This window comes from Corvus hawaiiensis, chromosome 1 (assembly GCF_020740725.1).
Source record: "Corvus hawaiiensis isolate bCorHaw1 chromosome 1, bCorHaw1.pri.cur, whole genome shotgun sequence".
Classification (NCBI taxonomy): Eukaryota; Metazoa; Chordata; class Aves; order Passeriformes; family Corvidae; genus Corvus; species Corvus hawaiiensis.
Window position 1 is genome coordinate 75,334,193 of NC_063213.1, and position 144,179 is coordinate 75,478,371.

At 36.7% G+C, this 144,179-nt stretch overlaps 1 long non-coding RNA gene across 1 annotated transcript; it reads left to right on the plus strand.

Annotated features, from left to right (window-relative positions):
• Positions 1-43,551: 43,551 nt before the first annotated feature.
• On the plus strand, positions 43,552-109,655 carry LOC125335294. Its single transcript, XR_007207405.1, has 3 exons — positions 43,552-43,702; positions 103,798-104,230; positions 109,278-109,655. It is a non-coding gene; the product is annotated as an uncharacterized LOC125335294 (long non-coding RNA).
• Positions 109,656-144,179: the final 34,524 nt, after the last annotated feature.

Sequence of the window (144,179 nt, forward strand, 5' to 3'; positions counted from 1 at the left end):
CCCTTCAATTGCAATAGATCACAGGGGCCCAGCTGTGAGAGGCCACTATACAAAGCATGAATAGACTTGCGAGATGAAATGGCTTGTGTACTGAGGTATTTAAAACTTGAGACATGGCAGTAGAAGTTCCTTTTTGGGAAACAATTATATATTTTGCAATACACTCTAACCAGGCAAAAAACTGTTAAAATTTATAGAAGAAGCTAGTATTTTTAAAATAATCAGAAATTTATAAAATTATAAGGTAAGAATAATATTTTTAGAAGGACAGTTTACTTGTATATACGTGCCTATTAAAATGCACACATACTTACTTACCTGCCCTTCTACAAATATTTATTGGAGTAATTTTTCTCCTTGTCTTCTCTTGCCAATAGTGCTCTAAGAGTTTCTTTCAAAATCTTAATGCACCTATTATTTCCTCTGTAATGCATGAATAATGCAAATTTTCCAAACTCTAAATGAAATTACAGTCTACTACAATGTGTTGGATAGTGCCAAATGTGTAAAGCAAATTAGATAATCCATCCCTTTGAGCCTGAAATACTTTGGTCCCTTTGAAAATGTGACTTAAAAACACAGGAAAGGCTGCATAGTTTGGTGTAAACTGAGAAATGTAAAACGTAAAACATTTGTAAACTGTAAAATGAAGAAGTATGTGTTATGTGTAATGAATAATATGGACGTTTCCAGTGTCTTAAAACCAAGCCTCTTTTTAAAAGTATTTTTCACCAATTTTTGGCTCACTTTGCCCCCACTTTCAGTAGTTCTATGCTTCAGGGATCTATAAAAGAGATACTCCTGCTTATATATGAAGAGAAAGAGATTTTTATGAATATCAAACAAGCATAATTTATGCAGAAAGTCTATTTAAAACTCTGTTTGGCACTTTTACTTGCATTTGTAATATGAGAACACCATTAAAATGAATTTTCCAAAAATGTGTTGGACCCCAATTCTCTCAACTCATTCCCATAGTTACTTAGTTTTTGTTGCCCAAGGACTGCTAATATATTAGTATTAACAATATCCTCTTTATTACCTTGCATAGAGATACTTAATATGTTCTCTTGTGTGAATATATTTGCATTTAATTATACACACATGTATTTGCAAACTCATTTAATTAAACCTTGGTCCCCGAAAAATAAATTTTAAAAATCCTAATGACTTCAGCAAAAATCAGAATCTTACTCCTTGATTCCTGTATTTTATCATCAGCACTTTTAACCTCAGAACAGTAGATCAGACTCTTACAGGTGTATAGATAGCCTTTATGGGCTTTGCATCTTCTTGCATACCACCACACTCAAGTTTGGCCATACTGGTTCAACTGATTTTTGTGATGTTGCACATGTGTCATGGAGGAACATGCGAACAACTTCAAGCAGATAACAAACTCAGGCAAAATTTAATTCTCAACCAAAATCGATGGCTGAAAATAACAAATGACAGGGGTAACCACAGTGACACTCCAATAACATTTAACAGGTTCCAGGTGCACTGTTACTTGGCAGGGATATTGTTATTACATGGTCGAGAATGATGATCCAATGTGCTCATGCACACACAACTGGGGGGCCTCTCACTCAGAATTATCCAGAAAATAAATTTGCTTCACCCAAAGGGTTCTGGCATTGCTCAAGGATATCCAGTAGAAAAATAGTCACTCACCTGGGAGTGGGGGCAGGGCACTTAGTCCTGGGAAGTCTCTTTGGATGCCATCCCAGCCCCAGGGGAGGTTCCCATCACTCACACACTACTTCAAGAAACACCACACATGGTTTTTGTCAGGGGCCCCATTTATAATCTGGTGGGTTGGAGCTCATGGTCATACATGATCATGGTCCAGAAACTTCTCTGCCTCTCACTGGCTGGGGGCCCTTTCTGTTGTCCAAGGGTTCCTGCCCTTTTCACTCCCACAACTGAGGGTGACATGTGGTGAGGCCATAGTTGTATCTGTCACAGCCATGCTGTAGTGCTGTACAGAACAAAAGAAAGGGCGCAGAAAACTGGTGGTGGCCAGGTATTGTCCAGGGGAGTGAGGTGCTCCTGCAATAATACATTATGTGTGATGTATTGTTCATTGGGTTTATTCACAGAAATAATATTTTAGCTTTTGTCACTTCTTTACATTTTTCCTGTTCTGTAGATGCATGTAAAAGAAGCTTTTATACCTTTTATGCTACACAAACCACTGCTAAAAAGATTCTAGAATTATTTAGGAAGCTACACTAACAGATTATGTTATAGAACTGCTCCATATTCAAAAGAATTAAAGCCTATCAGTATATTTTACTACCATATAAAGTAAGATATCCTATCATATGCCTTATCAGCAGCTTGGTCTTGCCAATTGTCCTATTACCTATAATTTTGGATGCATTACTGAGCTATTTGACTTCATATCATTTAAATCTCTTACCTAAAATGATTAAAACATAAAGGAATCAAAGTACATGAAGCAGTAATGGTCACTTCAGACTAGTATGTGGAAACCTTGGCATACTTTAAGGATGGACTCAGGAAATACCCCATACAAATTTGGTGATACAGAGCAATTCCCATAGTGCATGATTCATAACTCACAGGAAGCACACGAAGCAGATGCTGCACTGAGTTATGTCCTCTATTACCTCTCGCCTGTTTACTGGTGCAAGTTGGAACACAGCTTATCTTTGTGACAATTCTAGTCCTGATGCTAATCTGTATCTTTAGCTTCCCAAGCTTAGAAGATTTCTGTACTTACTTTTATAAGGAAATCGGAACATCATTATTAATAAATTATCACATAGCAATTGTGATTATAATTATGCATCAAATAATCTGCTCACTTTTATTGGTCACTACATTTATTTGTAATCAAAGCAGTTTCTTTGAGATGCATACTTTATGTTTTGTGTAAAATAAGGAAAAGATAAACTTTCTTTTTTTAGTTCCCTAATCATTGTGCCAAGTATTTTTTTTTTCCTTGGGTAAGCAAATTCTTTTTCAAAATAGTACTGTATTACTCACTGACTTATTTATTTTCAAATGTGAAAACAATGGAATAAACAGAGAGCAAAGAGGGAATTTTTCTGTTAAGTAATGAATTATTCAAGCAGTTAATGATGGAAACAATGACTTCATTGAAGCTACAGCTCTCTAAGGCAACACTGAAAAAAACTGTACTGAGACAGAGCCATCCTTTAAGTTAAGAATCAGAGCAGGTGCAGATTCTGTTGTCTGAGGGTTGTCACTGCCAGCTGAATGAACTGTGTCTCAGCTTTGATTGGCATGAGTAGGCAAAACTATTCATTGGAACCCTAGAAAAGGGCAGTGGTGAAATTATTTAATCCGCATATCACAAAGTCTGAGTTGGATTTGGTTCTGCTGTTACAACCATGGGCAAAGGAATGACAAATCTTGCATGTGGAATCATTTTTAAAACACTTATGTGAAACAGTGTCCACAGTGAAAGACATGCAAAAAGAGCATCCACACAGTCTTTAAGATACTATTAATGGCATTTATGGGAGGCTAGACCCAGTATGGTGCTGATGTTAGAGGCATACTTTTTCTTTCCTACTAGTTATTTTAAATGGGAGAAACATGTGTCTAGAAATCCTTTTAATACTTCTTTCAAAACACTTTGCTTCACCAAGAAAAGTACCCCAGAACAGCCAACAGACAGTTGATTAGGGCATTTCTCTGACAGAGAAGACATGTAATTTTCTCTCATTTGACAATTGCTCTAAACTTAACTCTCTTGTGTTGTGAGTGTTTTAATAGCCAGGCTGTTGCCTCAAGTCACTGTTGTCCAGCTTTCAAAAAGAAACATTAAGCTCTTACCTTCAGCTGAGGGTGTCAACACAGAGCCCTCCTTCAACAGTGATGCACTCAAAATTCATATTGTATTTCAAGATCAACAGTATTTAAGCTGCAACCTTTTATACACATCCCATTAGTTAGTGTAGTCTAGTCTAGTTGTGAATCCTGGTCGGGACTGATTAAGTAAGAGTGTTTACAGCACCTAACTGGGGAATTAAAGTTAGTGTAAATCAGATGCACAATGCAGAGAGCTAACTTTTTAACAGATTGACTAGAAGCTCCAAAGTTATATCATCTTCTTTACCATATTTCAAAGAAGCCTGTCCCTTGCAGTTGACAATGTATAAGAAGTCTGATTAAGGGACTTAATTATGTGATTACTGCTTTAGCATTTTCCATTCAAGACAGGAAAATCATGTATTTGGTTTAGACTCTGTGTTTTGTTTCAGGAGCCCAGTGGTGATGAATATGACAACTGACATAACTCTGTATGGAGTTCAATATCAAACACTGAGTCTCATCTTGACATACTACTTCTGACTCCCAATGCTTTAACAATAACCGAATTAAGCCACAGTATTCTTCCCAAGATATCCCAACCTCAGCTAGATGCACAGCTCTTTATTTATCTATTTTTAGAACCTAGCTATATGTTCTTAAGACTTATACCCTGCAGTTCTCCCAGATGTTTGCTTCAGTACATAAACTTCAGTTTGTACAGAATTCAATGGCTAGGGTACCCTGTAAATGCAACTTGTATAAACACTGAATTGGTACTAAACTAGAATACTGCTTCCTGTCAACTGCTGAACTGATTTAAAGATACTTGTCGCGCACAGGCTTATAAAATTGAAATGGTTGTGCCCTACACATTGAACTATTGATTGTAGTACCCATTATATTTTCTTATGGTGTCATGGCTAAGGCTTTTTAGTGTTCTCATAGTATGACTAGAGTCATCTGCAAGTCCTGGTAAAATATATTTTGGAATCTAAAGGTTTTTTTTCCAAAATGCAGAAAAGTTGAAATTCTTTGGAGATTTCATTCATTATGAGTAGCTGCATTAAATCTACTTTGTGTTACTCTCATGGTTTAAAGCAGTCCTAAAGCTGTTAGAGAACTCTCCAGTGAGACAGGGCTGAATAGTTTTTTGTCACACAGCTGTATAAAGATTACACTCTCCCCTGCACTGTGGTGGTCCCAGCATTTCCTGGGAGTCCCACAGAGCAATAAACACCTAGAATAAATATATATCCACCAAATTCCATGTTTTTCCAACAATTGCTGAAGTGTCTACCCAGTGCACGTGAAATCTTACTGAATAAGACTGCACTTGGTGATTATCCTGTCATCCCCATGCTACAGAATTTCTAACATTATTCTCTAGCTCAAGGTAGGATGAAGGGCTATGCGTTTGGATGACCTCTTGTATTGGGTCTGCAAGGGATGGAGTCAGTTTATTTCCCAGCAGCCACTATGGTGCTGCACTTCACATCTGTGACTAAACCAGTGTTGATAATACGTTTTAGCTATTGCTGAACAGCATTTGCATAGCATGGAGTCCTTTCTCTTTTTCCAACCCTCTCCCTAGTGAGTAAGTTGGGGATGTGTGGGAAACTGGGAGGAGACACAACCAGGAAAGCTGATTAAAGATCACCAAGGGATATCCTATGCTATATAACATCATGCTCAGCAATAGAAAGCTGAAAGGCTTTTGGGTTTTTTTCTTTGATGGGGGCTGGGGGAAAATAGCCCTTGCTCAAAGACTGGCTGGGAGGTGTTAAATGCTTTGTTTCTTTTTTTTGGGTTTTTTTTTTTTTTTTTTGGTTTTTTTTTTTTTTTTGTCTTTCCTTTGCTTAGTAAAGTATCTATCTCAGCCTAAAAGTTTTCTTGTTTTGGTCTTCCTATTCTCTCCTCCAGCCTTCTGGGGTGTGGGGGAGAGTGCCAGAAACTCTACAAAATTAGCTGGTTATAAGATCAGTTGGAGATTCAGAAATCAGTATGGCTCCCTCTGAGGCAGTAAAAAGAGGACTAGACTAAAAAAAAAAAATGTGTATGGGGAATGTCTCTAAAATTTTTGTGTTGCTCCCTTATGGGAAGTAGAAAATGTTCAATTGATTAGGACATTTAAAACCAGACTGGCTTTAACAAGAAAATATCATTGCAGTGAAATCTTTGGCAGTTTGACAATATGATTTTACATTTCTGTTTCGGTGACAGTTCTGATTCTGGAGTTCTGATGAATCATCGACAGCCATGGCAACATGATGGGAAAGGAGACAGCAGTACCATGCTATTGGAGCTGTGAAGCAGAGAAACTGTTGCTGGTTGAGTTGATTATAGCTAGTAAAAAAAATCTTGTCACAATAAAAATACTCTGACAACCAGAAACAAACCATCTTTCTAGTCCCCTTGGGCCAATCAGTTACACTGCTCATGACTAAAACACATTGACCATCTTGAAAGGAACAGCACTGTCAAATTGAGTGTTTTAGACATAGCAGTTTTGTTATCTTTGTTCTCCTTTTTAACTGCCTCTGAAATTTCATTTGGATGCTGTATCTTTTTTCTGTTTTAAACTGTGTCTGTCTTCATGATGATTGAGGTCTTCACTTTACATTATATTGGATTATGTTTGCAGTATATTTCAGAATCCTTCAAAATGAGAAATGTTACAGTAGAACTATTGTTTATCCCAGTTTTAATGGCTTTAGTATTATTAAAAAAAACAAACAAACAAAGCCAAACCATAATCCTGATGTTTTATTAGAAAAAAAAGTGTAACTTTAAAAAAAAATCAAAACAAATAAAAAAATAAACCCCCCCCGTTTTATAATGATACTGTTCATATTTGAGTTTTGTGTAATGCCATTTTATGATTTTCACTGGTTATAATTGAGTTACTTTTAATTAATTTGTAATGATTTAATTTTATTTTTTTAATAAACTTCCTCTGCAATATGGTATTTTCCATTATTCTTATATTGCATATGCTTTGTTTTGAACCTGATTGTTTTCTGGGAAGCACCAGTAGCTACTCTATAGAATTTAAGGGAAAAAACCTATCGCTAAGCCAGGCGCTGCTGCAGCTGTGCCGTAGTGCAAGGTGCTGCAATCTTCCAAAAGCGTCTCCTTAGCAAAGCCACTCGGCGGGACCAGCAGACGCTCACACACGCGTGCACACACACATGCATGGATAGCTGCACGGATAGCTCCAGTAATATGGGTCGACGGCAAAGAGGCAGGAAGGGGCTCCGTGTAGAGTTCCATGGTCAAAGGTTTATTGCAGCCGCACTGTGAAGGGACCAAGGGACGAAGACCGAGGACAATGGAGAGTCCAGATTTAAGTGTGGGAGCAGGGTGAGCATCAGGGACCAATGGTCTGAGGGCATGGGAGGGCAGTACACAGGTGGGACTAGGGAATGGGAGCCAATGGGGAAACTCTTGGGGGAGTGGTGATGGGCAAGGGCAAATGGGGGTAACTTGGAGTGGAGAACCTTCTAGGGCATGGGACATATAAGGTAACAAAGGGGCAGGGAGGCCAGTGGCCAACCAGGGAAGCAGAACTGGGGTACATTAACATAGCAGGGCAAAGCATCCTGGGGAAGTTTCTTTTCTCAGCCTAACCTGGGGAGAAGTCTCTGGTACTAGGGACTGTCTTACCAGAAGTCTCTTTTTGCTCCTTGTACCACAGGCTAACCGCCCACAGCAGAAACCAACCAACCAACCAACGAAAAAAATCAAAACCCAGAGAAACAAACAAGAAAAAACCCAAACCTGCTCTCAGAAAACTCAACACCTCAGCATATGCATATGCAACAATTCTGTCTTTCTCACTGTAAGTTATCACAAATTCTGCTGCAGTTAGAAGACCAAATATATTATTGAATAAGAACATTTTCCACATCCCAGTAGAATATGTGCAGTTATTGTTCTAGGATATTCTCCCCCTCATTGATAGACAAGAGTCTACTTCTTTTAAGTACATGACTTCATTATTTGTGTGTATACACTTTGTCTTCAGTATTAGCTACTGAATCCATCATATGTATTCTTTCCCTTGACCAATGCCTCTTTTTTCCTGCTTCCTATCCAGTATAATAAGATTACCTGCAAACAGCAGTTTAAGATATGTATATACATCTACCAAATCTGTGTTCCTCAAACTTATAGGAAATTAAGAAAGCTGGACACTCCCATAAGAAGGCAGCAACACATCAGATAGACAGTTCTCATACTCCAGAATAATATTCTACAGAACATTAAAATTAGCTAAAATTATCTCAGGACTATAATTTTAAACATAGAATAGTTAAATCTGATTGAGACCTCTAATCTGAGAATATAGAGTCAATATTAAATAAAGTATCAGAAAAAGATAGGTTTTTAAAAAACAGCAAGAAAAAGTATTCTGTTAAAATTTAATTTGAAATCTGTGCAGATTTCTGACAACGCTCAGGTGTTGTTCTATGAACATGACTATGGTCTCAGGGCTATCCCAACACAGGTAACAGAATCCTCAGGAATTCTCTGGCATTTATCTTGTGCACTCCCTGCTAAGGACTTCCCAGATGAACATTCTACTGGAATGTACAGATTTCTCTTGTACTTGTTATACATGTTTAATTATGCGAATTAGAAAAATAAAGTTTTATAGAGTTCAGTAAGTATAAATTTTATGCTAAAAAGTAGGAGTGAATGAAAATCTTCAAGAACAAGATTAAAGGCTTGAATGACAGAGCAACTGGTTAGACGCAGTTTCATCTCTGTTGCACATTTTGTGGCCTGAAGGAGTGGTACAGAGTCAGAACAGAGAAAATGGTCACAGCACGTGAGAAAGACCAGTGTGTGTTCTGAGATTTTATAGTGTGAAAGTGATGTAAGAAATTGAATTTCAAAACATTACTAGGAATGAAATAATGAGATCTGAGAAGGCTTAGGGAAAGAAAAGCAGAAAGCAAAAAATAACTACAAGATTGTGAGGCGAATGACAGGGTGACTAGTTAGTTGTGTAAGATGATAGGAAAGTGTCAAAGAAGATGATTTTGGAAGAAAGATTCAAAAGAAAAGAACAGACTATCAGCAGGGTTTCCTGAGGATATGTCATAGACAGAGAGAAAGAGGATACTGGGCAGACTAGATGGTGAGAATTAAGGAAATATAATAGCGACTTGCTGGTACAGAAAATTCTAACAAGGATAAAAAAAAATCAGTCAACACCCTGAGAGAAAGTTAATGAGAAGAAGATCCAAAGAAGATGTAATGAAAGGAATAATCATTGAAACAGGACATAAATGGCATAGTAGAACGCAAAGTAGAGAAGCTCTCCAGACAAAGATAAAGAAAGATCAAGAGTGCCTGTGGAAAACAGACTCTTCGAGCTTAAAACAAATGATCAGCAATACTTGTAGGGGCAGTGTCATTGATCAGTCTGTTTCAGAGTGGAGTTGGTAGTATGGAAAATCAAAGACAGTGAAAAAAGATATCTCCAAAACATAACATGTCCTGTAAGAAAGAATATATACAGCTAAAACATTTACTGACTCGACTGATGAAAAAATCAATAGAGTAGGTGGTCATTTCAGGATGAGAAGTTGAGACTCATCTGACTTTACTGCCTGTATTTACTAAGAAGTATTCACTTGAGTACATAGGAAAAAAACCAGAAGTCTTACCAGTAGGTTTTCTTCTGTCTGTGTGTTGCAGCCACAATGGCAATATTATTGACAGATGTCCCTAAAATATTTTAGCAGCAGTGTATTAAGAGGTCCTTGTAAAAGTAGGCAACATGTGGAAATAAAAATCAAAGGTAATTGGAGTAAACCATGTGTCTAGAGTGAGCTAGATTTGACCCAGCCTGCCAAAGTGAAATACAATGAGCTGCAGTGCTATGCAAGTTGAAAAGCTAGTTAAAAGTCAGCTCTGATGCTTAAGAAGCACTAAAGGAGAACAACTGCGAGGGAAAAAAAAAGAAATAGAAAAAGAAAAATGTTTCCAAGACAAGTTCAAAAAAGCTTAAAGTTTCAAAGAGAACAAAAAAAATCATGGAGTATCAGAACACCTCCTGCCCCCACTCAGTAAAGGGAAAGGAAAGGAAAACAAACTGGTTAGAAAACTGGCCTACAGAGATTAGGTATACTTAGTTTTAAGTATGTATTAAGTACAAATGAGGTTAAAATCCAGATCACAGTAATACATTTGGTTGGGTCACCTAAAAAATACAAATGTCCATGTTGGATATCAGTTCTTTATCTCTGAATTGCTACATTTTTTGCACATGATGTAGCAATATGAGTGTTGAAAACACAGGAAAACACCTCCTTTGTCATGGAAGGTGATACATTCAGATGTGGCATAACCCTTCTGCTTATTATTTAATATGACTTTCTCTTGTCTGGGCTGCAATCAACAACTTTTGTTTTGCATAAGGCTTTGCACACTCTGTGGGGACAGGCCAGGTAAATCTAGCTTCTGTGTTTCTATTCTGAGTCAACTGCAGTCAGGCTCTGAAAATGAACGTTAATATAGGATGATAATCTAATCAAATCTGTGCCAAAAGAGGTCTAGGTGTACAGTAGATAGGAACTGAGGGACTGCTTTCTACTCCATAATGCTTGTGCTGTGTAGCCTTTTGGAGGTTTGGTTTTTTTTTACCTTTTATCATACTTCATTTTCTACATATTCTGTTTTGTGTATTTATACAAATAGCTTGGGGCAGGGACTGTCTTTTATTATATGTTTGTACAGCTCTTAATAAAATGGGTTCCCAATACCTGAGTTTCTGGGTGTTACTCTGTCATCAGTAACCACTACGAGAACTTCTGATAAGATTCTGACAATATAAAGTATGAATATCAATTCTTACTCAATATAAATCTCAAAATTTAACTGTGATTCACTTTGGATATTTTGCTATCATTTCAGCCAATCCTTACTTGATGACTAAGTACTTCAGTTAGAAACAGATGCAAAATAAATTGCATTATTTTTATTAGCATTTTTTCTTCCATCCTGAAGGAGCTTTAAGGAAAAAAAAAAAGCACATGTGTATAGATAATGGGAGCTTTTATTAAGCTCCATGGTTATCTATTCAATTTGCACTCTTAAATAAAATAATTTAACTGTGTGGTTCTTTCTTACTCTTTCCCCGATAATATGTGTAAGAAAAAGAAATGGTCATCCCAAACCACATAGCAAAACAGAGCTTTATATGTCTGTTTTACTAGCCTAATGCCTTATTATAAGAAACTAGGTATTTGCTTATAAACTCAGTATACATAAGATGTTTATTGCTATATAGTTCAGTAAAGCCATGTACTCATGGTTATAATACACAACAATATATGCCTGCCCTTGTACTTTTTATGCTTCTTGCATCATGCTGGGGGGGAATGATAATGTTTATTTGGGTTCATTCTTGGGAGCAGTGCATTGTAAGATTGAATTGGTTTGTGTTATGGTTTTTCAGTGATCAAAAAACTCAGACCTTTGATAGTCTTTCAGCTTAATTTGGCATGGTGACAAATGTCTACATATGCTAACCTGAGCATTTGGGGTTTGTACCTTACAAAAAGTATATTTGACAGAACATTAGTTTCTGGCATCCCAAAAAAAATCCTTTTCACTTGGGTTAAATACAACAAATTCATCTTCAAAAAGAAAGGCTATAAAGGAGGAAGCATTTCCTGTGGTCAGTGTCAAAGCTAAAACACTGACTTTTCACTTCAAGCACTGTTTTTACTCTTGAATTAACCTAATATAGAAATTAAAACAATCAATAAAAGAAAAAATCTAAAAGTCCAAGAAAGCAATTTAGCTGAGACTTTTTTTTTTTTTTTTAATTTTGCTAAGTTAAGAAAACGATGCCATACCTAAAAAAACCTGAACCCCACTTCTATTCACACACCACTGTGATAATAACTACGGACCAGCTGCTTGCTTATGATTGGCTCCGATTTTGGATAATAATAGCTTTGTAACTCACACATTATACGCACGCAGCAAGAGTAAAAATAAAACCAAAATTAAATTAAGCAAAGCCCCAGCTTTACCCGAGGCAGCCTGGGCCGCCCCCACAGGGCCGGGCCGGGCCCGCGGTCCGGGAGTCCCGGCGGGCGTTGCCTGGCGACGGGCCCCTGGAGCTGGGCGCTGCGAGCGGCCCGCGGGCTCGGCCCGGAACCCGCTCCCGAGGGAAGGCGGAGGGAGGCTGCCAGGAGGGACGGGGGCTGCCAGGGACAGCTGGGTGCGAGGCTGCCAGGCTCCCTTAGCAAAGCTGTTTCTCCCCTCGCAGGGAGGTGCCACCGCTGCACGATTCCCTTACGCACGTTTAGCGGACCAGGTGGGAATGAGCCCCGCTGGCGCTGCTTTTGCACCTGCTCCTCATCCGCCCGCCGGGGGACTACTGTGGTTTTTTTTTTTATTCGGAGACGCCTTTCACCTCCCGGTCAGCTGCAAGCCGTGGATGCAGAGTCTGGAAGATAACCCTCTTGGACAGTGTCATGGAGAGTATTGAAACATAACTTAAATAATGGGCTGATAGGAGAAATCACTAAATAAAACCCCATAATCCCACCCAAGACGAAGGCAGCCCCAAAAGTACATTTCATGTAGCTTTCATGCATTTTCTTCATTATAAAGAAAACAGAAGGACAAATCCTCTAATGTATACATTTTTAATTATTACAAATGCTCTGCTCTGTTTCTAATTTAATTTGCAATGCCATCTTTCTTTCTTAAAGAATCTTAAAAACTGTATGACTAAATGAAGAACTTCCATTTAAAATCTCAAAAAACTGATGCAGGTGGAACATCCATTTAAAAGCCTCAAGAAATAGGCAGATAATACAACATCTAAATTGCTATACGTGTAGGACTTTCAGCTAAAACTCCTGTTGCTATAACACACAGAAGTGTTGAACAGATTTATCTGGTCCAATCCTTTTTTAAGGAAATCTTATTTATAGCACTGACTGAAACTAAAGTGTTATTTTTCAGGGGTGAATTTCTAACAATAATTTGATTTTTTTGTCTGATTAAATTATTGCAATTTAAAGTATACAATTGCAGTTGGTACATTTATTTAAGAGATGCAAAAGGAAACAGTAATTCAGCACTGTGTAAGGAAGAATCTGTTGTAAACAGTTTTTATGTATGTACATTCTGGCTAAAATACTTGGAAATAATAATCACTGTGATAAGCCTTAGGATTGCTACCGACTGTGGTGGATTCTACATTAATTCAAGATTTATCAATAGCTTTCAGCTAAAGAAATGGTGTTTAATTTAATTAAATGATTTTGTGTGTTTCAGGAAGGGAAATTTTTTTCACTTAGAAAATAGGTTAAATTCAGTGTTCTGTATTATCAGCTGATAAACTGAGTATTAGGTGATACTGAATATTAACCAGTATATGAGAATATAGACTTGTCAGAATGCAATTTTGTATTGTTTATAGTGAGAATACTGCTTAAATCTTTTACCAACCTTCCCTGTGTTCTGTTGAGCTGGCACACCTTACCAAACCTGTCTTATAAATCACTTTCCTGAGTGTTTCCAAAGCTTTCTATGTGGCCATTTAATTTGATTTGACTAATGCATCCCACTCCAAATCTATAAATGTGTTTGTAGAGATAGTGAGGTTGACTTCCCTTCCTGACTCCAAGCCTATATAAAACTCAGCATGAAAGAAGCAGCAATCTTGCTGCAGCCAAACAGTGGTGCCCCAGCTACAGTTGTACAGATTGTGAGATTTTTATCTTCTCAAGACTTAACAGAACAAGTTTCATTAAAAAAAAAAAAAAAAAAAAAAAAAAGAAGGACCAGTTTTGTCCTTTCACTGGTCACCACTGGAAAGAACCTGGCTCTGTCCTCTTTGCACCCTCCCTTCAAGTATTTCTATACATTGATAAGATTCCCTTGAGCCTTCTCCAGGCTAAGAAGTCCCAGCTTCCTCAGATTTTTCCTCATCTGTGAGGTGCTCCAGTCCCTGCTTTATCCTTGTGGTGCTTTGCTGAACTTTCAATAGTATCCTTCAGGCCACAAAAATGGATGCAGTTATACAGATGTGGCTTCACCAGTGATGGATAAAGGTGAAGGATCACCTCCCTTGACCTGTGGGCAGTATTCTGTTTGACATAGCCCAGGACACCTGTCACCTTTTTTGCACTGCTGGCTCATGTTCAGCCTGGTGATCACCAGGACCTCCAGGTGCTTTTCTGCCAAGTTGGGTAGCCCCCAGCTTAGTGCATGTTATTGTTCCTCACCAGGTGCAGGAATTTGTCCTTCTCCTTTTGAGATTTCTGCCATTTCCTTGGCCTCTTGAGGTCCCTTTGGATGGCCTCACAACCTGCAGTGTACCACTCCCCACTATGTGGTGTCAGCTGTGATTTTCCTGTGGGTACATTAAAGAAATTCCTTGGCTCTAGGTTTCCCACAGCAGAGTCTCAGTTGTCCACTTCCAGGAAAAATAATTTGAAAATTGAAATGTATTAAAATAAGGAAAGCTTGAGCTCAGTGTCTTCAGAAAAGGACCCCAAACAAATAAATCCCTGGGCAGTTATACCTTTACCATATGAGTTTCTTATCCCTTATGTGAGAGTTCAATAAAAATATTAGGGACTGGAGTCTTCTGGTTCTCCATTGGTTCTCTTCATTGTCTCTAGGTGGGCCATTTCTGTTTTTACCTCTAATGTTTCAGCTTCTGCTGGTGGGATAGTGGCCTTCCTTAATGCCTTGTGTTCCAGTGCGAACAGGCTCTGGGGATCCCTTTTACTTAAGTAGGTAAAAAGCTTAGTGTTTCCAGCAAAAAGTTCCCAGTGTGTGGCCTGAGGCTTCAAGCACGGCTAGCTACTAATGTTAAGTGAGTTACACTAAGCAACTAATTTCCTTTATTCCTTTACAAGGTACTCTCTGCTCTGTCACCCAGATCATTAATTAAGATGTTAAACAGGACTGGACCTGGTATTGATCCCCAGTACACCGCTAGTCACTGGTCTCCAACTAGACTTCCTTTTTTACTGCTCTTTTTTTGCTATGCAGGCCCTTTCTTTAGTTCCTTGGAGAGTCTTATGGATTTATTAGCTTACTCTGAAGGAATAAAATTGGGGTTACATTTAAGAACAATACAAAGGAACACACCAAAACCAGTTGTCCAGTAATTATGAAGCCCAGATATACTGCCTTCTTGTGGTACAGTGTAGTAGCGATGATCCATGTTAGTGACAAGTAATAATTGGCTTAATGTCACAATTCCAGACCTAAGCTGATTGTAACTCTATTCTGTACTTACGGACAGCTTGCATCTCTGAGCACTCATGTCTTTAACATGGTTTTCGCTCTGGGCCTCAGGTCTCTAGCTTTGACCTTTTTCTTGCTCTGGAATTAATGTCATTCTTTTGTTCTTGGCTTAGACTCTGAAGTGTAACCATCTAAAGCAAAGGTAATCTCCAAGGAAGGCGCTGTTGCTTTAGAAAATTATATACCTTATAATTTAAGAAGATAAAGTTGAACATAAAATAACAATTCAAGTGACAAAATAACTACCTCACTTATCTTTCAGGTTTGCTATTCCAGGGCTCTTGAAAAGCCCAACATTTATGTTTCTTCCTCAGAGCCTTTGGCAATCCATTCTGTCATGGTCGGTAACACTGTGCTACTGGGATTTTAATCCATTTGGATATTTTCTACTGGCAACCTTATAAATGGAGAAGGATGTGAATATATTACATCTATGTACATATAAATGTGAAAGTGCTGCCTTTTTTTAATTAAAAAAGCTACTGATAAACTAGTGGCAAGAAAGCATCAATACAACTCTTCTTGAACGGCAAGTGAGAAGTTGACAGAATGTCTTTTGTGGTTTTGTAAATTGAATCTTAGAAGTATATTCAGGAGTAGTGACTGTAGTTGCAGAAGTCATTACTTCCAAAAAAACCAGAAAATAAATGCTTTTGCAGAAATTTGGTTAATGAAAATGTGCTTAGAATAGAGGATGTAAAAATTAAAGGAAAATACCTAGAACTTCCATTTGGAGCAGAAATTTCATGTGTTGCTGGGCATCCTTCCTTCACCGCCCTTCTCCCCTTGTGTGGGTATAGCAAAACTCTTATTTCTTATGATTCTAATTATCAAATTATATTCAAAGAAACAGATGTTAATGAGATGGATTTGATAACAAACGAGAAGTTAAAGGTAAAAACCCCCCTACGTATTACTGTGCAAACTACAAAATGGCAACTTCTAATACAGATACTAGTTCCATTATTGCTTATTTGTCTAGAAAGAAATAGTGCTTTTTTTTTTCCCCTACAGCATTTCATGAAAACAAATGTGTTTATTTTTCTATCACAGAACCAATTTACCATGAAAAAATTCAGAGTTCAAAAGTGAATTGTTTCTCAGGGATATACAATGGAGCACACAGACACCACTTCTTATCCTCTTGAGGCAGAAACTGTAAATTAGATTTTAACAAGCCAGATGCAGGCAATATAAATTTGTATAACAAGCCTTAGCAATAAAAAAAAAAAAAAAATCGGATCATTTGTAGTGTGGAAGTAGTGATAGTTAATACGGAAGTAAATTCAGATTTGTTGTGGTCATTTATGGAAAATCACTGTTGCATGACTTGCATTGTATCTAAAAATTTGAAATTATTCAATAATAAATGAGTAATAATGATTACTGAAATAATGCTCTCTGGAGACTAAGAACCACAAAGTCTAATATGAAGTCTTCAGTAAAGGAAAGAGCTGTCTGTCACAACGAGAAGGGTACAGTGCACTTTCAAAACCCATTTACAAATAAAATTTTTGCCCTGAAGCCACTCACACTGGATGTCACTCAGAGTACACGTGTTCAGCTCCGTGTCAGTGTGCAGCAAGGGCCAGCTGCTCCCTAAGGGACCAGGAGCTGTGAGCCAAGGGTGACCCCAGGTCTGGCAGAGCTCTTCCCAACAGACACTGTCCCTTAGGATTTGACTGTGGTGAGCAAAAACAGGTGCTATAACAGGGTGTATCAACAGTCCTGGGAAGGCAATTGACAAGCTGATGTCAGAAACTATCCAGGAACAGAACAAGGTGACAGGAATGGGGCTGGAGAAAGACCCTGAGGTCCATTCTGGGGATGGGGCTGGAGACCAGCACTCCTATGGGGCAGGGGACTGAGGGCCTCAGTCTCAGCTGAAGTTTTTATCCAGGGTCCATACGCAGGATTGGGAGGAGCTCCCAGGGAAGACTGAGAAAGGCTAATAAGGTCTGGTAGTGCCCTCAGAGCCCTAACAGTGTGTGTAAGTCTATCTTCATTTATGAAATAGCTAATGACAATAACATTTTAGGAATCATTATGTATCAACCAAATTAATTGTTAAATAAATTAATTAATTGGGATGACTGGTGGTGGTTAAACTCCTCAAAACTGTCTTACTCATTTCAGGTCTTTCAAAACTTGTCTCTATTTTTAAGGCTGTCTGCTGAAATATGAAAGGGACAAAGAAGTAAATCAAACAAGCCACAATACCCAGAGCAACTCAGAAGAAAACTAAAAACTCATGCCCATGATCATGAAGTAGCAAAAAGTAGCTACACAGGTGTCATGCAGAGATGTAAGTCAGTATGGCACGTAAGTAGCTTGATTGTTTAGAAAATATAAGAGAATTAGATAACAGGCTTTCTTTCCAACAGCTGGAAAGAAGCTATTCCTCAAACCTAGATAGCACAAAGTTGCCAGGGGCAGAAATGCCAGTGTCCCTGCTAATTTTACTGTTTGCTACCTTTTACGGTTACATTTAGGGAACTTTCAAACTAATGTTCCCCAAACCCCTTCTGTATATAAAAACTGATTCAGTCTTTTCAATCCATTAAGATCTTTTTTTTCAATATTGTAGGTATACAAATCAATTCTCTCTCATCATTGTAAATATATTTATGGGATAATTAGCAACGTAGAAGTATTGTACACGGTCCCAGTGTAACAGTGGTGTTTTTGGACAAAAGGAAAGAAGAATGGTCTTTCTAGTCCGCAGCTATGAAGAAAGAACTTACTGAGGGCTGGTAGCCACTCTTGACTTGCACCACAAGAACTAAACTACACTGGTCTCCTTACAGGTACAACATGGTTAAAAGCAGAGGGGATCATAGGGACTGTGTGTTCTTGTGAGAAATGAGACAACTCTTAGTTAAATAAAAAAATAATTTATTGAAAACAGAAAAATTGAAAAATTACAGAAACTAGAAAAATATAAAAATTTGGCATCCTATGGCTTGATAGATGGTATGCCCCAGGAGTGCAGGGATTTGAGATCTTCTGGCTGAGACAGCACTGGACCTCAGGTAGAGAAAAAGGACTTGCAGTGCTGGGCTGGCTTTTGGCTGGTCCAAAAGTAAAAAAGTTACTAAAGGCTCCTTAATAGGAGTAAGGCTTTTAATGCCCAGCACTGATGTCCACCACAGCTAGCCTGCAGGAGACACTCTCTCCTCTCGCCTCTCTCTCTCTCTCGCTGAACTTTTTGAAGCCTGTCTCATTGTCTCAGCCTGTCTCTCCGCCCCAGTCTGCCCACAGCCCGCCCACAGCCCACCCACAGCCCGCCCCTTCGGTTTAAAATGATTGGTGCTTTCCCTTTGACAGATCATCTCCGTCCACCAATGGCTCATCGTTGTCAGAGGGGTGGTATTAGTTGAGACAAGGGTGCTAAAATGCCTTTATTAAAATTCAGGTTGCCGTGGAGGTTGTCTACAGGGCAACGGCTATGGGGCTAAAAATAGCTGCTGGCTGTTAGAACTGGGGTTTTTGGAGTTAGCCTTGGAACCAAAGTGCAGTAAAAACACCTAAAAAAATATTAAAATACATCCAACACATCTTAAAACACTTGTAAAAGTATACAGTAAATACAGGAAAGATAACTCTTATGGTGTACAGGTGGTTTGAAGTTTGAAAAGGGAGCATAAGCTGGGGATTTTTAACTGGGGAATTTTTAACTGGGAAGGGTGCAACTCTCTTAATAAACTACTTTGAACAATTGAAAACACTGATAATGGAACTTGATTTTTGTACCTGGGCTGATGGGTTAATTTTAACATTTAAAACATTTAACTCAGAATTAATTAATTAAAGCACTTAATATGCAAAGACCAAGCACAATTAGGGATTTCATGTATGACAGTTCTCTAAGAAATCTATATGATTTTTGGCTGTTAAAGGAAATAATATTTTCTTCCATAATTCTGTCCTCCTTTTGCAAACTCGATGAGGTAAGGATGTGATGGAGTGGCAAGCTGATGCATGGATGCTTGAAAGCAGTTGCACAACATTTCAAGAATTTCAAAAGCTTAGCTGATTTTTTTTTCTATTTTATTTGAATGCTTTATCACTAGTAACCAGCATGCTGTTATTACTTGTGGATATAATCTTTACATCACATGGAAGGACACTGAAGATCTGGAGTAATAGTCAAACATGTCTTATGGTGCTCATTAATATGCAGAAGTTAAATCATCAGCCAGCAATCAAACAAGAGAAATGATCACATCAAGAGTAAAGTATCCCAGGGAGAGAATTAATGTCACAATAATTACATGGTTCACACTGGAGAATGTGTGGTTATTAGCAGTTCTAGAGAGCTAATTAAGCAAGTCGAAATTCTTTTTAAACCAGTTTAATCATGAGAAAAGGTGTTCCCTTGGCTCTGAACAACTAACTAGCATAAAAGAGTTGAGAATTCATGGGTACATCAAAAAGAAAGGAAAGATGGTAATTGTACTGTACTAAGCTGAACTACCTTCAATTTTAAAAGTGCTTGCTAATAAAAATAGAATTCATCAAATTGTTTGCTTTGGCAAAACACAGCAAAGACTGCTGCTGTTCATTAAGTCTCAGTGCTTTGTTACATAGTGTGTACAAATTTATTTATCATGATTGACTACATAGTGCTTTTCCATCATATCAACAAAGTTATTTTGAGGCAATCTCTCTGCCTTGCCTGATTCACTCAGAGATATCAAACTAAAGCAAGGAAAAATGTGTCAAGGAACGGAGAGAAAAATGGCACTTAGGCTCATAGCAGTCACCAGAACCAAATTTAAAGTGATTAATGTTGAAGTTAACAAAACCTTCTGAAATGTTTTCAGGGTGTCTTGTTGTGTGCTGTTCCAACCCCCCACCTCCTCCAACATACTGGTGGTTAGCTACTGGGACTGAGAAAATGCTGGCTAACTCATGAATATCTATCTGAATGCCAGCATTGACTGTGCCTCATTGTGATGCAGGAGATATAAGAGAGTAACTGGATTTTTCTTTTGCCTTAGCCTCTGAGCACACACAGAGATTGTGCCTCTCTAGACAGTATGGTTCTCAGCTATCTTACTCTGTTTATTGTGAAACCATAATCTTCCTAGAAGCATAATTTTAATTTGTTCCCTTTTAAAAGTGGTCCGTAACTTGCTTAGCATGCAAGTTTGCTGTTAGATTCCATTTAAATAACCTTGTGATCATAGTGTTATGCAATAAAATGAATCCACTGTTGTAAGAAATTATATTCTAGACTGTGATACGGACAGCACTCAGATTTTTTGTTATTCTGCTCTCATAATTTATGTCAACCAGTGTCTCATTACAACAGTGATAACAATTAAGTTCTGGAATTCATCACAAAATCTTTGCAGTTCTAATGTCTTAAATTATTTTTCAAGATGGAATTATAGATATTTTCTTTACTGAGTCTCAAAACCCTACAAATGAAAAGTGATCATTACTAAAGAATGAACACTGAAGGAGTTTAGGGCATTAAGAATATCTTTAAGATTATGCACTTTGTAAATTCCAGATTTATATGCAATGGAATTTAGCTGATACAATATTCTTCAAAGATATATGTCTTCTTACACATAGTTTAAAATGCATGCAATTATCAGAATATTACACAGAGTTAATAATTCTACTATGCCTATCAATAAAGAAAAATGATAATTCAGAAACATGAGTTCAGAATTAATAGGCTTTTGTGTATATAGGTGAAAGAAGAATATGGATGTGGAGGAATGATGAAGTGCAAATTGACAGGAAATTTTAAACATGTTACTAAGCAGCAGGTGGAGGATACATATCCATAAACTAAGATCAGAAACAGAAGGAATATATGACAGAACTTTGTTTGCTACAGATGAGCCACATGCAATGTGGAGTTGTGTCAGTAATTAAAAGGGATGCTTATATTATTATTAAGCTACAATAAAACAATATCTATTCACCAAGATATCTACAGTTGTCTCATGTTATCTGACTAAGCATCTAAAAACTAGTATTCTAATCCAGTTTTTCATGTAATGACTCTGCATTCTATCATAGATTTATATCCTTCTGTGGAAACTCATCTCTTTATTGACCACAGACGGAGCTAATAACTCTGCCAAGTGGCTCAAGTTATGTGACATGAAACATACTCAGATAAAGAAGAAATTAAATGAGATAAGGCTTTAGAAAGGAAGAAAACAAAGACCAGCAATTTGGTAGTATTCCAATCTACGTAATAAATAATGGAATAAAAAATTATAGCCACCGATGTAATATAAAAAACAGACTGCAATTATTTTTAGCATGATTTTTGAAAGTAAATATTCAAGCCAAGTCTCTCAGAAATGTCTAACTACATATGCTACTGTGAAACCTTGCACAATGCTGGTCAGTGTATGGTTTCAGATAATATACTTCCAGTGAATTCATGCATATCTGAAACTGTATTCATGCAGTTCATTTTTTTTATTGATACTCATATATTGCTCTCAAATATGCTATTCTGTTTCATTTCTTTTTGTCTTTGTTCTACAAGGACCTGATTCATCCTACTCAAGTTAAAAACATTTTTTCCATTTATTTTGACACAATTTGGATCAATGCCATACATCTCTTTCCTTTTAGAAGCAAAAATGAATTTTAATCACGAAGAACTTGCAAACATGTCATTATATAGTCAGTTGCTTAACAAATATAAAAATAAACCTTCTGCTATTTATCTCAGAGGCATATTCTAATAGCCTATATATTTTAAAGTCATTGAGGAATAAGTTACTGATGAAATAGCTCCTGCAGTGTAAGGACTAAGCAATAAAATTGCTAATGTTTAGTTAATCAGTTTACTTAGCTATTTTAAATGCTTAGACTACATGTTATTTTGGAGTTTGTTTTTGTAATTAGTTATCAATCAATATCTCTAATGTAGTTTACAGTAGGCACCAAAAATTAGATTTGCCTGGCACTGAGAAAAATAATCTACTCATTTATTTCTTTGTGTAGTAAAAGTATATGTCACCATAAAAATATCAGCAAAAAAAAAAGTCTGTATTTTTGTCTAATTTTTTGAAAGATGCATATATGATTCTTATAAAAACTGAAAATAGGACTTTCTATCAGCTAAACATATTTTAAGCATGTAAATTCATAATGGGGAACTTGAGCAGAATTAGCAGACTTGACTAGCCTGATACTTCTTTTTTGTGAGGTTTCAAGAAAGTTTTCACTTTGATTCCTATCAAAAGGTAGAAAGATAAAAAGAAAACCACTTAGCAAACAGAGAATCATAGAATCATCGAATCACAGAATATCCTGAGCTGGAAGAGACCCACAAGGATCACCAGGGTCCAACTCCAGGGTCCAACACCAGGACCATCCCTAAGAGTCACACCATGTGCCCAAGAGCATTGTCTCAATGCTTCTTGAGCTCTGTCATACTTGGTGCTGTGACTATCACAGAGAAGAGATGAGTGCCTGCCCCTCCTTTTTCCCTCATGAGGAAGTTGTAGACTGCTATATTACAGAACAATTGAGAACATATATGTTCATTTTTTTCCAGGTTTGTTTTTTTTTAAAGTTTTGGTGAATAAAATGTAGTGACTGATTGTTACATTCTTCAGAAGACCCTTAGCAGTTAAAGGCAGATGCATACATTCACATTTAGGCAAGAATATGGCCTCTTGTAGAACAAGGGAGCCTTGGCATCCTGAAAGCTCTTTTCTAGTACAGAATGCTGACATCTCTTCCATTCTTTGCAAACAACCTGAAAGCCTGGAGTCACTAAATTCTAGATGCCAGTAAGAATGCTCTCAAGACTTAGAAAATCTAGAAACCTATATTATTCTCACTCATATTAATTAAGTTTAAAAAAAATGTTAACATGAAATAGCACTTATAAGGAAGAACCTTAAAGGAAAGTCCATAATCAGCTTATTTGTTTTAAGGTGGGAAAGCATTTTAATACCTTATTGAATTTTTAGGTTAAACAGACTAAGGATTTAAAGATGGAATCTGAATTATGGCATGTTAAACAGTAGATGACTATTTTTCGCCTTAAGTGCATGGGATTTAGGATGAATTGTTACTGTAACATAAAATGTCAAAGGACTTAAAAGGCTTAACAGGTCCTTGAGTGCAGTTTGGAAGGTTAGAAAATTTTTTTCATTTCTGTTTAACAGAGTTGTATAATCTTCTGCTGTCCAAAAATTTATCTTGAAGACATTTTGGATGTTATAAAGTCATTCTGATTTTGTTCTACATATAGAAAGGTTTTTTAAAATAATAAAATAGCTGAACAATATCAAAATAGAACATTTTTATAACTACTTTAGCAGCTACATTTATTCATGTACTTTATGTTCCTTTAACAAAGTACATCTAAAGTGAAAAAAATAATGAAATAAGGTCTTTAACAAGAGCTTCTACTTACATTCTTAAAATCATAAAATTCACACTCTGAGAACATTACACAGTTCTATCAGATGAAAGTCAATCTCAGAGAGGCCAATTTTTGTCCATAGTTAATGCAGTGGTGTTATTAACAATTTTTAGCTTTAAAATAAATTTTAATGATGAAGTAATTTTTCCCTTCATCTTTATCCTGATTTTATCATAGATATATACAAAAAATAATTGTATTATATGTGTATAATCAAATCTGAGGGAAATTCATGAAAGAAATAGAATGTTCCCAAAAATTCTGAAGGTTATATGAAATTAAAATTACTTTGATTAGTTTTCAGTTGACAATCTTTATATTCATGGCATGTTTCACTGTGGAATTTTGTTTAAAAGTCTATGTAAATGGATTTACTTTTTTGCAAGAAATATATTATTACCATATCTTAATCATATTTTATTTGTTGGTTATGTGAAATGACTACATAAGTAATTATATTAAGTTAATATATTTATAGTTATTATAATTATTAATTTCGATAATTAGGGATGATGATACAGCAATATACACCATTTACCCAGTTCTTTGTATGGGAAATAAAATAAAAAAAGGTAACAGAAAAAATCCTGTCGAACTAGAGAAGATAGCTACTTCTCTACTTTATTTATTTACTTTTCCAGTAAAAGCTAGTCATGCTGTGCTTGAGAAAAATCTCAAGAGAAATAGAACATATATGATTCTAAAAGACTGTCTCTCCTATCCCTGTGTAGATGGATAACAAGACAGATAAGTGAACTGTGTTACAGAAGTCTGACAAAAGCTTCCATAAAAGTTATTGCAATATACCTGATAAACTCTTGGAAAGAAGAATTAATAGCAGAGAGGATGAGACACATTTTGAATAGAGCACATAGCAGACTTACTGCCTTGATACCTATTTTATTCTGGTCTCCGGGTGGGATACAAGGAAATAAGAAAATCCCTTTGCTTGCAGTGGAAAACCTGTGACCAACAGACACAAATCTCTTTCCATTTGTCAATACAGAATATCCTTTGTTTGCAAATACATTCCTAAAGTTCAGAGCTACCAGACAAAGCAGATGGGAGTTTCTCATCAAAGGGACATGCAATCATCCTCAAGAAAACAACTTTACAATTTAAAACACAGAATCTGAGAGACAGAAAACAAATACACATTAAAAAAAATTCAGTCTTTCAGTGAATTGAGTGAGGCATATCTTAGACTATTTAGAAATGCTGAACATATTTGGTTGAGTAGAGAAGAGCAAATACTGAAAAATGAAATTAAAAAAAAATTCCAAAAACAGAATCAAGGAGGGAAAAAAAAAAGCCCCAACAAATCAAACCCAGAAAAAATCCAGTGAAGGAAGCATGGCCAAAGAAGTAGAATAACTAAGGGGGTTTTTAAAGAGACAACTCAAACTACATTTTTGACAGAGAAGGGGGAATGATATTATGAAAGCAAAAGGCTGGTCTGCAAGCTCTTATCTATAAGATGAAAAGAAAACAGCAACAATCTTTCTTTTGAGAACATTGTCATACTTGAAGGACTCAATTTCCAAGTGCAATGCCTGCTAGGAAAAAGCTTTCAAGTAGTTCTAAATATAAAGAAAAGCTTAAGGATGTAGTTGGTACTTCATTAGGCTTTAATTGTGCACACTTTATTACTATTAATGACGAGTTTCAAGATTAAAGAAGCTGAGAAGAAGTGAGAGTAAGCTTGTGAGCAAGGGTTTCAGATGGGAAATAGAAGATCCATGGTGAATTTCTAAGTGCTATATACTCTCTTGGGTCTACCAAAATTCTGTGCCTCAGGAATATTAAGGGAAGAATGAGTATATGGTTCCAGGTTCCAGGATAATATAGTGACAGATTCAGTGATGTTTGTGAGATTTTTATGTAGTGTATTTGATCTTGTAAGAGTATGAAGACATCAGTTTTATACTTATGGAATAAAAGTGAAGGGATATTTTTTTAAATGATGATGAGGCAAAGGTTCCTTTTCAGGAGGTAGCAAGTAGCAAGTATCCTGACTATGTAAGATTATTCTAATTCATACCTTACCTCCCTCCTTCTTTCCTTCCTTCGTATTACTTTCATAATATGAAATTATCCTTCAGTTTTTAAAAATTTAGTAAAATTATTATTGAGAAAATTAAAAATTTGGAAATAATGCCAGATTTAATTTACATATTTGATTCTAATCCTTTCCTTTCCTTTGCTTTTATTTTTTTCCCCTATAGCACCATTCTGTGCTGAGAACTTGCAGATTTTTCCAGTTTCAGTAATTTATTTGGAACTGTTTGTACTCATCACAAATCATTTATCTGTGCTCTGTGTTGAAGATGCTGATGACCACAGCTATTTCAGAGGGAATGACTCTGCATCCTCATTTATCACAGAATGCATCAGCAAAAAAGAAAATTAACTTCCAAAAGAGGCAAAAGCTTTTTCTTGTCTATTCAAGGTGATTGCTTTTCTCACAGCCTACCAAAGATCTTCATGGGCTGATATAAGCTAGTGTAAACAAGGCACTATGGATGTCCTGCCTTGCCAGTAAAGAGATCTTTGACCTCAAGAAGCATCTCTTACAGTGAACTGTTGTGGTTCAACCCCAGCCAGCATCTAAGTACTGTGCAGCTGCTTGCTCACTGCCCCTCCCCCACCCCTTCCCAGTGAAACAGGAAGGAGAATAAGAAAAAAAAGTTTGCATTTTTAATCAACAGTGAAAGGGAGAAGGACTTCTTGTCACTATTATTTTTAATTTTTTCTATAGCAGTTTAGTATTTTAAGCATGCAGAATAATCCATGTGTGCCATTACAACACTTCAATTCTATCATACTTCATTTTGGCTTTGATAGTTGCAATGTTTACTCATTTATTCCTGTAGGAGCAACTATCCTTTGGAAGACTACAAGTGATGTATGAATTCATGAAAAGGGTGTCATGATGGTCCCTGATGGCCCAAGAGTGGAATTTAGATCTGTTCCAGGTATTCTCAAAAGATCTATAAAACTCTTGTTTGCCCAAAACTTCAGAAACAGTATAAATAAAAAAATATTATGTATTCTTTTATCTGGGACATGGAAGTTTCCCTACTTCTCTGAGTGATGGTAGTTGAACTACAGCACTACAGCAGAAAAACAGAACTCTTTTTTAACACCTGTATAAGGTCATGTGAACATTACCTCATGAACTGCCTTTTTTTTTTTTTTTTTTTTTTTTTTTTGAGTGGTTCTGGGGATTCCTGGGGTTTTGTTTGTCTTTCTTTAGGTCATATTTTGAAAAAAGATGGAATAGACAGATTGTTCTCTTACTTTATTACTGGTGACATAAGGCCGGGTTGGATGGGGCTCTGAGCAACCTGATCTAGTGAAAGTTGTCCCTACCCATGGCAGAGGGGTTGGAACTAAATGAAATTTATGATCCCTTCCAACCAAATCCATTCTATGATTCTATGAAACTAATAATGATTAATATTAATCTCTAGAATCAGATAGATAGCGTGAGACCACAAGAGAAACTTTTAGATATAGATGGACTTACAATACTTCTTACACTACAGATGTTGATTTTATAAAAGCTGTGAAGACTGTACAGATTTTAGAGAAACGTACAAGAAGATAAAATTAATTGCAATCTGCTTCCTCATTTTTGGACTTATGCCAACAGTAGTGTTATAAATAAAAAATAATCTTGAAATTAAAGAAAGCATTTAAGTACGTGCTAGACTTCAGACTCCTGGCTCAAATAATGCTTAAATCATCATAAAACTAAGTATGTGCTTAAGGAAGTTGCCTGTGCAATGATAAGATGCAACCACAGTGAGTCCTATTCAGAGTGAAGTACACACAAGCACAGTAGGTTTGCGTTTGGTTGGGGTTTTTTTCTGTTAAAAGTGACATCTATAAGTCCTCTGTTTCAAGATGTTTATTAACATCGATACATTTAGTGAAAATATATCAAAACTACACCTGGATTTTCATAGTCATGTGGTTGAAATTCACAAATCTGTATAGGCAAAGTTATGTTCCAAAATGTCTACTTTTTAACATCTTTTAGCACCCTTGTGAGTCTGGCCTCAGATAGGTAATGATCTGTAATGAAAATATGCAGTCTTAGCATATTTGATGAAAAATGTTTGTTAATCTGAAAGTCCTGTTCTGCATGTTTTGTGCCTGAAACTGGATATAGCCCATTTTCTATTTGTGTCTTCTTTATAAGAATAATTAGCATTACAAAGGAAGAAACTATTCAGTCATCAAGTTGTTCCTCATAAATGTTTTCATTTCACAGGGATAACAGTTCCCTTTGGAAAATAATTCTTCAATAATACTTCAATTAAGTTGAAAACTGCTACTAGGAAAAGTTCCATTTTTATACAAGAAGACCGAATTGCAATTTAGGCTTTTTCATTATTGATTATACTGCATTATCTTGAGAGTTTGTTCTGTGAAGCTTGAAAGTGTACCAGCATTAATTTTTTTCCACTTGTTTTCACGGCTGATACAGTATCCCTGTGGTTCAAGAAGCTGTGCTCTGTCTTCCTTTAACACATCTTTAAAAAATGCTTGAATATTTGAAATGAATTTGGTATGATATACTTTCTTATCTGCCAAAACTTTGTGCACTAGTGAAAAGATATTTTAATGACAAAACAGAACTGATTGAGTTTGATTTTTAATATTTGGGTAGGAAAAAAAGACAGAAGAAGAATATTTTCATGCTTTTGAGTCAATGAACTGGGCACTAAAAACCCACAGAATATTCTTAACACCCACTGAAGGAACTGTGAGATAAGACTGCTTAATCCTATAGGAAAAACCTGTCGCAGTGGGGATACTGCAACACGCATATATCAAACCAGGAGTCCCGTGGAAAGGAAATATATATGGACAGACAGATTCTTGCTAGATGTTTCAGAGATGTTTATTTCTCCAGCCGCATGGCCGGGGCTCTGCCGAGGAACTGTCACAGTCACGGGACCAAGGGTCCTTCTGCCCGCGCAGGGAACACAAACCAACCAATGGGAACGAGGCTGAGCAGGGGCAGGGAAACCCCGTGTCTGTGCCCTCAGGGCCCCTCTCCCAGGGCAACACGGCAGGGGGAGGGACCCCAACACCTCACCCGTTTTATTTTAATAAAAGGAGAATGAAAACAACTGGATAAACATAACAAGAACAGTTTCAAATCAAAACAAGCCACCCTCCTGAGTCTTTAAATGTCCAAACAGATTCTGTGGAACATCTTAGGGCTGACAGAAGGGAGACAGAACTCTCTGAGCATGCTTTGTGGGGAAACTGAGGCAGGAGAGGGTTTAATTTCTTCCCTCCCCCTTTTCATCCCCCACTCGGCATTGGAAAGGGATTTTGGGGGAAACAATTGGCAAAAGCATGGTTTTGTGAGGGAAACCATGGATGAAAAAACGGATTGGGAATACACTGGGGGTAATAGGACATAGGGTAAAAGGGAAAGGCGGGATTAGGAAAGGGAGACTGTAGGGAGGGCTTACAATGGAGATATTGTCTAACATGACTACGATTTTTAGCATATATACTGCCTTTTACAGGAACACCATCAGACCCAGTGACCTGCGATGCTTGTAACCCTTTTCTCCCTAGTACAATATTAAATTCCACCACCTCTCCATCTCCCAAGCTTGGGATGCATTTTTCAGGGTTATTCTTTTTAATAGCAGTTCTTTGCACGAATATGTCTTGCTGGTTGTCACACCTTGTTATAAAACCATAATTTTGCTTAACATTATACCATTTTACTATCCCTAAGATCTTAGCTACTAGGATTTTTTCCTTTTTTTTGAATGGCTGCTGTTTTCTGTCTCGCTGCGTCTTTGCCCTCTCTTTCGGTCGCTCCCGTGTTGGAATTGTCGGGGCTTCTCGTGCCTGCGCACTCTTCCCGGGGTCGCGTTCGGGGCTGCGCGGGCCGGGCCGGGCCGGGCCGCTCAGTGCTCCGTGCGTCGCCTCCTCTGGTCACAGCTTCGCTGCCGATGCCGGGCGCTGCACTCACGTCTCGGCCAGGCCCCCGAGCAACGACCCCCCCGCGCCCTGCTCCAGCGCGCGTCTCGGCTGGGCGCGGCTCCGTTCCACAGCCACCGCCGCCCGCCGCCGCCCGCGTGCCGCCCCTCTCGGTCGGGCGTTCACGGGGCTCGCTCCACCACGCGCTGCACGGGGCCATTCGGGCACCGCCGGGTCCCGCCGCACCTCACTCTGCCACTGACACTGCGGCTCGCGTGGCTCCACCCGCGCGCGGGAACTGCCTCACTGCTGCTCGCAGAGCGCTTGGTGCACGTGGCCTGGGCCGCACGGTCCCTGCGCCAGGCTTCCCTTCTCCAGGACACAGCTGACATTGCTCAACAGTCTCGGTAACTAAATAATATTCACGAAAATATTCTTCCATCGGCATATATTTTGACTCCAATATTAACTGTGTCCAAATGGTTTTCCAAAAGCCCTTCGTAAGAATTAAATCCCAAGAAACATAGAAAAAGTTCTTAAACAACCATGCCAGGAAGTGTTTCAGTTCTTTCTGAGCTTGAATCAAGCTAAAATTTACAAATCCTTGTTCAAGAATCATTTTAAGTTTAAGATAAATGTCCATATGCGGCTCTGAGAGCCAAGAGTCTTCCCACGGTTCCTCCATAGTTTAGATATGGAATAGCAAAGCAAAACCAAGAAGAGGAATCCAAAGTTTCCAGAGTTTACTCACACAAATCAGTTGCTTAGGGATCGGGGATCGTTCTGCTCTCAATTCTCTACCATTATGTTGCAGTGGGGATCCTGCAACATGCATATATCAAACCAGGAGTCCCGTGGAAAGGAAATATATACGGACAGACAGATTCTTGATAGCTGTTTCAGAGAGATGTTTATTTCTCCAGCTGCATGGCCGGAGCTCTGCTGAGGAACTGTTCCAGTCACGGGACCAAGGGTCCTTCTGCCCGCGCAGGGAACACAAACCAACCAATGGGAACGAGGCTGAGCAGGGGCAGAGAAACCCCGTGTCTGTGCCCTCAGGGCCCCTCTCCCAGGGCTACACGGCAGGGGGAGGAGACCCCAACAAAAACCCACAATCATCAACTAGATTCTCTGTTCTCATCTCTTTCTTTAGATTTCTTCCTAAATTACTGGTCAATGAACACCAATCTTCTGGCATTTCTGAACCCACATCTTCAAAAATTATTAAAATGAGTTCTCTTGTACTTCCCCAGAATAATGTGGAATAAAACAACTACATTCTGATTAAAGAACTAAAAAAACCTAATCTTTTTAAATTCAAAAAAGCATTTTTCCTTGAATTTATAGGAGGTCCAAACTTTGTGTGGGCTTTGAATGGATTCTTTGAAATATTTTTCTTTTTGTTCTACTGTATTTCTTCTTATTACTCTTTCGTCCAATCTAGTATTATCAATATATTTCATGATCTTTCTAGCTACTTTTTTTCCTGAGAGCAAAAAAATATAACCAAGTATCTGTAGTGGGCTGTAATATTATTTATGAGGAGCTGTGTAGGTGTCAGACATTTTCTCATTGCTGATTGTATGACATTGTCCTATGTTTGTTCTGTTTACAGGACAGGAATACTGAAAGTACTGAAAGATAACTGCAGTTATTCCCGGCTTTGTTAAGAAGTATGATTTTTTTTTTTCTTTTTTGATAAGTGGGAAGAACGTGGATTCCTCTAATCTTTATTGGGACTTGATAAACTAGAATCATTGGGAACACTGTAATCTGTTTCTCTTTACTGCTTCAATTAATTTCTTATTTATATTGTAAATGTGCACATTTGTTGCTAAGATGTTAATAGTGTACTGTGTAAGGAGAGAATACAGGTTCAGAGGAGTGCTCATGTGGGAAAAAATAAATGAAAGACGGTCTACTGGGTTTTCATGGGCAGGTTTTGGTAGTGGGGAGGACTCCAGGGGTAGCTTCTCTCAGAAGCTGCCAGAAGCTTCCCCCATGTCCAGAAGAACCAATGCCAACCAGCTCCAGGACAGACCTGCAACTGGCCAAGACCAAGACAATCAGAAATGGTGGTAGTGCCCCTGTGATAACATATTTAAGAAGGGAGAAAAAAATATTGTGCAGATCTAATTGTACTCAGAGAAGAGTGGGGTGAGAACATGTGAGAGGAACAGCCCTGCAGACACCAAAGCCAGTGCAGAAGGAAGGGGAGGAAGTGCTCCAGACGCTGGAGCTGAGATTCCCCTGCAGCCTGTGGTGCAGACCATGGTGAGGCAGCTGTGCCCCTGCAGCCCTTGGAGGTCCATGGGAGTGCAGAGATCCACCTGCAGCCCCTGGAGGAGACCCACACTGGAGCAGGTGGATGCCTGAGAGGAGGCTGAGAGCCCATGGGAAACCCATGCTGGAACAGGCTCCTGTCAGGGACCTGCAGACCCATGGAGAGAGGAGACCACACAGGAGCAGGTTTCCTGGTAGAACTCGTGACCCCATGGGGGACCCACGCTGGAGCAGCCTGTCCTTGAAGGGCTGCACCCTGTGGAAGAATGACCCATGTTGCAGCAGCCTGTGAAGAACTGTTGCTTGTGGGATGGGCTCATATTGGAGAAGCTGATGGAGAGTTGTCTCCCATGGAAGGGACTCCATGTTGGAGCAGGGGAAGAACTCGTCTCCCTGAGACGAGGCAGAAACAATGTGTGATGAACTGACCATAACTCCCATTCCCTGTCTCCCTGTCCCACTGTAGGGAGAGGAGATAGAGCTGGGAAGGAGGAAGAGGTGGGGAGATGGTGTTTTTAAGATTTTACTTCTTATTATCCTGCTCTAGTTTTGTTAGTAATAAATTCAGTTAATATTTCTAATTTAAGTCTGTTTTGCCTGTGATGGTATTTGGTGAGTGCTCTCTCCTGGTCGTTATTTCATCTCATGAACCCTTTGCTACATTTTCTCTCCCCTGTCCAGCTGTGGAGGGGAGTAAGAGAGAGGCTTTGGTAGGTGCCTGGCATCCAGCCAGAGTCAACCCACCACAGTTTTCTTGGTGCCAAAACCTGGGAAATCATGAGGATTTTGAGGAAAAAGTAGTAATCATGGGAGGTAACAGGCAAAACAAGTATTGAACGATGTTAGATAGTGGAATGATTATGGGGAATTTTTGTTGCATTTGTGGTGAAGGGACAACGGGTGGATTTTATTTAAATTGCACACTTCCATTTGTTGTTGTGATTATGTTATTTTGATTTTTGTGGAGGAAATTTTTCTGTTGTTTTGGTTGATTTTGTTGACGTGAGTGAAGGTTGTGTAATGAATGTGGATTTTATTTGTAATTCTTAACTATGTGATTTACAGAGTAGAGGGGTGGAAGCTCTTTCTTCTGCTTTTCACCTCCCCTCAGTGCACAGCTGCTATGGGAAAATGAGCTCCATCTCAGCTACACCCAGTACAGAAGATATTTTATAATGAACATGAGCTACCATAGTTTCAAAGCTGTGGAGGCCAGTGGGCTGGTGTGTCTTGGGGTGACTTTATGATGTGTATCTCATATCGCTGCCCTATGCCCAGAAATTAATTCTTGTGCCTTTCTATGCCTCTAAACTGAGCCTGAGAGGGGGAAGGAAAAACTGAGGAAAACTTTTTCAGAGCAGTCTGCAGCTTGTTCAAGGTCACACAGGGACAGCGACTTTTTTTTTTCCCAGATGCAGCAGGGGAGCGAGGAAGCACCCAGCTTGCTGCTCCCGGGTCAGTTTCTGGCCAGTTGTTCAGTTTCTTTTTCTCCGGAGAGAGACGGAGAGTCAAACTTTTTTTCCCTTCCCTGCAATTTCGGATTTTCTCCCTTTTCTACTGGGCTGCTTCAATATCAGAGCACATCAGGAGGACTTTCCACAGAGCGCAGAGGGCCTCGCCCTGGGCCAAGCTCCAGCTCCGAGGAGACCAAAGGGAGGACTCTAACACTTTCCCAGGATTTTTCTCCACAGCAAGAGATTTTATTATTTAGCATTATTTTCCTTTTCCCGTGTATTTGTTAATTAAATAGTTTTTATCTCTTTCACTTTCCTTTGAGGAAAATTTATCTTTTCCTGAACTTGGTGGGGGAGGGGTGGTGACCTGCCTTCTCTCAGAGGATATATTTCTAAATTTGGCCAAACTAGCACACGGTGGCACAAGAAACAAAGAGAGTCCACTGGTGGGACAGCCCCTAGTATCAGAGATCCTCCCTAGGTTAGGGTGACCAGAAAGGCTTCTCCCAGGGTGCATTGTTCTGGTATGTTAATGTACACCAGTTCTGCTTCCCTGGTTGGCTGTTTGCTTCTCCGCCCCTTTGTTACTTTATATGTCCCATGCTCTAGAAGGTTCTCCGCTCCCTGTTCCCCCCATTGGCCCTTGCCCATCACCACTCCCCTAGTTTCCCTATTGGCTCCCTTACCCTAGTCCTGCCTGTGTACCGTCCCCATGACCTCAGACCGTTGGTCTCTGATGCTCCCTCTGCTCCCATATAAAACCTTGTGTGGTGGTTGCACTGAGTGGCTTCCACGCGGAGACGCTTTTGGGAAGGTCACGGCACTTTACCATCCAGCACCGCATTGCGACACAAAGCCTAGCACAATTGGATTAAAGTGAATACATTTGAAAGATACCATTCTTCCTAACGGGAAGAAAAAGAGTGAACAGTAACGATACTTTTTCAAAAGCATAAATGAAAAAACCTGTTTTACCGTGTCAACTATTTTACCGTGTATTTACAAATCAATTAATAGTTAAATTGACCAAAACATACTTTCTGAGAAAAATAACCTAAATCTGCATAAGAGAAGTGAACATGAAAATCAGACATCAAAAGAGATTAAAAAAAAATAATGATTCTAGAGTCCACATAGTAGAAGGTTCTCTAGAGCTATTTTAAGTTAGTAGAGAGTATACCCTTTGGATTCTTTGTGGGAACTATTTCCCTCATTTTATTTTTAAAACTGTACTAATTATCTGAGAAAATCTAATGTAGCAAAGCATGACTTAATAAACTCAACTATTATCTTTCCTCACTTTGCATCATTTCAGGAGTCTTGAGAATAACAAATGCACCAGAAAATCAATTTGTTCTCCTATAGTCTGTCTCAAAACATATTAAAACATATACAGATACTGTTCTTTTGCATCAGAGGAAAATATTACCTTTGTGATATCCTTGTCACTGAGAATATAGTTTAGCAGACCAAACACAAATAAAAACAAATCCTCCCGATTACAAAGACCGAAATCCGACGCTGAAAAATGAAACATTTGGCTTAGTAGCCTTAAGAGTTGGTCAGGCTATTAAAAAATCAGTTAACCTGAAGCCTTTCAAATACTAGATACTGAAAAAACCTGGGGAAAAATCCTAAGATATCTGTACACGTTCCTCCCACTCAAGAAAACACTGGTCTTCATACATAGTCTGCTTTCTAAGAAAAGTGTTTGACATTGCAAAAATGCTCCTTCAAAAAGCTGTCATGAACCATACTGATAATTCCAGATCTATATATAAACATTGAGAAAAAAATTAGATGTATTATCCCCTAAGAATCCCCCTAAGTTATTTCTATTCTATGACTAATGCCTAAGGAAAAATGAACTATTATTACTTTCTTTTTCCAAAGATACTACAAATATTACTTACTTGATCCAGAATGCAACATTGAATCACTAAACCCTGAAAGTATACAAATAAAACAGACTATTTTTTAGCATTAATTATTTAACAAGGGGATTTATATATATTTTAAAGCACTTTTATTCTTTGTATCAAGTTTAGATATTTTCAGCTTACTCAAACACATAGTCTAATATAGGGAAAAATAAGAGGCGTTCTTATAGAAATAATTGTATCATATAGAAATGATTACATAACAAATATTTTTGTCTAATGCTGGTTGAAATATTCGGAATTTAGAAAGATTACTGAAGACTTTTTTCTTTTCATCTGGATTAAAAAATGATGCATTTACAATGTGAAATTAAAAAAAAAATTAGCATTTTGGAAATTATTTCAATTTTACATAGGTATTATTTTTAATCTCATAGACTTGTATTATTTTTTGCTTGTATTTTGATACTCACCCTTATATAGTGAACAAGGTGAGGACCTGAGTTGCTACAAATTTTACATGGATTTTCCTTGCTTTTCTCTTTTTCTCATGATGAAACTAGATAAAAAGGAGACAAAAAAAGAAAGGTAAAAATCTAGTGCAGACTTGTTAAAACATTCCTCTGCATTGCCAAAAGAAAAAAAATCAGAATACAATAAAAAATAACAAACTGAAAATTTGCATTTATGATTTTAATTCTGCTTTAGTTTGGCTTTTTTAAATAATACTATGAAGTGTGAAAACTACAATTTGCAGTTTGACACTTTTGTAGTGAGCCACTCATTTTTACTCAAATATCCAGCCTTTAGTTCTTAAGATCTCTTATTACTGGTCAGAATTTATTTTACTAATCATTCCAAACAAGTACTATGTATTGACAGGACCAGAAGGTCTGCAGACATGAGTATAATGCAAACTCAGAATCTTATGTTTCACGCATTTTGTTTTAATTTTTTTGCTTTTTAAGTACAGAGTTCAAGTCCTGTATTATCTCTAGTCTTTCACCTGTTATACTCCTTGTCATGTTCCCCCTGGAACTTGATGTAGTCTTTCCCATCCAGCCATTTGCCACTAACATTGCCACAAAATTTCCAAAGTTTGTTGCTCTTTGTTTCTTGATACTGATTCCAAATGAATTAACTCAAGCCTATCGTAGAAATTTGGGGGGAAAAAAAAAAGTGTGGTAAACATGCATTTTCTTCTTTTAAATAACAACAGGATGAAACTAAGCTTTTTGATGTTGTGTGAGCTCCGTGGTTATTAGTATCTGAATCAATACTTGTTTTCTCTTAAAAACTAGTAGGTTATTAATTACACTTGTCAATTGGTGTGGGAATCAGGGTAATGTTATTCCCAGAAATGGTTGTCACTGTGAATAGAAGGTCATGTCAAGGCACACTGTAAGACAATGCAGAATTTCCACCTGTGAGCCAAGAGTATTCCACCAGAGCTCAAAGTGCCTTACTGGCTGCAGGAATTTTGTTTGTTTGCTTGTTCCTCATAGCTGCAAAACCCTGAAACTTCTCTCAAAGGTATGTGGAGTTAAAGTTTTGTCAATAACCTGTGTTCATTCAGAGGAATGTAAGGTCCATCACAGAGCTGATTCATCTGGGATACTGTTCAAAAGAACACACATTGTAAAGCTATTCACAGAAATACTATTTGGGTAAAAATACCAGCTTACCTGAGGGAATTCATCTTCAGAATGAAAGGTAGATGTGGATTAGTGGTGGGTTGACCCTGGATAGATAACAGGTGCCTGGCAAAACCACTTTCTTTCTTCCTTCCACAACTGGAGCGCAATTACATCTGCACTATAATTCTTTTTCCCTTCTTAAATATGTTATCACAGAGGTGCTACGACCTTTTCTGATTGGCTCATCCTGGGCCAGTGGTGGTTCTGTCCTGGAGCCGGTTGGCATTGGCTCTGCCAGACATGGGGGAACCTTCTGGCAGCTTTGCACAGGCACCTGCCCCTATAGCTCTCCCCACTGCCAAAACCTGTCCATGCAAACCCAATGCCATAAGATAACATAGAGATATCTCAGCATTGATAAATTAGTTTTTCCTGAACCATATTTTTCCGGTTCTTGTCTAAATTACATTTCGTCTATTATTTTATCTCACCTTAGTGAGGGAAATCATATGCCCAAATACTCCTTAAGTTATCATCATGTACAAGATTTTCAGACAGTTGTATGCATGAATAGATATATGTACTTATCTAGCTATATAGATTGACATATACCTATACATTAAAAATGTTAATTTTACCCAATGAAAAAGCCCCGATAGATATCTTTAGATTTTCACTGCAATTTCTCAGAACCCCAATTAAAATTATGTTTTCCCATGCTATCTTCAAAGCATCTGACAATCGTTAAACTTACAGAGTTTTAAAACCACTGCCTAGTATCATCTCTGGGCTTTATTTTACCACTCATAGCCTGCAACCATCTGTCTCAGTCCATCTGTTGTCTCGTCTTCTACTTAGTTCGAAAATTCTTTGGATGGGGAGTGTCTTCTTGGCTCACATTTGGCAAAGAGATCCTGGCCTCTAATAGACTTCTAAGAGTATTTTGGTAATACAAATAATAGCAAGAATCAACTTAGCTGTCAGTCAAGAAAGTATATTGCAGTACAGTTTCACCAAATATAAGGCAAGAAAACATTTACAACATCCGAAAGATTTCATTCTTGTGGCAACTTTTAATGTCTTACATTCAACTCATTTCTGTAACATTTCAAATGTCTGCGTATAAGCAGTAAGCATTATTACAACTGACTGAGCTGAAGTTATAATTTAGATAGCAACTTCAATCCCCTAGTTTTCTAAGATTTTATGGGCTTATTTCTTCTTTAAGTTAAGAGCTGCTGATTTTTCTGGAAGATCTCTTTGTATGAGTATTGATAATGTAGTTTGTGGGAATATGCTACACTTTTAGTCTGAACTATTACAGGGAAAAAATCTGGACTGAATTTTGGTTTATATTCACCTTACTCAACTTACTTAAGTCGGTTATTTATAGGGTTCCTTTATTTTGGTCAGAAAATAAACCTACTAGTCGTTAAGAAAATAGAGTAGTGCACCCATACACAATTAAAGTCCGGTCAGATGTATCTCCATTACCATTTGCTCCAGAGAGAAACTGTCAGATTTCACTTTAATTCCAAGACTACTATGAAAAATCACCTTATTTATAGAATTCTTGGCATGGCATTTATGTTGTCATTCAGCTTGATTGATTCATATTGCTGAGTTGTCTGTCAGTCTAAAAATGTATTAAATTTACTTTCAAAATGTATTTTCATTAACTATTTTCCTATTATGCAACTGTAATATAAGATGTGCCTTTCAAAAATCGTCTTAAAAATTGCCATACGTTTTTGATTACAGATTTTTGAGATTGAATTTCATTGAGAACTTCTCCATTGCAAAACACTGAACCTAAAGAAATTGCTGCAGATTTAGTCTTGAGTTTGGCCTCACAATCAGTAAGGCTAAATGAAAATTACAAGAAAATAAATATTATGTATTATGTAACTGACATACATTCATATGTTCTAGTAGATTAAAAAATTTAAAACTTTGACAAGTTACCCTTGACCATATAATACCACAATTTTAGAAGAGTTTTAAAGAGATCTGCATATGAATGTAGCAGCAGTCAAGATCTGAAATAGTTGAATTATGATATTACAGTGACCTTTGCTGTTACCATACAATTCCAAAAATGCGTATGTATATTTTAGTTTTCTCTCTTGGCAGAAATATTCATATATAAAACCAGGGAAAAAAAATCCTACAGACCATTTCTGTTGGAAATAAATAAAAAAGAAAGGTATACTATTTATATCTGATATATGCTTCTATAAATATAAAAATATATTTTCAATAGTTAATGTGTTCAAATAATACATCCAAGCCAAAATTTATAGTAGTTAAGTAACAAAAGTAGGCCAGGCCATTCTCTCTGAAAACTTCCAGTCCCTCCAAAAGTTGTGCTAAATCTGCAGCTTGTAATAATATGTTGTTGATAGAATACTTTCTTTGTCATGGGCTGAACATTTGACTCATATGATTGCCTCCTGCTCTGTCAGAAACTGCTGTATGGATGAAGAAGGCTGTGAATACCAGCAAATAGAATTTACTTGTGCACTATTCAAGTAAACCAATGAGTTTGTCATTAGCTCACCTCTAGTTTTCAATGTCAAGGGAGGGGAGGTAAAAGACCAAAGGAATAAAATGTTTGTCAATATGAAGGAATTCTAGCCATAGTTGAGTGTAGTAGTATACAAAAATTATGAATCAGTGCCACTCATTGGCTTTGTTATCTTTTAATTCACAGTAGTGCATCTTATTTTGTCTTTGTCTTTTCCTTGGTTTGATAAATGCCACATCAAAACACTTTAGTAGATGGTAAAAAATATTTCCATATTTTGAATGCCAACAATATTACTGCAGTTATCATAAAAGTGATGTACAGCATTAAAAAGCTCTTCTTATTTAAGAATTTTTTAGTTGAGTAGTGCTGTTGAAAATCACCAATAAGTAACTACATACAAGAGCCAAGGGAAGCAGAGAATTCACTTCATTGTGTAGGACAGTTAATTTATCTTCTTTATTCTGTAATCCTGCTTGTCATATAAAACTGAGAGGGCAAAGCTGTAGCTCAGTAACATAAGGCTTATTAAAAATAAAATACATTTCAACCCCACTTCTAAAGTGGTAAAATACAAATTAATTAGGATGCTGCCAAATAAATTATGCTGCTTATGCTGTATAAGTGCTCAACAGGTTTATGTAGACTGAGTTTTAGGTGCCCAGCTGAAGTAAACATGGAGTTTATTTGCATTAAGCAGTCCAACTAGCATAAGAAAGGCAATGCAAAGAAGCCCTGTTTCTTCTCTAAATCAATATTTTCAAAGATAATTTCCTTTGCCACATTAAAATATATTATGGAATTGAAACCTTCTTAAGTGACTTCTCATATTTATTCTTCTACTTACATAGTCCCAAAATATTTAGAGGTATAGACAAGAATCTATACAAGCTTTTATTTTTTTTTTTTCCCTTTAGATAATAAAGGGTTGTCAATTGTAATTGAAATATATATATATATATCAGTATTCAACCTGTCATCTAAATACTCTTTTGCTAAATTTATTTTAATTTCTTTTTGGTGATCAAGTGCATTATTTAATTTTATCTATGATTTAAGAGCAAATATCCTTTCTCCTAATGGATGAGGATTAAAAAAATAAATAAATTAAAAATCTTTCTAGGATCACTGCCCTATGCTCTGGAAAGTAGGAGTGGTTACACTGCAAAATCTAACAAAAAATGCTCTTCATTTTAAGCAAAATTTCTAAGAGTTAATTGGTGACCAAACCATGTTTTGCATAAGAACATGGTTTGGTAACCAATTAACTCTTAGAAACTCTAACAGAGGAGGGATGGAAGGAGGAATTACAGGCCTGGTAGCTTAAAATGGTCTCCTCCACACCCATGGTTTTAGATGCAGAGTTCTCCTTTGACTCAGAAATACAACTGGGAAAGGCTTAAAACAGAAGTTTCTGAGAGGTTTGAATACTCTCTTCTTCTCCATTTAAGAAGAACCAGGAGACACAGAGGCATGATAGTTACTTATTTTGAACTTGCCACTTGTGTAAGAGTGCAAAGACATCTAAAAATTGATTTTCACATTATAGGTAAATATTTTCTCTTAGTTTATCTAATGCATGCTTAGTTTATGGTATTTTTAGAATGCAGAGGCTGTAAACTTGTGGATAGTATTTGGTTGGTCTCTTTTTTTCTCAAAAAAAAAAAAAAAAAGTAGTTTAGAGTTTCATTTGGGTATTCACTCCTTCCCAGATCATATGAGCTGGTGCCTTGTTGTAAGGCACGGTAAAGAAGAAACATTCCAGAAGAGATTTTTACAAATACAGTCTACCTGTTTGGTGTTAATGTGCGACTACAGAACCCTGGAAGTTAATAGAGGCACGATGCTTCTCAAGACTTCTCATGCACTGTGAATTCAGATGTTTATCTTGGTACTCAGGGCTCCATAGATTCAGGTGACGGAAAAAATTAATGAGTAGGGTTACAGTCTGAGGCACACCAATATGTTTATGGCATATTTGTATTTCAGATTTTCCATGAAATTGTGAAATTACTTCTGATCCACTTATGCAAGTATAACAGGACTTTTAAATTAGAAGGAACTGATTATTTCTGCTGGGCATAGTTTCTACACAATTTTTCATTCACTTCCGTGGCTGCTAAGAGCCCAAATGGAGATCAAAGAACATTTGTTTCGGAAATCAGACATCTCTTCTCTTTTTTCCAGTCATCTGTAATTAACAGGTAAAATTGATAACTTTATTTCTAAGTCTCACAGCGTCCACAGCTAACAACATGGTTTCAAAACTAAGTGTTGTAATTGGTAGGTCTTAATTCTCCCAGACCACTTGATTTTTCTTTAAACAACAATCATATGATGAAAATCTCTTTTTGCGTCAAACTCTTTTTCTCCAGTTGAAAAGTCATAAAATAATTTATGTTCTAATCTCTGTTTTTTCTGTTTGGGTCAACTATCAATTTATTCTACTAGCTACAGCAATTCTAATTAATCTGTGACTATTCTATGACTATTTAGATTGCAGGGTGAACTAAGCTTCATTTGAAAAAGAAATGTAACTATTTTCTCAGAGTGCAAAACCTGAATTTGCAAGTAAAATATTAGATTGCACGAAGAACTGAAATGCAAATTCATACTAAAATACGAACACTGGTCGTGATGTGCTGTGGCTACCCTAACGCAAAGAAGACTTGCAAAAATTGAATGTTTTAAGTTATCAAATAAAGGTCTTGCAGAACCTAGAAATGCACTGAGAAAGACACTGAGAAGTTTTGGACAGGCACCAAAGTGATGTAGGCAGAAGATTGGGCCTTAAATTTATATAAGGAAAATACAAAACCCATTTATTATTAAAAATGGAGATCCCAAAAAAATAGACCAGATACAGAGTTGTGTTGAAGGAGGTTTTTTTCCATTTTGTTGGATACCTGTTGTTGGGTGTGAATTCTTTCTCTTGCAGTTTAAATACTCACCATAATGTTTCATTCCAGTTAGTGACTGCTTTCTTCATGAACTTTGTTTTCCTAAGAAGCAAGTCTATTTCTTTAAGCCAGCATATAGGTCACATTTAATTTTAATTCTGATAAAGAAATAGAAAATCTATAACAATTTTAAAAGACTGAAAAATTAATTGTCCTAATTAGGATATTAGGAAAGTATTCTGTCAAGTGTCGTTGGAGTATGGAACTAAAAAGAAATTAATTTTCTATGAAACTTTTGTTTCTAAGTAGCAAGCAATTTTACAAGGTACAGTTCAAATGTCACAGATTTTCAGTTTTGATCTATTTACAGTTAAAAAAATATAAACCCCTAGATATTTCTAAAATTTTGAAGAGGAATTAGTTGCTCTAATATCATGAATTGCCTAGGAGTCTTTTGCATGCAAGTAGGACAATGCTTCATCTCACATTGCTGTCTAAGAGACCATATAAATTTGCTTCTATGTTTAAGTTAAACTTCTTCATCAGTTATTGGGCTTGACTGTACACTCAGTGAAGTCATAGGTAAAGTCATTACCTTAAAAAAGCCCTTTTTTCATTAATTTCTTTCGACTGTATTTTTTGAGCTCCTGCCAAGGTACTGACATAGATCCCAACTGAACAAAAGTTGAAGTCTTTGCTTAAGTCTAAGCACATCATTTTATCTAATTAAAATTCTAGATGGATGTGGCAGACTTCCAGCCCCCAGTCTTAATACAGTTGGAACTCACAATTGGATCAGAAGGAATTATGCTTTCAGTAAAAAAAAATCAGTCCTGAGGGATGGAGGTTTGATGTTACCTTACAAAGGAAAGGAATGCTTTGTCCACACCATAGAAATACTTTTACTGTTGCAAAAAAGCCTTTCTTTGCTCTGAGAAAGTCCAATAACGCATTCTGAAATCCCATCCATGTTGCACGCAGTAATCATTTGATGACTAGTGTGAAAAAAGGATATCATTCCTTTTGTAATAAGAATTTGTTGCAGAAGGATTCTGGCATAGGGCTGTTGCATACTACAGAATACATAAACCCCAAAGTTTCATAGAGGTAATACAAATGGATGCCTATCATTCTTTCTCACATACTTTCAAAAATCAAAGAGAAATTTCTCAGAAGTTTCTTTGTTTCTTAATGATTTCCTTGCATAGTTTTCACTTTGCTTTTGTAGAATATAGATGTTACTTTTTCATGCTGAATTCTGTTGAATTTATGGTTGACTGAAAGAGATAATGCATATTCTGATCTTTTATAATCACCAATAAAAGTGGAAATAATATTTTTACGTGACAGTATTTAGGTTACCCCTACATGCTAGATCAGCTGTCCTTAACACACCATCTGAAATGAGACTCTGTCATGAAAAAGTGCTGAATAGCAAAGCAGATTTCAAGACTTTCTCAGTTCTATTCTGCTCCGATACTGGCATCCATGTAAGTCTGGATAATACATCTGCATATTCTTCCCTTCCTGTAAAAGGTAAGAGGCAACATTATTAAAAAGGGTTGGGGTATGGCATTGTTTTACAAAATACTACAGAAGGAGAATTGTCTGTTTCAAGTTTAAGCATTCCAAAGTATTGTATATGCAAAACTGTAAATAAGAGTTGAGACCGTGCTGTATAGATTTGTCCTGAATTCCTACAAGTGTGCCACAACTGGGTACATGTGTTTTATTTCTGTTATAAGAATTATTAAAAGAGGCTTTTGGTCAATACACAGTAAAGCAGCAGTGTCATCCAGCAGGTGCCTTTAATGAAATTTTGTTTAGTGCTAGGCAGAAAACAGAATTCTTTGCAATAAAGATCTTGCAAATTTCTTTGTCCTTTTAATGACACTCACCTAATAAAGATAATATCAAGTATTGGTAGTTATTTGGTAAAATAAACATCCCAGAAAGTATTTACTGGAGAAAATAAAAGCCTGATATAAACGTCAATGAACTAATGGGATCTGTTTAGAAGGCTGGATCAGCATTACAGTTCTAAGAAAATGTTGTCTAATCTGGAATAGTAAATTTTGGATCCTGAATATTGGACGACCAGCATCTCCTAAATTTAATTTAATTTTTAAAGGTTTTCTCAAGATTCAATGTGATTTTAGGATGAATAATTTCAAGCCGGCATGGCCATAAATAAAATACTATTCTTTAATGATGGATACAGGAGGATTTTTTCTTTTCAGAAGAAAAAGTATTATCATGATGCAAAGTAAATAAAATGACTGATATGTTCAAACTAGTCTTCATACCAATAATACCATGTTATTGCAGGTCGGAGTATTTAATCTATTTCTGTATCTTTTTTTTGTTTATGAGATTATCTAACACTGACTAAGATGTTTCGTTTATAAATTGGGATTGGAATCTGGCATTTAGAGGTGGGCTTTCTTAAATAGTTGTAATTTTAATGTTTTACATTTCAAATTCCTATTTTTCTTTTAATCTTTCTAATTTGAATTATTTGAAAAGTGCTATTGATGCCTAGCATCAAATTTAAGTGTACCTAATCAAGTATAGACATATAGACATATAATCTTAATTAGGAGATAAAATAAGAATACTTACCAGTTAAAATTAGAAAAAAAAAAAGGAAGTGGAAATGAAATAATGACCAAAGATTTAAAGTCTATTTATGGAACTAGAAAGGAACAGAGAATCCCATACAGTGTTGCCAATCTATAAATAAGCAATTAAATTTATTGGCTACAGCAGAAGAATTTACATGTTCACTCATGTGAATACAGGCTACACAGCCTGGCCTTGAATGAGTACTTCTGAATAAAGGATCCAGTAACATAAAGCAGGATTTATGTGCAAGCTAAAAAGAGCTAAACCTTGAATTAATTTCAGGGACTCTTTTTTTTCCCCCAACAGTGCCTGTTTCATACCAGTTATGCATCTAGGGAAAAAAAAAGTAAATGTTCTTTGTGATGAAGTTCATCATGGAGAGAAAACTTTTCTTTTATAAAGTATTATTTTTAACAGTTATTTTGAAATCCACCTCCTTCTTGTCCCATGCAATCTTTGACCTTGTCAGTTTTAATAGGTTTTAACTTTTATTCAGCTGTCATATTCTTGCTCTCATTTTCCTTACTAAAACCTTACCATCTGTCTGAACCAGCAATATTTTCATTGTTAAGGCATCTTCTCCCGCAACATATGTCTTCAATTTCTAATGTGAATCAGAATACTTGAAGAATGTTGTCACTGATCATGCCACCAATCTGATTGAATCAGTCTTGACATTTTGCCAATTAAACTGTGCACTTAAAAAAAAAGTATAAATAGCACTTGCTTTTTGAAAGTTTCAGTGTGGCTTACTAGAATAATGAAACATAGTTTCCTGTGATTTTTTGGAGATCCATGGAATAACAGGAATTTCGGTTTTGTGGTCCACTGGATAAATTATTTTTGTAGTAGTTTACTTACTAGTAGGATTTTTAAACATTATCTATTCTTGAAGAGTTTTTTTACCATCTAAATTATCAAGTGAATTAACCTAATATAACATGCATTTGCATAATTCTGGAAGCATGAGTGTAAAAAAAAATGTTCAGGCCATGGAATCTACAACAGATTATAGTGTTGTCTATTTCTTGCTCTCCAATGCCTGATTCAAAAGTATTTGTAGTCTTTTATGTTATCTATTCACAGATGCATTAAACATCTTTTTCTCAGTAACAGAATCCCCAAAATACATACTGCCATTAGAAAACAAAAACTTCTAGGGACATGAAAGGAAGTACAACAGAAATGTTCTACAATAGAATAGAAAATCCAAATGTTGATGGAAAATGCCTTTAATGTGATTTCCTTTTGAGAGTATAATATCAGGAAAACTGGTTCAGCTCATAGAAGTTAGGAGCACTTAGAGACTTCAGTATTACTTCCTATAAACAGCATATTCTTCACTGGCTTTTTTTCATAGACCTTTGGACAGTTCAGTCCTGCAAGATGCTGAATGTCTTGTCTCCTTCCTATTCAAAGGTTTCCAATAAGGCTACTTGAACTTTTTCCAGTGGAGGTATTCTGCAGTGTAAAATTGTGTTTTGACCACACAGATTTCTTATTAAGAAAAAGTCTTCTTTTCAGAATGTTTATTTGGGACTTTTGTTCTTAAAATCTAGATGTTCCAACTTTGATAAATCCCAAATGTGAAAGAAAAGGTGAAAAATGATTGCTTAATAACTTTTTTTTAAGTTACCATGTATAGATACATCATAGGCAACTATACACATATGATGTATGTGTGACGTTACATATCAATGCAGCACCACATGTAGATATCACATTGTCTGGATATGCTTATAGCACGATGCCAGATTCAATGGGGTCGCCTCAGTACGCAGAAAGAAGTATAAAAAGACCTTACCCACACTAAAACCCTGAATTTCTACATGTGAAGTGTTAATTGGTAGCAAAGACTAATGCAATTTCCTCAGTTCGGAGTGGGAAAGAACTATTGCTCTAGGCAGCTGATAATTTCTCTGCAAGACCTTCCACCAGCCAAACAGCAAAACTGGGACAACTGACTTGATGAAGCGATTTTTCTTCTTTAAAACACAATTCTGTTCTCCTTCCAGTTTTTAAGCCGCTTTGGACAGTTCTGTTACCTATCCTCTGTATTTCAAGAAGGAATATGCGGAGCCACTGCTTGCGTTTAAGAAGAGAGCTACTTACCTTCAAAAAGAGCAAACATCTTTGACCGTACAGAAAAGTTCCTACGTACACTACCTGGGAATGAGCCTAACCTTGCAAAATGTGTGCATATACATATTTGCAGTGGGGAATCCTTGAGTAAGGCCATGGAAAAACAACACAAATTTATTTAATATTGTTTGCATCAAAAAATGCGGCTGTGTTACTGAGTCGTAGCTCCTTTCATGAGATAGAGCAGTAGACCGGACCTACCTATCACACAAAGCCTCAGTTTGTCCCTAAGCTGTAATTTTCTTACATTACTAAAAGGCTTGTACAATGCCCTGGTCATAGATGTGCCATAGTATTTAATAATAACAGAAGGATGATTGCAGTTCTGCATATACAAACAGTGATTTTCAATAAATGTAAACAGGTAAAACTAAAAAGAAAAAGGAAAGAAAATACAAATATACAGAGAAAAAGAAGTCATCACTTTCATCACACTTCATGGAGAGCAGAAGACAACAGAGAATATAATTTATTTCCATTTGACAGGGAGAGATTGGCTTTTGATTTCTGTAGCTGGGACACAGAGTATCAGTATTTCAGGAAAAAACGGGAACTTGTGTCCATGACCAGTGTAATGAGTATTTGTTAAAGCCTTACATTTTCAAAATCTGAATCTCATGTATTTTAAGATTGGTCTGATTTTAGGACAACTGTCAAGCAAGGGCACATGATTTCACAGAACATTTTTAAAACTGAACAGCAGTTTATGTGAGGAAACCTTTATTTCTTGTGCCAGTGTTTACGCAACTTGAGATTATCATCAGTCTTTATTGTGTTCTTCCTTGCCATTTAAGACAGATACTAAAAATGAAAAAAAAGTACAGAAGATAAGACGAGATACTTTATCCCATGGCGAGAATAACAAACAAGATGAGACTTATGTAGAAGGAAATTTGCATTCCAGTCAGTGTTCGTGTGTATAATCAAGTACTGTGTGCAGTTAAATGAGTCTGTTGTCTTGCTATAATGAGTATCTACATCCATTCTAACAGTTAATGAGGAATAAATGACTTATTATCAATGAATGGCAGTATCTAAATAGCCTTGCAACAAAAACAGAATATTAATATGTGTAGCTAAAATAGATCTTAAATGATAATGAACTTACTCAGACTATTAATTATTTTAAAAGCCTCTAGTAAGGTTTAATGCTTCTGGATGGAATTGGAGCTCGACTGGTTCAAGTGCCCTTATATGTTTGCTAACTGAGTTAACAAATGACCCTTTAAAACTGTATCTTAAAACTGAATGGGAAAGGGCTTTTATTAAATACCAGGCCCACCATAAAAAATCAGACCAAAGTTATCTCAGTTAGTTCAGCATTTTATTCCCACCAGAAATTAGGCCTACTCACTTCAGTGGAAACAGCAAGAATAGTCTCCATAGCTGGTGGTGCATTAACTGACTCACTTCCTAATCATCAGCTGAGGGTGAGCCTGTGCCCTGAGGAACAAAGGCTATGCCTTTTGCTGTCTTTCTCTTTCTTAAAGAGAAAGGTTTTCTAGTACAGCAGGAAGATCCACTTGCCACATGAATGTCAAATTCATTTTTCTAAGATCTTGGTCTCAGTGATACCATGTTCAGACCATGAAACTGCAATCATAGCAGAAATTTGGCTTGTTTAAGTTTTCCTGGCAGTGAGTAGATAAAGTGACCTCTTATCTAAATAGAGTAACAAAATCTGGATGAAGAATTAATTGTGGAATTTCTTTTAATTCTTCTTACCTTTAGCCAAGTTCTCAGCTATTATTTGCATCTAGGATGCTATTCTCTGGGCTTGGTTTAATTGACAAAAATTAAGCCTCTTAGATAGCCTTAAGTAAAACAGTAGAATACTAAGCAAGTTTTGATTACACTACCTGATGCCACAAAGTTCATGTAAAACTGCTTGGATTTCATAATCTCCAGGACACAGATCTAGGCGTTTCTATTTTCAGATTCTTCCACTAAGCTTAGGATACTAATAGGAGTTTAAGAGAAGAAAATTGTCGTGAGAATCATTATTACAGTTATTTTAAATGGAATTTCTCTTTTATCTTAGATACTTTGCAAGCAATTGTTGCAAGCAATATGTACTTAAACTGTGTTTCTGGAAAAAAGAAACTTCACTCTTATGCTCTGAGTGAAATTATTTAGACCACAACACACAGAAAAGAAATTAAACCTGGCTGTAAATTCATATGAATACACAGGTCAACGAGTCTAATGTAAGCTGTTATATAAAAACATTGCTCTTTGCAATCTGATATAAACACACAATAATATATATTTATGCAGGTAATTAATAAGTGCTAGACTGGACTTGAAAGAATCTGTATTTGAATTTCAGATAATAAGTGTTTCCTAACTAGCTAGTTGATATGAGAGACTTTCAGAAAATTTCCAGAATAAATTTTTGTTATACTTCTTTCCCTGATTCAGAGAAATTCTCAGACAAAAGTAAGCATGGGAAAAGTATGCATGGAAAAGAATTAGAAAAATATTGTTTCCCTCTATGTATTCTTTCATGATTTCATTTCAACAGAAATTCAATATTCTTAATACTATGTTTGTTTAAGATAGATCACAAAGATTGACCCGAAGTCTAAACTGGGGTCATCTAAATCTGTGGACATTAACTAGAGTTTTAACTCAGCTCTTTGTTCTGTTTGGTGTCTGTTAGAAGAAAAAAGTATCTCTGTTTCTGATTTTCTATTATCCCTTCAAACAGATACGCAGCAGCCTTCCAGTACCTAAAGGGGACTTGCAAGGAAAGATGGAGAGGGACTTTACACAATAGCATGTAGTGACAGGAAAAGGGGTTATGGCTTTAAACTGAAAGAAGTTAGATTTAGACTAAATATTAGAAATAAATTCTTCACTGTGAGGTGTTGAGGCACTGGAATTGGTTGTCCAGAGAAGTTGTGGAGGCCCCATCCCTGGAAGTGTTCAGGGCCAGGCTGGATGGTGCTTTGAGCAATCTGGTCTAGTAGAAGGTGTTCCTGTCATGGCTGGAGCTAGATGATCTTTATTGTCACTTCCAGCCCAAAACATTCTGTGGTTCTGAAATTCTGTGACACATTTTGGTAGCTAGTTTACTCCTTAATTGAGCTAAAACAAACTGGTATTTCTACTTCGAAATACTGGATGACTTAAATACAATTAACAAACCAGTACTGGGTATATTAAAAGACATCTAGACATCTGATGTCAAGATATTTGAGTAGTTTCTGTTACACCCAAAATCTCCTTATCAGTTTAAAGGAAATGCCAGGTGTGTAAAGCCAGTAATTTATTAGTGTAATTGAAATATTAACTGTCTAATTGAAGACTTATTAATACAAATAATAATGATTAAATAAAAATTGATTGCCCCAGGATACTGAGACGTCTTTTTTTTTATAGGAAACTTCAGCAACTTGTGCTTCATTCTTTCTTGCTCACCCATTTTTAAAGTTAGAAACTAAACCTGAATTACAGACACAATTGACAAATAATTTGAGTTTATGCAATAAACAGTCAAATACTAAGAAAGTTCTGATGCAGAAGATACAGCCAGTTCAGTAAGAAAGCCATTTCCTTGGATATGCCACTGCTGTGCTGGTACTCATGAAAGGTTTTCTTTTAAATACCAAGGATTAAAGCATTTGTTGTAATAGAAAATGAGAATACATTTTGACGAGGCGATTGTGCATTCTCAAGGTCTAAAGATTTTCTGAGAGGAAAGCTTAAGCTGTTAAGGAAGTATTCTGCACCCAAGAAAATTTCACCTTTAATAAAACATCTCTATATAAATGTGAGCACTTAATCAAAGTAAAAGCATTATTCTCTTCAACAAAGTATTTGAATTGATCTCTGGAGAGTGTGTGGGAACAAAGAGAACAGGTGAACTGAAACAGCTGAAATCCCAAATCTTATCCTAAATAAAAGCATTACAAGATACCATCAAAAATATGAAGGAAACCATTTAAAATCACAAATTCAAAGTTTGTTCTATTGCACCAGACACTGAATGCTTTCTGAAAATTATGTGCTACTTTTTCAGGAATAACATGACAAAATTGCTTCAAACATACCAAAAAGGCTTCTCTTTTGGCCTGTGCAAACAAAAATAGAAGAATTTTCAAGATTCAAGAAGCAGTGGAAGCATCAATGAGTTTGACTTAGAAACAACAAAAAAATAGCCCCTAAGGTAAAAAGCATCAGTTATGCTGTAGGGAATCAGATTCCAATTTTAGAATGTACTGTTTTAATGTTAGGAGTAAACAAACCAAAAATGCTCGATATCAAAGTTTTCCAAATTTCCCACATCATAAATTGTCTTCGCACCTGCTGTTTCTGAGACTGTAAAGGTGTCTTATCATGCGGGCAGCAGAAAATATCATGGTCAAAAAACAGCAGCAGTGCTGTGACTGCAACTCGAAAAGAATTTTCAAGGGGAGTGTTAAAGAGTATGACATTAAAAAAGTGGTTTAAGAGTAAAGATGTGCTTTTATGTTCATTTAAGTCAGAAAAATAATATGCAGTTTGTTTTGGTACATAAAGTGTTCAAGATTCTGTGTCCATTTTTTAGTTGTAGGTAAAATATTATGCTAGATTTTCCTGGATAAAGTCACCTTGATATTGCTGAAATACTAGGGGGAAAACACTTGGTACAATAATAGCTTTGCTCATTCGTGTCTTTGCTATATAAGATTAATAAACTTATTTTATTTATGACTTATGGTAACACTAGGGAACCTAACTGTTTTTCTTAAGACATAGATCTCTCTTTTTTTTTTTTTTTTTTTTCTTTTTTTTTTTTTTTTTTGTTATTTTTATGATCTAATAAATTTTAAAGTTTCATTTTAGTATCTGGTTGTCAGTTACTATCCATCAGTAATTCTTTTGTACTTTATTATAAAAAGGTTTTCCTTCATAGACTCTATTTCATAGATTTTTCAAAGAAATCACGAGAAGTGTGAAAGCATTCAATGAGCCATACATGCCCACATAAAGTTAAATATACTTTTTATCTCCATTGCATATTTATTTTATGCAGTATGTCACTTGATTTACAGTGAGTTGGAAACTTGAGTGTTGCTTTTCATATCAAGTCACACATTAAAATGATTATCTGGTAGCTAGAACTATTCTGCTGTGATTGAAGCCGTCCCCAAGCCCTTTGATTTTGCATGTTTCTACTGTGAAAGTGGTCTTTAGGCATACCATGTAAATACTGGGTTTGGCATCAAAACAGTTATTCACACCTTCTGTAGCAAACCAGGACCCATCATTAATTCATTTCTGTTTCATTGATAGAGCATGTTCATTTTCTAAGCTGTTGCAGGGCTGTGTACTACCATTACGATTATCGACACCTTACTTGTACGAAATTCTGAAGTCACAAAGATATTTTATGAGCAGGATTTTTGGTGAGCTGCTGCAGAAGTGCAGTGAGTTCTACGTTTTATGGGCAGTTGGATAGCAAACTCTTGGTCAAATCCTCTCTACCATATTGAGGACGAAAATACCTCACAGCACGTAGCATAAGCTTTACTGAATTATACTATGTAATTTTGAGTGCCTCGTAGCCTTAGAGAAGACATTGACGTTGCTGAAAGAGAAGGAAATATGAGGCACACATTACCAATGGGAACAGGGAAAACTTTAAAAAACATTTAAATTTAAAAAAAACTTTTAAAAGTTTCACTTTTTAAAGGAAAACAATGGGAGCTATACTCATAAGGGTACATTTTTTAGATTACTTCATTGAAGTAGAATATTAAACTAATGATTGCCAGTGAAGAAAATTTTGGGGATAGTGAAGTGCTTTCAAAAACTCGATTTACATGTATTTGAAAAAACATTCCCATGTTAAAATTGTTGGACTCTGACCACTGACAAAAACCCATCTGAAATAAAATAAATAGTGTGCTTCTGAAATCTGTAAGAGGAAAAAAATGCTAGCAGTGTGCATGGAATCAGGATTCTGGCACAACTTTCTTTACCTGTTTTCCTTGTGACTAGGGCATAAAAAGTGAGAGTAGAAATGCTCATTTCAGAAATCGTTTGATTCTGGAAAACTGGAAAATTATGAAAATCTGATGTATAACCAGCCATTCCAGAATGTATTGTTTCTGGCATATGACTTTTAAAAAGAAACCAAGCTTTCAGCAAAATTAAACAATAGCTATTTCCAAATAGCCATATGCTTATATAAAAGCGTGAATACTTACTTCTTACAGCTGAGACACTAGTTTGCAAGTTCAGTAGATGAAAACCAAAAACTCAGCATTTGGCACCAAGCAGCTGATCAATCTCAGACAAAAGATCAGTTTTGCTTCATTTTTTGATATGTGTAAATATAGTCTTGAACAATTTCTTTGAAGTGAATAAAAATGTAGTACGAGTTAAATATTTTGATTTTCAAATTTTCTTCTTTTCAGCAAAGTTTGACACAATATCAGAGTATCAGCTGTATTTTTTCATAAATAACTATTCCAAACACTTCCAACTGCACTTTTTTTTTTATTTAAACTAAGGCAGTTCATCACAACTTGATGAGGCAAGTCTGTGTCTATAAAACCTTGGAAAGCCTGTCCAAGTGGTTTTTTTAAAATCTATTTCTGAATTGAAAAAAAGTGTTAAATGCACCTCTGATAAGACCTTGACTCAGTCAGAGCTTCTAGGTAAGTCTAACATTGCTTAAAGCAAATATAAAAGAAGCCATGTGAAAAGCTTACACACTCTAAAGATAAGCTTTTATTAAAGACAGAATAAAAACTGAAGCTTTTTTTTTTAGTTGAACAGACCTAATAAGGTGGGTGATAAAAATGTATGTAAAAAGGCAACCTGCCAGACCTTTCTGTCCTTAAAGGATTGTCTCTCCAACTGGCTCTTGGTTTAGAACTTAGTGCCTATGACAAATATCTTTCGCACTAACACCCTTGAGTCCTGCCTACATGTCTTCTTGCTTGTCACCAGAAGGATCACAGGAATTTTTGTCACTTGTTTGGGTTTCTTACTTTCTTAGTGTCCCCCATGCTGCTTATCCAGAAGGAGCTACTCACAAAAGACACTATGAATCATATTTTGGCACTATATATACAAATATATATTGCAACTTCTTTAATTTTTTTTTTTAAGGATTGATTATTTTAAAAATTAAACCTAATGTTGTCTATAATGCAAAAGGAAGAAAATAAGTGATGGCTGAAGTAGTCATAGATGTCCAAATTCATCACCCACACAGATTTTCCATGACAGAATAATCTGAGTATGTAGTTAAGCTTGACTGGATAACTCTCTATTTGTAATTTTACTCTTTACCCATGAGATTATTAGATCTATCTCGTACATAAAATGACCTGGTATGACCTGGTTCATTGTATTGGCAAACATAAACATTTTCACAGCTTCTGCTCAGTTACTAGATAGTGATATGGTAAATACCAATGTCTAATTTCACCAGTTGTTGGAGCCATTATAAATGCATTAAATATCCTTCAATCATCTGCAAGCATCACCTCTGCAATTCTGTTGACTTTTTTTCATTAAAAACCAGACTTTTTTCATTAAAAAACAAAACACAAATAAACCCCAACCACAAAATAAGTTAGCATTAAAGTCAAGTCTGTTGTAAGAGTTTTTTATAAGTACATTAAAATTAAATAACTTAATATGTAAGCCAGATGCAAGCATTACCATTAGGAGACCTGTAATAGTGGATGCTTTTGTTATTTGCCAAGAAATTATAGCTTTTTCTTTTAAAAAATACATGAGCAATGACCTGGATGATTGTAGTCTATGCTATAGATATTCACAAACTGGCCCGTTATGGAAATAGCTAATCATTTGGGACTGAAAATCATGTCTAATAGAGAATTAAAGTGAAGCTGGGGAAATGCATCTAATTAATCTGAAAGATATTTTAGAGGATGCTCGTCTTATGACCATATGATGCAGAGTGAATCTTCTTTCTTTCTGTTTTCACAGAAATGTTCTCAAAAATTCAAGTAAAATTCTTAAATATTTTACAATTTATTTTTTGTCTATATAAATCAAAAACTATTAGAAACTAAGTTTCAGCTAGAAATATGTAATGAAGATGCACAAAATGTTTTGGATCTCAGTCATACCTCCTGAATATACAGGATGTCAGTATTGCTTATCTTCCTCATTTATCTGTTAAAAATGAGCATGAATTGTAAAGAAATACCAGACATGACATTTGCCCATAGAAGGTCAGTCAAAGTGCATCTGATCACCAAGTCACATGACTTCTTTCTATGCTCTGCTGGATCAGATTTACAGATGGCAAAAGATATCTGTCTTCTCATGTGGTGATCAATCCCCTCTTTTCATAAAATAAAGATTTGAAGAAAAAACCTTTATTTTCCAAACTGTTTACAGAAGGAGTAAGTACTTGATAAATATGCTACTACTAATAATTCATATTGTTTATTAGATATTGTAGAACATACTTAACAGTTGCATCATATGACTTTTTTTCCCCTTTAATTACTTAAGTATAGTCAAATGACTGTGGTCAGGTTATTATAACTGAAACAAATAAAAAGCACAAGTGGTGTATACTTAAGTATACAAGCAGTGTATACTTTAAAAGGAAACAAAACAAAACAAGAAAAAACAACATCAGTTAAATTCACATTCATTGAAACTCTTATTTTTATTCAGTCAGGGTTAAAGGAAAAGGATTTGCAGTGTAAATCTGAACTTACCTTCAGGGTTATTGGGAAATTCATGTACATGTTATGAGCAAGTTGGTCCAATTTCATTTATTTTGGCCTATTGTCTTTATAAAGTCCACTGAAGCTGTTGCTGTGAATGCCATCTCATTATTTGATATTTCAGCATGGATAATTTGGAGGTACTTTACATGAAAGATGCGTTTAGGAAATAAATTGGTTTGACTTTGTCATGTAAAAGTAGCAAAATACTTACCTTTCAACTGACTTGGGTTTTTCCCATTAAAATGTTATCACACTGGGTTTTCAATGTTGGGATGCTCCCATGAAGATGCTGCAAAAAAAAAAAAAAAAAAGAGAAAAAGAAAACACAGATTGTAAACAAAATTTATGTTTCTTCCATTGTGTTTCTTTTATAGCAGCTGTTTTTATTTCTACCCACTCTTTTCCAGATGGTGTTTATGCATGAAGTGTATATTTAATGTACACCTGTTGCAAAGGAATTAATAACTAATATTAGAAAGACCTTTTAAGATGGATGGAATGTTAGTCGAACTTGTATACGGTGCACGAGTTCTTTAAAATTTTTCAAATTTAAGAGCTGTATATCAAGCAATATTTTAAACTTACTGGCTTTGTCTCTCAAGACTCTGTTGGGCTTTTGAGGTTTTGAATATTTTTTTGGAGGAAAGGGAATTGCTTTGTTTTGCAAAAGAACCTGGAGCTAATGGTTTTCAGCTATGCATTGTACTTTGGTACCTTCCAGATAATCATTAATCCTTAAGCAGTGAGCTGATAGTCATTGCTAAAAAAAAGTCACAAAGAATGTTAATGAAATCTAAGAAATATCTAGGTTATCCACAGAGATCATGGCTTCTGGAATAAATAGACAATAGTGCTTCACAATCTACAGTAATTCATATTTTAAGAATGAAAAAGAGTGAAGGAGTCTGCCTGCATGATTCCTGACAGGCAATGTCATCAAAAGCCTGTGAGAAAATATTTATTTCTGTGCTACCTCATGATGTAAATGTTACAAGGGAGGGAAAAGAACACTTATAAGCAGTATCTGGGTATGAAAAACTTATTAGGGAAAGGTGCAGATGTGCAAAGGTCAGACAGTCAAATTTGTCAAATTGATATCAGAAATAAAGGACTATGCTAGTTTCTTCAGCTATTTAAATATGTCACCAACACCACAGCATTGAGAAAATCTCCTTAGGCCAGTGACAGCTTTGTTTCCTCCCTGCTGCATGACATCTGCCCCTAAATTTTCAAGGCAGTACACAGAAATGTAGCTTTCTAACTCTCACTACAGTCAAAAGAAATTGATGCAGATCTGGAACCCAGTATTTTACAAAAAATTACCTAGACACTATTGTGTGTCTTTTGCAAGTGCTATACATCAGAATTAAGAACAGATTGTTACTAAACCAATAACTTTATCTATGCGACACCTATTGTGTATTTTCCTCTATTACAAGATAAAATTGAGAGAGCATATATTTTGCCTGTTTCAGTCACATGTTCAGGCTGTGACTCACAGGACAAAATGCTTGCCTTGGATAATAATGAATGTTTCCATTGAGAAATAGATTCCAGAATAGCAGTATAGTGTACACATTACTTCATATAACACAGAATAGTCACTGCATATAGCTTTACTCTTTGGTGAGAAGGTATCCACCAATTTCTGATCTTTCTCAGCACCAAACAAAGCAATTCTCTGTAGCCTATTTTAGTGTCAACATTATTGGCTGCTGCAAATTGAGGGCAGGAAAGAATACACATACTTATGCATACACTTCTTACATCTCTGACTTAGTGACACATGAAGATAGAAACAGACAGGAAGGAAAAATTTGCGAGTGACTACAAAGCACTCTGGAAGAGTGGGAGCATCCTGGACACGTCATGTGCGTGCAGCCTTTTTCTGGCTGGATAATTAAAACTAGTCCTGGGATAGGTTCGGTAGTGTTTAATGGCCTAAGCACAAGACAGTTCTAGATTCGTTTACTTAAATCTAGACACCTACCTGAGCTCTCCAGGAGATGAGTCTCACTGCTCCAGGAGCCATCACTTCTTGTTTGGAAAAGAACCATATCCAGGTCATGACTTGGGACAGCTCAGTATGCAGGTGCTGCTATTTATTTCCCTTATGATGGATTCAATTACCTGACTATTGTAAACTTACTTGCTTCAGCAAGGTGGAATTAATCAGGGCAAATCTTTAGACATCTGAAAATAATTGAAAAGCCAGTCTTCCTAACTTCGGCCACAGTCACCTTCCATAAGTCATTGGTACATACTTATACCTGCAATAAAATTAATGGGCTTTGAATGCCACAGATGGTCATTGCTATCAAACTCTATCTTTTAAAAATGACTGGAAATATAAAGAAAACGCAAGGCTTAACTACTCTTAATATAATCATTTTAGGAAGCCTCTTGCAGCATACAAAGTGTTTTTTGACAAATGACAATGTAATGTCCTATAGTCACCCTTCTGTCCAGCCTCTTTTCTCCAGGGTGACTAGGTTCTCCCATGAAGGTTTTTCCAAATAGCACCACCATATTTGTATTTACCTTTGAAAAAAGAAGGGAAGGATGATGAAGGGAAGGGGATGATGAACGTTCAATTAATTTGGTTTTCATTCCCAAAGTTCATACCTCTGACTGTAAGTGAATAACATAGTTTAAGTTGCATTTCTGTCCCTTTGTGTTATGATGTTCTGGTCTGATGTAACATGATGTGATCAAAATAAACATCAGACATTAATTACACAATTAAAAACACACAGAATTAATCAGACATCTACATTTGCCTTTTTTAATCTGACAGAGCTACTCTAATGCTATATTAAGAGAAAAGCTACAGAAGCACAAAAAATTTAAGCCACTTGATATATTTTTTAAAATTCTGAAACATTATTTTAAAGTTTTATAAACTGAGTTAAAAATATTATTTTATCAAGTCAAGGCTGTTTCTTGTTCATGCCTGTGCATATTTTCTCAGGAAAAGTAATGAGAAAATGGATTAATTGCATTCACTGTCACGTAATTTTTAAAATCAGAAGAGGATTAACGGCAACATTTTCTGCTCCTAATATTCTGCACTTGAAAGAAATAAAAGCAGGAGTCATAGACTGAAAGAAAGGCATTTGGTTCTTCTGCAATTAATAGTTTAAAATAGTAACTACATATTCATTCTTCCAAGAAGTGCTCCCTTTAAATCACACAGTAATGAAAGGATAACTAATGGCAGGTTTAATACTGTAAAAATAATGTGATTGCTGAGAGAACCTGAGAATTATGTTTGTCCACTCAAATGCAGATTTATCAACATTAATCAAATTTGTGCCTTCTTTTACATTTCATTCATCAGTAAGAAGTTACCCACTGGAAATATGCTTTCATGCTTTACACAAAGAAGAAAGCAGGAAACTCTCTGACAGAGTGAAAGGGAGACAAATCACAGTCCAGGGCCATTGCTTCCTCTCAGGAGAATATGTTGTGCTTTAACAGAGTATGAGCACATATTGCTTTCCCAAGCACTGCGCTTCTCAAGATCAAGCAGTCTTGCCTATTGCAATTCAAATTAACTTTTTTTTTTGAACTCAAGATACTATACTGATCTTGTGCCTTTTCTTTTCTTGAAACACTCCATGAAATATACATATATATATGTCCATGTATATGTATATGTCCATGTATATACAACCATAAATAAACATGCACATATGTATATGTGTGTGTCTTCTCTGTGCTTTTAAACAAGTGTAAGAACAGCAGCACATTTCGCTATGTGCTGACTGAAAACAAATCAAAGGATGACACTGACACATTATTTAAATAAATCACAACATTCCCTTAGTGAGCAAAAACATCTAAGTACAATATGGACCTTGAAACAGCCAATTTCCTTGAACAAAAAATGGGGACCCAATGAAAACAGAGAGGCTGCTGCTTTTATAAGTGAACTGGAATGAATATGGCTGGCTTAGTTTTTGGCTACATCTGTGGAATAAGCATCTTCCCATTCATATATCTGTGGTTTCAGTACCTCTGCTGGAGTGAATAGCTCCAAAACTCCAAGCACTGAACCTAAATCTTTTTTCTTTTCTCTCTAGAGTATTCATCCATAATTCTGCCAACTTAAACTGCATGGAGAAACAAGTAATTACAAATTGCACTACAATTTAGCTTATATATGGGAAATATAGATCTGAAAGTAAACTTTCTAATCAAAGCATTACATTCTGAGCCAGCAACAAATTAGTTTGATTAGTTATTGTGCAAACTGTTGGCCTAAGAAGCCATCTGTAAATAAAGACAATTGGAAAAATATTGGAGATTATAAACAGCCATAATGTTAACTTCTTTTTGCATCTTCTCACCATGTAGTGCCAATGTGACATTGTAGAATCTGCACAGTAACAGTGTATTATGAATATGTAAATATGCCAAATATGCTGTAAGCTCCAGTCTGGCATGTTGATAAAACAGAAAGTTACTGCATGCTCTGAAACTGAGCATTAACTCTCCACATTTGCTAACATTAATCCAAACTACTCCATGTACTGCAGCTTGAAAGATGTTCAATTAAAACTCATTCTGCCTGGTATAAATTACTATTATTATGTTGTGAAAGAAAACCTGGAAATATCTGCTAACTTGTTATATGTGCACTGCCCTTACTCTCACCTCACCACCCAGACAGCGATTTCAGAAAATTGCCTTTAGTTATTTAAAATTCTGTCATGAGCTGGTTTGAGCAAAAACAATGAAGAGCTGAATATATGCATAATTTTTTGAGAATTTCATACTTTAGACTTCTGGATAATAACTGTTGGCAATAGCTGTATTTTGAACATTTATTTTTATTTCCAGGTTATTTATTTACACACAGGCACACACATGCACATACCTTATTAGACTGGTGTTCATGGCTAAAGTCCATTGATTTGTCTCAAGCTATTTTAAGAACAATCAAATACAAAGTCACTTTAAGGTGTCAAGTCTTAGAAAAATAATTCATTCATGTATTGCTTTGATGAGAAGAAAACCCTTGCAATGTTGCAGTTATTCTCAGTTTTTAATACTCAATAAGTGGAGCTGTGTAGATGAGATATCCAAACACAAATTCTGTTATTCTCAGACAAAAAAGAACATATGTAAATATCCAAGTTACAGTCTCATCACAAACAGACTGTTATTTGAAAGCACTAAATAATGTCATATTATTCAAATGGAAAGTTTAACTTTTATATTAGCACAGTTAAGGCATATTTGAAAGCACTAATTGAGAAAAGCTCTTGTAAGTACTTATAAAACCAGGCAAATGTCACTATATTTTATTTCCACAAAAATTATTCTAAGCCCCCTCTATTTCCAAATTAGAAAGGTCCTTAAACATGTCTAACAGATATATAGGTAATTTTGCTAGCATCCACTAGTACTTAATAGCAAGCATATGCCAGCCAACATTTTCTAAAATATGGTTGACTCCTGGGAGTTTTGTATAGCTGAAGACCGAACAGTGGAATGAACATAATTAAAAACTTGGTAGTATTTTCAATGCCATCACTCCCCAAACTCCCAATGATAGCTATAAAATGAAGCAGATTTTGCAAAAGCATACAAAGACAGCAGTCTTGTATGCTGGATAAGATCTTTCACATATTTGAGTAGTATCTGACATGGTCTCTAAGGCTTTCAGAGATATCCAGCATCTTTGTCTGTTCCTGTCAGTACTTGTGGGTTTCCTCGTACAGCTTGAGAAATATCTGCTAGTGAAATCCTGAGGAAAGGCTTTCTAGGCCATAGAAACCTGTGCAAGTGACTAAAAAATTGTTCATGTAGCCATGGGGTTACTAGGACATCAAGGGTGTTTCTGCAAGAGAGCTCTAGCTCATATCTCATTGTGGTTTTGCCATGAATCTCCTGATCACTTCTTTGTCAGAAGAGGTACCCTAGGATCATGGTTCCTGCACTCAGTTTGCTAGTTGGAGGAGACCCATTGAATCATACCTTATCTGGTCCATGGTAAGTCCTCCCAAGTCCTTCCTTAAATGCTAACCATTGCACCCTACACATCCGCTCCTTTTGTGCAACTATACTTTCTCATACAGTCATAGCCTGAAATCATCTAATTATTTTACGGCATTTGGAGTTGTAGGCAGGCAACCTGATAGTTATTTTTTTTATTAATTTGTGTGTCCTTTTAATTTTTAAAGAGATAACCAATGCACTGTAGTTATTCTGTGTTCACTTTTCAACTAGGCACAAATTTTTTTACAGTTTGGTAGACTAACTTCAGACTAATTCAAATATGAATCACATAAACCATGAAATTACCAAACTGAAAATTATGTATATTATAATTTTAATGCAGAAATTGATGGATATGGATTATAACTGAATGAACTTACGGATTTTATTTCCCTAAGTGACTTCTATCACCCTGATGTGTTTAGTGCCATCCCTGCTGATCGCAAAACTTACTCTGTCCAGAAGAGCTGACTGATAAAAGTTCTTAAAAATTACAGCACTAAAGACAATAAACCTCCCACTTACCCTGTTGTCATCTGGTTTTCCCCATAAGAGATAGTACTTATCTCAATTTACATTTTAATTACTTTTAAGTCATTTAGCAATTTGCAAATATCATAGTAGATGACTAAGAGAGAAAAGTAGAAAATATTATATCACATTTTGCAACATGCCAAGCCAGCAGACAGAAGATCTAACTTTACAGATCTGGGCCTTGCTGTAAATTGGCATTACCCAAACCACAAGATGTTTGGAATGTTAAAGAAAAACGTCACTGTAATAATTTTCTTTACTGTGACAAATGTACTCATACGTCACCTAAGAGTCAGACAGAGGAGATAGGCTGTGAAACATATTAATGACTGGTTCTTTCTCCACTATGATTTAATCACAAAAGAGGAAAAGACATCCACATAACAAAAATCTTTGCAAATACAAAAAAAAAAAAAAAGTCATCAGGCCATTCATCACCAGGTTGCAATATTCTTCCCCTTTTTAATATGGGATTGGGTCCATTAATCTTTACCAATTAAAATAGCACCAGACAAAGGTCCCTTCCAACTCAGAGTATTCTGTGATTCTGTGAAATATGCTTAGTATATGACAGATCCCTTCTAATTTAATTACTGTGGGTAACATTTTGAAATATGACTTAAGTTGCTTATGAACCATTTGAATCATGGCCTGAACTTTTAAGACTTTGGCAAATTTCATCCTTTTGTACAAACTCATTTCTGAAATGAAGGACAAAACATCTGCATTCTTTCACACACAAAAAAAATGCACTAGCATCACAAAGGACTGCATTATGATCATCTTTTACTAGCAAAGGAAGAATTGGAAATCAATGGACCAAAACAAATCCATAGAGAAGAAGCCTAAATGAGGGATGGAATAATGACAAGAGGCAAATCCTTAATCTGTTTTGGTTCCTTCAAAGAGTGATGCAAAGGAAAAATAAAATATTTGGGATAACTGAAGTGGAAAGGAAAACTGTACCACTCTGACAACTACTCTAACCATCTTCTGCAACATCAGCATCTCATCTGGCAACACTGATTGATTAATGAAGTGAACATACCCAGCCATAGATGGAATACATCTTGTATGGTCACCTTCAGTAGTGAATTCTACCTGGATGTAAATACTTACGTTTTGCTGCCTTTTTCTCAGGTTTCTTTTGTATTCTTTCATTATTAGAACCTCTTTATTATTTCTTCTTTTTTTCTTTTTTTAAACTCTTTAGTTTGATAAGTAGTTCTCAAAGTGTGCACAAAATTCTACCAGGCCTATGTCCACTAAATTGAGCAAGATATTTTTCAGTAACTGTTATACTAACTACTTAACCCACTCCCCCCCTCTCCTTATACTTAGCTCACCACACTGCTTTATATAACATAGATAGCAATTGTAACATCTTGATTATGACAGAGTTAAACAGACTGCTCAACAGGAAAACTATGTCTTATCTGGGGCATTGGAGGTGTTAGGCATCATTATGTTATCAACTTATGCACTGTGGAAGAAAGAGAAGTACTTGCCATTGTTATTAAGCACCAGCATCAGTAAAACAAACTCTCTAAATTTAGTAGGTGGTAACTGACAGGAAATCTCACACCTTCTTGGAAAAGGAGGACAAATACATGAGGGTCTGTTCATTATATATTTGCTCACATAGTATATAAATTTTATACTCGAATAATGTCTGATTGGATTATTTGGTTCAAGACATTAGAGCCTGCAATACAGATCAGGAAGAAATGCTAAAGAGAAGAACAAACTAAAATCCAATATGCAGAAAGCAGAGCAAAACAAAGAAACTCATGAAGACTTTGTACCCATATCTGAGAGCTTTCTGCAGTGAACTGCCATAGAGAAAAACTAGTTTAAACGAAATCACAAGGTGATTCATTGATTTATTAATGATTTTATTAACCAGCAGTGTATGAATTATACATCAGGATCAGTAATGCAAGAGATAAACTGTCATCTTAGCCACTTAGAAAGTTCATGAAACAGCCAACAGTCTAATCCATCTCCTCATTCACAGAGAGAGTTATGGGCACAGGTCCCCAAATGACAAACTGACCCCCTCATCCATGAGTGCAGGTACCCTGACTGCATATTTCTGTGAGAGATGTACATGTGTTGGCCTCGTGCAACCCTGCCACTTCCTGCAATCCACTAATCCTCATACTGTTAAGAAAGCATCTCCCAAGTGTTTGAATCTCCCTCCACCGCGAAGCCATTTGTGGTCAGGTCTTTCTTACTGAGATACAGAAAGAACACCACACCATCTGTCTCTCACCTCACTACCCCACCCCATTCTAGTGCAAACCAACAATTTAGTCGGGGAGCATGCCAGTTGAATTGCATCTTTTTTTAAGTTCTTCTTTAGTTCATTTCTAGCACCAGAGATAAAAAGTAAGGATGACAAAATATTTTTTAGTCTCCTATAAAAAGTCTTGGAAATATCTCTCCCATACTTCTAAACCAATTTCAAGAGCAAGTAGGTTTGGGTAAATAATTGTGATAGGTTAACCTTGGCCAGCAGTCAAAACTCACCCTGAGTCATGTTCTCTTTCCTCTTCAGTCAAATGGGGACAAAAGAGAAGGAAGAGGAGAAGGTTTGAAAAAAAGATCAGGGAAAGCAAAAGCTGTTCATGCAAGGAAAGCAAAAAGCATTCACTACAGATGTCCAGGCACTTCCTGGGAAGCAGGGCCTCAACATGTGGAATCAACCATTTCTTGGGAAGACAAACACCTTAACCACAGAAGTCTGCCTTTACTCCTCCTTTCCTTGATCTTTTATTGTTCAGCACTATATCATATAGTATGGAACAGGCCTTTGGTCAGTTTGGGCCAGCTGTCCTGCCTCCTCACAGCTGTCCTGTCCCCTCACAAATACTTGCTCATCCCGCTCCTACTCTCCTGTGATATGGGGAACAGATAGGAGGCCATGATTGTGTGCAAAGACTGCTCAGCATTAGCCAAAATTATAACTGGTGTGTTATCAACACTGTCTTAGCCACAAATGCAAATCAAGCACCACACGGGCTGTTATGAAGAAAGTTACCTCCATCTCAGCCTGACCCAGTCCAGCAACTGAGCATAGAATTTTTTCTGATGTATTTATAAATATCATGTTCACAGTAAATTGCAAGTATTTTTAATAGTGAAACTGAAAAAAAATCATGCTCAATTATACTCTACTGAATTTACTTTCCTTAATTTGGTGGAAATTATATGTACCAAAAACAAAACAAAAAGAAACACATGGCTCAGAAAACCCCCACCAACCAACCAACCAACTAACCAACCAATAAAAACAAATTTAGCATTTTATCTATAGTATGATAGCACTGCATAAAATCAGTATTGATCATATGGGGACAAGTCAGGCCTGATGGGAGGAATTCTACTAAAAGCAGAGAAAGCCCTAGCACTTATGTCTATGAAAAATGAAGTGAAAACCAATGTACTTCAGGGATGCTTAGAAAGCAGAAAGACTTTGAAACTGCTCACCACCCAACCAAAATTAGTATAAGAGAGTGGAACAATAACATTATATAAAGTAATCATTCCATGAACGAAACTGCAGAGTAGAATGGACGAGACAGTTTCTTTCACATTTTCCTGAATGTAAGCTTATTGGGGTCAGTTCGTACATTTGACCTCAGCTACTGTTAGAAAAATAAGACCTGTCTTTTTAATTCTTTCTATCACTGATATTGCATGTGGCCATGGCAAATTCAAAAAATGTAACAGCTGCTCATCTCATTTTGTACTGAGACACCAGCAGAAAAGCAGAGAAGGAAGCTGAAGATGCAACAGATACTTCTAGAAGCAATGGCAGTGAAAAGAACTCAAGAAAATAACCATCTTACAGAGTAACATAGGTGATAAATAGAAGGACACTGCAAAGTGCTAAGTGTACTAAAATATTTTATATTTTGTAGTCTCTAAAAGGAGAGGCAAAAGAAAAAAGGTGACTTCCACAAATCAGCAGTATCAATGCCTCCCTCTGTATTTACTTGTAATGGTTTTCAATATACGGGTGCTAAAATGTCTATTCTCTTTTACAAAGCTGTTATTCAAATGCAAAATCATTACCCCAATAAAGAGCAGACCAACAAAGGAACCCCATATTATAAAAATACTGTTTCATGGATGTCGCGGGTTCGGTTTGTAACCGGGCAGAAACACCAATTTAGTGTAGGGGTTTGGTCCAAAATACTCATTACTGTTTATCTGCTGTGAGATAAGAATTAGGAGAAACGCAAAGCAGGCACCAAACTTGAAAGAATATAAAGAAGTTTATTAACAGACCTAAAAGAAGAAGGAAAACAAAAAATTATACCACCTTCAGAACTCTCCTCCTCCCCCCACCTTCCTCCCTTCTCCCACTGACAATGTGAAAAGACAACCCTTCAGATGTTCAGTCTGTTTACCACTTCCATAATAACCTTGTTCAGTCCATTTAGAAAGAGAAGTCTCTTCTTGCTCATGCTATGAAAACATTATCACAACGAGACAGCCGCCCACTTCCAAATATTGTTCAGTCCATTCAGGAAGAGGAGTCTCTCTGCCTGCGTGTGAGTCCTTTCCCCCGACTTGCAGCTTTTCCCGCAACTGCTTTCGAGGGTCCACTCTTGAAGTTTTTTGGGGTACAATTTTAAGGTTGAGCCATTCAGAAACAAAAACAGAGGCCCTTCTCCTTCCCTGGGAGCAAAGGGTCTTCATCATCTTCATCTTTAGGACTATCTCTGGGAGCATCTCTAGGAACTGAGGTTTTCTCCTTTCCCGTTTGGAGCAAAAGTCCTCATCTGGTTCATCTCTCCCTGTCCAAACTTCTCATGAAATTACAGCTGCGTCAGCATCTGCCTATCTCAGTGCAGGTGCTTTTGCTCACGAGCTGAACACTCCACCCCCCATATCTTCATGAAATTACAACAGGATACTCTGATATATCATAGCTTCACAACAGAATTTCAGCTTGAAGCATCTCCTCTCTCTCTTCCCTCAGGTTTTCAGCTCTTCACAGCAATAAAAGGGTTAATCTCACCTCGGCCTTGCAGCTTTGCAGCTGGAATGTTGAATTTTTCTTATCGCAGTGGAGAGGGGGGAGAGCCGAGCCGCTCCGGCTGCCCACGGCAAGGCAGTGGGGGGGGTTCCACGGCTGGAACAGGTCCATCGGCTCCAGGATGGCCGTGGCCCGGCCCGGCCTGGCCCAAGCAGGGCCTGGCCGGGCCCGCTGGCCCCCACACGGGGCCCGCAGCCACCTGTGCCAGCGCCGGAAACGAGAGAGAGCTTGGGGGGGGAGTTTGCCTATTCTTAAATGTGGATCACAGAGGTGATCACAACTTTAAGTGGCTTAGAGAATTGTCCATATTCAAACTGGCCAGCTGATAGGTTCTATCAGTTCCCAGAGGAAACTGTAAGCACCCCTTAGCAAGGACGTCCCTTCCGGGACTAGGCTTGCTAACCTATGATAATGGAATAACTTAATAACATGATAAAATAACATTTCTGGATGCAAACATTCATCTAAGAACTAAACTAAGAAATAGAGATAAGAAGGAAGCCAGATAACAAAATAACATGACTATAAGGCATAAAATTCTTTTATTAGTAGTGGAATACATCATCAGAAGACTAATGAGGTATTTGTGTGTCTGCCAAAAAGAGGAACTCAACTGCACTCAACTGGACAAGGCTTAATAAAGATGGGATCTGAGCCAAGGAATCAGGAGTCAATACCAGATGATGAGAAAAAAGAGAATGAGACAGGGAACAATGAAAACACAATTGACAGTAACAAGTATGTTGATAAACACATGTGACAAAGGACAAAGAAGGACAATGTGTGTCAGTTTTGGCATTATAAATTACAAGCTTCCGTGAAACTACTTCTGTGATTGTAGAAGCATAAACAAGATCAGACCCTAGCTTAGCACAAGCTTGCTCAGATTTCAAAAATGTCAAAACATTTCATCATATAATAAAATTTACTTGGATTTCCTCATCACGGAAGCAAGTGGTTATGAACAGTTAAATTGCTAATTTCCAAAAATTGATAAAATTAGATTATCTTTCTTTAAATAATATGTGGGTCAGGGCACAGTGATGCCAACTGAAGAACTACTGTTCTAAATCTGCACAGAAGTACAATCTGCTTTCTGCAAATAAAGGTCAAAGCCAAATGTTAATTTCTGTGCTGTGTGTAACCTGTTGTCTTTAAGTGAAGGATCACAGATCCTACAAAGTCTTTCTGCCTTCTGGTTAAATCCAGGTAAAAGGGTTTTAACAGATCCACTTTCCAGTCCAAACAACAATGAAAATTAATAAGTTATTCCAAAAAGGTAATTTACTATGTATTGCTGTAACAAAACAGCCTACTTGTAAACTATTGCAACTGCAAAACTCACATACATCAGTTCCACATGCAACTTTTTTCATTTTTTAATTCCTGTTTTCTTACTTAACAATCAGTAACACAAAATAGGAAATATGGAAAAATACTATTAGTATTACATCTCTGTCATTTCTTATTCATCTAAAAATAGATACCATCTTTTATTTTGATGAAATACAGGGTTTTTTCGACTTTCAAGTCTCTAGAGAAAAGCAAAATTTAAAAAAAAAAAAAGAACTATGTCCAGTATACCACTTGGGAGGAACAAAGTAAATGCTGGTAGAACTTATCTTCCTTAGAGCTGAAAGTGTTTATTCTCCCCAAAAAAAAAAACTTTAAAGGCCTTGTAGAAAAACTGGTTAACATCAAGGTAGATAAAAAACTGTGTTACAAAAGCTTATATTCTCAGATTATTTTTAACCCATATCAGTGACAGTCCAGAAGCAAGATTGATTTAACAGAAAACTGTTCTAGTATGAATTTATTTTATATGTCTATTCACTTTCTGTAGAATCTAGAACATTGTCTGAGGTCTGACTTTTTTTCATTTGCATTTTAACTTCACTTTCTTGACAATTAAAATCATAGGTCTATATGAGGTCCAGATGGCAGGATTTTTTTTATAATAAAGTGCAGTTCTTCCTTGCTACTCCAGCATGATTAAAGGAAAATTTAAGTGATAATGTAAATGAAAATTAATATAATGTTTATATTTTGTATTTAGTACATTTTTAATGTTTACCTATGGGATGCATTAAATACAGTCCATAATAATGTTTATATTTCTCTCTCTTCTATAATTTATTTTTTTCTTCCTCCTAAAAAGACCAGCAGCATTTCTTACACTTGCTCAGTTGTATTAGAGAAGCTAATAGCTCTCCTGAAGAAAGGGAATGAAAGAAAAAAACAAGTATCTACCAAAAAAAATGCAAGTAAACAAACCCAAAATTTCATCTTCTTTCTGCTTGGTGAGCCCTAAAGACCATCTTCCTTCACTTTCATCAGTGCCCCTTTATGTGCATGTTTACATTTCTTTCTGCCTCTCCTTTCTCCATAGCAGATTAGTATTATACTAATATACTAATACATTACTAGTTTAATGCTATAGTGGGATGCAAAAAAGAAACGGAGTGATGCAACTTATCTTTTGTTTCATACGTCAGGTTTCCTCAAAACTTATTTGTTGCCTAAGATTTTGCTCATCTCATACTCAAAATATCCAGCTTTTGGGCTGAACATTGGCCCTATGTGAGACCATTTGGCAGTCACAAGTTAGATGTAAAGGTTCATAAGATCCCTGAAACACTCCCAAGGATAATGCACACCTAATACCTGTGGCCTGCCTTTCTCCATGTACCAATACCCCCTTTGCTTCCTCATACAATCTCTGACTAAAAATTTGCCTTCTCTACCTACACTAACCACTTTGCTTTATTTTCTATGGGGAAGGCATATCCCATCACGATTTTATTTGAAAAGTGCTTTGGGAATACATTGCTTCACCTTTTTCATAAGGATCTAGCAAGTGGAGTGTTTCAAGGTGAGAAAGTAGTTGCTTCCATTCGAAGTGTGATGGAAGGAATCCTAAAACAACAGTACCTAGCAAAGTAAGCCTACATTCAGTATCCTTAGTAGGAGTACAGGCAAGAATTTAAAGTTAATGAAACCAAAATAAAAATAAGCAGAAGGAATATTCCTTTGTGAATTTTTAATGGCAGAGAACTCACTGCAAAACTAAAACACCTTGGTGTCTGATTTCCATTCCCTTGGCATTATTCAGAATTCTGTGAGGAAGTAATGGGCTGAAAATAGAAGGAAGGGATAGAAAATTTGCTCTTTACATTCAACTTTGCTGAGAGGCAGAAAAGAGCAGTCTGTCCATCATGATGCCTCCTGGAAATAAAGTGTTTTCACGCTCTGCCTCCAAGTCTCTCCAGATGATAATACAGTATTTTCCAATGAAAGCCTTCTTGAAGGAATGATTTTTCTTTAGTCTATAACTTCAAGCTTGGAAAAGTGGGGTCAGAATTTTAGAGACTCTAAATCTTAGGCTCCCTAGGAAATCTGTTAATAGCTGGAGTGTCCAGAAAAGAGAAAGTGGACAATTGTGAACCTGTAACAAAGCTTTTGTGAGAAACAAACTACTCATAAGCTTGATGTCTATTTATAATGAATCGTATTTAATTAATCTAAACATCTCCCTATAAATTGAATTACAATATGAGGATTAACTTTGTTAGCACAATATTTTACAGTAACTCTAGAGACATTTTCTGGAGGAGAAAGTAACTTGCAAATGAGTACAATCCACTTGCAACACTTGAAATACTTTCACATGCAGAATTTGAAAGCACTCAAAGGTCTGTACCTTCATTTGTACTGGTAATATTGCCATATTTTAAAAGAAATGTGCATCTTGTAATTAAGAGGAGGTGTGCATGTAAATGACAACATATAGATCTCAGTATGTTTTTTAAAGCTTCCCAATATTATAACTAATAGTTGCAACAAATTTTATTAGCATATGTGTTTTCATACTCGGTGACTCATAACTATTGGTAAAAGTAAGAGAAGAGGAATGGTGGTAAGTAGGCGGTCATTTTAGTACAATTTGTGATTCCCAAAAATAAATTGAATGGATAATCAAGTTAAATATGCAGTAAAGAATGGAAATCGATGCCAATACATGTCTAATTTGTCTTTTGCTTTTATTCCTCTTTGTTTTTTCCTTCAATATTTCATTCAATACGTTTTTTAAAATTTTTTTGTCCCTGACTTCTTATGCTAACATTTGACTTTAAAAGGTAACACTGAACTGACACTGAACTAAAACTTAATGCTGTCAACAAATTGTCTTTGTCAGGTTGCCGTCTGAGTAAGTATGTAAAAATCTCAACAACCTCTTTGATGAGTACCACATGTAAATAATTTAACATAGCCCTTATCTTTGAAACTATAAAGAGATATGAGAGAGAGAAAACATAGTCTGGTTCAAAAACAAGCTAAGGGCAATATTATTGCATTCCTAAAGGGATAATATGGGATTGATGAACTTTAAACATGCTAGCAAGCAGTGAAAGCCTCTATATAATTTAGAGAGCTCCTATAGGACTGTGTTATTTTCTTTGAATTGAACAAATATGGTTCTGCTACCCTGACACCATGTAGGTATGTCAAGGACATTGAAGAATCATCAAGTATCATAAATTTAAAAAATATCTATTCAGAAGTGCATTCTGAAATCCATCAACACAGGAAAAGTGTTGAAAGATTATTTTTTTCTTCAACATTTACAAAATCATATTAAAAATATACTCAGCAACTGCCTAATTGAATAAAGACTAAATACACAGGAGGAAGAGGAATCAAATGTTAGCTACATTTATTTTCATGTCATTCATAGAGGCCATTCAGATCATTCCCTTAGGACGCACCAAATTATATGAACTCCTAGAATTCGCCTGAAGCAGGAGAGAGAAGTAACTTCTGCTAGTGTTTCTAGTGATAATAATTTTATTTTTTAGAAAAAATGCAGTTCTATTATCCAAGAAAAAGTTCCTATTGTATTATATAACCTTTTTTTTTTTTTTTTTAACCACAGAAATCACTGATAAAATAAAACAGAAGGGAGAATGGCCCTTTTCCACATATCTTAAAAAATAATGATCTGTGAACACAAATACTTTTGTTATTAATTCTATCCCTGGCCCTTATGAGCTTTAATATGCAGAAATACCTTACTTCATTATCTTCAGATCTTCTCCATGTTTGCAGTGCTCCTCTGTCACCTCACAGGAGGGAAAGTTATACCTTATAATATCTTAGTATCATTCTACCTTTACATTACTGACTCCCAGATAAATTTTCACAGTATGCAATTTAATAGCCCTGCCATTTAACAGCAGTGTCATTTGAAGAGGTTTTGCAAGTTTAACAGAAACAGAGCTGAAAAGTAGAAGTGTTCAATAAAACTACCTCAATGTCCCATCTTTGTCTATGGTTGGTAGTATATGTTCAAGAGCATAAGAAAAGAGCCACCCTTTCCCTTTTAAGTGTGGAATCACAGAATCACAGAAATTATCAGGTGGGAAAGAACCCCAGTGGGTCATCTGGTCTGAGCTCTCTGCTCGAACAGGACCATCCCAGACCACATGGCACAGGATTGCATCCAGATGGTTCTTGAATAGCTCCAGTGAAGGAGACTCCAGAACCTCTCTGTGTAATCTGCTCCAGTGCTCGGTCACCTCCACAGTAAAGAAGTTCTTCCTCTTATTCAGGTGGAACTTCCCGTATATCAGTTTCTGCCCATTGCCTTGTGTCCTATTGCTTGTCATCACTGAGAAGAGCCTGGCTCCATGCCCTTGGCACCGTTCCTTCAGACACTGACATTAGTGAGGCTCCCTCAGTCATCTCTTCTTGAGACTGGACAGGCCCAACTCCAACAGGATTAGTGCACATTAACATTCAGCTAACCTAAAATCTTGCACACGCAGACCAATAATGAACAAACATGATGAACAAACCTGGCTTTACATGTGAATATCTCTTCATAAGGTTAATTTTTGTTGTGAAGTAAGGTGAAATAAAAAATAAACACAAACAGTAAACCCAGTTTAACTGTTTAAAAGGTACATCATACATACCTCACAGACTCATAGAGTAGTCAAGGTTGGAAGAGACCTTCAAGATCATTAAGTTCAACTATCAACCCAGCACTGCCACTATAACCTCTAAATCACTAAAACATATCACCCAGCACCAAATCTAGACACTTCTTAAACACCTCCAGGGATGGTGAGATGGTAACTCCAACACCTCCCTGGGCAATCTATTCCAATGCCTGACCACCCTCATCGTATAAGTTTTTTTTCTAATATCTAATCCGAATCTCCCCTGTCTCATCTTAAGGCCATTTCTTCTGGTCCTGTCACGGTAGACATGGTAGAAGAGACTGACACCCACCTCATTACAGCCTCCTTTCAGGTAGTTGTAGAGAGTGATGAGATTCCCCCTGAGCCTCCTCTTCTTGAGACTAAACAAACCCATCTCTCTCAGCTGCTCCTCCTATGACAAGTTTCTAGACCTTTCTGAGCCTTGCTGCCCTTTGTTGGACACACTCCAACACCTCAATGTCTTTGTAAAGTGAAGGAGCCAGAATCAAACGCAGTACATGAGATGCGGCCTCACCAATGCCAAGTACAGGGGCATGATCACTTTCCTAGTCCTGCTGACTATTATTGATACAGGCCAAGATGCCACTGACCTTTTTGGCCACCTGGCCACACTGCTGCCTTATATTGGCTGTTAACCAGCACCCCCAAGTCCCTTTTTGCTGAACAACTCTCAAGCCACTTCTCCCCGAGCCTGTAGCATTTCATGGGGTTGCTGTGACCCAAGTGCTGGACCTGGCACTTTACCTTATTAAACCTCCTGCATTTGTCAGTTGTCCTTAGTCCATTGATCGAGTTTGACCAGGTCTCTCTGCAGAGCCTTCCTACCCTCAAGCAGACCAACACTCCCACCTAACTTAGTGTCTGAAAATTTACTGAGTGTGCACTTGGTCCCCATGTCCAGATAATCAATAAAGATGAAGAACATGACCAGCCCCAAAACAGCCCTGGGAAACATCGCTAGTGACTGGTGGTCAACTAGATTTAGCTTCATTCTCCACAAGTCTCTGGGCCTGGCCATCCAGCCAGTTTTTTAACCATCAAAAAGTCCACTCATTAAGTTTTTCTAAGAGGGAGATGGTGTCAAATTCTTTACTGAAGTCCATGTAGTGATTTACCAAAAATATGGATATGGATCTAGTATCGATATCCAACTGAGACGGACAAAAACTCTCTAACGGTTTAAAGTTAGAAAGTGCATGTTTATTGGTGCCAGACAGCTGCGTGGAATAGCTTCCTAATATGCAGTGTCAAAGTATGGACGGTTATGGAGTCTATTTATCCACAAAAGTTATGAATATCCAAAATACAAATACATGTTTATAACAATGACCCCTCATATTCTCCACTTCATATGGAAATTAGCTTTAATGTCATTAAGCATGTGTAGTATAGTTTCTAAATTGGGTCAGTGGTCATTATTAATTGAGGAGTGGTCTTGAAGGAATAATTCTCTTCCTCACCTGAACTTTCCACCCCTCTGAGTTTTGACAATAAAAAATGGCCTCTTGGGGAACATCCAGTTTCTTTCTTATGACTTCTGAATAGTATCCAGATGGGAAAAATTAACAATTGTTTTAAATTTCTTTAGATCTATCTATCAATATTTTCTGGTTCTTATTATAAACACAGCTTAAGCAAATATAGAAAGAAAATTAATTATCTGCAACTTAAAAGTTTGTTTCTAACTTAACTCTTATTAACTCTTAATTAGTCTCAGGTGGACCTACTGCCTCTAACTAATTCTAGCAAAACTAATCTTTAACTAAAATGTTAGATTCTTAATGTTTCTTTTAAAGTCTGTGTTTCAGTAGACCACATACATAACCCTCCCCTCATCCACCAAGCAGGTCACCTTGTCATAGAAGGAGATGAGGTTGGTCAAGGAGGACCTGCCTTTCATAAGTCCATGTTTGCTGAGCTTGATCCCCTGGTGGTCCTGCATGTGCCATGTAATGGCACTCAGGATAATCTCTTCTGTAACCTTGCCTGGAACCAAGGTCAGGCTGACAAGCTGTAGTTCCCTGGATCATTCTTCTGACTCTTCTTATAGATGGGCATTATATTTGCCAATTTCCAGTCAGCTGGAACTTCTCCAGTTAACCAGGGGTGCTGGTAGATTATCTCCTGCAAATGTCTTTCTATTCACTTTGAAGATAGTTCTTTATAGGAAAACACTCCTAAGTATGTTATTTCAAATATCACTAACAACTTATTTCATAGAGTCTAAGCCTCAGTATACTTATTTCTGTGAACCTATTAGAGAGAAAAATGGTAAATACAGCCATAAAATAAGTATATAAATACAAAAGTTGTAGTGATTTTACTGAGATGTGTCACAGAAATTTTTTGTTTGTTTTTTGAAATGAAATGAGTTGATATTAAGTCTTGTAATGACCCTGCATTTTGACTTTTAATTGGTATTTATTATGTTATATGATAAATGCCATATTAAAAAGAAAAAATAGCTACTTTTCAGTTCAATTTCATTTTCTGGAAAATTCTGAAATTTTCAAGGTGCATTCCAAAACAAATTAAATGAAAATATCAAATGTCAAATCCGCTAAATGGCTCTTTCACCCAATATGATAAATTAAAAGGAGCAAAACAGGCAAAGACCGAAGATCTACTAATAGAAATGCAGTGTTCAGCATCAAAGAATGCTTTCATAAGGATGTTTGTGGAAAGGTGGGCTTAAATAGCATAGATATAAAATTTTAATTGCACCTGAAAGTTATGAACAGCATATTTATTTTAGTGAATAAAAGTGTATGTTCAAATGCATAATTCACTCCTTTAATTGCCTATATTTCCCTTTAGACATATATTTATTTAAAATATTTCCACTGTCCCAGTGAATATATCATTGAAACTATGCTTATTGCCTTCCAGTATGATACACAGTTTTTGGTATAGTCTCCTGAGGGGACAAGAAGGATGGCTTTGATGTCAGCTTCAGTGATTCCTCAGTATCAAAGGCAAGGAAAATTAATGATAACAGTGAAAGAAACTGCAAAAAACAGTCTAAAGACCTGAATTTCACATTCTCTAAGCATATGCCTTACAGGATTGCCTCTCTGAATATCATTGCTAGTTAAAAAGTAACTTGATAGTTTACTTCTTTTATGTAGCAAGAAATATACCCTTTTATGCTGGCTCTGTTGCTAATGGGTAGCCTTTGAGCAACTGAGAAGATATTCATTCACAGTTCTTGATTTACAATTTAACTTGATGAAATGCTTAGAAGAGTGCTAGGAATTAAAGATTTAGGAAAAAAAAAGTACCTAGTAAGTTATCATCTTTCTTGAGTTGCAAACTGTTTCAGCTTTTGCCCCAAAGAATTCATTCAACTGGATGGAGTGAATGGGTTTCAAAGAAAAAAAACATTATGGAGCTTCTTTCTGGTATAGCATAAAATGGTTTTACACCAGACACTATGATATTAAGAAAAAAACCCAAAAGACCAAAAAACCAAAACCACAAAAAATCAGCAAAAAAAATCCTAACACCCCCCCCCCCACACACACACTAAATTATGTGAACTAACTGGTTTAAAAAAAAAAGAAAAGGCAAAACAAAACAAAAACCCCAAAAACACAACAAAGCAAAACAAAACAAAACAAAACAAAAAAGTAATTTGTTCATATAAAAGGACTAGTGAAGACTTAATTTCAAACATGTCAAAAGTTCTGGAAAGTTTCAATCAATATCTGTATTGCTGAGGAAAAAACAACAATCAGATGTTAAAATTGTAGTAGTTAATACAAGAAAAGCTAAGTGCTGTGTGTTTCTGTATCTTTTGGAGTTCTCCAATATGAACAAGAGATTTTGTCTTGTGGGAAATAGCCTAGCATGTGATACACTGTTTGGAAGTAAGTTGCCACACCTGAAAGGCAAGATGTCATCCAGAGGGATCTGGACAGCCTCAATATATCCAGAAAATCAAACATGTCCTGATCTGCACCAAAAGCAGTGTGGGCAGCACAGGTTGAGGAAAGTGATTCTGCCCCTCTTGTGAGACCTCACCCGCAGTGCTGCATCCAATTCTGGGATCCCAAGAAAAGGAAGGCCATTGACCTTTTGGAACAAGTCCAGAAGAAGTCACCAAGATTGTCAGAGTGATGGAGCACTAGTCCTACAAAAAAAGGCTGAGTTTGTTCATCCTGGAAAAGGGAAAGCTTCGCAATGACCTAATTACTGCCTTCCGGTTCCTGACGGGAGCCTACAAAAAAGATGGAGAGGGACTTTTTACAAGACCAGGTAGTAACAGGACAAGGGGGAATGGCTTCAGAATGAAAGAGAGTAGGTTTAGATTAGATATTAGGAAGAAATTCTTTACTCTGAGGGTGGTGATGCACTGGAACAGGTTACCCAGATAAGCTGTGAACACCCAATCCCTGCAGGGGTTCAAGGCCAGGATGGAGCTCTGAGCAACCTGGTCTAGTGAAAAGTGTCTCTGGCCAAGGTAAGGGGATTGGAATGAGATGATCTTTATGATGCCTTCCAACCCAGGTCATTCTATGATTCTGCATGATTCTGTGATTCTGTGAAGTTACTTATGTAGACTGTAGTTTAGAATATACAGCACACATAAACACAGCTCCAGCCAAAGGGACAGTTTAAAACACTACTAACATTTGAAAATTAATCATAGTGCTTTGACGCTTGGCTAGGTTCCTGACTTTCACAGTCAAACAAAATCAGAGTACACTTTTCAGCCTACGCTGACATCTTATACACCTGTGATGTAGTTCTTCTTGGTCTTTGTTTGCTTCCAGCAGAAACTATTAACAAGAATTAATTTCGGCTGCTAGTTATCAACAGTTGGCAGTGCTTTAATTGTTTGACATACAGACATGTGGGATAATGGCATTTCTAATTTAATGGCTTTTTGCCTGCTTTCTGAAAGAACTCTCCAAGTCTTACTGAGCACATTAGTATTAAGGCAGCATGTTTGGCATTTATCTTGCTTGATGATAAACAACAGGGAAGAGCGCTCTCTGGGTTTTTTTGATAAAATCCTACAAAGTGAAATTTGAAAAGAAAATAATTCAGTTGAAGAGCTTTCAAAGAGAAGTAAACAAAATATGAAGAAAGACTTGGAAACTGCCTTTGGAATTCTTTGAAGAAGAGTATCATTATTGTCTTGAAAAGTCTAAGAAAGAAGACAGAAGGCTTTATAATCTCATTTAATTATAAATTTATCAAGACAGTAATGTAGAGTGGTGCCTTGTAATCTCTTAATTCATTTAACTCAGAGTCCCACCCACTAAAAACGTGAAAAAAAATAGATATGTTAACAGTACTGTGACAACAAATGATAGAAAATATTAATTCTAACAATAGAACAGTAGACACAAGGCTGTTCTTGCATAGCAAAAATGAGTTGTCAGATAGTACACAGAATGTCAGGAACACAAAATAACTCATGTTGGAAAGGACCTCCAGAGGTCAAGCAGTCCAACTACTCCCTTGCAAAGTCATAGCAAAAATAATCCGATCAGAAGACTCAGAAATGTATCCAGGTGTCTTAAACACCTACAAGGACCGAAACCATATTGTTTCTCTCAGCACCTGTTCCAGTGTTTATCCCCCATCATGGCAGAGTGAAGCAATGTTTCTATCTTATCTGGATTTCCTTTGTTCAAGTTTGTTGTACCTGTTGTGCTCTGTCCATTCACTCTGCACTTTCAAACTGACTCCATTCACTGTGCATCCTCTGACCAGGTATTTACAGATAACACCAATATTTCTTGTTCACCTTCTCTTCCTCTGTTGAGCAGAAAATTTGCCTCAGCCATTCTACATCCATCCTGTGCTCAACCCCCCAGCCATTCCAGTGGGCCTCTGCTGTACTCACTCCAATATATCTACCTTTCTTTTTTTTGTACTGGGTAGCCACCACACCCCTTATTTTATCTCACAACTGCCAAATAGAGGAGAAGGATAATTTCTCTGGACTTTCTGCACACAAGCCCTTCTTAAAAAGCTCGGGATGTGACTGGCCACCTATTTTGCAAGGGCACAGTTCTGTTGGCAGGTGTTAGAAGAAGAGAAAATCTATTCACAAAATGGAAAATTTAAGGGGCTAATTTTTTATATATGTTGTATAAAAAAAGCTCACTTAAAATTAGCATCCCTTCTCATGAAAACCTGTGTAATGCAACCTTGAGCAAATAACAGTTAAACAGCATTATCAAATTCCTAAGAAGATATCATGGCCATTCTTCCTGTTATTGATGTAAAACTGATCCTTTAAATACTAGAAACATAAAAGAGGTCTAAGAATTCAATAGGGAATCATGACAGAATGATAAGAAAAGTACAGTTAGCCATAAAGGAATGATTTTTACAGCATGTCCACAGTTGGGGAACACAGTTAAGTCAAGAACAGTAACTGTAGCATTAACAAAATAATATTTGTACAAAGAAGAGAAAGAGTGTTCTAAACTTCTTTAAAGATGAGAATCTTCCTGTATATTTCAGTGGGAAGAGTTCTGTTCACACAACTGGAGCTCAGTTCCCCACTGAAGGTGAATCCCATGGACACGGATCAACTACTCATTGTGTAGTTTCCAAACTAACGGATGTGATGCACGAAAATTTCAGAATGTTAATATTTTTATCACTTCATGCACTTTCTTTTACATTAACAAGAAAGACATCAGCATTTCATGAGTTCTTTTCCCAGCTATGGTGATCCTCTTTTGAAAACAAGCAAAGACTTTTCTTAAAATGATACACAGTCAGTACTGTTTGAAGACATTTTGTGTTAAATGAAGAATATCAAAAAAGATTAAGACTGAAGCTTCTCTGAAGCTAAGCTGACGCAGAGAGACTAGTCTTAATGTAGTAAATAATGATTTTTTTTGCAAAGGTAGCTGGGATCCACCATGTGAATGTTTTGATCCAGCCTTTCTTAAAAAACCCTGCTGCTCTGTGTATTTCTGGGGAATAGCCATATGCAGTTAACTTGCTGAATAAATAACTAGTTTGTATGTTCTCTTGGCCAAATGACTGTTTATTCTAAATAAGGGAAAAGAATATGAACAAAACCAAAACTTCTTCACTTCCAGATGTGTGGATCATCCATATCTTATCAGAGGGGTTTAGTCATGTGTCCCTTCTACCTTAAAATAAAACTGTTTACTACTGTATCATAGACTTTCCACTGAAAAAAAGTAAACAGAAACATATTCCTGTAGTCTTAGGTCTTTCTGTTTTGTTTTTTTTTTTTTTTCTTTTGTTTTACCTATTTTGTCCTAAGTAAAAGTGTAAAGTCTTTATAAGGTTTTGAAAGCATCAGCAGTCCCAGCCCATATATTAAGTCACATCTTGCTATAAGCTTGGTAACAGAACAGAATTCAGGTTTATGATTACATTCAAGGCCTTACAACTTAAATGCAGATAAAGAGTGAAAATGGGCAAAAATACATGACTTGAAATCAGTAGAAATCAATCTGATAGACTTTAAAAGTAAAGAGAGTTTAAGTACAAGGTGAAAGGAATGCCGAGCCGTTGCAATAAGTGAACAGAAGTCACTTGATGAAAAAATAAAACTGGAAAATTCTGCTTTGCTGCAGGATACAAGTAGGAAAAACTGCATTTGGCATGCTCAAAGTAAAAGGTGTTAGAATGTGAGAGAACATTTTTGAGAAACATGTGAATGGTTAAAGGCTATGCCTTTGTTACCTTATGAAGAAACACCTCTGAGCCTTTGGTCGAAACTGATGTCTCACATGGAGAACAAGATTGGTTTTCAGGCCTTCTTAACAGACTGTACTGACTTGTTAGAAAAAGTGGTTGGGAAAAAGTAGGTAGCATGTAAAGCTTGGAAAAGTAACAGAATTAAACAAAACAAAATTTCTTTTATTAATATTGAGTATGATCTCTTGGGTGAATACTCTGGGGATGTAGCAGAACAGGCTGAAGATGTCCTGCAGAGAGATGACTGGCTAGGGACAATGGCATAGACTGGCGAAATAACATATGATCCTTTAGTCCAACTTATATCTTCTATTTCTGTTTACTGATGCTACTCACTTGAACTTGTCACTTGGGACAACATTTTCATGATACAGAAAGTTCTTTTAAGGTCTTAAAAACTCCCTTGTCTCCCATTTCCCTCCTGCAACAAGATGCTAGATATCAAAAACATGATACTACATGTCCTTAACATGAAGTTGAGAGTAATGCTATTGGAAAGTAAATTTCCTACAGTACAGGGTATGATTCCAAGTGTGTGTAACTTTGGTGCTGTGCTTCAAGTTTCTCCCCATCACTAATATAATATTCGTTTAAATCTACAGGTAAAAATGTGTTGTGTTATACTGAATTTAAGAAAATAAGGTTTAGGTAGGACTGTTCATAGCAGTGTACTAATTTTTTTAAAAGTCATGTATATATATGACAGTAGGGATAATAACAATGTCAGTGCTGAAGACTTTTCATAACAACTTCTGGCAGCCATCTCTGTTATCAAAGGTACAAGAATCCCTATCAAGGACTAGTAAGTAATTTATGACTTCAATTCAACTCTATTCTAAGAAAAAAGAAAGCCCTTGGCACAAACTTCTCTTTTATATATTATCCAAAAATAGTTTAATATTTCATATAAAATATAAAGTTATGTCAACTCAATAGCAAATCTTCCACAATATTTGCTATATAATTATAACAGTATATAATGTTTCTATTATTTCATGCCTTTATTTATGCATTTGGAATTTTACAATGAAACACAAAGTCTGCACTTGCATACTGCAATGCTTACTCATGTAAGAATGCTACAGGTAACATATTAATACAAAAGAATATCCTGTCCTTGATAGCAGGCTAAAATCTTGTCCAACATTCTTCGTTTGTTCAGTTGGAGAATTTTAAAATTATTTTTTAGGAAAAGATATACTGAAAAACACCTGGAAAACAAGAAAGTTTGCACAAGTTTCTCTACAAGAAATCTTAAGGACAACAAGATGACTATGAATAAAGAGGTGAAAGAATATACATAAATTACTGTTTAAATTTTTTCTTATTAATAAGGAGTGACAGGAGCATATTATGCTACTAGGTGAAGTTTCAGAGTTTTATTGTATCATTTGATTTCTTAGAGATCCATATAAGAAAATTAAAATAATAAGTGACAGAGTATTTTTTTACTGTTTCCTCTACAGACACAGATCAAAGAAAGCTGGATAGCTATTTGTAGTATTTGGCATCTTAATAAAGGTTCTGAATATTTATATTATTTAATCACCTCATGAGTTCTACTAGTATTTTATCCACCAAAATTAGCAATTTATATCTCCCAAGTGAATAAAAAGTATAACTAAAAATTAAATAGAAAAATATAGACCTGGCACTAATAAATAAATGGATGAATATATTAATTCTATCTCATTTACACTGCTCCAGTTTATGTTTTGTCAGCATGTTCATTTTCAGGGGCATACAGCATAGTAATAAAATTCTGTCAGACAGCTTTCAAACCAGTCAGATAAAGAACACCTGGGTTTTGCTTTTCTGGCAATTAGAAGTATTGAACTGTAAAAAGTTTTCATTTATCAAAATAAAGTTATACAAAAATATTTCATGTACAACAGTAAAATTCAGTTGTTTTTTTTTTTTTAAGAAACCAATTGAAGTCAAACAGGAATACATTTGGAGTTTACTTTCAATGTTTTTGTTACACAAATGTGAAACAATAATATAATTTTTAAAAATAGCTCAATAAACAAGAATGTAAAAATTACTGTTAGGTTCTTTCTATTTTCCAGAAACTGTAACTTTTCAAAGTGCTGTACAGACAGACAAAAGTTGAGGTTCCTGACCTGGAGAATTTTGAATAATTTTTAATCTTTATATAGGAATCATTTATTAGAGGAAAGACTGGAAGTAAAAAGCTTTATAAAAGTGAAATGTCGAGTTAGCACAGTGATGGCATGGGCACGTCTATTCATTATTTTGTGTCTGCTTGTTTTTATTAGATCTTGTATTCCAGAGTGAGCTTTAAGGCAATTGTCATTTTTATTAAGAAAACACTCCTGAGGAAGTTTATTTGAAATTGTTCTCATCAAATACAGGCTTACGCTTTGAAGTTTTTACCACAATTTTCAGTCTGGTAAAGATCAGGTCAGTAACGATGTCAGAAAAATTCTTACATGAAGTATAGGCAGGAACTGTATTCTGTAAGTATTTATGCAGTTCTTTGTAGTTCTTCAAGTAGGCAACCAAAGTAATATGCCATTGGATTACTTTGCAAACTTAGTTTCATGGAATGAAAAGTAACAGAAAGAAAACCTATACTTGAAAATTATTTGGTGCGTTTTTAGGATAGGAGATGATTTTTTTGCCAGTTGTAAAATGTATAGATTCAAACTGTAAGCATGAACAGAATCTTTGCTCCAATACAATCTTGAAGTATATTTATATATCATTTTCTGCCCAGTTACATTGTTCCTCCATGTGAGGTCAATACAATTTGCAATGATGTCAACAGCAAAACTACTTCCTGACTTTGAATCTGGAGGGCTGGGATCCCTAACTTTGGCAGGGGACTTAGCCACAACTCCTTCAGTGATGAACACTATTGCCTTCTTTACCCACCCTTTGTTCTGTTAGCGAGGGGCACCATGTGACATACATTCAACTTCTCTTGTAGCATGCAATGTCAAATAAACTACATAACTCAGGTCAGTAGAAGCTGAAATGTTGGTCTTGCTAAGGGTATCACTTTTTTCAGTTTAAGTAAGAAGTTACAGAAATTTAACTTCATTTAAATTCAGATTATATGCCATTCCTACTCTTCTAAACAAATGATGTTTTCACTAGCTGGAAAAACAGAACTGAGGGAGTGGGGAAATTTTTAATGGACTGCACCCAATTCTTCTTGAGTGTTTAAACAGTGCATTAAATTATTTGTCATTCTGGAAGTATTAGAGGCATAAATGCCTTAGAACAACAGTTTGTCAAAATGTTCTTAGGATTTCTGACTCTATTGCTCTAATGCAGTTATTGCTAAAATTTCATAATCCTAATGCCGGATTATAACAACTCGCTGTAGCAGGAGGAAAAGACAAGAAATACCAAGGGACAAACTTTGCACAGCAAGAAATTATCCTATGTGGTCAGCACCTTACCTATTTATTTAAACACCAACTTTTATGTTTTTTGAAACAAGAACCATTCATACTGATCTGTGATGGCTTCTTTGATTAATTCAGTAAAGAACAACACACTTAAGTAGATGACCATTAGGAAGCAAAACTTAAAAAATGCAGGAAATTATGTGTGCAGTCCTGAAAAGGAATGAAAGGCTTTATTCCAGCAGAAAATTCATTAATTAACAAACTAACATAGTAATGATAGAATGAGCAAAATAAAACTGCTGAGGAATAAAAAGTAATTATTCTTTTTTTTCCCTTTTTTCCCCCAGACACAAATGAATTTCTGGCTAGCAAGAAAATACAGTCTTATGTGTGCTTTTAATTTACAGATTATAGAAGAGATTTGGGGTTAAATCTAGTTCTTCATTTTGGTAAAATACACATTTTCTCTGTGTGCATTTAAGAGTGTGAGGAAGAAAACACCAATAGTTTTTTTTTTTTCTCCTTTTCTAAAGATCAGTGAAGATTCTCTTCAAGGTTTCCTTTGAAATACATTTTTTTTTGGAATGCAATGCTGAAGTACATCACTATTATTTCTAATAATACATTAGAAATACTATACATACTATTTTTTCTAAGAAGCCTGAGTCTCTGACTGAAGTACTAAATGTTTTACCTTGGGAGGAATATAGATTGTCTTGACATTTGACTATATTATGTTCTTCTACAGATGAATGAACTATTATAACATCTTCCACCGAGTAAATGACAAGTTGACATTTTCTTTTAGATAAGTACAAACACATATTTTCTAACAACTATTTAGGTATAGAACAGTTTGTTTTCAAAATCTTATTGTTTTGTGTAGTTACATCTTAGACATTTCACTTAGAAAAATGGAACTTCTGAGAATTGCTTCCCTTGGAACTAGTAAGAGTAAAACAAAGAGATCCAGTAAAGTTTTTGCTCATTCGAGTCCTGATAAAGGAGTAGGCAGACAGTAAGTAGAAAGAAATTATTTGTTTACTTAACATATTGAGACATACATTGAGAGGTAATCCTGCACATTCAGAGGAAGCTTAAACATCTTGCGTGGTTTTTTCTTTCCCTTTTAAAATATTGTTTGCCTTTTTAATTTCCAGCCCAAGGTTTCTGTTAAAGCTCCATCTATATAAAATCAGCTGTCAGCAAGAACTTGCTTAAATCCTTGATTCTGTCCTTAAATTCCACACATAAGATGTTTCCAAATGTTGCAGTACGGCAGACACATACTATTATCAGTCGTTATTCATAGTTTCTGCAGTATCGGGGCACAGTCAGCTTAAACAAAGATTAAGTTATAACATTAATTCTGACTGGTCTCAGTGTCTAAAGGTCAAACCTTAGGTCTTTTCAAAAGTACTTGTATTTCAACATCTTCTATTACTGGGTTTCTGGAGCAAAACAACAAAAATCAATTACGACCAAAAAGTCACAAACATAGCATCGTATCTTCTGAACTTCTCTATATTTTTTGACATACCCAGTTACAGGAACAAGCCAAATGTAGCCAGGCTGCATCTAGACACTTGAGAGCATCCAAGAATACACTGATATTGATTGCCTATTCTGTTTTTTCCTCCCATGCTCCATGCTTTCTCCATGTTCCTCTCACACATTCTTTCCCTCAGCCATTGCTGTTATCTTTTTTTAGTCATATTCTCATTCATCTCAAGTTCTTTGAATTCAGCCTCTCCTGCAATTTACATTCTTTGTAAGTCCTACCAGCCATTTAGTTCTTCCTTGCTGTCCTGTTTCAGGGCAGTACAGGGTTAATTTTTGCAGTATCAAGGAAGGGGCAAGCCTAGGACACAGAGGTTATTCTGTACTGCCTCACATCATTTCCAGGCTGGGGGGAAAGGGACCATCTCCCAGGGAGAAGGGGCTCCTTTGGGTCAAGGAAATACGGTGGAGGGAGCTGTCCAGTGTTGTCTATAGTCGAGAGGTTTCTTGTACCCTCTGTTATTAATATTGTTGCTGTTATTGTTAATTTTCTTATTTCATAGCTGTTTACAGTAAATTGTTCTTAGTTCACCTTGTGTTTTTTGCCTTTTGTGCCTCAAATTCTCCTCTTTAGCCCATATCGGGGGGGAGGGAGGGGGAAAACAGAAGTGAGAGAGCAACTCATGGTTTGGACAATAAGTGGGGTACTGAATTGAGGAATACCATTTCTAAACCATGACATTAGCCAAATCACAAAATAAAACCTTAACACCTTTACAGAAAAAGAGGAAGAGAAGAGCAATGCCTGTAAGTTACAATTCTAGGCCTGTCAGACAGGAAATACATCAAAAACAGAGCATTTACAACCAGCATAAGTATAATATGCAGCCACAATCAACATTGGTAAACCCAAAAAGGCTCTATGAATTTACTGTCTTAGCTCTGGGATGTAATCCTAATAAATTATGGGCTGTGATCATTAAAATCCAGTTTCATTAAAAAAAAAAAAAAAGTAGATTTCCAACCAAATATGGATTATGGATCCCTGAAACACCCCCTTTAATTTGATTTAGCATGCTGTTGTATGGTCTTTTCTGAAAATCAAATTGTAATTGTGACACTTCAACACTGCAAGTATCATGACATTAAAGTACTCACTTGAAAAGAAGATACTGAATACAAATACCTCTGGAATTGCACCATGTATATATATATATATATATATATATATATATATATAAGGTGTCTTCCTTTTGTAAAATTTTAAAAGGAAGTAATTGTTAGATTGGATTGGTGTGTTAATTTATAAGAAGCAAAGTATTAAAATTCCTCTTTATTTATATAAAAATGTTGTAAAAAACACAAAAAAAGAGAGTGAAAGTATTTGGTTTGATACATTGTGGTACATAGAAATTAACTAAGAATAGAAAAAAATTAAACATATAAAAACCTGAAAGCTGAGGATGGAAATTTGCTTTATATTTTATCTTTAATGTTTTTTATATTTGACTTATGTTTTATATCTAAATGCTATTTTTATCATTTTTGCTTTCCCTCAAATTCTTGGCCATGGGAATAATACATGAGTATGTAAAAACTGCTTTTTATAACATAAGCAGAACACATGAGGAAAGTTATATGTCTGAAACGACTAGACTCAGGAAGTTTTTTATCTCCTAAGTAAGTTGTTTATATTTCATAATTCAGGTGGAATTGGTACTAACTTTCCATGAGTTTGGGGGTTTTTTGTTTTGGTTTCTGTGTGTTTTGTCTTCCCTTTTTGGTTTGGACTGGAGGATAGGAGAGTCAACGTTATTTTACACATACACAGACCCACCCCATCTCTTCAGTGTTCAGCATGAAACTGAAACAAATTAAACCAAAGGCCATATTCCCTTCTTTATGAATATCTTTGACATTCAAACTATTGCAATTAAATGCAAGCTCATGGTATGTAAAAATCAAGCTCTGGATTTTGTATATTAAATCCCTCTGGAGTACAAGACTTTGGGAGAACCGTTTGATTTCTTTCTCTTTTATCTTTGATTGTAGATACAGTAATTCTGGCCATATGAGGTCTGCTTTTATTTGAGGTTTTGTATGAATTTCTGTATCCTTTGATACCAGATTTCAAAGATACAATGTAAGATTTTGAGGTGACCAAAGAGGGTCATAAGAAACCTCTAGAGTAATATCAGTGTCTTGGACAGCCATGTAAGAACATACCTAATTCTTTAGCTGAGAATCTGGTAAAAGAAAGGCACTGAGACTGCAGTAACATAAAACTGTAGCTGTGATTGAAGGTGGTGACAAAATCCCCTTTGCTTATAATGAGAACTGGGATCAAGCCTGTGATAAAGTAGTTTTCCTTCATGTTGTGTTGTAGCCTTTTATTTGGTGATTAAAATGATTGGTTTCATCAGGTTTTGTGTTTGGGGTTTATTTTATTTTTTTTTGTAATTAATTTCCTCCTTACTTTTGGTACACACTTGGCATTCTACTATATTGTAGAATTTATTTCCTGTACTGATCATGGACCATTTCTTGCTTATAACTCAATCTTATCTTCATATTTCATTCCTACCAATCTCATTTCTGGCTCCTAGGCAGGATACTGCAGATAAGCCAGGCTTTCAAATTTCTTGCCATAAGGGCTAAAATAGAAATAAAAATAATTAATTATTTAAACTGACACAGTGCAAATGTACTGGTTTGGACAGAGCATAATAAATTAAAGACAAAATGGGACTGAATTCTCATAACCAAATAAAAACTGTGTATATTACATGGGGGAACTATTTTATTTTTGATACAGAGGCTAGGACAGAGTATGTACCAGTTCTGCTACTTTAGTAGAGCACAGCAGGCATCCGTTTCTCCACACAAGCACACTGCTTGCCAGTTTGTAGCATGGGCAAGGAAATCTCACCCTGCCTGTGTACTGACACTTGTCCAGGACAATATCCAGTCTATTGTGTTTCAAGGTCCTGGATTGCTTAACAGCTTTTCTGTGCTTACAATAAAAAGGTTTCAGTCAGCCTCTTTGAAAGTAAGGTGAGAGACGCACAATTTTAGATATTCAAGTACTGCTTGCCAAAGTGAGTTGCACAGGACCTGTGCAGTTCACGAGAACTGAGGAACAAATTTTAACCAGGTCTCCAAGTTATGTCTTTCTGGTTGTGTTTACAAGGGGCTTTGAGCTGCAATGGCTGACAATCCAAACTTCAGACAGGTTTGTAAATTCAGAGTTAAACATCCCAGAGTCTGCTGCTTAGGCTAAAACTATAAAATTAACCTTTTTTTTCTCCAGGCCAATCATATGAATGTAATTAAAGTTCAGTTGGCCTCAGTGGTGGATCACCTTCCCTACACTTAATGAAAGTGGATGTGTAAAATTGTGAAAACCAGGCTGTCAAATAAGAATTTGTGGCACCTCTGTGTGCACATACAGAATCATAGTATTGTTTAGGTTGGAAAAGACCTTTAAAATCACTGAGTCCAAATGTTACCCCACCGCTGACAATTCCACCACTAAACCAGGCCCCTATGTGCCATATCTTTACATCTTTCAAGTACCTCAGGGATGATGACTCCACCACTGCCCTGGGCAGACAGTTCTAGTGTTTGCAACACCTTTGGTGAAGAAATTTTTCCTAATATCCAATTTAAACCTCCCCTGGTACACCTTGAGACCATCTACTCTTGTCAGACACTGCAGAGGTGGGATAATGTTTTTCATCATGCCAATGTCCTTCCTTATGCAACTGACTCAGTGGTAAAACTTCCCCCCAGGGGATATATTGGACGCTCACATTTACATGTAGGCCTGAAAGTATTCATCCCTGTTGATGAGGTATAATTGACTCAACTATACTGACATGAGAGACAGCTGTCACATCTTAAAAGGTGTCATAAACCATCAAAGATGCCTGAAATGCCCCCAGACTCATTTCTGGGGCCTTCCACCAGAGGTCTGTTCATGATCCATGAACATGTTACAAAAGACAGTGTAAAGCTCCCTTGCAAGGGGAGGTACCTGTGCATTCCCACAAAAACCTAGAAGTATATTAACCCATTGAACTTTGTGCTTCGTGGGCTTCCCCCACCCACGACAGATCAAGACTGTGACCATCACTTCAACCAATGGACATCTAAATTGCAACAATCAAGTCTTGTCACTGAATCGAGGGTTGGTGATATCTTGAAATCTTTCTACTCTTATCCTTTCTTTCTCTTTCTTTCTTTTCTTTATACAGTTTCTTAAGTGTTATTTTATGCTTTTATACTGTTGCAGTTCTGTAAATAATAACCAAAATGGCTACATACTTCCTTTCTGCTGCAACCAAGTTGTTCTAAATTGAACCCTGTAAATATATATATATAGAGAGTCATTCAGTGTCATTTCACTCTAATCCATCCCAAGGGATCTATTAACAAGAACCCGAGTTACCCTTGTCTTTAGAGGCAGGTCATAGCAACCCTCAGCAAGTTTGCATATGACACAAAGCTGAGATGTGCATTTCACACAACAAGACAGGATGCCATTCAGAGAGACCTGGACAAGAGGGACCTGGACAAGAAGTAGGCTCATGAGAATATCATGAAGTGCCACCAGTCCAAATGCAAGGTGCTGTGTAAGGGTAACTCAAGACATGAGTACAGACAGGGAGAACAACAAGACAAATTCAGGGTAATTACCCTGAGTCAGGGTAATTCAAGACATGAATACAGACTGAGAGAAGAACTCATTGAGAACAGTCCTGTGGAAAAGGGATTCTCATGGATGAAAAACTGAATGTGATCTGGCAATGTGCACTTGCAGCCCAGAAAGTCAACCATATCCTGGACTGTATCAAAAGAACCATGACCAGCAGGTTGAGGAGCTGATTCTGTTCCTCAGCTCCAGTCTTCTGAGATCCCACTTGGAGTATTGTGTCCACATCTGGAATCCTAAATAAGGAAAGACATAGACCTGTTGGAGTGCTGTCAGAGACTGAAGTATTATGGTTTATGACTTAAACATTTTCATGAAGGACTTTTAAAGCTGTATTACAGAAGCTGCAGAGAAGACTACCACACCCTGAATGGGGCCCTGACTGAGGCCTGACACTGCTCACTGATGAAGATAAGATAAAGTAACAGCTCAGGGCTGGGGACATTCACAGAGCACAGGCTTAACACCTCCAAGGTGGAGACCACAGCCCCAGGGCTATCAGCTGCCGGGCTCCCACAGACCCTCGAACCAAAGGGTGGAGGGAGGAGAGGCTCTGGGTATCTGGGAAAAGCCTCTGGTCAGAGGTGCAGTGACTGCCCATCCTCCACCGTGCAGAGGAGCCCAGCTTAGGGGTCCTCACCGGGAGGGGGAAGCTTATCCACAGCAGAAGGGGGTGACATGGCCCATCACAGGCGCCCCCCGCCAAGGGGTCCCCAGACCCTGCACCAGAACACCAGAGATGATGCAACACACACTCAGTGTTGCAAGGGACAGTGTCAAGCTGGCCCCTGCAAGGGAGACACATGGGCATTCCCACCTGGCCCACAGCGTGTATTAATCCATGGGATTCTGCACTCTTTGGCGTGTGGCGGCGTGTGGTGTGGCAGCATGTAGCGGCGTGGCCACAGTGGCGATGGGAGACCCTCACCACCAGCAGACCAGATGGAGGGGAGCAACAAGATATCATTGGGACCCTTGGATGGGTGATCTGCTTCCACTTAACCCCTGTCACCTCTCCCTGTCCCCCCACCCCCCCACGCACACTTCTTTTTCCATTTCTTTCTTTCTTTTCTCTTTCCTTCTCTTTGCCTCTTTACTATCAAATAAAATACATCCATTTTTTGGCATCAACATCTAACCTCTTTTGGTTTTAATCTCATTTCTGGGAATATTTTGAACCTTCTAAGTTCTTTCCGGTTTATGCACAGAGACTTAGCTTTCTTTGCTTTTCTAAGCTTAAACCGGATCATAACAAGTGGGTACAGAGGAGAGCCACAAAATTGATCAGAGGGCTGGAGCACTTCTGCTATGAAATTCATCCTGAAGAGAAGGGTCTGGTGAGACCTCATTGCAGCCTTTCAGTACTTCGATGAGGCTTATAAAAAGAGAGGGAGGATGACTTTTTACACAGGCAGATAGTGATAGGAAAAGAGATATATATATATATAACAAAAGGAGGAGGGACTTAGAGGGACTTAGATGAGATTTAAGGAAAAAAACCTCATTCCTCAACGGGTAGTGAGGCACTGGAACAGGGTGTGCAGGGAGGTTGTGGGTGCCCAGTCCCTGGAAGTGTCCAAGACCTGGTTGAATGGGGCTCTGAGCAACCTGGTCTACTGGAAGGTGTCCCTGACCATGGCAGGGGGGTTGGAACTAGATGATCTTTAAGGCTCCTTTCAAACCAAGTCATTCTATGAATGATTCTCTGATGATTGTTGTTTGCATCCTTCACTAGGTCTGTTGCCCTTCTCTGGACACACTCCAGCCACCTCAATGTCTTCTTGTAGTGAGGGGTCAAAAACTGAGCACAGTACTTGAAGTGCAGCTTCACCAGTGCTGAGCACAGGGGAGCAATATATACATACAATGATGAAACTCCCTCCTTCTGGCCTCCCAGAAGGATGTATGGAAGGTAAGCAGGCCTGTCTTTGGCTATTTTTGAAGCTGAACATAAGATTGAGACAGAAATACAAGGAAAAGGGACCAGAAGAAAACTTGAGCAACAACAATTATTTTGTATTTTTAAAAATATGTTCACTCTGAAAGCTCCTGCAGTAGTGATTTAGTATGTCAGTCACTTTAAATAGCAGACAATTGATTACTCAGTTTAATGCAACTGCTCTGTGAGCAGTAAGAAAGTGTTCATTTTGTTGGTTCATCTGTTTCCATCATGAAAAAACACACTCCTTTCTTATCAAAGTCTTTGACATTGCATGATGCCATCCTCAGAGTCATGGCTTTCTAAAATTCTTGGATATAGTTTGACCCATTCATTTTTACCATTCTCTCTGGTAATTCATTTCATATATAACACCAGGATAGATGCAGACCCTTGAACCAAAGTGCAGTGCAAAGATGACAGGATGCAAAAGCCAGAAAAAGACTATCATTATATATAAACTACTGCAGAATAACATATTTCTTCTGCTTTCACATTAATCATGGCAATATATGAGTCAGAGAACTACTTAAAATAACTTTTTTTAAAAAGAATTTGTGCAGCATATCTATCTACATTGGTTGGAACATTGGTTCTAGTGCTTCACGTGGCCATACTACAAATATATTAATGATGCTTTAAAACAAATAAGTAAACAAATAAATAAATAGATTCATAGGCAATTCAAGCATTCTGAGCATGATAATCCCTAGAGGGGCCCAGTGCCCCTGTGTCCCAGTGAGGGTCAAGGTCAGGACTGGTCCTGCCGAGGGCACGGGTAGGCAATGGCCAGGTGAGGTTGTGGTGACTGGGCAGTTGAGACAGCGGACTGGGGTTCACAAGGCATGTGGCCAGGCATGGGCACAGCTGCCACACAATTTAGGCAGATACCAAGGATTAGATCCTCAGATCAAATTTAATCCAAGCATTTCATTTGCATTAAATGATAAAGGAAGACTGTGAGCCTGCAGCTCTACACACTGTATCTTTTATTCTTGTATAAATGAAGGACAGTGCAAAGTCTGCTAAGACAAACTGTTCTCATACTGGCCTACAACATAGACAGAAAAATCACCTACCTTGCCCTGAATTTCATGTTGGGATTTGTGTCACTCAGAACATGACAATTCTTTGTAATAATTGTGTAAAGACCTGCTGAAGTGCAGAATTATTGCAAACTTGGCCTTTATCACAAACATATTGCTTATAGGATGCCAACACATTTCATAATTTTTAACATAGAAGGGACTGGAATTCATTACTTAATTTTCTTTTTATTTTTCCCTTTCCCCGCCCCCCTCCCCCTCTTGATAAATCTATAATAATGTTTTGCCAGTAAGCTGAAAGCACAGCTTTCAATCACTTTTTGTGGCAGAGTGGTCAATGATCCAAAAATGAAAACATAGGCCTATTGCCAGAAAAATGAGTTTATTTCAGCATCCCTCAAAATCCAGTCATGCAGGAACTCAAAGAAAAAATTTAAATTTAGTTCCCAGCTACTGAAAGTGCTCAATCAGAAAAGTTCTGAGGTAAGTCTCAGAACATAAAGATTCAGTTTCCAGATCTGACCAAATCTTCATCATGGCTTTTGTTAAGACATGACAGAGAAGACCTCCATGATCACTGGGTCTTCCCCTTCTATCAATAGCTTGTCACAGATATAAGGCCATTTTTAGAGGTATTAGACTCCTTTTTAAAATTATTTTGTTTTTTGAGGGAGGACAAGGACTCTCATTCTGAGCTTGTACAAACAATCACTCAGTGGAAAACAGATTTCATTGCATGAATTGCATCAATGTAGATACAAAGTCTCTACTAACAGAACTATTGTCTTCTTTAGGAAACTGGATTGTTTTCTTCTGAGAAGAAAGCTATTTTTCCAGTTCTAAAAAACCCCAAACAAGCACACAAACAAACACCTCCTAACTGTCTTTGTGGGTTCTCAGTTTACAGGTCAGAACTGCAAGGTTTCATTTCTTTTTTTCCAACAGAAATGTCCTGTAAAGTGATGAGCACAGGTACGTTTTATATCTGATGGCCTAAGGTCATGTCAAGTCCCCACTTTATTCTTTTTTGTAAGCACTTCAGAGCTCAGATTTGGGTGACATCTCAAATGCCTAGCAAAAAGATTGCTGACAGTGTGCAAGCTGACATTTTCTGCTCGTAATGTACCTATATGATGGTTAATTTTCAAGCAATGTTATGTGATAAATGGTCACACTTTGTACTACCATTTTACTCCTGCTTCCAAAAAATATATCCCCCCAAGGCTTTTTCAATACTTTTGAGTCATAGCAGGAAAGGGCTGAACGAACAAATTTGTCAACATTGATCAAAGCTGACATTCATGTTACCCTTCAGAGGCCTTCTATGTTGGTTTTCTTCACCCTGCTGTTTTCAAGGCTTCTCGTGTGTTTTCATGATTGATGATAAGACGTTCTGATGTGCATTTTAGATTCATCTTTTGATTCACTATGTACGGAAATTTCCTCACCTGAACCTTGCCAAATTAATTTTTCAGATTAATTTTCAGCAATAGGCAATTACCTGCTCAAGTGCAATATGGATAACTCTGCCCCTCATTATTTTGACATTGCCTATATAAAACTCCAACTTCAAATTTTTATGCTAATCAATTAATAATCATGAAAATATTTTCCTTTTAGAAAACTTTGAGATAATTTTCAGTTAAATAGAAGGAACTCTTTTTGAAGAGCTGCAACTAGACAACAAATCTGTGAATAACATTTGGTAAATTCTTTGGTCTTGACAAATGAGGATCTGTATGTCAAATGGTGGGGCATAGAATTTTCAGTTCTTTCAGTCACATTTTGTACAGTTTTATATGTATTTCATGGAGCAAGCATTTCAAGAAAACACATTAAAAGAGAACCTATAATTAAAAAATGCCTGGCCATAACCTTTATACTCATGTTATTAAATAAGAAAGACATTAACAAATATTTATGCTTTCTGCATTCAGACATTTCAGATCAGTGACTAAAGCCCATTAACCAAGGAAATTATATTGGCAACATGTAGCTTAGAACTACTATGAATAAGTTACAATTAGTGTTGTATAGGCAGGATTAAATCTTAAATTTTACACAATTAAAATAACCATAATGTATGTTTTTATGGGGAGAAAATTCAAAGCAATCTTTCATACAAAGAAGTGACTCAAAAAGTGTGTAAGTTAAAATACCTTAAATATTAAAAACAAATTCCTAACTGTGAAAGCTTACGACTTCCATCAGCTGAATCTGTTAGCATCCACTTACTAGACTAATTACTACAATAAATAAATTACATTATTGCTAATTATATCTTCCTATTCCTAACCTTCTTATTCTCCTTCACCCAAGATGTGAGGGGATTGTTCTTGCTGGAATAAAATCAGCAAGTATACACAATAAGCACAGTTCATGGTCAGCTCAAATATTGGAGGATGTTTGTTTGTGGGTTTTTTTCTTAAGCAAGAACAACACACATTTAATAATGACACAGCAATTGACAACTATTTGCATATTTTATGTGATTCATCTTCTTTAAGCAGTCAGCCTGGCAATAAGATGACTTCTCTCCCATTTTTCCTAAAGGTCTGAACATCCACATCTCCCACTGATTTTGTCTTGAAGCTTTAATTATTCAGAACTCTAAAAAATAAAGCCCAGAGGTCATTTGATAAAACAGCTGGACAGTTGCTCCACAGCAATTAATTTGTTATGAAAAAACAACCAAAGGAATGGTCCCATCAAATGTAAAATACATAGAAAAAAATGTTAAAAGACTCTCAGGCAACTTAGCCCTAAGACTAAACCAAACAAAAACCCCTTCATCTTAGAAATCCTCTTTATCTTTCCATAAAGTGTGAACTGTAGGAACTGCTGGGTTTGTGATACAGAAAAGCTAAAAATTTTCTATGCATTCTTTAGTTTAAACATTCATATTGGTACTATCTTTTGTTTCTGAAGAATCTGAAGGTCCTTACTTCTTTCTTAACACCTACTATGAATTCAACCGTGTTTCGTTTCTGATCTGATCTAAAGATTGCAAGTTCTAGACCCATAGTGCAACCGCAGATTAGAGACAGGGAAAAAATCATTTTATCCCAGTACTCATGATATTCTGAATTCAAGTGTGTTGCTGAGCGTGAACTTGGCTCACTGAAGCTTAATTTGCTTAATTTAAGGTTCTGTACATGTAACGTAAAAAAGTAGATGGTCTGTGGGACTCAGTGTAGGTATTTAAGGAAATATGCAGTGGATTTGCAGGGTAGATGAACACTTCATAGTGAAATGTCAATGATTTGGAAAATATGTCTTTGGGACATGGTAACATAATTACAATGCTAATCAAGGACAATGCAAGACTCTCCAGTAAAGTTGACAAGCTTGAGAATTAATCCAGGATTAAGCATTTCAAGATTACTGGTGTCCCAGTGAGGAAAAGCCTAAGAATTTAGTAATCTTTATGGCAGCATTTCAGAAAGATGAAGTAAAATATTTATTTTCAGAATGATTTTAGGCTGCTTCACCCTAATAATTTGTATCCATCTTCATAGGTTCTCTCAAAACTGGTCCAATTTTCACAGAACACTTTCTTCAGAATGCAAAGGAAAATCCATGTTGTTTAGACACATGCAGATATCAGTACATCTATTCTCTCTCCTCTCTTACATGATTGTGAAAAATCTCCTCAATTCAAATATATATAAATATATTCCTAGTTTGAGTCTGTAGACCAATAGTCAGACCCTGGAAACAGAGCAACTGCAGAGATTAACACTCTGTCCCTTATCAGCTATTTATTGCTGTCCATTAGATAGGTTAGCAGATTGCAAAAACAAAATCACAAGCGATTTTGTGTTATCACTCATGCATAACTACCACAGAAAGGCTAATTACACCGTTTATTCACCATTATCATTCCACTTTTAAAATCCAGCTAAATGATAACAATTATAAATATAAAACATGCTTACAATTCAAATTTTACTCTTCACATAAAAGCCAGCTCAGCATAATTATTTTTCTCCTCACTGAAAAGCGTGAATTGATGGCAACATTCCCAGATGAGCATATCTTTTTATTGCCTCAAAGTTTTTCTGTGAAGCATCATTTTATCATTTCATCTTATTGCTTGTTACGTGGAAATTGAGGTTGACAAATGACACAAATCTCAAAAAATGGAAGGCTGTGTTTTTAACCTTTTCTGTTAGCACCATAATAGGTAGCACCTGTATCACGGAGGGTCTGAAAAGATTTTCTATTCTTTTCAGCTAGGAAGAGCATAGTTAATTTATACTTTAATGACATAGGTTACTGAGAAATTATATGATTGCATGCTACTGGAAAGGCATAAGTTATTGGTTTTTTGATGCTATAGAGGCCTAAATTGGCATGACATTCGAGCTTGATGCAAAGTCTATGTCAGGTCTGACTGATGTATGTCTGTATGTCTTTTGCCTAGTGAAAACACAAACATCAACTACAGCGATTGTTTAGGAGTCATAAAATAGTTTTTATCACAGGAAAAAAGGGGAAGATGAACAGTGTGAAGTTTACATTTAATTTCCAAAATGCTGGTATAAGTCAAAGTAGAAGACAGCACCTGTTCACTCAGATTAATTTATTTCTTGTCTGTTCGATTTATTTTTTACTAATGTCATAAAAATGAGTTGAATATTAGGATTTCAGTAAAGATGGGATGTGAGATGAGGCAGTGTATATGAAAAGGCCTGTTGATAAATAAGAAGAGAAGTGTGGTAGTTATCACACTTCAGAGTCTGTGGTCCGAATAAACCAATGCCCCTAATTTCTTTAGGCTGCCAGCTGCCAACTGAGAGGGTACTTAAGACTTTCAGGAAGAAGATAAATTACTTTAATATGTAACTCATACTCTAAGATGAAATTTCTCCATGTCAGTAACATTTTTTTGTCAGAAAATTCTGTCAGAGCCTCTAGAATGATAAATTATTATTTATGAATCCAGCACCAGAACCCAAGTACTCATTCTGGCATTAGACACTATGATGTATTTCAGGATACCTGAAACTTTCCAAAGCCGGACATATTAGAATCTCAGAATTCTAAAAAGAAGAAAGGGAAAAAATGTGTTTGACTGGTTCTGATGAAAACTATCCCTTCAGCAATCAAGTACAGAGAATGAGCTGTATCATGAAAACCAACACAGCTATGTACTACTATATTAGTAGATGAAGTGGAATTATGAATATCCAGGATCGGGGAAATTATTTAAGGGATACACCTGAGTCACAACACTTCATTTACCTACCCATTATTGGCTGTAAAGCACAGAATAGATTTAAGGGACTTGAAGAAACATAATGTCATCATTTTGAAGATATGAGAGGTCAGAATGAAAAGAATATACTGCCCATTCCCTCAAGATGCTTTGGGAAAAGGAGGGAACTTTTTTGTTGAAAATCAGCTAAATATCACCAAATATGTGTACAGATACTGCATGCAAAACTGTAGGTGGGAGTCAATGTCTTGCTATCACAGGAGAGATGAAAGGTTGGGCAGAGATAGGTCATAAGGACTTAAAATATGAAAGCAAATCATTTATGCTTGGTGCAGCAGGGAACGGAAAGACGGTGGAGAGAAGTAAAAAGAGGATTAACAAGAGCTAATCCTAGATATGAAGGTTTGTATGGTTTATGTAGATTATCGCCTCTGCAGTGGAAATGGATTTGTGGGAGAGTGGCACCCAAATGTGTGTATTTCCCGCAAATTGTGAATTTAAATCTGTCAAGCTGTTTTTTCAGTTACAGGTCATCAAAAATGCTTTGATAAAGAGCAGCTGCACAGTGAAGGTTGCAAGCAGACTTCTGCTATATGCTAAAAAGTTTTTTTCTCTCTTTATTTTGCATAGCAAAATATTTTTAAATTGCAATCAAGCAACAATGAAAAATTTGCACATGCTCTAAAGGCCAGTGACCAGGCTGTGAAATACCATATATTTGGAAAGAATCCCTTTTTTAAAATATTCTTTAATTCATCTAGCGTCTTTTGGAGTCACTTCATCTTAAAAAAAAGACAAATTTTCAAGCAAAGAAACCTTGACATAAGATTTATGCTTCAGTTACAGTCAAATGAGTAAAACTAGAAAATGGGCAACGTGCATGTACATATATCTATCTATCTTTTTATATAAACACAGTGAATCCTATTTTAAATATTAGAACAGCCACAAGAAAAAGATGTCTTCAGAGAGAAGCTGGGAGACTGCAGAGATGCTCATATCTGTAGGGAATAAGTAAAAGTCTGTTTTCTTTTGAGTGAAAGGATTGTACTTGCCATCTGGGAGAGCAAGGATGGACAGAGCCCTGATTCCCTTCCTACAGGGAGTAGTTGGTGAGTCTGACACATTGCCATTTAAGCTGTTAAGGTCATAAAAATTCAGAAACTTACTTGGAAACTTATGTTGTCCCTAACATAGATGTTTGTAGGGAAGCTTTTGACCCTGGAGAGTATTTAGCAGAATGTGGTGTAGAGTTATTACAGTCTATAAAAATGAACATGTCTCTTGCCTTTAAAGGTCAAGAAAATCAGAACAGCATTATCTCCACGTTCATTCTCTGTGAATACCATTTCATGCCCTCATATCCTTCCTTTTACAAAAGCAGACTAATTTTCTGAGTAGAATGGCAATTTGCTAGGATGTCTGAACCTTCTAATAAACTTCAAAAAATAAAGGACTCTCTGATAAGATTTTCTTTCACTGTGTAACACCATTTTTACTCAGTTTCAAGGGTAACTGTATGTAATCTAATCCTGCTTTTTAAAAATATCCTCCCTGCAGAGAATATGCCAATTAACTACATAAATACTCTTGAGCTTCAAGAGTGCCTGAACTTATGTGCTCAAGTGAGCTGATCATTTATTGTATGATATGTCTCAAATGTGTGATGTTTCCGGTGGAGTTTAATGTTTACTGAATGTCACAGATTTTTTTGTACTGGGGAACTATTAAGTAAATTATTAATTACATAGCTGGAGCATCCCAATGGTTTTACAAGCTGTTTTCCCAAAAATATTTCTATAATTTTTGTTGGTTTTAGAAGCATTACTATTTTTCTCTCAGTTCTATATTCTGATTCATATCAACATACACCAATCTAAAATGCCATAGATGGGAATTATGATTTTTTCTTGTTTGCCTCTCTTATTTCACACCTTAAGCTCTCACCCAAGAAAGACTGAATTTATGAAACTTAAATTTGTAGAAGGCACTTGCAGGGTTTATCTGGGCAACTCTTGACTCCTAATAACATAGTGTGACTGTATTTATACCATGGATTCTCAGGGAATGGATGATTATCTGTACTTAGTGATACTGTAGTCAGCTGCTGTTAATGTTATACAGTATTAAGGATGTGTTATGACAAATCTTGTAGAGCTACTGCCTTGTAGAGCTGGAGTTCAGTGATCCTTGTTGGTCCCTTCCAACTCAGGAGATTCTATGATTCTATGATTCTATAATGAACAGGATCTCAAGACTGCAGTGAGAACATTTGGAGAAATGTAAAATTTAGTGAAAGACCAGGACTTCAGACTGAGGTATCTTTGTCATTGTTCTGAGATTTAACTTTTCTAAGAGAGAGGTTTTCTAACAATGCACAAATCAAATAACACTTACTAAAGTAAAAACAGATTAATATTTTTCAGAAAATTCTTGCTTTACTCTTTACCTTTAAGTGGGTATTCTAAAATTATAATAAGACAAAACAGCTTATATTTTACTCATTATGTGTTCAGAAGTATATGGAATCATAGAATCAAAGAATATGCTGAGTTGAAAGGGAGCCATCAGGATCATCATGTCCAACTTCTGGCCCTGCCCAGGGCACCCCAAGAATCACACCATGAGCCTAAGAGTGTTGTTCAAACACTTCTTGAACTGTCAGGCTTTTTGCTGTGACCAGTTCCCTTGGGAGCCTGTTCCAGTGCCCAGCCACCCTCTGGATGAAATACTGTTTCCTGATATCTAGCCTAAACCTCCCCCGGCCTCAGCTTCACGCCATTTCCTCAAGTCCTGTTACTGGTCACGAGAGTGAAGAGATCAGTGCCTGCCCCTCCACTTCCCCTTGTGAGGATCCTGAAGACGCAATGAGGCCTGCCCTCAGTCTCCTCTTCTTCAGTCTGAACAAACCAAGTGCCCTCAGACACTCCTCATACGGCTTCCCCTCCAGACCCTTCACCATCTTCATTGCCTTCCTTTGGACACTCTCTAATAGTTTAATGTCTTTCTTGTATTGTGGCACCCAAAACTGCCCCCAGCACTCGAGGTGAGGCCGCCCCAGTGCAGAGCAGAGCAGGACAATCCCCTCCCTTGCCTGGCTGGCGATGCTGTGCCTGATGCCCCCCAGGACAGGGCTGGCCCTCCTGGCTGCCAGGGCACTGCTGATGCATATTCAGTGTGCCGTCAACCTGCAGCTAAAGGCAATCCAAAAGTGTTCTTTTTTGCTTGGTCACATTTTTCTTTGTTCTTTTCTGGACCAATATGTGTATACTCGATGCTGTATATCCACAGACACACAAACACAGTTTTTATTTAATTTAAGTTTGTTTACAGTTTCTTGACAACTGCTTATAATTGAGGCAATATAATTTGCTGTATTCTTTAAAATCAGTTCTTACCAATAATAGTCCAATAGTCTTGGAGTTTGCATTTGAATTTGTATAATTTCAGACACAAAATAGAGCACAATCTGCAAATTGTCCTGCTTTATTGAGGTAATACTATTTAAACTACTAACCTGAAGTAGCAAATTAGTGTCCAGTTAGTTTTCCATGAACTTCATATTTTTCTGTCTACAGAAAAAAAGGCACGTAGTTATCAAGTAGCTGTGTAATCTTGCCCTTTTAGATGATCTTCATTTTTTGGCATATTAAAGCTGTACCTGTCACCTGTACCTCGTTTGAGTAAGCCATCTTCTTATTCTTTTGGCTTTTTACCTTGACAATACAAACATTTACAATAGTCTTTAATTATAGTATTTTCTAGTAAAATCATTATTTCTTCAGTGTTTGAACACCTGACCCAGTGTCTGCCTATTTCTTTTTATTCCTCTTAATCTGCCTGGCCCACTGCATTAGAAAGGAATTTATGAAAACTGTAATCTGAAATTTTTTCATAGAGTAGTAACATTGTTAAAATCTGAAAAAGTGCAACAATTGTATTTGTGCTGTCAATTCCTTAATATCACACAATTTTTGTAGTCAATGTCTAACAAGCTGAACTGTCACTGACATTCAATATACAGAGTTGATGGCATTACAAAAATCATTTCTGTTCCCATAATATTGTACAATAAATGCTTTTATAATCGATTTTCAACATATTTACATAATGATGCCTTCAGATGTAATGTTGGCCATATTAATGTAATGTTTACAATTTGGGGAAGGAAAGAAGATTGGGGTAGACATATACTGATGGTTTTATTTTTCGGTATTGAACATTATGATGATGTTTTCTCAGCTAGGTTTTCTTCATCAGATTCATTTGCAAATGAAAAAAAGTGTGAAAAATATGAAAAATTCAGTGTAAGATGTGTGATTGCACTGAGCACTTCTTTAAGTCGTAGCCTTGCACACAATCCAATTGCCTTATCAACTTGCTTTCTATTAAGAATAGTGAAAAATAGGCTATTAAAATATCATCTGAAATAGACAAACAGTGAATCCAGATATACTTATGAATCATTACAGCTTTGTTGTAAGTGGCAATAGAGTTGAAATACTCTAAGAAAAAAAAGTTCTCTGGCATTTCCTAGCGAACTAGATTAACAACAAAATTAGAAATAGCATATATTTCTACTGAGCTTTAGAATCAGCTCCTGACTGGTCATAGATATTGGTCTTCTTTCCTGTTCGTTACTTTCAATTTCTTCTACTAAAGTGTAATTCTTGAAATCAGAGGATTCCAGAGGCAAGTATTTAAGGATCCAAGTTCATAGAATTTTTCATTAAAGTCAGTTGAGCTAGGATTCTTGCATATTTTTGGTATTTTCAAAAATGTTCATTTAACTCTACAGATGGTACTAGTAAAGGACAGAAGGGACTATAGGATACACTTTTTGTGCCTTCTTCTCAGGGATAGTTGTACTTGGACTGGCCTTAGTCAGAATGTGATAATGAGATGAATTATTTCACACCTATTGCCCAATGTAAAACTAACACTGTAAAATGTTCATTTAAAAATTATTTCATGCTTCCATCTAGCCTTACAAGTAGGTTTGTGCTGAACACAAGATTGATAATAGAGATGTTTTTGTTGTTGCTGATCAGGGATCACACAGATCATACTGCCCTGCTGGTGTGGAAACTGGAGGTACATGGGAGGCTGGGAGAAGACACAGCCAGGACAGGTGACCCAAACTGATGAAAGGAATATTCCAGACCGTATGACATCATGCTCGGTATATAAAGTGGAGGGAAGAAGGAGAAAAGGGGAGGACATTTGGAGTGATGGCATCTGTCTTCCAAAGTTACCGTTCCGTGTGATGTGGCCCTACTCTCCTCGGGAGGTCTGAACACCTGCCTGTCCACAGGAAGGAGTGAATTAATTCTTTGTTTTGTTCTACTTGTGTGTGTAACTTTTGCTTTTCCTATTAAATTCTCTTTATCTCAACTCACGAATTTTCTACCTTTCGCCCTTCCAACTCTCTTTGATCTCACTGGGGGGAGTGAGCAAGCGGCTACATGGGTCTTGGCTGCTGACGTAAGTGCATTATATTTGTTTTTCAGAATCAAACTGTGTTTTCTTATATTTAGTATATTCCCCTGAAAAATCTTATGTTTGCTCATTATGCTCAGCCTTCTTGAGATGCACTGTTTGCTGTAACTTCAACAATAATCATAAGAAAGTCAAATAGCACCCACTGAAGCCTTGCATGATCCAAAGTCCCACAATACTTTCTTGTCCAGCATGAAGAAATGAACTTAATAGCTTGGATTCTATTATGATTTGATAAATGTGGATTTCAACTCTCCACATTGATATCTATTACTACCATTCCTGTATTCAGAGACAACAAGGTTCAACAGTGTAACTATTTATTTGGGGTTAATTGCAATTTCAGCTAAATTGTTACTTTCATCTGAATTCAAAATATGGTAAATTAAAAGCTCTATTCTCCAGAGTTTTCACTCAGTAAAACAAGCTACCTCTAATCTGATTCCCATTTTTGGTGCATCAGGGAGAGACTCTACTCATTGGGCAGCAATCCAAGCCAATTTCCACTCCTTTAGCTAGGTAACAAAATGGATCTAGTTCTATCAAGGCACTTAAAGACAAACTGAACTGATATTTTGTGAAATGGTGGAGGAAAAAAAACCACCAGCACATAATGATTGATTTTTGCCTTAGGAGAAACTGAGGGATCAACTACATTACAAAATAATATGAAGAATAAATACAATAATTTTACCTATATTATCAATTAATCTCCTTGTATTTAAGACTCTCAGCCTGTTTCCTCATCAGTTGCAGGCTTCTTAGAAAAAAGTCAATAAATAAAAGAAGTAATGGGTTGTATGTCATAAAATATGAAAGGGAAGAAATTCTTGTGATGTACACCACCATTACTAAGAGTGTTCAGATTACAGTAAGTATTCATATTACAGTAGTTTGTTAGGAATTTTTGAATTCTTCAGAAAATTATTTTGCCTTCTAAACTATTCTGTATTGTTATATTTTATAGTATTATTACATTTTATAGTATTATTACATAGCTCTCTGGTTTGTTGGGGTTTTTTCATGTTTCTGTAACTAGTTGCTGTTTAGTTGTATCTCTCAGAGAAGTAAATTTAAAGACTCCTGTGTGGTAAATTTAATAGCAGCTGCATCAGATCCTCAGATTCTTCCAGCTAGCAAATTTCTTTGGCATTGGATTGTGCACAAGAATTACTCATTCTACTACTGTAATAGAGAGCATTCATTCCTCTTTAAGTTCCATACATCATTCACTTATATCTCTGCCAGGTTGTCTGAACTTATATTTCACAAACAGGAGAAAAAGAAAGGACTGAAAATTATTCTCTTAACTAGTATGGCAAACACACACAGTAAGTGAATTTTAGTGTAGCGTTGCCTTGTGTTTGATTTTGTACCATCAAAGTTTAAGTAACGTATAGCTGAGGTAAAAGGCATTCATTTAAGTGACATGAAGCTACAGAAAATGTTCAAATCTGTAATGATAGAAATGTGAGCTATCCAGTAGACCCTTCTTGTCATTGTCTATGTCTTTTAGAAGTAATCCTTCTTCATGAGGAGTGGGAAAGTGCTTGTCTAAAAACAGTATTTTCTCATCATCAACCTTGAAAACAGATATTTTCATGTTGTCCCACCAGTGTGTGAACATGTGTATGTATTTATACAGACACACACATGCACAGATACAAATCTGAGAGATCCTATCAATTCCTTTGGAGGTGATGTGAGTGTTCTAGGGCTGAAAAGAGAAAAGTATCTCATGCTACTACTACAAACACACATGAAATACTATATTACTGGGATGTCTGTGATGTCCATTTGTCTTTCCAACAGTCTGTTCCTCATAACACTCTAAACTGTTAAGTGTATTGGCCATTTTCACAGGAACTAAAAAAAGGTCTCATACTTCTTGAAAATGAGTCATTAGATGCAAATTGCTGCTGCCAGTGAGAAAACAGCAGAAAAAACTCAGACAGTCAATACTTTCTTCAGAAGAAACTAGCCTCAGTTTCTTCCCTGCAGTTTTTCATAAGAAGAACCTGCTTATATACTCTTCTACTGGAATACAGTAGGTAAAGCCTCAGGGAAAAGGAATGCATCTGGAAGAAGTCTTCGTTAGTTCCTCTGTCACAAACACCTGGTCACATTTGACTTTCCTACTTTAAACAACCTTCTGTAGGTGAACTTCTGTAACCAGTGAAGAATAGACTGTTCTGAAACCATGCTTCACTTTGTTTTAAATTATGGTGCTGTATTGCTCAGATCAAACTCTAAGAACCTTTGTTTTCATTGATCTTGTAGGTCATGGCATAGCATGGTTGCAGTATACATAGGGTCAAGGACAGTATACTGGCATCGCACTTAAAAAATATTCCTTTTAGCCTTGGATATAAAACGTAAGTTTAATTCAAAGACCACCTCTATGAACAAATAAGCTATTTTGTAACAAAGGACTGCTGTATGAACCAGCTTAGCCCTTGGCAGCTTATAAAGCCCTATGTACAGAAAGTAGTAGCCAGCAGCAACAGAGGCCATAGAAACCTCAAGTTACAGACCCTCCTGCTATGAACTGAAGATAAGAATACCAGCATGACAAAATGTGCTAGACCAGGCACTGACGAAAGTGTCTGAAAACTTTTGAAAAATTTCCACTACTTTTCAGGTCAGTCCTTGGTTTTCTTTCTTTTGTTCTCAGATGGTTATGTATCCATTCTTAACACAGCTAGGTTACCAAAGTAGTCAACCATACAGCAAAGAGCCTGTCACTTGTCAGAGGTAAAGTCCTAGGAGAATCAAAACCCAGGCTGTAAGTGGCTGTAGGCCTTTCTCTTACAATCTTAATTCCAGGCTCCCTTAAATTCTTTTTCCTATTGTTACCTTCCCTCCTTACTTATCAAATCAATAAACTGGCCTGTACATTTAATAAGTGGTTTAAAGAGTATCTACCTTTTCCTGCTAACCTGAACCTAAATAAGCTGTTTAGTCTATAATGGAGAACATTCCTTTTCTCTTTCAAACACTTATTTCTTTATGCTCAGAATAGATGGTTTTATCTTAAAACAAACAAACTCCCCCCAAACAAACAAACCAAAGCCAAGGGTTCTTTTTAGCAGCTTATCTTTCTTTATATCCATTCTTCTCTGATACATATTTTACCATAATCTATTTTTTTTGTTTTGTTTTGTAGCGAACATGGTTTAGTGCTTTTATTACTTATAAATCAATGCATTTACTAAATCTGCATTAGATAGACCTGAACTCTATTTCTCTTACTGTAGCAAATAATTTTGTGGTATGTGACTGCATCTAATAAATTAAAAACATTTAGAGTTCAGAAGAATTAGCACTGACCTAAGGAGATAAATACGTTTTTAAGTACCATGTGTGCCTCATTATTTTGTTGCATATTGAGCTATTACAGTATGCCATAAGACAATCATTAAGGGAAGAAGGAAGAAATTAATTTTTTCCTATTTATTAAATAAAAATCTGAAGGTAAAAATACAAAGGTAACAATATAAGATTTTCCAAGGAAAAGTGCAATATCGCATTTCTCCATTAATTTTAAAAGAACTTTTATCACTTCAAGACACTTTCATGGATTTCCAGAAGGAGTAACATATTGAGAGAAGTATATTCTACAAGAAATGGCTTTACACACGCCTACTTTTTGGAGTAAAGTAAAACAAACTGTCATTCTTGTGTCCAATTGCTTGTAAAAGGATGAGAGAGGAGACTTTAAGAGACTGGGATTTCTGATCTGGAAATCCTCAACCTTACCGGTATGCTTGGGTTTCTCTACAGGTGAAGAACCAATCATGAAGCTCCCAGGCAAGCAATGTACTTGTTCTACTACTTTGTGCATTTTTATTGTTGAAGAAACACTAGAACTGGATGAAAACCACAAAGCACGATTACCAAAAAATATTTATTCTGAGTATTAAATTACCTGAATTCAGGCATACTTACAAACTGTTCCCATATAAACCTTAATACAATAAAAATATTGTCATTTAAGCATTAATAAAATTGCAGTTAATATTAGGATGCTTATCTGAAATAATTTTCTGAACCTGGCAAAGCAGAAATTGAAACACTGAAAACACTTAAATTGGAGTTAAATCAAAAATTTTTAGATATTAACGTAAAAGTCAGTAGAAAAAAACTGGTCCAAATATTTATCACTGCTTTCTGCTTAGGTTCTGGCAGCCTTGGTGAGTGGATATTTCAGACAGAAACTCCTGGATATCTTTAGGTGCACACCTCAAATTCTACATCAGATTTCATTTTTTACCAGTCCAGTCTTACTCAATCACTCCAAAAGTGAACACGTGACAAACAGGATCTTGTTATTTGTCTGTCTGTTCTTCATGACACCAACCAATCTGTAGGCTGGGAAAGAAGAAACTATCCCATGGCAGTCCTGTGATATGCATGTTAGGCAGTTCTTTGATTTAAATATAATTCTGAACTGTAGCTGCATGAAAGTAAAGAAGGCTGGAAGATTGCCTAAGTAGTTCAAAGTTCATGAGGCAAGGAGTTCAGTTGTTAAATACAATTTTGTGGTTTTAAATCAAACTTGTCAATATTTAAGTGGAAGGGTATGGTTTAGGACTGCCTACACTTAGGCTTAATTTAATGTTAGCTTACAAATGGCGTTGAACAGCTGCCAATGGATTCTCCCACTAAGAAATGTCACAAAGCAACTGACTACGTTGTTTTGTTTCTAAAAGCTCTTTTATCTTTTCTGTCTTATAATAAATATATGCAGTTGAACTTTGGCTTGAGAAGGATTTATCACTGCAAAAATAATTTCTCTCTGCAGCCATGAAATTGAAACAATCACACTATATTTTTTTTATTCACTACAATTTGAAATACTAATATGAGCAAGCTATATTTTATCTGCATCTCCACCATGGTCAAGGTCTAGGTTGTCTGATTTCAGAAAATTATCTAGGGTTTCCAGCTAATTTCCTTTGTTAACAAAACTGAGCTGGGGACTCTTTAAAAATGCATCAGGACTCTCAACAATGTAATTGTTTTTTTCCAGGAAATAGCATATGAGAGAAGATAAGAATTGTCATGCTGGGATGAGACAGTCCACCCATTAAAGCACTAGCCTACAACCAAGAATATCTATTCTCATGTGTTTTACATGAACATGGGAAAACATTATGCTTAAACAAATCTCATGAGGAAGGAAATTCTGAAAGGTAAAGAGACCTAATGGAAACCTTTTGTGATAGTTCCACATATTTGAAAGTTTGAAAGGGAATTGATATTTTTGAATGTTGCAAAGTTGTACTCAAATCGGCAGGAGTCCAGCTGAGGATAAAGCATGTGAACTGCATAGGTTTTAAACCAACATATGTTGACTTAGCACCCCATTAACAGAGATATGTCATAATTGCTTTCACTTCAGTCTAGAAGAAATTGGTGAAAAATTGACTTTATTAGTATATGTCTCAATTACTTTAATGAGTGAAAGGGTCATTAGTTGTTATACACATTTTTAAAGCCTATTAGGTACCTTCCCTTAGTTGTCTAATCCTCTGAAAAATGTAACATTCCTGTATTCCTTATTAGTACACTTTGTGTTGTAGGCAAAAATCTTAATTATTTTAGTCAACTGTTAGGTTAGTGAGAAAAATTGGCTATATTCTTTAGAAAATATGAGTAGCTGCATATCCAAACATATATACATATACATATATATCTCCATATACATGTACACAGTGAAATTTAATCCTATTTTTGATTCACTTGGGAGTCATAGAAATGCAGAACAGGAAGTGATCATGATGTATGTGTGATCCTGGTTTTAACTGAAATAGAGTTAATTTTCTTCTTAGTAGTGAGTACAGTGCTGTGTTTTGGATTTACTATGAGAATAATATTGATAACAGTGATGTTTTGGTTGTTGCTAAGTAGTGCTTACTAGGACTTATAAAAAACTTTTCAGTTTCAGTTTCCCATGTTGTGCCAGTGAATTGTTGCACAAAAACCTGAGAGGAAGCATGGTCAGGTCAGCTGACCTAAACTGGCTAAAGAGATATTCCACACCATAGAATGTCATGCTCAGTTTATAACTTGGGGTTGAATTGACCAGGACCTGCTCAGATAAAGGCTGAACATTGGTCAGTGGGTGGTGACCAATTGTATTGTGCATCACTTCTTTCTCTCAGGTGTTATTCCATAGAATCATAGAATGACTGGGTTTGAAAGGAACCGTAAAGATCATCTAGTTCCAACCCCCTTGCCATGGGCAGGGACAGCTTCCACTGGGACAGGTTGTTCAAAGCCCACTCCAGCCTGGCCTTGAACACTTTCAGGGATGGGCCATCCAGAACTTCTCTGGGCAACCTGTTCCAGTGCCTCACCACCCCCACAGTAAAGAATGCCTTCCTAATATCTAGTCTAAACCCACTTTCTTTCAATTTAAAGCCATCACCCCTTGTCCTATCACTACACGCCCTTGCAAAAAGTACCTCTCCAGCCTTTTTGCAGACTCCCTCTAGGTACTAGCAGGCTGTTATAAGGTCTCCACAGACTTTTTGTCTCTAGTCTGGTAAACCCCAACTCTCTCAGCCTGTCTTCACAGGAGAAGTGTTTCAGCTCTCTCTCTGATCATCTTCGTGGCCCTTCTCTGGATTCACCTCAGCAGGTCCACATCCTTCCTATGTTGTGAGCCCCAGAGCTGGATGCAGCACTCTAGGTGGTCTCTCACAAGAGTGGAATAGAGGGGGAGAATCACTTTTCTCAATGTGCTGGCCACGCTGGTCTTGATGCAGCCCAAGATATGGTTAACTTTCTGGGCTGTGAGTGCACACTGCCAAGACGTGATTGGCTTCTTGTCCACCAACACCCCTCAGTCCTTCTCCTCAGGGCTGCTCTCAATCCCTTAATCTCCCAGCCTGTACTTCTGTTTGGGATTGCCCCAACGCAGGCACAGGACCTTCCATTTGCCCCCGTTATTAAATTATTATTAAAATTTTCATTAAAATTTTCAGTACTTTTATAAGTTAGTAGTAGTAGTAGTAGTAGTAGTAGTAGTATCATATTTATTTTGTTTCAGTTATTAAACTGTTTTCATCTCAACCAATGAAGTTTACTTTTTTTTCTTTCTCTAATTCTCCTCCCCACCGGGGGGAGGTGGGGAGTTGACGTGATATGCGTGGGGGAGTGGAAAGAGCGGCACGTTGGCTCCGATCACATCCCACCCGATCCGCTCTGGGGGGTACCACGTTAATGCACTCGGACACACTCTGACATACACTGTAGTAGGTAGATACAGTCACACACACACACAGAGGTGGACAGCTTCTGCAGTGTGACTGGGGATAAAGAGGCGAGAGGGGTCCTTTGTATGGAGTTCCAAGGGGTTTATTGGGGCCCCTGCTCCAAGGGACACAGGAACAAAGAACCCAGAACACTGTGGGGTCCGGGGTTTTATCCAGATCGGCACCAGGGGAGGGCAGAACATCGGAACCTATCATTTGGGGGCCAGGGGGTGGAGAGGACATGGGGTGACAGGGCAGTGACCAGTGGGGAAGGCGAGGGATGGAACAAGGGACCTGGGAACCAGTAGGGTATCAAGGAAAGGAGAACTATCTAGAACAGGGACTAGAAAAGGGTAAAAGAGGGTGGTCTTAGACCTCTGAGCCTGCCCACCAGTGGACCTCCACTGTTTTGGGGCTCTGTGGCTCCTTGGTCATCCCTGCAGTGGACTCAACCACTGCAACAGGGAGTGGAGTGAGTGACAGACTGACTGTGTGGTACAGAGTTGCATGTTGGGGTTAAACCATGACAACTAGCAACTTTCATAACATATTTTTCTTAATTGCTTTAAAATTTCCAGTGATGGAGATATTATAATCTTTCAAAGCATTTCATTAAAGTGTATTTACCATTAGTCTTTTTTTTTTCCTCCTGATTAGGACATTAACCTACATTATTCTCTTTCAAATCCATTATTCTCATTCTATTGACAGTGCACACGGAGAACAGATTATACTCTTTCACTTTACAGCTGTCTTTTATGTATTTAAACATTTAACATTTCCCTTCCAACTTCTCCTCTAGATAGACTACATCAATTCTCATTCAGAATGTCTGATCAATCCCATTGTTTTTCTTCAAACTTCTTACAATTCATCTGCATATTTCTGGTATTTATGGCCTGACCTTTTACCACAGTCACATGAGTAGAAATCCATACAGACATGATTTTCTCTGTGGAAATGTGTTTCTATTACAAGAAAAAAACATAATTGTAATTTTTCCAGAAGTATGAATTAAGCAGTTTGGTTCATATCTCCTGTCAGAGACAGAAAGGTTAAGGTTTATGGCTTAAACATTTTTATGAGGGACTTTTGCTTATAATGACAAAGTTGTATAATAAAAACTGCATGGAAGACCACTGCACCCTGAATGGGGCCCCTGGGCTGAGGCCCTGAACTGTGAGTTAAACCACCTAAGGCTATTCGAGATAAAAAAAAAAAAAAGTGATACTATTGTTTTAATCATCTCAGGTCTGAGAAGTAATTGATAAGGCTGGGAGGACATTTTCACAGGAGGATGAAGCCCAGCAGCTTTGGGGGGGAAGCCACAGTTCCAGGCTTATCTGCTGCCAGGCTTGAACAGGACCCCCCCCTCCCCCACCAAAGCAGGGAAGAGGAGTGTCTTGGGTGTGTGGTGCACCCTCTGGTCAGAGGCAGTGAACACCCATCCTCCCTTACGCAAACTGGCTCAGCTGTGAAATCACCCCCACCACCATGTCCTGTGGATGTGGAAAAGCCACATCCACAGGACATGCCCATGAAAGGACAGCAGAGGAGGTGTCACAGTCCATCAAAGGCTCCTGAAGTGCCCCCAGACTCATTCCTGAAGCCTTGCATCAGATCACTTCACATGATGAAAAATGATGCAACTGATCCACAGTCTTTCAGGAGACAGTGTCAAACTTGCCTTCCCCAGGTGAGGCATCTGAGCATTTCCACCTGGCCCAAACATATATTAATCCTTTGGATTCTATACTTTTCTGTGGGGGACCCTCACCACCAAGATCAAATGGAGGGGACCGATGAGACATTATTGGGACCCATGGAGTAGTGCTATGTTTTTTCTTAATATGTCTCTGTCAGTCCTCCTGTCTGCACCGCCCCTCCCTCTTTCTATTTCTTTTTTTACCTTTTTTACTGTTAAATAAAATATATCAGCTTTTTGGTATCAACATTTAACCTTGTTTGGTTTTAATCATGTTTTGGGGAATATTTTGAACCTGTGAATAGTCATAATCCACAGAGAGCTCACTTGCTCCTCAGTGATTAGAGCAGATCATAACAGCTCCTTAGTTCTTGATTTCTATTCCCCCCCTCCCTCCCCCCACCCCATTTCCCAGTTCTGGAATTTTCCACATTCACAATAAGTTCCTCTTCTTTTCCTTAGAAAAAGACAACATAAAGTGAGTTGAAGCTTCTGGATGAAAGGTGGATTCTTGTAATACATCACTGAATGAGGAAGTAAAAGTACAACAGTAAGTGGCAGAAGGAAGGATGGGTAGAAAGAATATCAGGGATATGAATTTGTTTTCCTTTGTTGCCAGGATCATGATGGAGCCTGGAGCTGACTTCCTCCCTGTGGAGCACCAATTTCATGTTCTTCCCTTAGTCAGGGATGCCTCACTCAAGGCAAAGTAGATTAGATAGAGGTGGAAGTTCTTTACTATAACATGTAAACCTGGTCTAGCGGAAGTTTCCCTGGCTGTGCCAGAGGGGTTGGAAGTAGAACCCTTCCAACCTTAACCACTGTATGATTCTTTGATTCTACTTTGATTTCAGTTGTAAACCTCACTTCTGTTTAACTTAACTATCCATCAGGTCCTCACCTGTATGATTTTTATGAAGCCCTTCATGCCCATCTCAGTTCTTCACCTGTCTGCTTGGCTCTCCTTGGTCATGCCGCTGATAACTGCCTAAACTGCTTTGGTGGGGAAATCAATAGTGTAAATCAGCATATCCAACTCTTTCATAAGTGAAAACAGCTGATCATTTCCTCCTCCCCACTCCTATATCAAGTAGATCCCAAATTAATTTTGCAGTGTTTATTTGTTTAGTTGGGTTTACTCCTGGTGAGTTTACCCCTGGAGAGGGGTCTAGAGGGTAATCATGGTTTTGCTGTATTAACTGTATTCTGTATGCCAGTTTGTGTAACTTAGCTAGAAAAGCTTAGAAACATGTGAAAGTGCTTCATCTGCTAACTAGACAAACTGAATAGCTGCTGATAAAGCTGTATTGGGTGACTTATTTCATTTTAAAGCAAGCCATCTAACAGGATTTACATATTCTCCTTCTGGTAGCTGAGATAATCTGACTTCTGAGTGAGGGTGAGAAGCTTATGCATATGAATAAGAAACATTTGTTTATTTAAAGAGTGATTGACAGAGGGTCAAAAGATAGATCTGATGTGATTTAGATCATCTGTTGTTTTCCAACATCATCTAAAGAGACCTCTCAGATTGTCCCTAGGTCTGTAATACTAAAGCTGTAAGGACCCCAGATCTAATAACAAAAAGATTGCAACATGATGAAATAGTAACACCTCCTTGCATCTTTAGAAGCACAGAAACACTTAATAATTCTTATGACTACTTTTCAGAGAACTTTTCTGACTAAAGTTAGGATGGGATGTGCTTGTATGTGCATGTGTAGACAGCATAGATATACAAACATCCCACATAAAACTTTTAGTTTAATATCATGAAGAGGAAAAGAGAATGGGAGCTTTTACAATGACCAGCAGTTTTTCTGCCTCAATAATTTTTTCTTTCAGGTCACTCAGAAAGATCCCCAGAGCTGGCTCAAGACCTCTTTCGGCAACACACAAAAAAATTAAATTTTGCAGGTCTGTGGGTGAGAATCTGAGAATAGCTGGAGCAGGAACATAAAGCCACAGGGAAGCTGTGGTGAGCTCAGCTGCTTGCTTCTGCTCCTGCTCCCTGGCAGATGGGAAAATGTGAGGAACAACAGCTCCCACACCAGCAGTTGCCACTGTTGCCTGCCCACTTTCCAGAACTCTGGCATAGATAAATCTTGTACTGGGGTCATGGACATCATTCATATATCCATTTTGCCTGTGCCAACGGCAACTTTTTTCTTATGCATTTGTGCTACATATCTATTTTCTGCACAGAATTCTAACTCTGACATGTGCATGCTCTTAAAAAGAACCACATATGGATCATGCTACCATGAAATACAGTAACAGTTGTGCTCTTTAAAATTTTTAATACCAGACTTTTAATGCAAATTGTTACTAACCCTAATATCTTTCTATTAGTCTTTTCAGTTTGTATCAGCTCTGTATCCTGCTTTTGAAGCTGAATAAAAAAGAAATTAACAAAAGGTTTTAGTTCCATTTGTTCCCTGAAAAAAATCTAGAATGAATAAATGAACACTTTGTCTTTTGTTTCAGCAAGCTGCTAAATTTAAATACCATCCTTCTCTACCAAGACCTGTTCAAGTTTACAAGCACTGAGAGTATGTTCTTGAGGAAGTTGATTAGAATTTGACTTTCTTCCACAAAATGAAGAATTTCTTATACTTGTATTTTAGATCCTTTTTAGTCATGTTTTTCATTTACCATTTACTCAAATCCCTTGTAGCAGCTGTCATGTCCATTTCATTCTAGAACACTATAGTCAGTGCATATGGTACTGCTGATATTAAACAGTCCCAAATATGTAGGTACATTTCCATGATACTTAGAGTTATTATCTCTTTTAGTACTCTTTGGAATCTACGCACTGAGTTTGATCTATTACTCATAGCTTTGCTATCTTCTCTGACCATGTTTAGCTGAACTTGGAACCATATTTGAATATGGCTTTTCTCTAGGAAGAATCTGTTCGTCCTTGAATCTGGTTTTCATTAATAAGGTTTCAAAACTGTCACCAGGAGGTTTGTTTGATCAAAACCCAAGCACTTTCTGCATTCTGGTTCTTAATTGATGTATTGTTAGAAAACTATTTTATATTAATAGATTGCTACTTGCAGGAAAGAGGAACACCTCTTGTTTTCAAAGACTTTTCAAAAACTCTGGTTAACTGTTTCTTAACCCATCACTGTCAGTTTAACATCCATTTTTTACTGCACAATTGCTTCCTTTTTTAAGTAACTGTACATACGTCTACACATATATGTAGATAGATATTACATGTATATATATGATTTACATTGCGGACCTGTTTATTTTCCCCAGAAATTAGACTTGGAATGGAGGATAGAAAAAAAAAAAATATACTCCCCATCATGCCTATCTAAGACTGATTCACTTTTTCAAGTCTTTGAAGCCAGGCATGGCATTCAAAGTATTATTGCATTATTCAAACAAAAACATATTTATCCCACGTTTTAATCAACTACAGCTAGTAATAAAAGAATTTTAAATTTGTATTGATTTTCAAAGTACTACTCAGTAAAAACAACATAGGCAGTCACAATAGAAGGTCAGTAACTTTGAAACTATGCAGTCTCATCCAGCAGTACTGGGTGATCAGTTTACTTCTGAATGTTTATCTTCAAGATAAACTATTTATTTAAGAATGCTGGACAATCAATTAGTGGACATTTGAGTGTACTGGAAAGACGAATGTGAACGAGTTTGAGTTAGGCAACACAGATAAAAGGAAAGCATATTTCAAAATATATTTTACATGTATCAGAGAAACCTATTGGAGAATGAAAAAACATTATTCGAGGTTTACATGTCTAAATTTTACTGTTTCTTTTCCTCTTTTTGTTTTCCAATAGCTTTTTGCTTCCAACTCTGTACTCTTCTGTTGGGGTTCCTCCCCCCTGGCATGGGGTCCTGGGAGAGGGGCCCTGGGGTGGAGGCATGGGGTTTCCCTACTCCCTGGTCAACCTTGTTCCCCATTGGTTGTTTTGTGTTCCCCTGCCCGACAAGGACCCTCTGGTCCCGTGATTGCTACAGTTCTTCAGCAGTCACCAGCCACATGGCTGGAAAATAAACATCTCTCTGAAAACAGACCAAGAATCGATCCTTATATTTCTTTTCCATGGGCCTCGCTGTATATACATATTGTAGGAATCCCCACTTCAACAAATGGTGAAGACTGCGGGCAGAATGATTCCCTAAAGACAGCGACTGTGATTTGTGAGTAAACGCTCTGGATTTCTCTTCTTGTTTTCGTTTTGCTGTTCCATCTCTAAACTATGGAGGAACCGTGGAAAAACTCCTGGCTCTCTGAGCCGTAAAAGGACATTTATCTTAAACTTGAAAAGATTCTTGAACAACGATATGTAAATTTTAGCTTAATTCAAGCTCAAAAAGAACTAAAAGACTTCCTGGCATGGTTGTTTAAAAACTTCTTCTACGTTTCTTGGGACTTGATTCTTACCAAAGGCTTTTGGAAGACTGTTTGGACACAGTTAATTTCTGAGTCAAAATATATGCCAATGGAAGAACATTTTCGTGAATATTATTTAATTACCGAGACTGTTGAACAGTATCAGCTGTGTGCTTGAGAAATGAAACGTTCCTCAGAGACCGTGCGGCTTCGGCCACATGCACCGAGTGCTCTGCAAGCAGCAGCAAGGCAGGTCCCGCGCGCGGGCGGAGTGGCCTGAGCCGTGGTGTCAGCAGCAGAGCAAGGTGCAGTGGGAGCGCTTGCGACCCGGCGGTGCCCTCCTGGCCCCGTGCAGCGCGTGGTGGAGCAAGCCCTGTGAACACCCAGCCGAGAGGGGCGGCACGCGGGCAGCGGCTGGCGGTGATAGTGGTGGAGCAGAGCTGCGCCCAGCCAAGACGCGCTGGAGCAGGGTGCGGGGGGGCCGTCGCTCGGGGGCTCTGCCAAGAGGTGGGCGTGGCCCCAGGCAGCGGCAGCACAGCTGTGACCAGAGGTGGCAGAGGCGGCGGCACGCAAGGAGCTGAGCAGTACGGCCCTGATGCCATGAAGATTTTTTGTCTTTTCTTTTATACCCCTGTTATACCTTTTTTACAATTTCTGTATTCTTAGTGCTTTTTGCCTACATTTTTGGATTTGTCTGTCAAGCTAAGAGACTAAACATTTTAGAAGCTTCATAGCAAGGGATCAGTGTGCCCCAGACCCCAAGGTCCTCTCCAGAACACATTCTGTAAACTAAGATAGAATCATCCAGGCTCCTTGGGGAGGGGGGCTCAGTTGAGCCTCTCATTGCAGAATCTTTGATAGGTATGCTAATTAGTAAAACCTATAATGTTATACCCGATCTTTTGGGGCGAGCATTTTGCAGGGTGCATTTCAATGCATGTGACCTGGACGTGTGCACCTAAGGATCTTTAAAATAAATACCAAGGTAAAATCCCTTTTCCCCTTCTAACTGTGTATGAATCTTGATTTTAAGACCAGGAAAAGGCATCAGCCCAGCCCAGCCCACGCAGCCCCAAATGTGACCCCGGGAAGTCAAGACCTCGCGGCAAGAATGCGCAGGCATGAGCAGCCCCGACGGCCCCGGCAGCCCCGGCAGCACTGGCAGCACCTGCAGTTCCAACATGGGAGCGAGTGAAAACGAAAGTGAAAGCAAAAACACAGCGAAACAGAAAACAGCAGCCACTTGGAAAAAGGAAAAAATCATCGTAGCAAGGTTTTAGGAACAGTAAAATGGTATAATGTTAAACAAAATTGTGGTTTTATAACGAGATGTGACAACAAGGAAGACATATTCGTTCATAGAACTGCCATTAAAAAGAATAACCCTGAAAAATACCTCCTAAGCTTAGGAGATGGAGAAGTGGTAGAGTTCAGGATTGTCCAAGGAAGGAAAGGTTTGCAAGCAGCAAATGTTATAGGGCCTGATGGTGTTTTTGTGAAAGGCAATATAGATGCTAAAAATTGTAGTCATGTTAGACAATATCTCCATTATAAGCAACCCATACAGCCTCCCTTTCCTAATCCCACCTTTCCCCTTTACCCTATATCCTATTATCCCCAGTGTATTCCCAATCCGTTTTTTCACCCATGGTTTCCCTCACAAAACCATACCTTTACCAATTGTTTCCCCAAAAATCCCTTTCCAATGCCGAGTGGGGGACGACAAGGGAGAGAGAAAGAAATTAACTATTTTTGTTTAGAGTTCCAATGGGTACAAATGGAAGAAACCCTCTCCTGCCTCAGTTTCCCCACAAAGCATGCTCAGAGAGTCCTGTCTCCCTTCTGCCAACTCAGAAGGGTGGCTTGTTTTGTTTTGAAACTGTCCTTGTTATCTCATGTTTATCCAGTTGTTTTCAATGTTAAGTTTTAAATATCTTTTTGTTAAAAATAAAAGGGTGAAGTGTTGGGGTTCCTCCCCCCTGGCATGGGGTCCTGGGAGAGGGGCCCTGGGGTGGAGGCATGGGGTTTCCCTACTCCCTGGTCAACCTCGTTCCCTATTGGTTGTTTTGTGTTCCCCTGCCCGGCAAGGACCCTCTGGTCCCATGATTGCTACAGTTCTTCAGCAAGTCGCTGGCCACATGGCTGGAAAATAAACATCTCTCTGAAAACATCTGCCAGGAATCGGTCCTTATATTTCTCTTCCATGGGCCTCGCTGTATATACGTGTTGTAGGAATCCCCACTACAACACTCTTCCCCCACGCAAGCAACTGCAACCTTTATTTGTTTTGCTGGGGATTAATGGTATTAGTATTCTCCATCTGGCAGAGGTCTTCATTTTCTGTCATTCACTTGAGTCCATCATTTCTTCTGTTTTCTGTGACCTCATTTTAAACCATAACTAACTATGACATCTTTATGCTATGGCTAGAAAAGTAGAACAGGCCCCTCTGAAACTAACATTGATTTTGTTCTTAATTTCCTTTATTCAGTATAGACAACGTATCAATGTCATAATCATTATTTGGAGATATGTGCTAAAATAAAAGCTAATAAAGATTTTGCCCATAGTTTTCTAGGAGGAAAAAGCTTCAATCTTTTTGGCATTTATACATTTGTCTCTCTTGTTGCATGCAGATCAGTTTTTAGATACTTAAGGATTCAGACGTAGAACTCCAACATCAAAGTGCAGTAAGCCAGAACTATGAGCAGAATGATTCAAAATTTTTTTCAGAAATATTAATTTATCATTAAATGCATATAATATTTCCAAGATAAAATCAGGAAAACTAGAGGATGAATCACTGGTTATTCAGAACTTTAAAGTGTGGAAAAAACATTTTGCAATCCAAATGACTACTGTTAAACTGAAAAGGAGTTAGAGTACTTTCATAAGAAAAAAAGAGGAAGAATTAACTCCTGAACAGTCTTAAAAGAAATCCACAAACAACTAAGAATAGATCCAACAAATAAAAAAATGCCTCAAAGCTGGGATATGGACTTTCTATATTTTTTCCTTTACCTTGTTCTGATGCACAGGCAATTTATTCTTCCTCTCTCAGTATAAATAATCATTTATAATGTATTACTTTCAGCAGAGGACATTTCAGGTGAAAAGCCAGGTCCAAATAAGGAAACAACAGAAACAGAAGATGCAATTTCTTTAATTTCACTTTTTTTGTGTTCTCCTTGTGCAAAATTATTTTTCTTAAGGGGAACAAGATTAAACTCCATCAAAAGCAAGAACAGAAATTGTTTGACTCTTCAGAGAAGACACTTAAAATTTCCTTTCTACTGTCTAAGATTAGAAATATGTTTAGTCCTTTAAAAGTGTCTATGGGATTAAATGGAAAGATGATGCAAGAAAACTTGCATTGAAAGTCTAAATCATTCAAATTTCAAGTGATATAACAATTTTCTTACCTTTCCCTGAAAGCTTAATAAAAGGTTATAGTTGAAGTAAACCATTACTAACCTAAAACAAAACCAAAAAAGACTTACGATTTTGCTGTAAGCAACTGTAAATTTACCAACAACTATTTAAAAATATTGCCCAAGAATTTTGCTGTATGTCCTGCTTTACTTTTCTGAATATTAAATATTCACACATAGAAATGTAATTTTAATACTGAGATAATTTATTTAGAGAAGAGATCAACATTTAGAGTATTTTCTTCCAATGAATTCTTCACTATTTTGAAGCCAATATTTTCCCTCTTCTGAGGGAAAATACTGCAGTTTTTCTAAGCTTCCAAAGGTCCACAGTTCTGAGTGGTCATCAGGCCACTTCACCCTTGTGCCACAGTTGGTCTCTGACTGTGTAAGTCCAGCGTTTGCCAAATATGCAGTGTGTTACTGAGCAGTACTCCCACTACATTCCAACTGTTATAGTGCTCTTTAATATATAAAATTATAAAATTTTGTCCAGTTAAGTAAAAATCTTTGTTACCATTATAGTGCTTTAGGGTCAACTGGGTCTGTTCACCAACTGTATGAATAAACAAACATAAACGTTTTGCCAGATTACAGCATGAACAGTGATACAGACTATCTTTGACAACGAAAGCAATGACAAATTTCCTGGGACCAGCTTGCAACTTCTATGACATGCTAGTGACAAAATACATAAATCACAGGATCTATTTAATGACAGTGGTGGAAATCGTGCAGATGAGAGCTTTCCTTTAAAAAAGACACCCAGAAAACTATCCAAAAAACCAAAATCTACAGTCCTAGAGATAAGGTGAGGTAAGTCTGACAAATTGCAGAAATGTAGAACACACTGTAACAAAAACCACCATCAACATGAGTGTTCAAAACACTTTTTGCAAATCCTTTCCCATTTAATTCTCAAAAATAATAAGCACACAAATATCCTGAAAATAGAAGCAAGTGTGGCTCACCAAAGAGAATTAATTGCAGATCATCAGCGGAGCAAGATTCTTTTTTGGAGGACCATTTGCTGGGCAGCCATGGGTGCAGCACATAAGATTCAGGATTTAATTTATTATGTGATTGTAATAACTTAAAACTCTGTTCAGCAATCATAGTCAATATATTTTTTACACAAATACAACCTTTGACCAGCGTTTTTCTTATCAAGCAATTTGTAGGTATAAAGCTATTAGACAAAGGAACTACTTCAGTTCTTGTTGTTTATTCAGTTACTTTTACGCTCGTCATTTTGACATCAGTTAGAAGTAGTGAAAGCAGCATGTCACAGTTTAGATGACAGTTAGCAATGGTAAAACAGTTAAGCTGCCTCAAGCTGACTCTTTTGAGATACAGGCTGTCCTTGATGTTCATGTCTAGTGGTTTGCTACCACTGAAAAAGCTGATGGATGATATGTGGTAGCTGGCATTACAACGCATTGAATTATTTTCTCTTGCAGTGGCTGACTCTGAAGAGTTTTATACTCCTGCAGTGCTACATTGCAGTGAAGGGAAACATTATCAATCATTAAAAATACCTTGCATTTTAAGATACTTACAGAGTGAAAAAACACTGGGATTGAGCAAATAATTCATAGTCAATCAACCAGTAAAAAAAATCTAGTGTGGGTTTTTTTTTTTTTTTGCTTCCCTGTAATGTGTCCATAAAAAGGCTGCAAATTCTTTGAATGTGTATGTGAGTATCATGGATAAATATTTGCTCAAATCTGTCTGGAATATAAGGGACACTATTTTGCAAGTGTTCAGTGTTAAATGAAAATTATGCTAGTATCTCAGTCAATGATCACAAGCCAGGTTCTTTTTCTGCTCTGCAACTGGAGGAATGTGTTGCTTTTAAGGGAATGTGAAACTTGAAGATACTGAGATTTTCAGTCACTACTTCCTAAGTAATTTACTATTTCTTTTGTAATATTTGCTGCTGTGATTTCTATCTCAGAATTTGAGATTAATGTAGGTTTTGGAAAAAAAAATGAAACTAGACCAGAAACGTGAAAGCAGAGATTTTTGAAGTTTTGAAAGAGGAATTAAAACACTCGTAATAATTACAGTTTAAAGATTAATCTCCTCAATTCTGAAGAACACTTGTATTTGAAAATAGGAGATTGTTCTATCTGAGCAGATGGAGTCAAAGAGTTAAAAAAGTCTAGGACTTTTTCAGAAACACAAGGTCTTTCTTTCATCACTGCACTTGATGTTGTGTGAAACAGCTCTTTGAAACACTTGAACTGTTGAGTGGAAGTTTAAATTTGCCACTTTTTAGTTAGAGAAAATGGGCCACAGCTGAAACATATCACCAAATCCAGTTGTGATTTGTCTTTGTTCAAGAGTGGTATTATGTTTCTAATAAGATATTACACTGACTAGCTACATTCATTTGATCTAAGGAAAGAAGATGAGAGAATGACCTAGATCTATGGATTGATACAATGGGCAAAACATTGTTCAATAGCAGTAGGGCCCAATGTACAGAATGAGAAGCTCTAAGTTCATTGAACTACAGTATCACGTCTGAAAATGTTCATATGTCTCTTGACTAGTCCCTCGAGAAAAACAAAAATTGGCTTACGTGAGCCAAACTTAAACTAGTAGTAGTTCTATTAATGTTTCAAATAAGGGATCACTAATTAAATCAGGGAGATTCATGTAGTTCCAGTCCCACCTCATAGGTGCTTGGTATGGATGCTGTACTGAAGTCATTCAGTCAAGTTAGTAGTGAGACTTGGCCCAACCACTTAGTCTGAGAACCAGCTATTACATTTTCTTGATGGTTGAATCAAATCATTATCACCAGATTGGTGACCAGATTGAGAGACTGGAAGACTTTAAGCTTTTAACAGCAACAATGTGCAGTCTGTGTTGTTACGTGTTCTTGGCAGGGTAACAAGGACAACCTAATATATGTCAGGGCTGGGTGCAGTTGGTGTGACACCTGAGAAGCCTCAGTCCTGCTACCCATGCAAGTCAATTACCACATACCCATGGCCGGTTTGGTTGCAATTTTATTCTTTCTGTAGTTTGAAGATCACACAAGGCAATACTTTCATGCAGGTATGGACTGCATTTTCAAGTGAATTCATTCATCTCCACATCCTAGTGTGGAGAAAGTTTTCAGTGATCATGGGAAAAGGGTGGTTGGAGCACAGCAATGCCAGAAAAGATACCATGGAGTATTAACAGTCCCTCTAGTTATTTCAGGAATTCAGTCTTATGAATCAATCGTCACAAGCTGAGAATCCCATAAAATTAATACTATAAAAATAAAAATTTCTTTATCCTGTCTTATAGTCTTCAGACATTTCCTTTTTGCCACTGTTGGAGACAGAGTGCTGGAGTAGATAGACATTCAGTGTAACTCCAACTAGATGATCTTGCCTGATGTCAAGAAAGCTCAAATCAACCAAGGGTTTCTAGGTTCACAAGCCTATCAGGCCTCTTTGAAACAAAGAGCTTATAGGCTTCCCAAAATCTTGTGGCACAGGAGGAGGCATAAAGAAGAATAAACAGAATATTATGGGATACTTGTCTACCTCTTTTAGAGTCTGATCTAATTCCAAGAAAAGCCACAAAAGGTCCATTCTTTTCAGTGTATGTTGGTCTTTCCAGTTGAAAGGTAGGCCTAGACAGTGGACAAAAATCTCTGCACAGAACATAATGCCATGTGTTTACTTGCAGAAGGTGTTAACAGCAACCTGTACTCATAGCATTATGCAGGTAGAACAAACGTCTTAGTGTGTTAATGATTTACAGAGAGCACAATAAATGCAGAAGAAGCTGCAAATAAAAACATCCTTTTGTGATCCTGTTCCCTGACAATGTATGGCAGGCATAGTGGGCAAGTCTCTTCATCCTACTTAATGTAGTCATCTTGTACTTGATTTACTGGATTAAGCCATTAGTAGTTCTCAATGCTTAAAATGCAGATGTATTTGTGTATACATTTGTATTATCAGTTCCAAATAACATTTGTGTTTTTTGTAAGGGCATATGACTGATCTTATCCTACAAATGCACTCAGTATTAGCTGACATAAAAGGACTGAAAATGTTGCCAAAGCCAAAGTACATCTTGCACAAATTAAAAACAAAGAACTAAACCACTTATTTCAGATCAGCATTTGAGTATGTATTTCTCCAGTTTTATATAATCATCTAAAAAACATTTTTTGTAGTCTTGGCAAAATAGGATACCAAATGCCAACACAGAATTCAATTACAGGTTTTAAAATATCATTAAAAATCCAATTTTTGAACATCATGTTTACAAAGTGGCAGAGAGACAGGTGGAAACTTATGGAAAATGGAAACTTATACCTCAATATACCTTGCCATGTAATTGTAAAGTCACAGGAGAAGAAAGAATATTTTTTAAGCAGTTATACCAGATGTTGTTTCAATGTAGGATTTCTCTGCATACAGAAGTAAAGTATGCTTTGGGATATTTGTTAAGGTCCTTGGTCAATTTTTAAGGCATGGATTTAAAGAATAGTGGTAGGATTTGGAGCACTTTTCCTAAGAAATATAAATTCATTTTTCTAAATCCATTTGTGCTTTTTTCTGCTACAGTCTTAAGCCCTGAATTTGAGCTTCTTAGGATATTTTTTAGCTTAACACTTACTCTACTCTCTCTTCCTTTATGTCATCCAGTATCAAAACTAATCATAGGGGAAAGGAAACTGCAGAAGGACAAGAGAAGTTGTTATTTATTTGGCAGGCTCATTATGTACATGAGTATTTTCCACTGAAAGAAGAAAAAAACCAGAGGAGCTGGTGCTTCTGAGAGAAACACCAGATGCCTCCTCAAATTCTTTTTTATATTGACTGAGCTGGCAGCACTCAAGGAGTAGTCTACAAACTGGATGTAGATTTCTCACACAGGGACTGCCATTTTTTTCCCTATACTTTGAGTAAGTTGCACTAATATACTTAAAATCATCAGCAATATTTACCACTGTCAACAAGGGATGCACCAAAATGCACCAGATTTACCCAAAATACCAAAATCTCATCTGGATTTTAAATAAATGTTCCAGTTTACATTAAGTTTTCCCAACAGAATAAAATAAACACAAATTAAACCAAAACCAAAAAAGTGCTAAAAAATAGACACACTACTCTACTGGAACATGTTTCTCTTGTGACTGTTTTATAATTTTTTAAAAAAATAATAAGTATATATTTCTGGGATAAGTGTATATTTTTTGCATAATAAAATAATTTTACATGGCTTGACTATACACAAACTTCTAAGAGAACACTGTCTCTTTTAGAAATCACTATTCACCTCAATTTCACAGACATGAATCAACATGTTTTTAGTGATAAAAGTGTATTAGTTAAATTATGTTACTTGATTAGCAGTGCTTATATTCTCTTCTGTCATGTCACTTAGCTTAATATATAAGGTGATTCAAAACTTTGAAGTGGATATGTAGGGTTTAATTGTACAAGAAAGCTTCTAAATAAAAATGAATTCACTTCCAAAGTATTTAGTTATTACAATCCGATTAATTTTGATAGAAATCAGCTGTGCGAAAGACTTCTGAAAACTGATTTTTTTTCCTTTTTTATTCAAATATTTAAAAATAAATAAAGATATCATCAATAATCCACAATATTTTTTCAGTGTTCTTAAACAAGTCACCTTCTTCTCACCTATTCTTGTCTAGTGACAAAAAAGCTATAGTGTGTGCATCAACACAATAAAGGAGTAGCAGAGGAAGAAATTGGTCTGTAAATCTCATTAATTCTGTGATTAGCACAAAGAGAAATTATCCACATGCTGAAGCACAACATTATTCTTTTGCAGAAGGACAGGAAGGGTGAGCTGCTGTTTGGTATGCAATATGTTAAATCCATTTCAGTAAACCAAGTGTGTAACATTACTCATAATTTCTTTTGTGGAAAAGATCTACAGTATGCTGACATTACTCAGCTTTTATCTTGTTCTGCTCACAGACACTGACACATCAAAAATCCCATCTTCCATCTCTTTGTTATATTAAAAATAATAAAAAACATTATTATTCAGCAATAAGCTCAAGTTCTTTCTTGCAAAATATAATTTGAAATGGGCAAATATTTATTGTGTCAGATAAACGTCAGTAAATCCAGTAGTCACAACCTCCTTTGTATTGTTTCTAGAGCAGTTATTAGAAAAGAGTAAGAATGTTAGAGGCATGAATCCTTGAAAATACAGCTTAAATCAAAAGGGAGGTATGAAGTCTTAATTGCCAATATTTTGATAGAGGTTTTTGTCTTACATTTTGTTTATTCAAACTTCTGCAATTTCTAAGAACCTTGAGCCAATGTTTCAAGGAATACATGAACCTCAGCAAAATGTTTCCTGCAGTGTTTTAGAGTTAATCATCTGGTGGTCTAGGAAGAATATTTGATTGGTCTATGCCCAATATGTTGACAGAGCTGCTCTCAAGACTATTATTTTTGTAGCTGAGCAAGACGGTGAGAATGTATTAAGAAAATAGGAAGGCTTATGGGCAAAAGCCATCAGCAGCGATTGCCATTTTTTTCCCTAGTTGCTATACCAGCAGGAGTGGGCTAAATCTTCAGCCCAAGTACTGGACAGAACCTGGTGCAGATTTCTCCTCAGGGACAGTGAGGCAGAGCAGCCTGGCATCTGTATCTTCAGATAGCAACACATCAGGCATTCTAAGAGAAGGCAACTTTGGTGGGAATGACTGCCACAGTTGAAAAAGCCATAACTCCTGTAAGATGGCCATATGAAGACCAGGGAAATCATGGAATTGGTATTGTAATAGGTGATGGCAATATCCTTCTCCGAGTCACAGAGGCTGCAGACATAGCGTTGCCTGCGACAAGTACCATGGAAATATGTGCATGAGCCAAGGTAACAGCTGCACTAACATGGGAGCAGGACCCAAGGCAGAGCTCTGACAGCCACCAAGGTTTTGACATATATCATGTTTGAGGAATGGAGTACTGACTAAGAGGAAAATTCAGTAATGCTTCACTTCTTAGCACCCACTTCAGTGGCAATGGCAACAGCTTGACTGTGGCTCTGACACAATTGCAAAACTTGCTCACTGTTGCATGGTTATTAAAAGAGAACTGTCCACTTACTAATGATTAAGGGTGTTTGCGTGTTATGGAGTTAATATGTAGCAGATCCAGCGTGAATGAGCTGAGGCAACCACCAAACATTATCCCACTGAGGAAAAAAGTATATCTGATGAAGAATTTCTAGATATTTCAGATTGTATGAGGAAGAGTACTTATAAAGAAACCTGAATTCAGCAGGAGGGTGGAAGTGTTTGAGACTGCAGAGACAAAGTAATTACAGCAATAAACAAATAGGAAGCTGAGAATCTTCCCTCTGACACTGATACCTAAAGAATGAATACCTAACGAGAAATTTTTACATGAAAGCTTTTTGTCTTACCTTTCTTTCCACTCACCTTCTTCACACTAAACATCTCTGTGATTTTGCTTGCAAACTACAGCAGTAAATCTCCATTCATGTGTTACTATGTGTCCTGGGTTGCAGTGTATTCTATTACCATCCTCAGGAGCTGTTGAAACCAGGTGGGGCAGTGTTTCCTTGCCTCCTCCCCCCAGACTATCTTTCTGTTAATTGCCCATCATTGTCCTGCCTCCTGACTCAGAGATAACTCCCTCTGGACTATCTTCTGTTAATGAGCCTAATCAACACTTTGCCTCATGACTCATTACCCCATTGTGAGATGCTCCACCCAGAGGGAGGAACCAAGCATCCCATCGTGGATATAATCTGGGACTCTGACCACCAGAGGCAATGCCTTTCCACTGGATTTCCAGAGGACAGGAGCTACACAGCTACTACTGGACCTTCTGAGGAGGAGCAGACCCTTTGTTTCTACAGGATCACCACTTCAGGAGGACTGCAGCCACCACCCTGACTAACAGGGTGCCAGGTTGTATCCTAACTCTGTCAGTTTAACCCAGTGTTATCCACTTTTATTGGTTTTTTTTTTCTTTCCCCCTCTTTTTATTTCCCTATTAAATTGTTATTCTGACTTGGTGTCTCCCACTAGTTTGTTTTCAAACTAGCACACTATGGAAATGCTTTATTTTAATATAAAAGACTTTAATTCCCACAGAGAGTAATACTTTAAAAAGAATTAGGTAATGGACTATGTCAGAATAGGCCATGACATAGATAGCAAAATTGTCCTGATGGACTTACTATTGCTCTGAATTCTTGCTTGCTCTAGAATAGAGGACTGACAAAGTTAAATAATCTCTTACTTCCATAACAGAAGTAACAGGTGGGGAAGTGACACAAAATCCTTTCAAGAGAGGTGGAAGTTGAGTTTTTACAGAGAAATATACAAATATTGAAGTCAAGCTTTCCAAGAAACTGTATGAGACTTTGATCTTAGAAACTGAAGTAGAAGGATAACAGATTTCAGTGAGGAGCAGGGCACCAAGGGCAATCAGACACATGTGCGAGAAGTTTAGGAGATGTGGAATAAATTTCAAAACAAATATTCAGAATTTTTACAAAGAATAAGGAGTTACAAGTTACAGGAACTATCCATGGGTAGTTATGAAACCAAACTTTATAAAGGATGCAAATTCTTTGGGAAAAATAGGTGTTTTGATTAGTTCACTAGCTACTGGTATTATAATACATGGGCAACAGGCAGGAAATCAACAAAGAGAATCTCACCAAACTGTAAGTTAGCAAAGATATTCAAGTCTCACCCTTTGTGCTGTAGTGTTGTGTATGCACAAAACTAGACTGGCGGAGCAGACAATGAATCTGAATTTTAGGAAGAGTCCTTCAAGAAACTTGATTTCCTGTGGAACACAGTTTTTTTAACTACAAAAGTGGAATACTTTTTATATCTAGGACCAAGGCTTTGTTCTCATTCCTATTCAGGTTTTGTCAGTCTAAGATCTTAAGCTAATTACTACAGAAAAAGATTAATAAACCTTACAACTAACTTTGGTTGGTTGGTTGGCTTTGGTTTTGGTTTTTCCAGACTACACACCCCATCACCAATGATTTCAAGGCAATGCTCACATGGGTATGGAACTTTAAATGACATAAATATTAATTAGGATGCACATATGGTTTGCATGGAAGATCTTTCTCAAAGGAGTACCTGAAATCTTGAGAACAGTCAGGGCTGTGATCCAGGTGAAACCCTTTACCTAACAACAGCTTGTGTAAGAATGAATCAAGAACAGTAATAGTAGCTCTACTCTTTCTCATTCATAGTAGTCAACGTAGAGTGTATCCATGTTTAAGACAGAATGTTAAATAATGCCAGTGCCTGTCTTGACACTACTGACCTTTGAGCTCAGCATAGGAGAACAGAACTTATACTAATTTTAGGTGTAAAGTTAAGTGGTAAACTGTTTTCTACTTAAGACGAATGTTGGAAGATTGTTAATTGATTCTACCAGAGACAGGAATTCAGGCATCTCTTTAGCTACAGGTGAAAAAAATGAAGCAAATTAAATAACCAAGAAAAGTGCTTCATAAGATAGATAAACCACATCCAGTTGAACAACTGTTAGGTGGATAAAATAAAATGTGTTTCCTTTTAATAATATTCAAGAGATCTTACAACTTGGTGCTTCCACCCACATATTTCTTCCTAGAGGTTTATGCCTCCTCTGCTACAGCCTGAGCACAAAAAGATTTCAGTTGGCATTTGGTATACATGAGAGGTAAGAGGTTCAGAGAGCAAATTACAAGTATAACAGAAATTAACTACTCAGGTCAATCATATGCAGCAAACTTCCAAACATGGTGGAATAAAAAAAAAAATTAGATACTATTTTAGCAGTTCTATTGTGTCTGAACAGTTGAATAGAAAACCAGCATCAATCTCCAGTGCAGGAATATGGACCCTCTTTGAAAAAAAGATGTCTGATAAATTCTAAGTGTCCATCAACTGCTTGGCTGAATGTCAACGAGAATCTCCAGTAAGATGTTATCTCTCATACTGGGGAGCCTAGACCCAGTATTCCAGATGTGTGTCACCAGGGCTGAGCAGAGGGGAAAGGAACACCTCCCTTGGCCTGCTGACAACACTCCTTCCTGTGCAGACCAGGATGTGGTCGGTTTTCTTTGCTACAAGCATGCATTGCTTGCTAATGCTAGTTTGGTGTCTAATAGGACCCCCAGGCCTCTCTCTGCCCGGGTGATTTCCAGCTAGTTGCTCCCCAGTGCTTACTGGTGCCTAGGTTATTCCTCCCCAGATGAGGAGGATATTGAAATGGATATACCCATGAATGTTCTCATGGAAAAACTAACTGCATTAATTAAATTCTTGCACACTACCTGACAAAAATTCTGTGTACAGTAAAATGATTGGTTATACATTAAAAAATAGATTTTATCCTATAAAGATGCATATATTTAATATATAACCCACAGTCGTGATTAAAAAAAAAAATAAAACAAATCAAAACCCCTGCTTATTATTCATTTAATCTGAAGTTTATTTGTGAAACTTGTTTATTTTGTAGCCAAACCCAGTAATTCCTGGAATGATTATAAGCTTACTAAATACCCTGCCATTAATGGGTTGACTTCAATAAATAAGTTAGGATGGCAGTATTAAATCCTTTGGGGAACTCAGCAATTAAGCCAGTATGTGCAATTTACTAGACCAAAGTACTTCATCCAAATCCTATTGGTAAAAAGCATTTCCTCTTTTTTCACTTAAGACTTCTAGAACATCCTCTTGAACTCTAAGAGGGTCCCAACATCTCATTTTTCCCTGCAAATCTGGGTCACCTAACCCACAATACTTTATTGTAGATGTAGAGTGCTTTCTAGAGTTCACTAAGTAACTTTCCCAGCAGTAAGTTTTAATATCCCTTAGAGCATTAGCTTAAAAAAAATGACAACAATTTAGCTTAATAATTTTTTTCTCCATGTGTAGTTTTTACACTAAAACCCATATAACTTGATAGTTCCACTGCCATAGTTGTTACATTTACCTTTATCAATCTAATAGGACTATTTTTTTTCACTCTAAATTACATGCAGACATACAGAAATCTTGAACTGGTAGGAGATAGAAGTCTTTGAATATTATGTAAGTTTTATTAATTAAATAACATAATAATCAGCAGTGTTCTATTTAATTTTATGCTTTGTTTTCTTTTTTTTAATCATTATTAACTGGTTTGGCCCATATTCTCCATCTAGAATTTGGTAATAAAAAAATATGGCACAGAGAACAGTAAGAACAGAGATTCTCAAAAGTGTATCAGTTTGTGATTGGAGTGTCTCTGTCAAATCTGTTAAAGACTCCGGAATTCTAATTCTGTTAAAATATCAGCAAGTTTTAAAATACTGTTAATACATGTGCTTCACCTCATATAGTATTGGAATGAATTTCCTCTTATTTTTCTGTTATGCTGTAAAAAATAATGATATTTAGGATGTCGCACAATGTGCTAATGTTGGGAATCCAGATTGTATTTTTTAATTATTTAAAAAGCAGCAATGGATTTAGGCCAGGAATCTGCATCTCTTGGACTTTATGAAAACCTGGAATAAGCCAAATCAAGTGGACATAACTAATGTTTAAAAGTGGTGACAATTCACACCACATTTAACTTACTTTTCCTAGTTATTTTAATGTAAGAGATAGCAAAGGAGGCTTAACTTTGGCTTTTATAACAGCTTTCCTATTATTCAGGCTCCCTGGGCTTGGATAACAGTTTATTCCAGACCAGTCCAGCTTCCTTTGCATGATCATGCAGTAAAGTCATAATAATCCTATTGGTAACATTACAGACTGTTGCTATGGAAATTAATGAATTATCTCAGAAAAATGACAGATGGGTTGAAGAGGGAACAAGCCCATACTTAAACACTGATCCTTACATGACTAACTAATCCCTAAACGGATGTCACTTAGAGAACAGCTAATTTCAAAGACTTTACTGAAACCATGTGACTAAGAGGAACAGCAGAGGACAGAGGCTATGCTATGTATTTTGCTTCAAAATAGTTACATTATTTCTCTTTAAAAATAGTTGCATTATCTCTCTTTCATTTCCATTTGTGGCCATATTGTTTTTCTCTCAACATGTCCCAGACAACCTGTAGTAAATCAGGAACCATCAGGAGATAGCAGGAAATAGCAGCATTTTGTGTGCAGCTTAATAATATCTTCTCCTCATCTCCCCCTCTGTGTGTGAATTATGTCATTAAAAAAAGAAGTGGACAAAGCAGCATCAATGAAGCAGTTATCATTTGCTGATACTATTCAGATTAAAAAACCCCAGAAATTAAACAAAGGCGATGTGCCATTATTCTGCCATCACATGAAGGGATACTGTGCATATTTTAAGTCTTTAATCATTGAAGCTTATTCTTCCCATTAAATTTAAACAGAAACATTTGGGCTTTTTGCCCATAGCAGTGTAAATCAGGCTAAATTATGGGGAGTGCAGCATATAGCAAGTGGAATTTGCACAAGAAGGCCAAAGTAAGAGTGTAGGTTATAAACTCCTCTGGGATACACAAGCTAACAGCAAACTGGATCAGGGTAGTAGAATGAAAAATACATGGACTTTTAAAGGAGAAAAGAATGACTATGGTATGAAAATTTTGTTTAAGACTGACAACTGATTGCTGCTTTTGATTCAATATAGGAGATATTTTTTTAATGAGAAAACAGAAGGAAAAAATACAACACTAGGATTTTTTTCCTATTAAGCAATACTAAATGTCACCATTTTGATAATGTTTTCTTCAGAATAATTTCACTGCTGCTTATAAATGACATAACACATTCTTCTGCGGTGGTGATTTTTTTATGTTTCTGGCTATGAATAATGATGTTGCAACAACTGTCAAAAATATACTATTGTTAAATACTTAGAAAGCAGAAAGACCTGGCTGTGCTGCTGGCAAAATACTGAGTATTAAAATTATCTTCTCATAATGCTCTGAGTATTCTAGCAAGAATAACTAGATAAGGAAATGTATAAATCTGAGTCATATCAGGAGATAACACATCATTTCAGAATTATAAAAAGTATGTATCGAAACAGGGATTTAATTTAAAATCTCCAGAACTCAAAGCCAAGACCTCAAACATGTCATAGTTTTGTTCACAAAAGGATAGTAATTCCCTAAGGAAAAGTTATTATTTTAATTACTCAGAGAAAAAAAAATTACTATAGCTATGAAAGTCAGATGTCTATTTTGCAGATTATATTCTTTTGTATGATAACACCTGCAGTGACCCACTATTTGACTTAAAATTTAGTGAAAGAAGGCAAGCAAAAACCCCCACAACCCACGCTGCAGGGAAAAGCTGAGTATTAACAACAAGCAGGATTAGAAATTGCAGGATTGGGTTGATGGGCTGTGCCAGACATTTGTTATGCAACCACATATATCATGCTCTTTGGTACCTTTGGAGGTTTAGTTTGTTTTTTTGTTTGTGGGGCTTGTTGGTTTTGGTTTTTTGGAGTTTTTTTGTTTGTTTTTGTTTTTGTTTTTATTTTCATGTGAAGTTAATCAGGTAAATATAGGAGACATTAAATTCTGCAGTTTTATTTAAACACCTACTAGGGCCACAAGTGAATATAAGAGAATGAGTCCCAATGGACTAGTGTTGTTTCTGCTAGGTGAAAGTCACTGACACTTCAGAGACATTAGAAACACAAAATAATGTTGCAATTGAGTAAAAAGCAAAGCTGAAATCCAAAGAAGAATGTAATGGAAAAGGCAGCATAAAGTAGATCCAGACTGTCTTTGTTGCTCCCTCTAAGAAGAAAGAATTTCTCTATTTTTTTCTTATATAGAGGTTGAAGGGTTGTTATGTGGGTCAAGAATAGTATTAGTAACAATACTTTGATCAGATTTGTAATTCTTATTTCAAAAGGAATGGTAATACTTGGTCCTGTCAAAATGGTCCTGTCAAGGCAGTTATAGCAATCAAATATTTGTGACGCCATTAGTTTTTGATTATATACTTTTCTTCCAGAGAGCTAGTATGCAGGTCATTTAAATGTGAATTAACATTTTGGTAAGTCAGCTTCTAAGGAGCAGAACATCAACAGATGTGTTGACAGAAGGAAACAAAGAGAGGCAGAAGGAATTTAGTGTCACAAGTATTTATTATGCAAGAGGTAGAGTGGAGTCTTCAACAAATCATAGGCTAAAGCTGCCCTGTACTTCTGAACAGCATTACCTGGATATCTTTCAAACTGTGATAGGAATGCAAAAGAGATCCCATGCCTCAGCCGTACTTCCAGGATACCAAGGGAGCCCTGGTAATTTTCTAACCTGAAATTACATCTTACAAGCAAATAGCAAACAGAAGGTACTAATGTATTTAATTCAACCCTTTTTTGTTGATTCTAAGTGCATACTCAATGTATTTGTACCTAAAAAGTTTAACTTTAAATCCAAATACTCTATAATTATGTCTGCAGTGTGATATTCTGAAACTGTGGGATGACTCATATCAATTTATAGAGGTTTAGGTCAGAAAAGCTACATGATTTTTCATACTAGGATTCACTGTAGAAGAGCTTAAGATCTTCATTATGTATCCTAATTTACAAGGCAGAACTTTGATAAAATATCCTACACAGAAGTGTCAGTAGAATAATTTCAGAACAAAATATTGAAATGAACAGAAATGTAACAGAAAAAAAAAAACCAAAACCACAAACCAGCAACCAAACAAGAAACCATCCCAAAACAACCAGAAATAAAATGTTACTAACCCCTAAACTCTAAAAGAGTTCAAATAAAAAGAACTATCAGATTACACCTTGCCATGAATTAATCATTATTTGAACGGGACTAGATTGCATATGATAATAAAAAAGGTCTATAGACCAAAAGCATTGATTTCTGTACTGAACAAGCTGGTAGAAATCATGCAGGAATAGACCTGTGTGCATTGATATGGGACATTCTGAGGAAGATTCAACACCGATTTCACTGCAGAAAGTCTTGAAGCACAATCTGTTGAAGTTTTATTACATCTTTTGGATAAGATTTATTAAGATGATGTTTAGGTTTCCAATAAACTTATAAGTTATCTTAAAAGACATTCTTAAAGAGATTAAATCATCATTGAGGATGGTAGCTGTCTCAGATTTGTAACACAAGGTTTTCAGGGAGAAATAGAGAAAAATAGGAACTCAGAGATACAAAGAAATAAGTATTTCACAATGGAAGTTTCCCACAGAACTCTTCAGGTATCTGTGCTGTGCACAATACTATTCAAACTACTAATAAACAATGTGGAAAAGGGGAAATAGGGAGGTAAGAACAGCATATGTAGGGTATAAAACTAGAACTGACTATAAAGACACTCAGAGGAATCAGTTTTGAATGACTGGGTGATAAAAGTGGCAGACAAGACCCAGCACTGATAAATGCAAAGTAATGCTCATGAAGGGAAAACCAGTCACAATTACACATACACAGTGATAAGCTTGAAAGAACTATTAACATATCATTCATTCAGGAAAGATGTCTTAGTGTCATGAATGGTTCTATGAAAATATCAGCTTGTTATGCAGAAGTAGCCAAAACTCAAGTAAGATGTTTTGAATTAGTCAGAAACAAAAAAAAGCAAACAAATTATTTTTTTTAGGTTGTAATTTCAATCTTTGCTGGGTCTGAATCTTGGATATTGGCTATAGCTTTAGCCATCTCCCTCTCAAAATCATGTAGAAGATCCAGAAGTCGTGCAAACTAACAGAACAGATCAGATATATGGGGAGTAGAAGTAGGTATATGGGGAGTCAAGTAGAAGACAAAAATTATGCATTCCCTGGTCTTTAGTTTAGAGAAACTGTGAAGAATGTAAAATATACACAGCATATAGGTGTTGGGGTCCCTCCCCCTGCCGAGGGGCCCTGGGGGGAAGCACAGGGTTTCCCTGACCCTGGTCAGCTTCATTCCCCATTGGTTGGTTTGTGTTCCCCGGTGTGGCCAAGGACCCTTGGTCAGGTGACTGGAGAGTTCCTGAGCAGAGCCCCGGCCATGCGGCTGGAGAAATAAACATCTCTGAAACATCTACCATGAATCTGTCCATATATACTTCGTTTCCACGGGACTCCTGGCTTGATATATGCTTGTTGCAGTAATCCCCACTGCAACATATAGGAAGTTGGATGTCTTGCAAAAAAATGAATAAACAACATTTATTCTCCATTTTTCATCAGAATTCATTGTATAGCTGCTGTATAAACAGCAGCTCTCTTATGTGGAACTGTTTTCCACATATGTATAATTGGTCTTTGGAAATCATTGTTACAGGAAATAAATATGAAGAGTTCAAAAATTATTAAGCAAATTCATTGAAGAAATGCCCATATATTAAACATGATGCTGTGGCTGCAGCCTCAGGAGTGGGAAGTCTAAGGACCACCATCAACCAGATACTTGAGCCGGCAAAGAAGTATTCACTGCTTCCCATACTCCTAATCATTTCTCACTAGCTGCAGAAAGAAGCAGAAGTCCTTTACCCTGGCCTAGTATGGTGGTTTCTACATGAGGGGCAAGCTGTGGGAAAGTTTTGCTGACATCAAATACACAGCAGCAAACAGCAAAAATCCCATCTGTGCCAGTAGCTTTGACCAAGATCTACACCTTCCTCTCCACCCCTGAACTATCATCACCTGTCTGGAGGCACAGGAGGAGCAGCAGTCCTGCACATTATTAAGTTTCCCTGAAGAGTTTGGGAAAGGCTTCCACAGGTTATTCTTGCTGGCTCAATTCTACCCAATAGGATATCCAAATGTCCTTTCCAGCAGTGCTCAGCACACATAGGATGTAACATGGAAGGGAGCGACCTTCAGAAGACATCTCTCCTCTGTGCGCTCAGTAAGCAGTATGTATTTTCAGCACTTGTAAAGAGAGGATAAGTTAAACCAGGCTTCAGCATTTAAAGTTTAACAGCACGGAGCAGATTATTTTTGCTGTCTGATCATTTTCCAGATGGCTTTATGACATTCCTCAGTTTTGTTCTTTGTGCTTGCTTCATTTAAGGTGTTTACTTTACAGGAGTATCACACAGACATTACGTGTATTTGTTTCAAACAGGCTGAGGGACACAGATTTGTAAGCCTTTACTCCAGTACTTACTCATAAGAATAATAGACATCATAGGAAAAAACGGAAACTGTTTGTTTAATTTCACCTCCATCTGCTTTAAGTATCTCTAATAGACATCTTACCATAATATCTGAGTGCTAATAAGTACAAATTAAGTTTCACTTAGAATGATGAACTGTTTCACTACAAACACCAGAGTAAAGAGCTCCCCTGCTTATAAACATTTTGTGTCAAAGATTTTTTTTAATCTTACTCACTGATCACAACCTTAAACTTTCATCAAAAAACTTAACGCTGGAAGCTTCTTTCTATTGAGAATCCTAAGATCTCTGGAATTTGCTAAAAATAGAGGTTCTATAGCTTCAAGATAAACATTGATTGTTTCATAATTCAGAAACAAAAATCAAAGTTTTCCCCCTACACACTCTGTAAGCAGCTCTCACCTTCTAAACCCATAAGAACATCAATCCTCTTTTATGGGGCAGAGCATTGCTGAGCACTGTGTAGCTATGCCTTGAAGCAGAGGCAGTGTCCTACATTGTTAGCTGTGCCACCAAACCAATCTCTTCTCTAAAAATGAGCAGGCAAAGACTGACAGCTACTTTTGAAAATAGTTGAAGATTTCACAAGGGATTTTGCAAAATACTCTGAGATATCAAATTATTTTTCTTCTTGGAGGGTCAAAACCTGGATTATACTGGATCTGGAATTTAGGCTTCCATATACTGAGGCTTTGTAAACTGACATTTACTTGGGGAATGCTTTCTGCTGCTTGAATTCTTGCCTAAGACTTTCGGGATTTTTAAGCAAACCTGTTCAACCTGCATGCTTTGAGCATTACATCTCCTCCAGTCATACAGAGAGAACAGAAAAGCATATGAGTATAGAAATATCAGGATTTACAGTCAGCAGATGCAGAGCTGAGCCTGGATGTCACAGCTCTAGCAGCTCATTCTCCTCTCTCACTCATAGCTATCCCTGTGTCTGCTCATGCATGGCCAAGGCATGGTCCCTGGCCACAGATGTCTTGAGCTTTCCGCTGCTCACTCACAAGCAGCCACACTGCTCTGCATCCCGTTTTTCTCCTTCACTCACACTCTCTCTATGTTGTGACATCCTCTTTCTTTTTGATCATCAGGAATATGGTAACCTTGGCAGAAATCACTTTAATCATAATTTTCCTTAAAAAAAAATGCTTCACTGAAACTTCAAACAAATGTTTTATGAGACATTTCTGACAAAGTCAATACAGACATCTTTTCAAAATTTCTTTTCTTTGAAAAAAAAAAAAATAAAAGCATCAAAATAAAATGTATAAAAGCATTCATGTTTATCTGGGTGGTTTGCATAATCAAGCTCACTTCAGAAAAAATGCTATCATCCTTTAATTTCCTTTAAGTCTGGAAAGATTTGAGTTTAAATTCTTTTCAAACAGGAGGATGAATATAAAATATAAGAAGTGTAATGTTATTTAATGAACAATTTAACAATCATAACCACTAATAAATACTAAGTGCTTTTGTTCTGTTTTGTGGAATTTGTTGTTGATTTTTTTTATTTTTCAGATATGTCTTTGCAATCTGTGAAAAGGAAAAATATTTTTGATTTTAAATCAGTTTTCTGAGAATAGGAGAGAAGTTTCATTTTTCTTCTGCTTATTTTCATCAGAATAGTTGTATCAATGCCCACCCCCCTGAGTTAAAATATCCCAAAGATGTTCAGTTTCATTTCTTTGGCGCGCAGGGTCAGTTCCCAAAGGTGGGTTTTTTGCTCTCCCCATATTTTTCTTTCCCCTTGATTTTCATTGTTACTCATCTGCAAAAGTAGCCTTGGTGGTTTGGGGTTTTTTTTGAGGTTAGAGCTGTTTCCATGTTGCTAAGCAAGTTCAGGAATATTTAAAAGTATGACCAGTTTCTTCAGAACAGTCACAAAAAAGTAATTCTTCTTGTTGCCACATTTTCAATCTGCAGTTTCATAGATTTAAATGCAGTTGAGTATTCCTCATTCTACCTTTGTGCCAGTCAGATAAAATGAAATACTTTCATTGATTTCTAAAATGATTTTGTACCAAAAAGTAAAGTAATTCAGAGACAATAAAATATGGACCAATAATTTCCTATTTTCCATCTGAACAGGCCATAATCACAGCAAAAACTCCTTATTTCTTAATAATGAAATTATCTCCTAAGACATCAGTTTATAGAAGTCCTATGAATCATAACCTGTGAGGACTCTCTCCTTAAAATTTCCCATTTACATACATGTGCAATCATAGTATTAAAAACATCAGGGGGAAAAGGAAACAGCAAGTATTTTCAAACAAAGTTTCAGAACAGAAATTGCAAAATTCTGGATGCAGCAGATAATTTTTAAACCTAGAGTCAGTTGCCTCCACCTGTGGATTCAAACAGCCTATACCTGCATTATGTGAAAAAGGCAGTTTGAAATCCTTCCTACTTTGGAAAATGTGTATCTTTAGGCACTATGGTCACAGTTCATTTAATTTTTGTTCAGGTGTAATAACTACAAAAGAGTGCTCCTCTTGGAACATAGTATTTGCATTTATTAAGTAATAGGGATGCTTATAATGGAGTAATTGATTCCTTTTTCCAATAGAACATACATTATAACTTCACTCAGAAATTCAGTTTAATTAATTGGCAGTTATATTTTTTGTGGCCTTCCAATATTTTTTTTAATGTTTTTGCATCTTTTCCTCAAGGCAAGAAATCTAGTTATGAGCTGCAAATTAATATTATACATTTGGCCTTACACATTTCTTCAAAAGCTAATTCCCCACTTGTCTTGGTGAAATTGTTATGCAATTAAACAATGAAAACTGAAGTTTTTTGGCCTACATGAAAAGAAAAGGGTGGGTAGGGAAAACACATGTGAAGAATTGGTCAGATGTGTATTAATGAGCATACATTTCCTTTTTCCATCCTGGTAATAGCAGACTAATAAAAATTATACACTATTTTTTATTCAAATGATGTCACAATAATACTACTATTCCTGATCTGGTAAGGCTGGGTATGATGACTGTATCAACTGGTTTAGTCAGAAACTATTTTGAAAACCTGAAGCTATACCATTAAAAGAGTTATTTATACAGAAAGGTAAAATGATGATTTCAGTCAAGTCAGACTTGATCATAGCACTAACTCCTGGACTTTTGTTGTTAGGATGGCGCATTTCATCTCTGACATACATACCAACTCTGGTTTTCTTCTAACATATTTTGTCATTCATGCATTTAAAATACCATCCACCATACAATCTTTCTTTCATTTTTCACTTGACGTTTCATTCTTGCCACTGTCTCTGAAATCTATATTAGACTTTTTTGGTAAAGTTTCATTTTATATGAAAGCCTTATGAAAAAAAGCATAAAATTCCTGGAAGTTTATGCTTTTGGATTTTTTTGGAATAAAGGTAATTCCATCTTTGCTGTAGAGATACGTCATTCCAGTTTTATTTAAGACACTTCAGAACACAAAAATGTAAGAGAACAACTTATGAACTGTCATTTTCTCTCAAGTTCTTGAAGCATATGAAATGCTTGACTTGACAACAACAATTTTCCTCATGAAGTTAAAAGGAATAAGTTTCATTGACCATTGCTGAGAGCTACTCAGGCATTTTCAACTTCAATGTCCATTTTCCTTAGATTCAGACTGTGGGTATTTAGTGCTATCAGTCACCAAACAAAGGTCAGACATAGTTGCTGTCCCATTATAATACACTTAATGTAACACATCTAAGAGCAAATCTAAAATCCACTGATTTCTATGTTATTATATACCTATTGTCTCTAAATAAATATAGTAGATGAATTTATGAAAACAAGTAGTTCTCCATTTTCTACTCACCATTTACACTCCAAACAAAAAAAACAGAAAGAAATCCCAATTAGCTTTTTAATAGATAGAATGTATAGAAAAGCTTTAAAAGAAGACAATTAATCATTGCTTGATTTAAGCTACTCCCCTGCTACCCTGAGGAATATGACATTTTATGGTAACTGACACAAACAACAGTTATATTTGTTCTTATGAAGCTACTGTAGTAAAAAACTGAGCACTAAAGAAGAAAGGAGAACTTCATTAACAAGTAGGAGGGTCCTACCCAACCTGTAAAAATTATTTCTACTTCCCATGAGGACTGAATTTCAGTGTATTTGAAATCCCAGTCTAAGAACTTAACAAGACTGACTGTTATTACTGAAACCAACAGGCCTTATTCTTGAGTTCTTGTAATTCCCTTTAGTGCTACTGCAGTGGGAAAAAGATTTTATCTTGCCTTAAGGCAATAGCTGTCATAAAGGAATCCTCAGAGAAGGTACGGCTGCCTTACCCAGTAGCCCAGACAGGTCAATAGGATTTACCTGTAAGCACCCGACAGAGAATCCTCTTTTTCCGATTACTAATACCACCTTATCCTTCTGCCTCTGCTGCTTTGAGATTGCTGGATGGAAAAGGAGAAAGTAGAGAGTTTTTCTTCTAGTGACTTAGATGTTCGGTCTTCCTGAATTATTATTGCTGGTCAAGATGCTAATTCACATGTTAGATCCAATTTGCACTGGTACGTGGCACTTTCCAGAACAGGGTTAGAGTTTTAAGATTTCCTGTCTAAATCTTGATACTGTTCAGGACCTCTTTTCTTCCTTGTCACTTCTCAGTTAAAATAGCATTGTTTCCTCCACCTTAAAGGAAATTTATTTTCACCTCATTTCAGCCATTTTTGTCTGTAACTGTTATCAAATCTTTCTTCTCACTTACTTCAGGCACTGACAGGAATAACTTTCTTTATAATTTGCTTACTTCCAAAAGGTGAAAAATGTAGCATTATTTAAGTAAAGCTATAGGAATTTTGACACATTATGGCTTCAATGAAATATAGCATAAAAATGTTATTGAAAGCCTATTTTGATACTGTTTTGAACACTTAATAGAAACAATTCACCAAGAACTTAACACTAGAAATGAGTGAAATTATTCACATATAGAAAGAAAATCCCAGTCACCTGAGGAAACTTTTCAGCAAATGAGAAGCCAATAAAATTTGTGATAACAGTCAATTTTCATAAAGATTTCTCTTAGCAAATGGGAACATGAAACAATAAAGAAAGCTACTGAGTAAAAGCAAGAAGACTGTTTGTACACAAGCACAGAGGTAGAAGTGGTAGTGTAAGCTAGGATAAAATTAGGTGAGTCTGGTGTTACTTTTCCGAACTAATCATGGAGATTAAAGGAGTAACTGGCAAAATTTCCTCATGTAATAGAAGAGGAGCTTTGTTTTTGAAAGGAGTGGACCTATTTTGTGCCTCCATGGAAGACTTAAACAATTTCTTATGACAGAAAGAGTGTGTGCCAAGAGCATACAGGCCAGGAAGCTCAATATTGCTGTAATAAGTACATGACTTCATTTAGGAAGAGTTACTGACTGCCCCAGTTACTCTACTGAATATCAATTTCTAGTGATAATAAAGGTTTGGGAGTAATAGTAGTAACAAGTTTAGAAGTAATCTTAAAAAAAGGAAAATATTCATACATGCTTACATACTTATATAAATCCAAATATAAATATTTATGGCTGATCTTGGATATAGGTATTTTCAGATGCTTGAGTTATCATAAGATTTTTTTGGAAGTATGTTTACAAAACAACAGGTGCATTTGCACAATAAAAGGAAACATATAACTTTCTAAAAGGTGTACACAGGTTTTTTCAGATGCTAGAAAAGGATTAGAATTTACAGTGATAAATCTGCCAGTAATACTGGCGATGAATAGTGCTGCATCCTGGCAATCCAGAACAGAAGTCCACACACAAGATAGTGTAGGGTCCTCTTGACATCTGTCAGCCCTGGCTTCTCTAGAAAATTATTACAAAAATGGCTGAAATTAAAAAAACCTGTTCCTCTTAACAGTCACTATTTTCAGGTGACTTAATTCTGTCCCATGTCTGTTATATTTCTATGGGACAACTTCACAGCTTCACAAGAGGTGCTTATTTTAAGATCACCCACTGTGACTGCTATGATTATGAC